Below are 144179 nucleotides of genomic sequence, written 5' to 3'. Positions count from 1 at the left end.
TAAGTGCCTTTTATATTCAGGAAAGAGTAAGTACATACTCTTTACCTATTAATTGTTGACCAAATATGTTTTTGTTCTTTTTAGTAGCTGCTACATTACTTCTATGCAAGGCATTTGCATCTGCGTCTGTTGAGGTATCTGCTAAACTCTATTTCCATAAATTTGTAGCTGGGCCATATAAGCTAACCTCTGCTATGACTATCACAGCGTTAGCAGTGTCTGCCAGGGCAGAAATGATTGTCTATACTTCCTGTTCCCCACCTACTGCTAAAGAGGGAACCTCAAGCCCCACTGCATGCTTTGAGGCAATGCTGGCCCCAGGGTCTGCTCTTCCCCCCTTCTCAGACAAGGCTGCCCTTGTAGCAGCATCTACTTCTAGAGGAGGGGAGAAAACACAGAAGTGCCTCTGACCAAGTGGTGGTCTTGCTTTTTTCTATGCTCTATAAACAATTTCCAGCAGACAAGGGAACACTTTGTCTGCAGCAAAGGCAGTCTGGCTGGTTGCTCTTCCCAGGAAGACGAGAAGCAGGGAAAGCAGCCAAATAGAGGTGCTGCTGCTTTTTTTTCCGCCATCCCAGTAATAAAATTTTGTGTTTGCATCAATCTGGCTTTGATGGTATTTTCCAGTTCTTCAAGCTGGGCATACTCTGTATGCTATTACGTAACTGAAAGGATTATTATTATTATTTTTTCATTAGTATTACTTTTTGCATGGGAATGATTTAACAGAATTACTGTATCCCTCTGATTACCAGAATTGTCAAATTATTTTGAACTGTTTGTTAGTAATTAATTAATTAATTTGAAAGGTTCTCTACCATAGTGAGATTACTTGTGGCTTTTGTAAAATGTCATTTAGCGTTGGCCACTGGGTAAGCAAAAGACCATGCTTAGGTGGAAGATAAGGTGTTGATCAAACTTGCAGAACGAGGCCGCCAGTCTTAAAATCGGGTTTGGGTTTGGAAAGAAACAGGAGAACAAGGATAGATAAATATGGTTTTGGCAGCAAAACAGAGGGCAGAATTTTAGATTTTTTCTTTTACCCTATCCTGGCTTTATAATGTTCATATCAAGTGCTATATTCTCTGTGTGATTGTTCTGGGACCTAATGGATTGTATTATTAGGAGAATTCCAAGTATATTCAGTTGACTTTTTTCCTCTTTCACTTCATCCTTCCTAAATATTACTATTGAAATTATACATATTCACCTTCCATTATATTCAGCATCCCCAGACTGTGCATAATCCTGCCTCTTTCTTCTACTACAGTCCTTTACCATTCGTTGGTATGTGAACATGCTCCTCACAGAGCCATATATAAAGAGATTATTATTTGGACACTTAAACATGTGCTTCTATAAAACTACCTTGCTCTCTCTTGCTGCTGTGTTAGACTTTGTTGTTCCAGTCAATTTTTAAATTCACTGTGGAAAACAAGCCATGATAGGTGTGAGGTTTGTAGAAGGAAAGGACACAGTGTTCATACTGCAGGGTGGTCATGGTTGCAGAGATCATCTCCTCTCATTGACAAATATATCTGCCCCTTCCGACACGGTGGGAAAGAGGACTGCACTTGCCCTTCTCCCTCCTGATCCCTGAGCAATTTCCCTCCTGTGTAACCTACTGTTGTGACATCCCTAACAGCAGTGTTCATTCGTGCAGCTCAGTGTGACTACAGAATATTGATTTTTGCTTTTAAAATACATTTAGGAGCCCTCCTTGATCTCAGAAGTCCCTGAGCAATAGTAAATTCATGTAAAAACTTACGGCTTTGCCATTTTCCACTCCACCCACCAAATTATGTTTCTCTTACCTCTTTATTGTAATGATCCAACCGTGCAAGTGACAGGTGGCCCACAGGTAAAATCTGGATTTAAATTCATATGCCTAAGCATACAGTGCCATTGTGATTCTGAGATTGCCTAACCTTGAATAAATTAGTAAATAGGTCAACAGTCTTTTCAAGGACCAAGTTGACCAGTGGCAGGAACTGAACCAGATGTGGAAGGGAAGTAACGGATGAAAAGGATCTCTACAACAGCACTGAGCAAAAGCTGCTGTAAAGCAGGTATATGTCAAGAAACTGGCACCTCTGTGCTCTCCCCATTTCTCTCTGAAAGCTAATGTAAAATGATCCTGTTCCTCTTATATATGGAAAAAATATTTGCCATACAGCCCTAATGGAAAAACACTTTTTCCTGCTTTTTTTACTGAAATGAATACAAATACAATGGCAGCTTCCATGTGACAGATGCTGTCATCCACAGCTTTCAGAACATCAGGATAGAGATGTACTTGTAGGATCCATTGTGCCTTTTCTTGGCATCTGAATGAGGAATAAATACATCTGACTGAACAACAAACGTTCCTTTCCACTTCAGTTCCATTATGATTTTCAATAGGTCCATTCTGACTCATTATATAAAATGGTGCTCAACCAAGGTAAATTATAGGAAACAGAAGAGGCTCAGTACTTTCTCTAAACCTCGTATCCATCTGGTTATTTTAGAGCAGTCTGCATCCTTCACAAGGAGCATCCAGGTATGTACTTTCAAAGGTGCTTAAGGTCTTCTCTCCCTCTCTTTGCAGTTCTGGTAGAGCTGGACTTTAGACACCATTTACTGCATGAAATAAACTTGTGAATTAATTAGGAAATCTAACAAAAAGGTGTGTGGGACATGTCAGTTAAAATGCCAGTGAACTAAATATGACAAGTATATATTTGCAACTTAATGAGGGCATGTGGTAACAATGAAAATATTTCCCATGGGAAATGGGAGTAGTAACAAATGACAAACAATTTAGAAGAAGGCAAGTTTTGTGGTGTGTCTGTGGAATACCATAGGGCAAACATCTAAAAAACAGTTACTGAGTATATTGTGCAAACTCCAGGACACTGACATGGCACATCCACTTTTCCGCAGTAGGCTGTGTCAGAACCAGGACCAAGCATAGTAAATGATGGTGTATTAGAAGAAGAAAATGGATTATAGGATTTATTAGGAGTTCTGGGGTGTCTTTTACTAAAAATAAAAAGCTTTGTGGACTACCATGTCCAATTATTTCACAGTGATATGAAATCTGTATTCAATACTCAATATTTCATCACTAGTTCAAATGCCTACCAATGTGCGTAAGTATTTAAGCTTGTTTGTTGATCCCTCCCTTACATACAGAAATGGTTATTTAACTGAACAAGTGTTACCACATCTTGTGACTTGCGAGAAGTGTCAAAGTATTTGACATTTTTTTTTCAACAAGTGATAACATAATATGCAGTAGTAGGAAATTTTGCAAAAACATCAGCAATTTGGTAGAAATGAGGAGGAATAGAAGGATCCATATAATAAGTTTCAATTTTGCACAAGCATTGAGTTTTATCTGTTGTTATTTTAAAGTAAATAATAAAATACAGGCTAGCTTGCAGAACTGTTTTGCTTCTTGATGGTCAAAAGATAGATACTCCCATGGATAATCTGTGTTTTATGAAGGCAGATCAGAAGGCTTTGAAAGTGTAGGTGTTTGCCACAGTATAATGAAAGGTAAATGTTGGATAAGATGATACTGCTCCAATTCTTTCAGGACTTTTCAGGAATCTGATCTGTATAGCTGAAGACCTTAGGACACTGCCTAATGTGTAAGTATCTATTTATTTATTTAGAGAATTGCCTTTGCAACTTTTACTGCATGAAACTTTTAAAAACTACATACTTAATGTGCTTATGCAATAAATGCAATGCAGGCACCAACAAGGCTTCTTCCAAACTTGTGTTTCCATTTAAAACTTTATTTTGTATGTTCAGATCACCAGAAACATAGAAACTTGTAGGCACAAATTACTTCATATCCAGAGGTTTTGAATAAAATATTTGCTAATGAAATCGCAACAACACATTTTCATGATAACTATATATCTTAATATTTCACCTATACATAGAAAAGACATGCATTGTAAAGAGCCACTTTGTCTAACTCATGTTATCTGGTTGCTAAAATTCACTGTAGATCTTACATGGCTTAAATATGTAACGTTTTTTCTGTATATTTTAAAGAGTTTGTTATACTCCTCTCACATTCCCAAATAAAACACGAAATGTAATAAAGCTGTATATTTTCTTTATTTAACTTACAGTGTTTTCCCTGTATTAAAAAAAAAAAAATAAATAATTGTATAAGTAATAGCAAAACAAACGCTTTAAACGAGCTCACAAGTATGTAAGATATGTAAAATCTAGTAGTATAAACTAGGATGACAATGCAAGGGTATAAAATATGTTCTCTTTCAAATCTGTGGTCCACAAGTAATATTGCTTCTGTATTGGCCTTGCTTTGATACATGCAAGTCCATGAAATAATTCATGGCTTATGATGTAGCAGGTGAGGAATCAACTGGGAATTAAAGGAAATGGTCCTCAAGCCTGACATTGGCAGCTACTTGTTTTATTTCCACCCTTGCCATAAAATTACTACTTACTTGCTATGAGGCACATTCAAAGAAAGTCCAGGGCCAAATTTCAGCCTGAAATATCTTGCAGTTATAGCTTTTGAGTAATTAGATCCCCTATATTCTACTTCTGCAAGATTCTTTACTATGTAAAAAATTCCTTCAGTTAAAGTGACCAATAATGTTAAAAGGATATTTGTTTTTATATGGCCTTTTTTCTTTTTCTTTGAGTTTATGTCATTATTCCATGCTGGCTGCTTCAGCATGTGTCATGCATGATGACCTTTGGCACCGGCGTGTTAACATCAGCAGGAGACCTCTGTACTGCTGACTTCTGTATATGACCCATTACTCCTTAAGTGTGATCATTCTTTTGATTTTCCAGTTTCATTAGTGGAATCCATTGCTGTGAAGATGAGCATCCTCAGCCATCTGCTTACAAACAGAATAGATGTTTAAACATTTATAAAAGTCTTACTAAATGTAGTGCTTTTAAATGTTTTGCATCCCTGATCTGTAAATACTGTTTGATCTTTTGACAGACTGACAAGAAAAAGATGCATTTAGCTGTATAAGCCATATCAGTTTTCTTTACATATTTTAGAAGTTAGCTAAGAATGTGAAGAGGCAGTCAGATCAAATGCAAAGTGAGCACTGGACTGGGACTGAGGAGATCTGCTTTTGTTCCTGGGTCTGCAGCTAGCCTGTTGGGTAACCTGTGTGTAGTTGCTTCCTCTCTTCATGACTCAGTTTCAACACCTGAGGAGTTAAGATAATGATGCTGTCTTTTTTGTGAAGTGCTTTGATTTTTATGAACAAAAAGCATCATGTAAGAGCCAGGAATTTATTGTTAAGGAAAAGCCTTAGCGTTTTTTTCATGCTTTCTCTAATTTTCTGATGCAATGTAATAAGCACACAAAATTCTGTCTTCTTTGACATCAGTAGGAGTGTTACGCTTGACTTTAATGGTGCCAAACTTTCTTCTGAGTGAATGATAAAATTTGTGCTCCTTTCTAGACAGTGCTAATAGCAATTCTTGCTCAAAGAAATGTATACTCTACCTGCGAAGTGTCTGCACGTTTGATGGAAATATTGAAGGTAAGCAAGCAGTAACTCCAAGAGGAACAAGGTAACAGTTTTTGATGCAAATACTGCATTTGAACAGCTCCCAGAAGATATTTATAATGCAACAGCATGCATACTAAGAATAGTAGTACTTGACTGCATTTTCCCATAGTATGATTTCAACATAAACATTCACCAAAATATGGTGGTTTGGTTTATTATTTCAGAGAAGTTCCTAAGGTGCAAATTGTAGCTTATACAATTTTGATGTGTCCTTTAAAAATTGTATGTGCTTCTTTTATCTTAGATGCTCTTTGTTATCAGTAGAATACATATTTTACTCGTTCATCTTAGTTTTTAAAAAAGCTTTGGAGAGAGATCCAGAAAAGCTCATATTTTGTACTATTTTTCCCTTTCCAAAGGTTTTGAGAACAGCAGTTTCCCCTGAAAAGGTGGCTTAAGCCAGCTTTTTCTATTCTGAACTTTGTATTGCATTGTAACATAGTACTGACTGCAACTTTTAATATGACAAATCCTGTACTACTTATCCCAGGAAATCTTCTCCTAGAGTCCCCTTTGGGCCCTAATTCCAGATATAGGATTTGGTTCTATAGCCACAGCAGTTCAAATCATGAGTTTAAATGGTTAATATATACCCCTTCAGACAATATAAAGGCAATAGATCTAGTAGTGCATGGATGAAAAACCATTCTAATTGAAATACAGTAATGTAAAGAAGTTTCACTGAGCTAATTTGGTAATTTAAATAAAAATTTTGTATACTACTTTGACCCCTCTCCAAGGGTACTACCAGTTCAATAGACTTTCCTTTCATTCACTGTCCACATTGTGTGTTCATTAAACCATCAGCAGCATCTGAACGGAGCCTTTCCCACAGAGGCTTTTGCAGGGGACTTCCCAGCCAGTCCTCCCTGGGGAAGCTTTCTGTTTGTCTATGTACACCATTTCCGTACAATATGACATTCTCCACAGGAAAACATCTGCTCTTCTGAAACATATTGAGGCCAAAAGCACAAGTGATTCTTGAAGCGAAGAGTCCAGAAAAGACGATTTGTGTCTCTCCTGCAGGGTCTGGATTTTCTTCATCCTTCAGTTCAAACATTGAATCATACTAGAAAGAAATCTTATGCTGAAGGGTAGAGAGAATATCCGTTCATTTTAACTGCTACCCTCACACTTCCTTTTAGTGTGAAATTGTCTGTTTATTTGGCAGATCCCATGCTACCTTACAGACAGTGCCCCACCAGTCAGTAATGAAAATTGCACAGAATTGTCCATAGCATTCTTAAAAGGATGTCATAACACCATTCAGCATGCATTTTATAGTTTTAAGTTTCTTCATGGCCATTTCTTTCTTTTTCTTCCAACACTATACATTGCCTTCTCTTGTAGTTATATGAAATGAAAATAATATGAAGCTGACTTTCCAAATCTTTTGCATTATGCTAAGGATGAAATTTCTTTTCTTCTGTAAATCACTAAGTTAGATATCCTGGCCCATCCTTCTCTTACTTCCTGATTTTTTTCACTAAAAGCTGGACTACATGATTGTAATTGTTGGGTTTTTTTCATAGTAACTACAGTAAATCATTTTTTTCAAATTCCAAATATTTCTTTTAAAACAGATACTAATGAATAGGGTTTTGCATGGTTGGTTGCTATCTACAGGTTTTATATGAGTATTGTCAGACAGGTGAGACTGCATGATTGACTTCTGACAGTGCAATTTCACATTACCACACATTTGCCTTTCAGCTTCTCTTTCCTTTTCTGCTGCTTGCTTTTTTTGCCATCGATTTGTAAACTCACAGTCCTGCGTTTCTCAAGGTTTAGCAATTCTTGGAATAACTCTTTCACGTTGTGGTTCAGCTTGGCAGAGGTCTCCATGAAGGCACATTTCCACTTCTTAGCCATGGCTTCTCCTTCGCTGCTGTCCACCTCTCGATTTTGGCTCTCATCATTTTTGTTCCCCACCAGCATTATTGGAATGCTTTCTATGTCTCCTTTAATCTGACATATTTGTTCATAGATTGGTTTGAGTTCCTCCAAGGACTGTCGGCTGGTGATAGAGTAAACCAAAATGAAAGCATGTCCTTTAGAAATAGAAAGACGTTGCATGGCTGGAAATTGATGGCTCCCTGTAGTGTCAGTTATCTGTAAAGTGCATATGCTCTTATCACAGCTGATCACCTGCCGGTAGGTGTCTTCAATAGTAGGGATGTAGCTCTCTCTGAAAGTGCCCTTCACAAACCTCAAGACCAAAGAACTTTTGCCCACTCCTCCAGCTCCAAACACAACCACCCTGTAATCATTGCTTTGCTCAGGCATGTTTCTCAGTGTGTCTGTTGCTCAGATAGAGGGAAAAATCTGGGAAAGAAAATGACAAAAAGACCCAAGACAGACATTAATACAGGTACATGTGGAGAGTGCACGTCATGATATCTCTCCCAATACAAGAAATTAATGTGATGTAAGTGATGGCATATTAGTTGTAGTAATTTTTAAGACTTGCAGTGGATTACAGAATCATTTATTCTAGTAGTAAATTTAGGGTTTGCAATCCAAAATTGCAAATATATAAAAATTGCAAAAAAAATCCATAATCTAAATAATTTTGTTACTGGACTGGTAACAAAAGATCATCTTCAACATTTCATGGTTTATTTTAAATAAACATTATGAGTTTCAGTATTCTTCCTACTGGACTAATATCCCCAGAAATAAAAGCAGCAGCTGGGAAATGGTACTTCAGCAAGGCCACGGCCCCAAAAAAATTTGTAGAAACGGAATTTTTCTTGTGTCTCTAAAAAAAGCCTCCACAAACCACGTTGTTGAAACACACGGGTATACGTATGTATGACAGGAAATTACTCTAAACGTGCCACCTATTCAGTAGTTTGGGAATTTATCTTCGCTACAACTGAACACTCCTGAGTGACATCTAAGATGTATTTGTAGCATATTCAGCCACAGCACGAAGTGTGCTTTGTTTCTAACTCTTTGGGAGCATGTGCCCCATTTCAATGTGTTTTTCTACTTGCATTTCAGGTCAGAGTACATTTTGATAAATTGAGATTGTTCATGTACAGTCTGCCTTTTTGTTCTAATCTTTATTTCACAGATGAAATTTGGCTGGAGACATGCTACATCCGAAAGGTTGTGCAGACATCTTCACAACATTTTCAAGTAGCTTATATTTTCAAGGCTGGCAAATGGATATGCCAAAGGTCACAAAATTCTGTGATCTTGAAGTCAGTTCCTCTTGACAAAGTCTAGCTGTAAACAGTAGGACCACAAATATTTTCATTATCATGAAGTAACAGAAATAGTAAAGCTTTCACAGGGTTGTACGCTGCGGTTGTTTTAGAATTAACTGAAATAAATGTGAAGATGAATTTATCCTCCCATCAGTAGCAGCTTATTAGGTACGCAGCATGTACAAGTCTTTTTTTATATTTAGTGAGATTTAAGCAAATAAAAACTAGAAAATTGAACCCTACAAGTTTAAGAAAGTCTAGAATATTGTTACTTTTTAGACCAAAGCTAGATGTATAAAAAGTACATGTGTAGCAAACAGCAAAATTTGCTGCACCTTTATTTGTTCTCAGGAAAATGGGCTGATTTAATAGAGAACCTTGTTCAAGTGCCCTCATGGTGCCAGGTGATTGAATTTGCCTGTTGCAATTTTGCCTGGGTAGCAGCTGATCCAGAACAACCTAAAGAGATTTCTTAATGAATAAGGAAAGCCTTCAAGCTAATTCTTCACTGCAGCAGAGGAGTGATTGAATTGTGGGGCAGGGTTTTAAGTTACCCTTTACTTGTCTAGCACAGGAAGAATAAGAGTGATGCTGTAGAGGTATGGGTGTGAGTGGATCCCCCATAACCAGCTTGCCAGCCCACACTGAATTTTGTGCTTCTGCATTTTGATGCTGTTGCTGCCTGTGCCTGTTAGACTAAAACTATGACTATCCATGCTTGCACTGATGTCTTAATTTTGCTGTTCAAACACACCCTGATTTTGTTATCCTTCTTGTACAGGGCATCCTATTCTGTCCTGATTCTAATGCCTGAGTAAGCTGAAAACACCTGTCTTTACATAATGCGTGGGATGAACGAGTTGTACTTCCTCATCTGGCACACTGTAGGCAGAACAACCAGTACAACTGGGGATTCTGTTCCTGAGGCAACATGGAGAACTGTTGCAGCTCTGCCTCCCCAGCCTGGCTTCAGGCACAAGGCAGATTCACCTCTTCTATCTCTCCTACCCTGCAGTCGCTGTCACTCTGAGAGACCTGTTTAAATATAGGAAAGATTCATAAATAGGAGTGTTCATCCTGAGGCAATGAAGCAAAATTGTTTATCTCTGACAGCAGAATTCAGGCAATGGAAAAAAGATAGTTTCAGAAAACACTGGTGTATGTGTTTATGTAAGAGGAAAAACCCTCTGAGGAACAAGGAAAATGGGTGAGTGGTTCATGCTGTTGACAAAACAAAAGCAAAGTACCTAGCAAGAAATGAGAACAGAGAAAGCTAGCGGGATGATGTTCCACTGAGATTAAACCAAAATAGTCATAGAGTTTAGAGTTGTGGGTGACTGCACTAAAATTATCACCCATAGGAATTATAGTTTAATATTTTTTGTGAGCAAAAAGGTAAGAGAAAACCATGGCTGTTTCACCTCAGAAGAAGCTTTAGCGTTGCACAGTCAGATAGGACATAGCCTAGGAACTATGGGATGATGAGAAAAAAGGTTGTTCAGTTCTGCCAGGGTTTGAAAACCTTCAGCCTTTCCGAGACCCTCTGGGCAATTGCTCTACTGATAAATTGCCCTCAGCATGGCTTTTTCCTCCTTATGTTTAGTCTGAATTACTTGTGTTTCAATTCATACCTGTTTCCCCTTGTCCTCCCACTGCCCATTGCTGTGTACAGCTTGACTCAATCTTCTTAATGGCTTTCCTGCAGGTTTTGGGAGCTGCTGTTTGGTGCCCCGGGGCTGTACCTCCCCCAGGCTGCACCAGCCCTGGTCCCTCAGCCCGCAGGGCAGGACAGTGGGAGCAGCGCTGGACACCTCGGTGCCCTCACCTGCACCCGCTCCACTTCACTGATGTGTTTCCTCTCTGGGGATGCCAGAGCCGGACAAACTACACGAGTGGTGAGCGGAGGGGGATTATCGCCTCCCTCGACTGCCTGGCCCCGCTCCTGTTCACACAGCCCAGGACACGGCGCGGGGCTATGCTGGCCATGCCCTGGTCACTGCCCACCATGGCCCCGGGGCCTTCTCCACAGAGCTGCTCCAGCCCAAGCTGCTGCTGAGGAGTAGCAACCTCAGCTGTTGTTTAGTCTGTCTACCACATGCAGGTCTGTTAGTCCTAAAGATCCTCAGTTTTACCAAGCTTTTTTTTTGCCCTGCTCAGGAGCTGGGAGCAAGCAAAACAAAAAGCTTATGCGGGGCTTTCAGATCACAATGGAGAAAGGCTTCTCAAAATAATTTTTACCATGTGGTATGAGATGTGGTCAGAGATTCGCCTGCAGTGAAAATCATTCTGTGTGACTGTGGTATACTTGCACCCAGTTGTGCATTTGTTAATGCTTTTCATGCAGCCCTACTAGCATATTGATTTTTTTCACCTTAAAATATGCTAACTAAAGCACGCAGTAGGACAAAATGAAGTACCACATTGTTTCATCAGCTTTCAATATTCCAGCCAATGAGCATATAGAAAAATTGACTTGAAGAAAGTCTGACTTTTCAGGTGTACAATATCCTGAATTCATACTTTGAGAACCTCTTTCATAATCTGTACATAGAAAACAGCGGTTGCTTTTTACACTTTAGAACTGACATTCTGGAGTTTGTGTGTAATAAAGCCTCATGTGCTTCCCTTTCTGCTTTCACACACTACGTCAGTGAGAACTTACTGTCATCCTCTGAAGTGTCAGCTTAACAAAACTATCCTCACTTAAAAAAGCAAAGCACTTTTCAGAACATACATCGTCAATACCCTTCAGGTTTTAATTGTTTGGTTGCAAAGTTCAGCAAGTTAGTAAGTCTCCATTTACCTCTGCTGGCTTAGCTCTGTATTCTGCAGATGCTCTGCTAGCACAAGGACTGAGTTGCTCTAACTCAGTGCTGCAGTTGGGACAAAAGGCTGCCTTTGGTTCAAACTCGACTACAGATCTTTATGTTGGTCTGCATTCTTTCCTTGGTTGTTTCTGACATACCATGTAAAAGAACTGAAGGTTTGTTCTGACAGGAGGATACAGTTTAAGGACTTGGTTATTTTGATATAAAATCAGTTCTTTTGTTATACAGTGATAACAAACAAACAAACAAAAAGCATTTAAAAGTGCATGAACAAAGTACCTTGCATTACAGATTACGCACTTAATAGTACAAACGCAATGTTCTTTGGATGACTAATTACATGAGGGTGTGTTAGCATTTACTAAATCAATTTCAATGATCCTGTATCTAGCCACTGGATCTCTATAGTTATTTTCTGTCTTTAATTGTTGGGGTTTTTTTTTTTTATGGTCTAACTTTTCTATCAGTTGTATTTATGACTTGCCTTTTATGTTTATATTTAAGCCATGTATAACATATTCAATGACAGGCAAAAGGTATAGGGAGGCTGAAAAATAACTTCTGAAAATTAATCTATTTGAATACTTACCTTTGGAGTAACATGAGATTTGAACTCACAGCTGGTGAGCCCTTCCAGCTTGTACTTGAAAGTAGGTATAGAAAAAATTGCTCACTCTCCAGTCTTTCCACAGTTTTGCTTTTCTTGCCAAAGACTTTGACCATATTTGCATTGTTAGAATTCCATGAAATGTGACAGGTTGCAAATTTCTTTGAAATTCTTTGGCTAGATGGTAACTTTTAGGGTAGCTTTTGTTTTATAAAACAGCCTGATACTACCTTTGCTCTCTGGAGTCCAAGGCTTTGATTGCATATTAACTGATTCAGTTCTTGAGGTTTTAGTATGTCCTTCTGAAATGTCAGTCTGATATGCAATACAGCAATTGTCACATGCTGCATGTTAATTTCCTGAAAGGTCTTATTCCTCAAGTAAAATCATCTCATGGCATTCACTGTTTTTTTTGTTTTGGTTTGGAGTTTTTTGGAGATGTCTCTGTTTATATTGCTATTGTTATGGTGAAAATCCAATAAAGTACAAGCAGTGCATTTAGTTCAAAAGCTTGCATCAATTTAAATTAACAGTCCATCAGGCCATCCAGTGATGACACCACTATGCAAATAGACAAGACATAGCCGAAGAATAATACTAAATGTAGTAATAAATAAGATGGATTTCAGCATGGTTGAAAGCTTAATGGCTATTTCACCATATGAAAGGTGAAAAAGGTACACATTAGTTACATACAAGAGGGAAAGAAAGCTCTGCAAGGAGTTTTCACTTGTCCATTATTTATATAAACAGGCATTTCTCAAGGAGTATTTTCACCATATCTGCCAATGAACATGGACTTAAAGAATGGGATTTTTTCTGCTTCCAGTGTCTTCATCTTTTACTAAAAGACTCACTTTTTCATTCCTTTTCTTACTTTTTCTTTGACTGCTTTGCTTTGGTCTTTTCAAATCAATGGAAAATTGGACATGTTTGAAGACAAAGAACAGTTAAACCAGATTTTTCTTGCAACATGAGGTTCTAGTCCATGTGTAAAGCACATTTTTTTTATTTCATACTGAACAAAATGCTCTTTGAAAGTCTGCTTCATGATGATCAGCAAGTGTAAATCATGACTGTATATATGCTGCAGCATTTTTGATTTATGTCAGCTCTGGCTTTTATGCAGATGTTGTTCTCACCATGTTTGTAAAGAGAGAAGAATATTTTCATACTGGTAATGCCTGTTTCATTGACATTTGAGCAAAGGCTTGGTCAGATATAATTATCCATTCAAAATACCTTCTCTTTTAGCTTCACATGATACATAAAATAGGAGAATGACAGGCCAAGTCATATGAGTAGTTATGCATGGATTGACAGTAATAACTAGGGTAATCAAAATTGTTTGATGCATTTAGACTAAAACTGCTTCCCGAATTTGCCTTGCCATATCAAAATTTCAGCTTGATAATTGATTGAAACGTCCTGCTTTCTTTTCAAAATGTTTATCTATATATTGGTGACTTCCTTGCACTTGAATGTAAGTGTCTCATACTTTCATTAGCAGATATTAGCCAGAGATTGTTGGACAACAAATGTTAGGTTGAATATAATTAATTCATAATTGGTACAGCCTTTTTGATTCCTTTACAAGCCAAAAATATACGGAGGTGTGTTAGATATTTTTGGATCACACCTCCCTACAAAAAACCCCAGGATGTCTTGAAATGCAAAAAAGTCTTTCACATAATAGTGTGAAGTGGGATTTGAAGATAGCAATTGACTGTATTTTGCTCAAGGTATTTATGCCAGTGCCAAACATCATTAAGACATTTCACCAAGATTTCTCTGGGTTTTTTCACTCTCACCAGTGCAGTTTGAACAAATTATCTTGGTTTATTCCTAAAAGAAAATCTTTGCTTACAGCTGTTCTATCTAATGATAACTCTCTGAAAAGAATCTCATTGCTCCAAAGGAAAGGTGATTATACTGATGATGATGAAATCCTGGTAATTAGTTACTTTAGTTGCTTCCAGAAACTTCTCAGACTGCAGCATCAGTTTTGCTGTTGTTTCATAGTGATAGTTTGGATTTTTGCATTAGTCTAAAAGCTCATTATAGGACTCCCTCCAGGACCAAATTTTATGCAATTGGCCCCTGAATCTTGCCCATTGCTAACACTAATTTCAGTTAACACTGGAGGATGGTACAGAATGGTGTTTCAAAATAATGGCAATACTACATGATCAATGAAGATTAAATCTACTTCAAGATTTCCAATGCTGAATAGCCAAGCACTAAAGTACTGGTTTACTGAAAGAAAGAGTTAGTGTCATGTAAAGGTATCATGAAAAGGAAGATGGGAACTGTTCATGTAACCTGTAGCTCCCAGTTCAGCAAAGTCCTTGAGAAATTAAATTGTGTACATTATTCTAATAATGTTTTTTTGTTTGGGATTTTTTTTTTTTTTTTATCTGTGCCTAATTGTGGTCTAATTGAATATTGTTCCTAAAGTCTGCATATATAGCACTTATCTGATATAAAGGCTGTTTGCAGTGGAGAAAAGGTTAAGAAATTCAGCGATTTTTTGGCAGGTCAATATAGGTGCTGCAGGTAAAAACAACATGGTAATTTTTCCATATAACAAGTCATGTTGGCCAAACAACATCAAACTATTGGACACTGAAAGCAACTTAATAACCTAACTTCAAGTTCTGTGCAGAAGTTACCAAGTGTGGCCAAAAAAAGATCTGAATGAACTGAGGCTTTTGGAGTTCCAGATTTATTTTCAGTCAATGCAAAACTAGATGGCATAATAGGCCATGGCTGAAAATGACAGAGTTGCTCTCAATTATAACTGAAGAGAAAAGCAACGCTAACTTAATATTTTATATCATCAGCCAGAAGGAAGCAGATGAGATTGAGTTACAGAGAAAATGGCATCAGAAAATAAATAAAGTTCCATGTCATAAACTTGCTGGTTTTCTCTGACACACTGTTGTAATGTTTACTTGATCTTCTGAAAGAGACAAAATCAGAGGTTCTTCTTATTCAACATATTTATAGGAAGCACAAATCCAAACTACAAATTCAATTTTTTTCAACTGAAACAGTTTCTGGTTTAGAGCTAAAATCTCCTCAATGTTTGACTGATTTTAATTTGCATGGAAAATTTATCATTTAGAATTTCCTAACTGAAACGAAAACAGTGGCTCAGTCTGTACAAAACTGGAAGAGACCGATACAGATCTGAGAGCTAAAACTGCCCTGCATGACAAGCATGTCAGCAAAGAGTGTGCTTTGGGAAAGTTTGGCCTAGGTGATTGTAGAATTTGCCTTCAAATGTCTAGGAAAGGAAAAGGGAAAAAAAATAAAAATTGCTCCATTTTTTCAATGTTGACTAAAGTGTTTCTTGTATTTTGGTTTCTTCACCACATTACAAATGCATATGCTACACTACAGATACAGCCTAGGTACTATGCAGGATATCAATTTTAGAAAGTTTTTTTCAGAGAGGTTCTCCAAGAAGTTTTGCAGATTCCCTTCACTCTGCTGGCCTAGCATAGAAGAGTAATAGGAAGGACAGGAATCTTTCAGAATAATTTGATACAGTTTTGATCTGTATTTAGAGAAATGGAATATTGTCCTAAAAACATCTGTATGTAAAGGAGGTAGAATCCAGCCCATGTACTGTTCTGTGGTCACAGATGCTATGCTTTGTTTTAGCAAATAGTCATAATTTTATCACACCGATGCTGAGTTTCTGAAACTAGGTTTAAACAAAGTGGTACTGCCTGTTGAAGAACGCAGGACTGATGATGAAATTCTCTGCTGAAGGTTCGTGTGCAGAAAACATAGAAGTTACCGGACCTGATCCAATAAAGAGCGTTAGAGTCAAGAGTACAGTTAAGAGATCTGCTCTGTTGTTACCCAAGAGCTTTCAGACTAACCCTTGAGTAACAGGTATGTAATAATGAACCATTACCATAAAACAAGATTCAGCATCATTGAACATGCTTACCACATGAAAAAAAATCTTCTTTTCATGCAGAAACACCAGTCTTATGCTCCGTTTACGCAGGGTGGAGAAGTGTCCTACTGTTTGTCATTTCCTGTTTAGTGTATTGGTAATCTTAAAATTATAAAAAGGATAACTTCATAACTCAGTTCCTGTTTAAATTCAGGCTTTGCTTTAGACATGTTAGATACTTCATTGACTTAAATGGAAATACTCTTCTGTTTATTTACCTATTCAAGCATTTTGGAAAACCAGTATCTCAACCTTTTAAGTGTTTACAATCAAAACTCAGTGAGAAACAACTCAGAAGCCTTTGTGTATGTGTATTTAGGTATTTGTGAATTCACATACAGAAATAAAAATGCCAAGATAACAGCATTGTATTCAACTCCGAATGGAACTGACTTTTTTGAGTTTTATTGCTAGTTTAACAGACCAAATACTGTAGGTTTTGCTCAATTTTCAATAGGTTTAATTTAACTGAGCAAAGATGGAAAGTTTCAACTTACAGTGTTGTATGTTCACCTTTCAACATGTAGGACATTTTACCAATGAGTAGAGCAGTAGGGTTATTAACTGGAATTTGTCACTCATGTAAATGCAGATCAGAGACTCAGTCTGACCTTTCAGCCCCTCTGTTTTGCAATAGCAGAATACACTTTTTGGCAATTATCTCTGATTTTACATGCTGTAGTGAACTTCTGCTCTCCAGATGTCCAGAACTGGTGGCTTTTTATTCTGCATCTCATAGAAAAAGATGTGGCTTATAAGTTTTCCTGAATGGAGAAAGTTAGAAACATAAAGTAGAAAAAAACCAAAACCAAAGAAACCAAAACCAACAAATCAACAAACTTAAAAACAAACACAAAACCAAACCAACTGAAAAAAAAAAATAATAAATAAAAGCCCAAGAAGGAAAAATTCCCAAATAATCATTTGACTCTAGGAGCTTTGGATGTTGATATATGTGAGATTCATTATAAAAATCCCATAAATGTGGGTATTTACACAGAAGAATCATGTGTCCATGAAAGACTGGTTTCATTCAGCAGAGGAAACTGTACAAAGACCAGTGGCCCTTTTGCCTTTCCGCTGTAGTCCTCAATTCCTTAATGTTAATTTGAGAATATTTTTGCAAATATGATATAGAAGCAGAGTTATGGAAGTTCAAAGGCTTCCGACTTATTCTTATGAATATGAGTCATTATTTTTCCTTGCTGGGCTGGAAAGGATAGCTTGATTGCTGTCCTGGTCACTGGAACACTTCTGATACTCTTCCACAGTCCAAACAGTAACCCATGCAGAACAACGCGTCTTAAACTAAGAATATCAGTATCTGTCTTGATGTCCTACCTGTGCATGGTTAAGTCCTCCAAAAGCCCTACTAGCCAATATAACACATTTTGCAACTGGTTGTTGGGCAATAACTTTCAAATAGGTTAATGCAGTTTGTTTTAGAAACCAGAAGCATCCCTGACAAGTGAATAAGTAATGCAGTCCCATTCTCAATAGGCTTCCTGGCACTACTAAGAAGCCTCCACTTCCACAGAAAAATTTCTGTAAATAGGAAAGGGTTGAAAATCAGAAATTAAAGTATAGGTACAGGGAATGACGGCTTTGTGATAGGAGTTTCTAAGTGTTCACAAGAAGCTATTTGCTGTCTATGATGTGCAATTTATTATAAGCTGGTTTTGGGGAAAAAAAAAAATTGTTTATTTTTCTTTTTACTCTAAAGTATATTTTTTTAAGAATTAATTTGCAAATCTGCATCTCAGGACTTTCACAAAACTGAATACTTTCCAGGCTGATTTTTTAAATTATTTTCAAACAGAAAAGCAATCTCATACTAATCTTCTTCATTGCCCAGCTTTCAGTACTTTCTATTCTGAAGTCAGAAATGTAGGTTTAGCCTTGAGAGTAGCTTATTCTCTATTCATGTTTATTTTTCTTGTAGCAGTAGACAAAATTCTAAAAACTGTATTCTAAAGATTGAAAAGGTCTTTCTCAGTAACTTATGGTAGCATTTTGATATTTGAGTGAACAAATTGGGAAAATGAATGGTTTTACTTGGGTTTACAGCAATATTTTAGCTATTGGTGGTAGCTAATATTTGATTATTTAAATTATTATCTTTTTAAGAACAGATAAATGCTGTCACTCTCAATTTTCAGGGAAGAATATGAAAATGAGTAAAGGAGGATAAGTCTCCTTTTCTGACGTTCACATTAATTTTAAGTCAGAATTGTTGGACATTTTGGAAAGGAAACACCTGAAGTCCGGAATTTATTTGCTCATTTCATATGGCTGCTTTACTACATACATATTTTAAATGAGGAGGCTAAAAGGCTGTCATAACTTCATTGACAGTTATTCAGATTCAACTAAAACCAATTCCATTACCTGCTGTCAGAGTGAGGGTGATTGCATTTTGCCTCCATAATGTACTGCAGCCCTGCACAGTCAAAGAAATTAAAGTCTGATTTTCATCTCAGATAAAGAAGTCTAACATGCAACTCAAGTGTTTTTTGCTTATGAGGAGGTGTTCCTGACCCCTGTATGAGCAGAAAAGTGCACTTTGCCACAGATTTGCCACATCCTTTTTGACATTTTTCACTTGTCTTCCTTTGATATTCATTTCAAGAATTATAGAGTAATCAATATTTGTGGTTGAAAACAAATTAATATTTGTTTTCTCAAAATGGGAAAATAAAGTATGTTCTGTTTCAATTCATACATACAGTTGCATTGTCACTCAGTGGGTCTTTTCCACTGACTTTCCAGCACTTAGATAAAATAATCTAATGCACATTTTAATCTTAGTGCAACAACAAGAAGGCAGTGAAAGTATCTCTTCATTGATGCTTAGAAATCTTTTCTCTGTGTGTGCGGAAAGTAAAAAATACAGAAAAAAAAAACAAATCCAAGATTTATTCTTTTTTTTCCGCTGGTACGCTTCAGGAGATTGTTCATTTAAAAGGGTAAGCAATATTGGTAATATTATGTATCCAAGTTACACAGAATTGCCATTTTTCTCTATGTAATATGGATAATTGCTCAATAAGCCTCGTAATGCAAAGTATTAAGGGGAAAGTAATAAACATTTGGAATCAGCCCTACATGCCAAACCAAATCTTCCACACTGAGTACTGTTCCAGTTTAAGTGTACAAATGGCCTGATACTCTCACACAGTGTGGGAGGTGTAACATTCAAATTATATATTACAGGTCAATTACTGAGGTACACTGTGAATTGAAAGTAAAATGCAGTATGTAAACCAAAACCACGAAAAGACAGAAAAAAAAAAAAAAAGAAAAAATAAGAAAAGATCGGGTTAGAAATAGAAAAAAGTAGAGGAAAAGGGAATATAGAATGGACTGTGCTCATTCTGTAGCAGCATCTTTGAACTATTGTACTCTTATTGCAGGCTTTTAAAATGAGCTGAGTTTAGAGGCAATAGCGCACATTCTGTGACAATGAAAGTGTGAGTCTGCTTTTTCACACATGATGGTGGGGTATTTACATGGGCAGGTATGTTGGTTAGCACAAAAAGAAAGTTAACAGGTGATCCTCAAGGGAAACTAAAAACATTATTAGTAACAATTTCAGGAACAGCGCTATCAGTTTATATATTATCCACTATTTTTGTTGGTACTACAGAGACCATAGTGCCAATGTAATATCATCTTGACCAATTGGCCAGAAGGAGCCATGCCTCAGAACTCAAATCATCTTCCACAGAGCTATGTTCTGCACTGTGAGAAGGGTATATTATTCAGCCTGATGACCATCTCAGAATAATATTTCTGTTTATACCAGCAGACACATTAGAGGTTATGTGTCTGCTGGCGTAAACAACAATGCAGCACAACCGAGAAGAGAAACATGCTTTCATTTGCTCTGCTGTTAGATGTGCAGAAAACTGTGCTTCCAAAGACCTTGACCCATTTGCAAAGAGACTTTTAAATGCAGACAACTTCCAGTGAAAAGTAAGAATGGTATTTAGTACTGAAAGAGACCTCTAGACTATCAAATCCAACTCTTTGACCTTGCAGGCAACTATTTCACACAAACCCTTCCATCAAGTTCCAACTGAAAAACATTTAGAGCCTTTACTTTCTATTACTTCAACGAGAAGGTAATTTCAGAACCTTGCTGCATTAATGGTTTGAAACCTTCAAGCCTAAGTGTATTCACAGCTCATTTATACTTATTCGTTCTTCTCTTTTTCCAGGAATGAAGACAAATAACTATACATCACAATCATTCCCCTAGTTCCATGAGACCATTGATTTGCAGCTCCATATTTGAACCTGTTCGTGTTTGGACAGTTCTTCATGCAAGAGCCTCAGAGATATGGTGTGCACCATGACAGAGCATGAAACTTGAGGGATACCACATTATAGCCATCATAGCCCCTGAATGATGGCATGGATGCCATTCTGCAAGAATTGGACACTACTACATGTAGTAAGCACAGCTGAACCCTGGAGGACAGCTCCTGAACACAAGTGAATTCCATCACTCAAAAAAGTAAAAGGGGCAGAGGGGACAAATGGACACACACACAAGGGAAGCCAGAATATCCCTCTGACCCAGAATTAAAAATTGTGACTAGATACAGTAAACTGAAAACCCTAGCAAAGTTGTAACAGCAATTTAGTTGCAACAGCTTTGTTTACATGTATAGGTATGGGGATGCACATATTATGTTCCTATACACAGGTGCATTGATAAACAGGCATATATGTATTTGTGTATGACTAGGAATTCATGAAAACAAGACATTCAGAAAACGCTTTAAGAACAAAATACATCAGATCTTGTTGCTCCATTCTGGGCTCACCCAGCTGTGACTGAGTGCTGCAGCATACGGAGCATTCCACATTTCACAGGGAAGATAGCAAGAGAAGAAGTGTTATCAGACCTGAATTCAGTCACTCATAGACTCTTGAGAATGGCCTTTCATGATTTATTTTCTTTCATTCAATTGAGAAAAGCACAATTTACTGAACAAATGAAACACTGCCCGCCTGTCAGTGGAATGCTGCAAAGTTGTATCTGTTTCAAAGGAAGCAACATCTGGTGTTATTTCATACAAACTCAACATATTTTTTTTATTCTTTCATCACATACATTAAAATGTAGCTTTAATTTAATAATAATAATAATTAAAAAAGAATCCCTCCTTAAACCACTGCAGTGGCAGTGGTATAAACTAGGGCAAAATTCAGCACATCAAGCTTTAATGAAAGATAGTTTAAAAAAAAAGCTTATGAAGCCATTATTACCATCCCAGCGCATACAAAAACTATGTTGTTTGACTGGCCAGTGTGTATATGACCAGCTTCTGGCTTCTTTGTCAGCCCCATCTTACAGCATGCCATGTTCTCTGCATAAGATATGTGCTTAGACCAAATCTCGCAGTCGTAACTCAGGCAAAACTATATTGACTTCAATGGAAATTTTGCCTGAGTGAGGACTGTGGATTTCGGCCAAAGGAAATAAAGATCTCTAATCTCAGTGCAAAACTATGCTTAAGAGGTGATGTAGAGAAACAAGGGAAAAAGAATTACCTGTGCAGGAACAGAAAGCTCCAGCTGCTCTTCAGTTTCTGCCTCTCATCACACCAGCTGCTCACCCTCTCTGCCCTGGCTCTCCTCACCAGAAAGGAGTCCCTGACTTAAACAAGTGGGCTGCAGCCCCGTCGCCTGCTGTCTCTCTCTGCGCCCTGTGCTGGCTGTTGCCCGCAGTGTGCTCAGAGGCTTGGTGCTCTGACGGCTCTGCTCCTCTCCCGCTTTCTCCCCAGCGCCCCAGCTGTGACTAATGCTTTGTTGGCTTGATCACAGCTTCTATCTTTCCCCCTGCTTTTACGGATGGGCTGACTCCAGCCTCTGCTGATGCTACTGCTTAAATGGCGACTGCAAAGCTCATCTAGGCTTTTAACTGCCACCTACTGAATAACTGTGGAATATATATAAAAATATGTAAAGTGTACATGTACTTAGGCTGTCATTTTCTCACTTTCTCAACAAATGTAGTACATTTTTACAATTAGTCTTTAAGCCCTCCAAATAGTCTGTAGTTTATCATTTAAAGCTGTAGTTTATATTACTCTGTGCTCATAATTTTCCCTTTCTTTCAGCACCTAACCACAGAACAAGCCTATTCCTTTAACTTTAAGAAGCTTACAAAGCCTTTTGTGAGGCTAATCCCTGGTGGGTTTAAACCAGCATAGCCCTATTCAAATCTATGGAACTGTGCTGATTTATACTAGCTGAGAAATCTATCCCTTTACGTCCAATATTTATTTGCAAAAATACAGTAGATATGAAGTATGAAAAACATCATAAAAATAGGTTTTGTGTGACACAACCATCAAAATATCACTCATTTGAAAGAGATACACCTTTTTTTTTTTTTTTTTTTTCCTGACAGCAGTGTAAAAGAGGATTCTTGAGGTTTATGGACAATCATAAATTAAGAAAATACATTCTTTTTTCCACTCATAACGGTGATTTTTTTTTTGGTGAAAATTTCAAAGACAAGAACTAATGTCTCCTTCAGCTGTTTATTTTTAAAGCAACTCCTAGAACTACTCAGGGATTTTCTTTCTAGACTAGAAGTGAGGCCATTGGAGATGTTTGAACTTCTGCTGCAGGAAGGAAGTCTAAGTACAGGGTGTCTCTGTGAATCCCCAGGGAAGATGCGGGGAGATGTTACCTTCCTCACCCAGTAGCAAGGGTATGTATCACCACATTGTAAGCTTGCAACACGTAGCTGGGGTGAGTTGTGATATACAGGGGCTCATCCCAAGGAGCACTGCCCTGCAGAGTATAAGTGACACCCAGCACCCCAGCACAGCAGCATGGAAAGTGTCCAGTTTTAAGTCTTTCTGTGACTGCTGAGAGAAACATAAGTCAAGTTAACCAGCTCCCAACAGCTAGGTATGATTTTTAAATGCCACTCTTGGTACAGGATGACTTTGTTTTGCTTGTTTTTATGAAAGATTCATATCGTAGTTTCTCCTCTACATGTGTGTCTTACAGAAGTATAAGTGTATTAGGGTACATGATGACCTGGCCAACATGCTCTGAGGAAGTTACTTGCATGGATGTGTGGTTCTGGTACATATTAATCCTGATGCCTGTTTCTACAGGCTCCTGGGCAGCAAGCTGTGGATTAAACCACCTGCATCTCCCAGCTGCAGGCCTGCTCCTACAGCCTGCAGCAAAGCCCTGCCTTTGGTTTTGCCTCTGCTTTTCAGCAATATCTTAATCCTGTGTGCCTGGAGAATTGGTTAATTAGTATCCTGAAAGCAAGAAGTCAACACAGCGAACACAGCGAAGCTTAATCTATAAAGTTTATAATAATATAGAGGGATTTAGCCTGTGCTTTTTTGCAGTACTACTCCATGGTAGCATGTATGCAGAATCTGGCCCCACTTATTTAAGAAGTCTACAAAGTGCTTCTGTAGATACATGGCTTCTCAGTGATTTTCGAAGGTCACAGATCTCAGTAACTGTGTCCTTACTGTGAATGTGCCTTTTAATTTTCCTTAAAAATAGAAGTACCTATGAGCTTTAGAGTTATGATTTGCTACAACTTTTACTCATTTTAGATTACAAGTCTGGGAGATTGTAGTTCTTGAACCCTATTCCAACAGGAAGGATGTTCAAGCTATTTTATAACGTACTTTTTCAAAATCCTGATTCTTTCCAAAATTGTATTTACTTCAAATACAAGTATCAGTATCGCTTGTTGTGATTCTTTCCTTACCTATCCAAAGAACTGAAATCTTCCCTTTACAGGTGGCAGGTGTGTACCTGCACTGACAGACACAAGGTCCAGTTCTACAGCTTCCATCTGGGCTCTCCCGTTGAAATCACCATGAGATTTTTCTGGGCAGAAGCACAGTACTGGATCACCACACTTTAATACACTGTAAGGGATAGTTGCATGGGAATTCCCTTACCAATTCTGCTTAAAACTGGCATGGCAGTTCCTACCCTTAGCAATGGGTTTGTGTCGCTGCTGCTTTCAACATGGTTGCTCAAGTGTGCCAGACAAGGCAGACTTTCAAAATCCCAGGCATGCCTCACCTCCTCATAAACAGAGATTATTCACATGTGGTCCCAGCAGCACATCCCACAGACCTAAACCAAGGTCAGCCCCATGCAGGCCAGCAGTGGCACAGTGCAGAAAAGATTTGTCTGACCAAAACTCCAGGGAGGTTGCACTGCTGTAAAAGCTGATGTTAACATGGGGTAAAATGGGCAGGGCCTGTTCACAGGGAAGAATTGCAGGGCCAAAATATGTGCCAGTATGCCTCATGTGTTGCCAAGTGGAAGGGAAAGTGCAGAGGGCAAGGGCACAAAACCCTGTTGAGACTTTCTATTTCAAGCTTCCCTCAAAGAAAAGTGTTCAGCAAGCTACATGAATGTTTGGTTTCTGTGCTGCATACTGAGCTAGAGAGGGTGTTTAAGGAACAAGAGACATCCTTAGTCAGCAAAATATGAGCTGCCTAAAGCTAGAATGCACATTTAGCACAAACTTGGGTGTACACTGGAAGTACAGTTTCTGAGTCAAAATTCAATCCATGGCCATGTATAGCATGGAAAAATGAGAAAGTCTTCAGTTTCCTTGTAAAAGTTTAAGGTATAAAACAATTGCTCACTTGTAAAGATTTTCCCTTTGCAAGGCAGAACATAAACTTGGCAAAGAGCAGCAAGCAGAGAGGAAATACTGGGATGGTTTTTGTCCTGTTAACCTCTGTTTCTCTGGAATGCTTTCACTAAACTGCACCCTAACTAAAATGAAGTGCTTGTCTTGCGTACTTGGAAAGCCACTTCCTTAGCTATGCAATGTCTTAAAGAAAACTAGTTCTTCCTTACAATTATCCGTAAAAATGGCTCTTACCTTATATGTGTAATAATACTTTGCTATCTTCGCGTATTGTATTTCCAAGTTGGGCTCAAAAATTAACTGCTGATTTGTATGTAGGACATTATAAAAGACCTTAGCATACTACTTTTTTCAGAAAAAAATATGCAGCTTTTTCCAATAGGAAAAAAATAATCCAAAAAAAAAAAAAATAATTATTCAGTGTTTTTCTAGGACAGCTGATGGTTAGCATAATGCCCTGTACTTGGTGCAGTAATTAGATTCCTACTCTGTGAATATGATATGACTATAGCTACAGGACAAGTTATCAAAAAGGCGGTATTTTGTATTTGTGCACTGCTTTTGAATCTTAGGCACCTTCTAATATTTTGTAAATGAAGCATAAAATTTTAATGGTCTTTTTAATGCCTGCACACTGCTTTAAACCTGGAAAACTCAAAAAAGTAGAAAGTAACAAGTCACTACCACACATAATTTTGAAAATATAATAATCAAGTTATTTCCTGTAGTTTCACAATTTGGCTAAGTGCATTGTAGGCCATTTACAATGCATTAGAGCATGTGACTATCTCTGGTAGAATTACATCTTCTGTATAAAGCAAATGTGATTAAAAGTCATGTGTAGTGTATCAGGCAGTTAGTGGTCCATACCAATGCCATGGGGCCAAATTCTTCCTGGGTGTAATTAAGGTTCTCATTTATGCTGAAGTGACTCCAGATTACCTCTTCATTCAATTGGGGTTAGGTAGATGAATTCTTACCTAATATACTTTAACACGAAAGCCTCCTTTGACAACCAGAGCTGCTCTGTGAAATGTTGCAGCAAAAGCTCAAACTGCAATTCTTCCATAGAAGTGCATCTTACACACTGTAATATTTTCAGGCCCTGTGGGTAGGTAGACAAGCTACTGGTATTGGTAACTGTGATCTTTTAGTTCATCTCTGTAAGGTAACGTGTTGCACACAGAAGTTAAAAATACATAAAAAAAAAATAAATTATTGTTGTAATAAAACCCTGCCTAGCTCTTAGCTTGAAGTAAAAGAAAGCAGCTACTCCAGCAAAATTGCAAGATGTCACTCCTATAGTCTTTAGATGGAATTGGTAGTTTGGAGAAAATATTTTCATATCCCACAGAGTACAATTTCCTTGTCCTTTAGATTTCAGTGAATTTCAGCCCAGGTTTTCTCACTGAAACCTATAGGGTGATGAATGCAGTTGTCTTTAGACACCCTCTTGACCTGCAGTTCCCATTATTGGCTGTATTACTCTGAACCAAAAGTTTCCAAGTTTTCACCTGATTCCTGGTGAAGGGAATGGCACAAGACATTTTTGCTTTATTTTCTACGTGAGGGTCATAACTCCAGGGCTTGATTCTAAATACTTGAGAGCAGGCAGCGGTTTGCTGTTGATTTACAGGGAAAGCAAGACAGGGCTTAATCCTCACTAACTCCTGGATGTCAGATACCATAAAGGTGATTGAAGGAGATAGGCTATTGACTCCAGTCTCTAATATCTGTCTAGGTACACAGGGGACAGTGTTATTGTCACAGAAAATTTCTGGCTAACTGTATTTAACCTGATTTTCTCTGAAATGGGAAGCGAGTGTAGTGCTCTTCAGTATTTAGCAGGATCACTTCCAAAAATATACTGACAACATTTATAATAACCAAAGAAGAACAGAAAACAAAAAATTCTTTGTTGTGAAGAGCAAAAAAGCCCCCATTTAAGCAGCACTTTTTTCCTTTTTCTCTAGAGATACATCTTACTAAATCATGCACAAACATATGGACACAGAAAATAGTGATTCAACATCAATAAATTGCATAGAAATGTAAACACAGAAAAAAGTGATTATGGTGTGTTACATGTCCATGAACAATATTTAGTATTACTAAGAAAACTTTGTGAAATTTTTGAACTATTAAGAACTCTTTATATCAAAACAGACTATTTCTTTGTGAATTTGTATAAGCACCCATCACACAATATACTGAATAGAAATTAGTATATTAAGAACAGTCTTTCCGTTTGCTGATCAATATTTACACTGAACCTTGCACTGTATTTGACCCATAGTCATCCAGGCATACTGAAGGAAACCTCTGTGAAGGAGGAAGGTTAAGAAACCCGTGTCTTGATAAATGTGGGTGAATGACATTAACCAGAAGAGTCATTTATTGATAGTAACTCTGCTATCCATGAGTGCCAACATATTACTGTGCATAAATGTTTTTTTGTGCCAAGCATTTCAACACCAGTGAAAACAAAGATGCAGCAGAATTTCAGCAGTGGGATTACTCTCTTCTTCAATATTACATGAGAATCAGCAAAGACAGTCCAGCTATGGTAAATGTAATTACAGCTCTCAGGAGGACAAATTATATTTTAGATAGCTAAAGACTTATATTTGTATGAGCATAATGCCTTAAAAATTCAAGCATTATGTAAGCTACTTGCATCGCTCCTGAAAATAAAAGCTAAGAAAAAAAAAAACCAACCCTGTGCAGTCCTTCATTTTTTAATGCATTCATTTATCTTGTAACTCTTTAAAGGAAGGCAACCCCATTCAGACTTTACAGCAGCTCTTAGGTGTAAACCATTACAGGGCTATATTAGGTTTTCATAGCAAGGTTGTGTTAGGGGAGGGTCTACAGGGGTGGCTTCTGTGAGAAGCTGGTAGAATGTTCCCCCATATCCAATAGAGCCAATGTCAGCCAGCTCCAAGACAGACCCACCGCTCGCCAAGGCTGAGCCCATCAGTGACAGTGGTAGCACCTCTGGGATAACATATTTCAGAGGGGGAAAAAGCCCTGCACAACAGCTACAGCAGCCAGAGAGGAATGAGAATATGCAAGAATAACAGCTCTGCAGACATCAAGGTCAGTGAAGCATGAGGGGGAAGAGATGCCTGAAGGAGGCTGTGACCCCATGGAAAACCTGTGCTGGTGCAGGTTTGATACAGGACTTGTGACCCCATGGAAGGGACCCATGCTGGAGCAGTCTGTTGCTGAAGGACTGACCCCGTGGAAGGGACCCACACTGGAGCAGTCTGTTCCTGAAGGATACACCCCATGCAAGGGACCTATGCTGGAGCAGTCTTTTCCTGAAGGGTGCACCCCATAGGAGGGACCCACGCTGGAGCAGTTCATGAAGAACTGTAGCCCATGGAAAGGACTTATGCTAGAGAAGTTCATGGAGGACTGTCTCCCGTGTGAGGGACCCCGTCCTGGAGCAGGGGAGGAATGTAAGAGTCCTTCCCTGAGGAGGAAGGAGCAGCGAAGACAATATGTGATGTACTTGGCACTGTTGAGGCCACACCTCGAGTACTGTGTTCAGTTCTGGGCTTCTCACTAGAAGAAAGACATTGAGATGCTTCCATGTGTCCAAAGAAGAGAGACAAAGCTGGTGAAAGGTCTGGAGCACAAGTCTGATGAGGAACAGCTGAGGGAACTGGGGTTATTTAGTCTGGAGAAGAGAAGGCTCAGGAGGGACCTTATCGATCTCTACAACTACCTGAAAGGAGATTGTAGTGCAGAGGGTATTCTTCTCCAAAGTAATAAGTGATAGGACAAGAGGAAATGGCCCCAAGTTGTGCCAGGGGAGGTTTAAATTGGGCATTAGTAACAATTTCTTCACCAAAAGGGTTGTGAAGAACTGGAACAGGCTGCCCAGGGAAGTGGTTGAGTATCCCTGGAGGTAGTTGAAAGATGTGTAGAAATGGCACTTAGGGACATGGGTTAGTCGTGGACTTGGCAGTGCTGGCTCGACAGCACTTGATGACCTTAAGGGTCTTTTCTAACCTAAATGATTCTTTGATTCCATACACTTATCATATTACTTTTGTACTTTCAATACCACATAACATCCCCATTCATGATCTGCTCATTCAACAGTCTGAAACTTGCCATTACTTTCTCTGTTTAATGCTAACTGGTCGAAGTGTTAGCTGTAAGTATTCTGTATTAAACATTTGGATTACATTAAACATTTCAAGAAGGGTCTTGCCTTTTTAGGTATAAAAAGTGTATTTCACCATTTAAAAATGAAGTTAGTTTTATCTATGCAGTCACAATTCCCAATTTTCTCTTCAGATTTTCTTGTTGCTATTTGAAATGGAAACTTTAATCACAGGTTGCCTTGACATCACAGATTTAATTGGTACTCAAATCTCCCAATTGCATCAGTAATTGGAGGTGAGCAGTGAGGAGAAAAGAGCCCTCCATCATTTGCTAGATTGCTGCTCCCAATTGCTATTGAACTTTTTTCCATATAAAGAGTAAAATCAGGGTAACAGTACAAGAAGCAATAGAATCATAGACATGAATTCTACTAATTTGAAACTCTTCCTAGTACCAGTGGGTTAATCTTGTGCTTTTACAAAAATGTCAAGGACAAGAATGGTGTTTGGCTTAGAAGCCCTATCGCGTAGGTGCACAAAATTTGCACATTGCTAACAATTCTCTGATTTATGCAGTATACACAGGATACCAGCAGGACTTTTTCAAGCTCTCCTCTTGACCCTGGGCTAAGTCTGTAATTACATTTCACTTCTACCAACTAGATGTGAAGCAGAGAGTTTGCATAGTAAGAATCCTTTCTACTACTCTCCGCATTGCTGTTGTATGTAGAGATGCGTGTTGTTATTATTCACCTGTTTCTTGCAGATGTTCATAGCAGGGAGCAGAGCCATGTGTCTGTCAGTGGTATCTGCTAAGCTAAGGCCCACAGTTTCTAAGTGCCTGACCACCAACTGGTTTGCTCTCGTAACCCTGTCGCAAAATATTAAATACTACAGTAGTATTTGACATAGTGTACAAACCTTTTTGGTACCAATATCTATGAAAATCTACTTCCTGAATAAGACATTTGGTGTGATCCAGATGTAAGAACAGGTCTATTTCTTTTTCATTGTTATGTAATACAGAGATAAACTGATCTGCTTCGCTTTCCCTGTCCCACTGTGTCAGCCCTTTACTCCGTTGATTCAATCCTCTCATCAGCATTTGTGTCATTACAGAGATCTTATGTGTCTCTGGCAATATTTTAACAAGCACTGTTCCATCACCTTGCCAAAAACAGCTGAGGGGTTATCAGGTTTCTCCATCTCAGCTGGAAAATGCTGTCTTTTACCTGATTAACACTGAAATTAATCTTTACCTGTCAGGGATAAAGGAGGAGCACTGAATGCCACAGCCACGTGCCTGTCTTCCAGCAAGGTTGGCTGAGTCTGCTAAAACCTCCCCAGGCTGATCAGGACATGCAGGCTAGGCTAGCTACTCTGACAGCCTTGTGCAAAAATCAGGTTGTGCTCTCCTCGACTTCTACAGGGCAGCTTGCTTAGCTGACACAGCTTGTTAGGGTGAAAGCTGAGCAGACTACCCTTTCCAGACATCCTCTGCCTGGTGTTGATCAGGAAGGCTTCTACCAGCAATGGCAGCAGCCTAGTGCCACCTCATGTTACAGGGATCCACCTCCTCTGCTCTCAGATACCCTACACTGACCAACCAAAGCCAGGCAAAGAGGTAGCATTTATTTTCAGATATGCAAACAGTAAATAACAGGAATGACAAAGCCTGCTGATAATATTACCTTCAAATTCCCCCTTGTCACCAAGGGCGAATTTTCATTGGGGTCCCATGTAAACAATGAGAACATTTTTATCTGTCCTTTATTTTTTGGTGACTTTTCAGCTCTCTCAGTGATTCTTGCTACATGTTTCTCTTTTGTCATCTTAACATTTTTAAGGCTTTTGCTGGCATCTGTACACTTACTCATATCTGCAGAGCTATATAAAATGTCATGGCATCAATGATAGCTGATCCTTCTCACCAATTGTCCTTGCTTCCTGTTTATCCTGTCACTGTGGACACACTGCAGAAGCTGGTAGGTCAGACATATCTATCCTTACAAGGACAGCCTCTCTTCCCAATGGCTCTGCATATCTTTAAAAATACATGATACTGAGTGAAACCCGGTAGCCACATAAAAACATGGAATTGCCACAGTGGAAAAGAACAACACAATAGATTTAATTTGTTTCATCTGAATTATCATATTATATAGCTTGGTCATGTAAACTAATAAATAAAATCCTTATTCATTTTTTCTTTATTAGATATTAGTTGCCTTAGAGAATGCAAAGTGAAGGTTGTTTAGTGAACATTCAAAATTCAAAGCATTGGAAACAATGTTAGCTGAGGTATCAGGAACAATTGTCCAGAGGACACTTTTGGGTAAGCAAAATTTCTTGGCAGAAATTCCATTCATTTGGAGGAAGACAGAAGTTATTTACCCTTCTGAACATTGTTCCAAGTAACCAAAGTTTCAGTTTCTAGAATACAGCTCCTGCTTGAGTAGATTATAGGCAGAATTTGCATGTTCTTCACTTACCCTTAAATACAGATAATAAGAGGAGTATTAAACCTTTCCCAATTACATGTCAGATCACAATCCAAGTGCACACAGTTATCACAGTACTTCAGTGGGTAAGGCTGAGGTCTGGAAAGGTGAATTCATGCAACCAAGGTCATCTAATCTACCAGTACCAGCGCTAAGAATAGACTCTGATGAGTGCTAGAAGAGCTTTACAGCCACTAGTCCCTTCTGCAAGTTCATTATGTTCACTAAGAAAACATGGCTGTGGGCTCATGAATCAGGGTATTTGAAGGTACTTTGATCATTCACAGCCATAAATTTCACAGATTTTCACTGGATTCTGATGGTATATCTTCACTGCTAGTCAAGGAGATATATAGAAGCACTCCTACTGCAGATGCATGGGCAAGGGCAAATCTGCTTTCATGAAGCTGTGAGTTGCTTTGGCTAGACAGCTTCCAGAACTACAGCAGGTTATGGATAGTACTCTTGGATATCTGTATACTGCACATCAGTGGACGATAAAGACACAATGTGAGTCACATGGAAAGCTTAACAAAAATGTTTTAAGTTCCCATTTTGTTGCCTAGACATCTACACTCCCTTGTAGTTAGTAATATTTAAATGTATGCATTTTTATGAACCCAAATGTGCTTGTTTTCTTTTTAGGTCATGGATAGCTTGCAAAACTGTCCTTTGAACACTGCAAATTCCCAGTCTTTTAGCTCACTTTGTCTGGGGTAGCTCTTTGATGACGAATTTCCATGGTTGGGAGAGCATCATTAATGAACTAGAGTTCATTATAATGAACTATAACTTCCGTAGCCTTAAAATTGAAAGAGGCAGTGAGAATGAGGAAGTAGAATGCTAATGAAGTGAGAAAACAAACACAGATTAAAGATATGGGGTAGGACTACCATCAGTTAGAGGTAGGAAAAATGGCCAGGCTTGTTCCAAAGACAGAGGGAAGCAGTCAAGGCTGTGTCAAGGTCCAAAGCATGATGAAAGGTCAAACAAATAGAAAATACTGAGCTGCCACTTCCCTTCACTGGTGTGTTAATACTTTTGGGAAGCCCTGTTACAGGAAGCCCTCTCACTGGCTTGGGTAGTGCCAGTAGTAGCTGTCTGCTCTGAATGAAACTGGAACACTGATTGTATACGGTGAGGCTTCCCACATGCAATTCATGCTACAGTTCCTGCGTATGAAATAGAGGTTTTCCACAGTACAAAATATTCCAGCATCAAAAATGCGAAGTAGCTGTATTCGTAAGATGTTCACAGGTATCTCAGAGATACCCACTTTTCCCAGCTGTTTACCTGTTGGTCTGAGATCAAGAGAGAAGAAAAAAAAGCATATGCATCCTGCAGGATGTCAGGAATGTGACTGTAATAAAATGTTCCCTGCTTGAAATATAACAGCCCTTTCAGCGTAATTTGAAGGCCTGCTGTTCATTTAAATTACCCACTGTGTGGGCTGTGTGCTATTATGCTGTGCCACATAAAACGAATGTATAGTATTTGCTTTCCTTAGAACAAATAAGGAATGCTAACCTAGAACATTTTCAGAACAGCATAATCATGTTTATTTAAGAAAATTAGTACTTAAAAATGAAGAAAATCTTAAAAATTATACCATATGTGCAAGCTAATTCTGCCCTTCTCTTTGCCACTCTTACTGTGCCATAGATTATTAACATACAACAACGTGGCTTTGCTGGAGCATTACAGGCCTCAGAAGACTTAGACTGTAACTGTGATCATGATTAAGCAAACTACTTTAGGCACCTGCTAAATCAAAACTTCAGTCCTCTGAACATTTCTCTTGTTAAGAGGTGGTAGAATTGGATGCAAGAAGACTTTTCTTTATAGGCTCTGGGTAATTTAGAGTATGTCTAAAGAACACAGTGTGGACTGTGCATTGATACTTCAGCCTGTGCCAGATAAGCTATCTCCAAAATCAAAACCAGCACAACCATCTCGGCTCAGCACTTCTTTCAAAGTAATTGGTTCTAGTGAAAAGTGCAGTGTGATGCCTCCACTGACTTGATAATGGTGCATCTGGGACCTCTAAGAGTACCTGGATACTGTGCTGCACAGAGGTACACTGCATGTAGACATGTCCAAAGGCCACACAGCCTTAAAGGTTGGCAGAGGTAAGAGACATTTACTTACTCTACAGCAATGCAGCTACTAACACTACTGCATTCACGCTGAGAAAATAATTTGGGAATATAAATGCTGTACCTAAGAACATCATTTTCCTGAAAAGCCCACGTAACTGTTAGACAGATATGCCATGGCCATAATACTAATTCTTGTGGGGTCAGATTCTCATTGTACATTGAGGCTTTACAGTCTTCAGTTAAAGACAGAACTTGGCTACTAGACATCTTTTTTTCTGTAACAGCACCTACTGAAGAAATGACTTTTCTCAGAATAAACTGAAATTTTATATAGGCTATTCTTATGTGAGATAGCAAAATATGTGTGCCTTATCTCTTTCCAGTTTTATGAATATCCTAGGGCTAACTCAAAGAAGGCTACTATTGCCGTTGCCCTTTCTAGGAGACATCTTTCTGTAAGAAGTAAGCAGCCAAAGCCAAATAGTAAGTGGGTGAAATACTTCACTGCAATTAGATTTTGGGGGGTGCTAGTTTACAGAGTTGAGAACTGGTACCTTTCTGTGTAAATGGGTTCTAAATAAATGAGCCCTTCCATCCTGTAACACTGCTGTCGTCCTAAAACAAGGACGAAGGCAGGTATGTTCTGCCCAAATCAATTGTGCTGGCATAGACAGAGAGAATACACTTGCATTAACTGTTACCTCTTCATCATTCTGAGAGTAACACAATCTCACTAAATCTAGCAAATGTTCTTTCCCTGCTAAATTTGCTGACATTTCACAGATAAACTTGATTCTCTACTCATTGCTATGTGTACATTAAACATTTCAATTTATGGAATATTCTTAACATAATTTCAGGAAGCACTATGTTGATGCATAAAAATTGGAAATAGGCAAACAGTTTATTGCATCAAATTTTGGGTAAAAACATGATGGATAGAAAAGATTTGCTTAGAGATAATTTGCTAATCTGTTCCGGTTAACCGCAAAGGATTCTCCCTAGGTAAAAGAGCTACCAGAGAAAACAAGAGGGAGAGGAATAGTTTGGAAGATTTCATTGAAGTCCTTTACCTATTTCTAAGCAAGAGTGAAGCTGTTTGATCCTTTCTATGGGTTGTATTTCATTGCAAGAGGCCTCTGTGTTGAAATTCATGCACTTATTTAAAATATCTTGATTTCAGTGAACTACACAAGTATTACCGATGAATGTGACAAGCATGACATTTCCTCTGGGCAGAGATCAATGCTTTCTATTACCAGAAGGTCCCAGGTTGATCTGCAAAGTCCAGTTTGAGACTAGAGGTTCACTGGTGTAGAACATATAGGTGTGCAGTAGGAGGCTCATTACAGCAGGCCGTACAGGTGTGCAATTTTTTACTTCATGTAACCCAACATTTTACACCTGCGTGCCTGGTTGGTTTGGGTGTTTGACTAAATACAGCATCCCAGCTTCTTTTTCTGTTGGCTTGGGATGTACTATTATTACTTTGAAAAAGGTCAATGTGACCTTCTGATCTTCACTCACTACAAAATAACCCGAAGACTATATTGCCAAATGTTTATCTGGATATTGTGAAGGGTTCTCCCTTCCTAACGATTTCAGTAAACTTATATGACTGCATTGTTTAAAAATAAATATTAGCCTAGTAGCTTTAGATTTGGAGAACTTATCACAGTGCCAACAGCCAGGAAGCACTGGCATGGTTCTTACTCCACACAGCAAGATCAAGAGCTTGGTTCAGGAGTGCAGATTTAATTTCTTGTCAGTGAGACAATAACCCCAAAAAGCACCATCAGAAATACCCACCTCCTGGGCCAGTACAAAAATATCTTTTTTTATCTGTCATTTTATAAAATGACTAAAATAAGAGGCTACATTAACCAAAGAGTTTATACTGATCAAAACAAGCTGCAAATTACATTCCAGTGTTTAACCAGCCAGCATATTTTATCATGTGGCAGCCTCACATTACTAGTGGTTGGTTACCCTATGCTCGGTACCCTTGCCTTCATTGCTCATTGTGCACCTCACACCATTCCCCTGTCCTCATTAGCATACATAAGCCTGCAAAAGACATGCACATTTGATGTATAGTTCCCAAAAGTCCTGCAGCAATCAGTATTTCAATGAAGCCTTTACCTGATCTAATGTTCTGATGAGGTCTGAAGTGACCAGTGTTCTACTACAAAGGAAATAAGCTTCACCAGAAATGGCCTGAGCTCTTCACAGCTGTCTCCAACAGCAAAAATAAGGCTTCTAAGACACAGCTTCTACAATTAAATACACCAAAAAAACCACCTCTTGTACCCTCAGTGCAAGAGTAGCATAAGCTGAGCAGACTGAAAGCTTTCCCTCCCAGCCCGTTGGTCTGCTTTGAAGACATAAATGCTACATTACGAATGGCCTGCATGATGCCTAACATAACGTAAAAATTACATACTTCTTTTCACAACAGGGAAAAGCTGACCCCATCTGACTGAAGTCCTGTTCTCTCCAAAAGGGCTGCCTTTGATGTAATGGTGAAGGCTGCCTCACTTTGCTGATTACTTGAATTTTTTAGACAGGTTTCACTGAACACGATGGTTCAACAAAAGTTACATTAACTTTTTTGTTAAAGGAATTCCAGAAATAGAGTGTTCAGGCATTTAACTCAGGAATCAGAAAGAGGAAGCTTCTCAATGAGATTCCCAACATCTTCTTTTCAGATGCTCTGTTGAAGTTCATCAACCTATCTGTAAATGTAGTACAGAAAGCCGTACTGAAAGAGACAACGGTCACCAGAATAGGTTCCCTTCTTACCAGCTCCAAAGAAAGCTGTGAAGGACGGTTTATATCATATTTCAGATCACACCTTCTTAGAAGCTCAAAGACTGAAACTTTGCTGTCTGTTCCATTTTCTGCGCTTCTTCAGCACCTGAGTAACCAATAATAGCAACCTGGTATGTCCCCTGCTGCTGCAGCTGTGAAAAATACAATGTATCTATTTGTAAATATCACACTCTGAAACTGAATAAGCCTGGGGGAGAATAGGGTTTAGACTTTTTTTTTTTTTTTCAATTGCTAAATTATGTATGGAAAGATATTCACTTTGGTTCTAATTCTCCAATGAAGAATTAAAAAGGCAATGTACAGAACAGTTCGGTTGTAGCTCTGTTGAAACCAGTGGTGTTAAAATTATACTCCAGCAATTAATTTATCCTATGGGATATATTACATAAATAGATTTTTTAAAATATATACCATTATCTAAAGGAGTAATTAGAACTGGAGATACACATACAGATAATTTTACAATGTATCCTTTTATCAAAGTTTCAGTATCAGGTAAAAAAAGTTTTCTTTTTAATTTCCGCCTTCTATAGACACAAATGAAAGCACTGACATTGTGTTAGAAATTTATCAGACAAACAAATATTTAACCGGGAGCACTCTGAAGAAAATGACTTTGAATCAGAAAAGCAGAAAATTTATTGCTGGAAATTATATATTTTTAATACCTCCTTGGACTGTGCTATGTGATATAACGGTGTGCCAAACAGTTGTCATTATTATAAACATTTCTCCACTACCTCTTGATGACCTTAAAGTGTCTCTTAGTTTGGTAGAAATTCAAGTACTGTGCAAAGCGCTAGTAATAATATACTACAGCAATATGCTGGTGAATGTTTGTGAAAGTTCGAGAAAAGGAATTTGAGTAGCCATAAAAAAGATAAAATGAAAACGTACTAATTAAAATAACTAGGAGATGCTTAAAAAATGTATTTGTGAGGTAGGTTAAATGAGATATAGAAAATACTTAACAGAATAGTTCCTTCAACCTTTCCCTAAGATGGTATTTCTAGACACCAGGCCACCATATTGTCAACAGGACTTGTGCCATGTTAACGTGCTTTGATTTTGCCAGTAGAGAATTTTTCCTCCTTTTGTCATGCCTTTTAATTGTTGTATAAATTAACCTGTAATGTTCTGCAGTGATAACAATCTGACTAATCAGAAACAAAAAATGAAAACAGATAGAAGTCCATGTGCAAAAAATCGCTAGCACTCTGATCTGGCCTAGAGTTTCTTGGCATTTAGGTGCAGATTTCCACATTGCAGTAATCCATTTGAACCTTATCTCACAAATACATCCTTTCGAGGCAATAAAGCTATACAGAACCTGATTCTGCACACACTGCTTTACATGAAATTGACACAGCTGAATAGCCTGATTATAAAGTTCAAGTGTAAGATATCTCCTAATAGGTCTATCAGGCATATAGCTAACACTGGAGGTCTATCAGGCATATAGCCAACACTTGCCTGGTGCTTGGAAGGGCAAGGCTGTTTGGTTTGGGTCAAATACTTTGAAACATGGGATTCAAAAATGGAGAGAATACATTTCATGGCATCTGTTGGTGCCAGGTCAGCGCCAGGTGAAGCCTCTCACAGCAGAAGGCTGTGACTCTGCAAGGCACAGGGGAGTAAAATAACTGTTCTTGGAGCCCATGGAGACTTCTGAAGTCACACAAAATCACTGCTAGGTGGTGCCTGACTTCAGAATAGGCATTGCCAATGTTACACTTGCTGATGTTATGCCTCGTTTCTAACCAACCCTTCTGACCACCAGGGATGGCTGGAGCATTTATCTACCCAACTTTCCTGCTTGAGGCCCTTTATGATACCTGTCCTGGATCTCTGAGGCTTCAAATGGGACACCTGGGACTTTTCTGCATTGCTTTTAACCATCACTGGGATGCTTTAACCCTAAGACCTATGAAAGACCAACCTGGCGCTGTACCCTTTCCTTTCCACTATATGGACACAGATGAGGTGGACCACGGCCAAATATACAGCTCTAAGACTCCAGTCATATTTTTTATGACTGTTTCAAAATATTCCTTAGCTAGTTATTATCTAGTTTCCATCTTCCATTTTGTCTAGTACAAGAGTAATCACTTCCATTCAGTGAAAACCAGATATACAAAAAAGGCTTTTTTCTCTCTTTGTTCATGACTTAGGTTTATTTATCATTCATTTGAACTCAGGATTGGTATCAACCTGGTGAAATCCATGCCAATATGTCAGCTCCCAGAAAATTTGCCTGTCATGGATTAAGAAATAGTGTGACACATCCATTGTCGGAGTAGTATATACTCATTTTTCGGTTAAAAAATATTATCCAGAATATATGATTTTTTTTCTTGTCCTTTTAAGTGTGGCCTTTGTGAAGACTGTAGTCCTGTGTGAAGTCCAACAGATGTGGCTCAAGACAATATTAGATTGTATTTTATGCAACACTGGAAATTTAAACTCAAGTATTTTGTATTTGGTGCTCTGTTCTATATTTCCTTGGGTAATGCAGAACAGAAACAGGGGAAAGAGTAGTTAGTGATACAAATGGGCACATATAATTTATGGAACATCCTACTTGCCAATGTCAAAACAGTTACTCTAAAACTCAGCTTCTGAATTTGGGTGCATCTTTTACAAGAAAGAGTGTAGGCCCTTTCATGATTTCTTGTCATTATCCAGTATTTTTGGTTGGAAAGTTCAAGTTTTTTGTTTTAGTTTGCCTTTTGCATCTTCTACAAAAAAAAAAAAACAACTCAAAAAAACCCCAGTTAATTTAAGCTAGTGCTGTACTCATTTGGTCTCCCAGTGATCCTTTCACCTTTTGCTCTGCTGTTACAATTCTGGCTTTGCAAACCAGGACAAAGCAAAGCCAAGCAAATGAATTAGCTCTGTGATTTATTAGAGTGCTATATTCATTACAGGTATCTTTAAATTGGCTTTTCACCCAGCAAAGTGCCTTAGAGTGGAGAAAGTTATATTTACGAACATTTCGGAGCTCTTGTCATTGACAGAATAGCACAAATGAGTGTTCTGTAAATATTTACCACATCTATTACTAGGTTTGGTGGATAAAGCTTAATCATAATACATTTCCACATTAGTAATGAGAAAAAATTTTTGCGTGAAAATTCAACGACTATGTTTCCGTATGTAAAGACTTTAAGCATATACGAATATTTCTGTGACCAGCTTCAATGGGAAAACATAACCAAACATGCAACAATTGTGCTTCAGACTGAGCCACTTGTTTCACATGTCTCTGTTTATAACCATTCATGTTGTATGACTGAGTCAGAGTAAGCATTACAAAGAGTTATAAAAAGAATAAAGGAAGCTTTGGATTCTATAATGTATAGTTTATAAACATCAATTCATTTAAGTGGTATGAGGGATAGGATACATTTCTCTCCCATATCAACTCAGTTCTGTCATCCTGAATATAATTAAGCTGGACATATTAGTCCTACTGGTATTTTACAGTACGAGAAAAGGATTATGCACATGGAAAATGGGTAATTGACAAAATTAAGTGAAGCAATTATTTTTATGGATTGGTTTACCTTCTCTTTCCAAACAGTCATCTCATGTCCTAATGAATTATAGCTCATATTGAACTGTGATGGGATCTGTAAGTCCTCTATATAACAGTACAGCAAGTGTAAGATATGCCAGAGTGCTACTTATGAATTAAGTGACATTTTTGAAAACAGTTTTTCCTTTTTATTCAAAAAGGTCAACTATAACTCAAGATGTAGAAGAAAGAAAACACTCTTTTTGTTCTAAGGAAAATACTAAAGACAAGTCATTAATATATATTTGGTGGAACAAATAATATTTGGTGGAACAAATCCTTTCTTGGCTCACTTGTTTTTGAGTAAGTACTAAAGAGGAAAGGCAGCCAAAGGGAAAGAGCCAAAGTAAGTTTCTTAACCCACAAAGGGAAATGAACCAATTCTATTTACTTCCATGTATCATGAGTGTTTTGCTTGCTGTTGCTGCTCTTATTTAATAACTCCATTATTGTGACGTCCAGTGATTATGGTCTTATTCTGTTCATGGAAGAGAAGCTGAAGCATGAGTGATGGGTCCTGAGGGTATGAATTCCTGCCCATTTCCAAGCACACAAGCCTGTTTACTAGTCCTTAGAATACTCTTTGTGCATTTAAAAAATAGACCACAGAAGTGAACTTTCACTTCTGATTCTCAGCAGAGAAAGGAAATTGTAATGAATCCCTTGCTTCATCTGGGATAAGTAGTTGTACACGCAGTGTCTTATTTACAAAGACACTCTTTTGTCTCTGACCCTGGGCCTGTGGCCACATCTGTGCCCTGGCAGATTGCGAAAGTGCTCCTATTCCATCTGTTTCTGCTTTAAAATGGTTATGATAACATCTCAGTGCACTGTATTGCATGCTAAAACACTGCATATTAAGACAAGTTAGCTTCAGTCACCATTATCTTCCTGATCATAACACGACTTGGCCATGGCAAAGAGTGTCTCCGTTGACATCCTGGAATTATTGGTAGGAGTCTTCTGCCAAACACAGATTAAATAATAATTGCAGCTCCCAAGTTTTCTTCCCAGCAAATGTTTTATTTAGGAGGCATAGAAGTGATTCTCAGAAGTTCTATTGCTATCAACAAACCACTTTAAAAGGGTTGTGGTATAAATAATACTGAGTCCTCATTTCCCTTAACTCAAGAGTATCTGCTGCTTCCACACCACGTTCTTCAGAAGAAATCTTTTGCAATATCAATATTCCCCCCTCTCTATTTAAGTACTGATGAACAGATGTGTCTTTATTTCTGTGTATATGCATAAAAAATCTGAGACCTTGCACAATGTTTTTGTAGGATCAAAGTTCTCTCTTCGTAAGACCTCTTCTCTGAAACCTACACCACAGGTTACGTTAGTCTTCTTTTGACCACACAGATTTGTGGAAAAGCGTGGCAGAAGTAGGGGAAATTATTGTTATCTGACCCTATCCCAGACAGCTGAAGAGGTTTAATGCTGTGCTTGGTTTCATACGATTTTGCTATTGAGTTCCAGAACCACAAAGGTGGCTTTGTTTCTCAAGAACTCATTGTCCTGGTTTCAGCTGTAACAGTTGTTTGGGTTTTTGTAACCATTTTCATGACTTATAGATTGCTGAAGTTTAAGAAAACAGCTCTTCTTTAACTCAGCATTGCCACTCTCTTTTGGTTTTTCCTTGTGACAACGTAAGAACTAAGTCCTGTTTGGGGCTCTGGTATCCTCCAGCTTTAGCATTTGGTTAAGCTATCTTTTTAGCCCTTGTTATAGCAGTTTGGATGCTGATTCTTCACCAGATATTTTTCTGGCTTCATTTGGAGCAGCTGACCCCAACATGCTTTGACAGACTTTCATGGTCACTGATAACAAAACACCTCCAGGATTTTTTATCTCTTTTTTTTCTCTTCCCACATTTTCATACCAGGCACTAAAAAGACCTCCATTTTATGTCCTTGCTCTCATACCAAGGCAAACTATGTCTTGGGAATAATTCTAGAGATAGGTGCAGAAGCAGAAAGGAACTTGATGTGTATGTCCACTTTGACTTTTCTCGCACTACTGAATCAATAAAACTTACTGGCTTTTGCTATTAGCTACAGCTGGTCAGTGACTTTGCCAGTATCTGTCACTAGGCAAAAATCCAATTTCTAAAGACAATAGAAATCACATAAAAATACAAAACTCCATTATTTAAAAATTGTATTCCTTTTTACATAATGTGCATTGAACAATAAAATCAATTTTCATGTTCACTGCTACCAATACTAAAATTTGCTAAAAATACCCACTGAAACCAACTTTGGCATACCTGTGTTATGATTTCTGTAGTTTCTCTATGCCAGATATCTCTCTTGTTCTGTAGAATTTCCACCGTTTCATTGTTTTTAAATTTTCTTTCCTCTTTTTGCTTTTCTCCGTTGCTGAGACATCTCCCAGCTCTTTCTCACATGGCTATTTCCCAAGAACATGATGTAAGGGTCCAGGATATTAGGGCTGGCCTTGAGGAAAAGGCAGCCAAAGGCCTGGGCAGCAGAGTTGCCGGAGACTGTTGCTGCATGCAGGCTCTTCCTGGAAATTAGTTCCTCCTTTCTTCTGAGGAAACCAAGAAATTTCCAAACTATAAAAGCTATATAGCTATTACAGCCCCACCCTGTGTCTTTGATCAGAAGAGGAAATCACGCTGACAGGCAGGCTGCCACAACATACAAATTGTTACACCACTATAGAATACTCCAGTGCAGGGATGCAGTGTCAAGAATGTTATGTCAGGATTTTGCAGGATAACTTTCTTGCTTCTCCACCTCATTACAAAGGGGATCTTTAGGACTGTGAGCATCAGTGAGATAGAGACATATCTCCAGCACCCACCAGCTACTCTGTGGTTCTGAAACTATCATGTAGCTAAGCAAGAGAGACATGAATTTCCTTGTCCTGGGTTCAGCTACAGCAGTCATTTTTTCTCCTTCTTAGTAGCTGGCGCAGTGCTGTGTTTTTGACTTTTAGCCTGGGAACAATGCTGACAACATCGATGTTTTTAATTGTTGCTAAGTAATGTTTACTCCAACCAAGGACTTTCTCAGCCTCGTGCTCTGCCAGGGAGGAGTGGAAGCCGGGAGGAAACAGAGACAGGACACCTGACTCAAACTGACCAAAGGGGTTAATTGCTCACCACGAGCGGGCCGATACCCAGCCCGACACAAGCAGCAATCTGGGCCTTCCGGGTAACTCCCCCCTAGTTTATACATTGGGCATGATGTGCTGTGGTATGGAATATCCCACTTTCTGATGTTAATAAGAGTAAGGCTCGAACCCCTCCAGACAAATCTTGATGCACAAGGCTTGGCTTCACTCTCTTGGTTGTCCACTTCGATTGTCGATGACCATTTGACACTGACAAGATAAGACATGTATGCAGTAGTTGTCTCAGGATGATGGTTTAATGTCTCTAAATTGCTATTAATGATAAACACTAATAATTTGTCTGTTGATTCATAATGTAGATATGTGAATGACATCTCTCATTCATTCATCTTGGATCATCTTGAGTTCCTTCACTCTCATGTTTTTTACCAAATCAGTGATAATCAAAGCTCTGGTGATTCATCTCCTCTGCAGCTTGACAGCAATTCTTTTGGCTTGAGAAGCAAGAGTTCGACATTGGTGTCAAATAGATTAAAAATTAGCTTAATGGTGGCAAATAATAGCACAATAGCTCCTCAGCAGTACAGACAATAGCATCTGAGCCTGTGTACAGAGAAAAGTAAAAGGAAGAAAATTCAAAAAGACAGCACAGTGCAGGTAAGAATCCAACATAACCTTTTACTTCTTTACAATGCATTATTTAAGATATGCTGTGATTTCTGAGCACATAGTGCTATGTAACAAAGTTGAGGTGCAAAATTTCTTCTGCACTGCCATCCCAGAGTGCCATAAAAAACTACTCTGTAGCTTTTGCATTTTAATCTACTCTGAGGATCAGCTGAAGACTACTTCCAGCAACCTCACAGACTACAAGCAGGACATGAACACAGCTTGGACACTGGCGGTAGAGTATAGGCAGAGAAGAGTGATTTTAAACTGAAAGTGTACAGAAAAAAGATAAATCGTTCTTTGTTTTATAACATCCAAACTCTAACAAAATTATACAAGTATCAAGGGAAGATACAGTATACAGGCTCCACGATCAAACTGCAGTGAATGAAAAAGACAATAAACAAGAGAGAAATCAGGAGTTTCAAGCAAATGTTGGCAGGGCAAAAAGACTGTGCACCTAGTAAAGTGACTACAGAACTTATTGATAAACTTCCTTAATGTAAAACTTTTATGTTATTGTATCATAACTCAGATGAGCACTTTCTTCTGTCTTGCAGATATTACATGAGACTTTGGGGTTCAGGGAAATGAGATACTAAAAATACTGATTTCAGCTGTTGACTGTAAACTGATGTACAAGAAGTTCCAAACTACCACTATCACAACTGCTTAAAGCTACACAAGACATCTCTCCCTCTTTACTGCCTGAGACTCCTGAGCTAAAAAGCCATCATGGTGCATTGTTAGAGAATCACACAATGCAGAAACACACAAAAAGACAAAACAAAAGCAGCAGCCAAAAACTGTAAAAAAGTAAGAAGAAACAAGCAAATACTTCTACATTTATGACCAATAAGAATTAGGAACTCAAGTTTTCACACTGTGTGTGAATATACTCTATCATATAAAATCTGGTCACGACTATGAAAGAGGTTTTCAAACCCCTTTTTACCACATCAAAGGTTAATGTCAGTTTCAAAACATCACACGGTGTGCTTCCTTCTCTCCTCATCAACTACTTTGCACGAGACCCCACTGACCGTAACTGTACATAGAAGCAACAGAGAGGGACCCCCAGAGACCGCTCAAGTCTTACTCTTCGCCGACATGCTTTCTTCTCAAATTTTCCTTCTGTTCCTATGTTTTCCTTGATGCATAGTTAATTAGTTTTTCCTGTTAACATCATTACCTTTCGACAGTTTTTGTGCAAGGACCATTGCAGAGGCAAGCTCAAGTCACTTTCATTCCTTGCAAAGCATTCTACAATTACAGCAGTATAAAATACGCCTTCAGTAAAAATTCCCAATGTCCCAAAAAGTGAAACAAAAGTACTCCCTCTGTGTAACTTCCAGGTATGTTTTTATGTGAGTGCTATGATTTTTTTTCTTACATTATTCTCCTTTCATACCGCATGCGTATTCTCTTTTTACCCTTTTGTCACATGATGTTAAACATTTTGTATGATTTTTGCTATCAACTATTGTTTTGGGAAGTACCAAGAAAATCTCAGGGCACTAAAGGAAATTATGGCAATCAGCAGGATATTCAAAAGCTAAAGTCCTATAACTAAAATGCTAATACTTGCAAGGCTTGTGAGAACACATAGTTCATGAAGGAAACCTATAAATGTAAATTGCTGACAGGATGCTATACCACACTTTCTGCCACAGTGAGCACGTTGCATAGTCAATTCATTTGTTGACAGATGGTTTAGAATTTATTTTTTTTTCCCCCAAATATAAATGCACTTTATGACTACTGTTGCAAATGAAGACTTCCGACAGCAAGCTGCAGAGCCTTAAACCTAACTTGGCTTTTAAGAATGTTTTATGTGTATCTAAGTAAGCAAGATGACTCCTTAGTATCAGTGGCAATGACCATAATTTATTCATTGTTTCCATCCCTCAGTGAGTTTGAAAAGGCATCCTGAACTTTGTAGTTATATTTGCAATTAGGACACCAGTGAAAGTATCGGCACATAAGATTTCACGCTCGCATTCTACTCAAAGTAGAACATACATCTGTTCCAGACCAGTTTAACTGAGGTAGACAGATGTATCTGAAGTAGAACTGTCTACATGTAACCATTTCTTTAAGAAAAATTTTTTTTGTATGTATGTAAAAACAATATTTGTGCTGTTTTTCAAGAGTCTCAGGATGTATGTACTTACTCACAAGCTCTCTGACTCATTCACAAGTTCTAGTCCTAGAAGAAAATGATTCAAAGACTGTCAGGTTTCCCTTTGTTATTAGAAATAGTATTGTAGATTATACCTTTTAAAAACAAGAATATACAAGACTACACAGAAATTAGTTCAAAATCCTGTTTCCAGCAGTGGCCAAAAGCAAATGATGAGGGAAAACTTTTTATGAAAAGGGCAAACACATTGAATATTTTCACACCTCTCAACTACTTGAGTCTAAGGGACTGCCTGATTCTGACACAGCATCTTTAAATAGAAAGACCTTTGTATCGAAAACCCTTCAGAGGATTTCTCTTTTGTAGGCATGGCCAGTTGCATCTTAATCTGGCACCAACTCTTTGAAGTTTACAGAAACGTGCAGCAAGGCCTCTCATAACTCCCAACAAGACAATGTGTGAAGAACTATGCCTTTGTTTTGAACCCATCCTCTCAGTTTTAATCAGTACCGTTAGCCAGTAATTCTATACAACTTACTCTTTTATAGGTATCTATCAAATCTTCCCTGCTTGACCATTTCCTGGGTTGAAGAGGCTTAGTGTTTTCCTCTCTATCTCGAGTATGGCTTTCAAAATAGACTCCCTCACTGTAGCAGCTATCATAGCACAAGCAGCTGCATTTAAAGTACAAATTCAATGCAAAGATAACCACCTAGCACAGGACAGTAAAGTGACAATATAGAAGGTCTTTCTACAACAATCATATGACACAAGACTATTCTTAGCCAAAGCTTTTTTCCCCTTAAGTAATATAGTAATGCACAAACAAAATCCTAAGGTCTGTGTTTGCCTCTCTACCTGACCTACCTAACTATGAGAGAGAAAATGTCATAATAAATTTGCCTCAGAACCTACTTTCATGGCTCCTTTTATTTTATCCTATGACTTTTTCAGCCAGAGATTCCCCTGAACTCCAGCTGTAGAATATAACAAGCAGGACATTTCTTCCAGTTTTTACATGATGTCCATCACTATTACAGCTGGGCAATCAATTTAGGGTATAATGCCATCCCCCCCCAAAACACACAGCACTTACAATTTTTCCTCCAAATACATGGAAGTTCATGGTCATACTAGACTACTTTTTTTACAATGATTTTTTCTTGCTAAGCATCTGGATAGTAGACCATTTTCCTCAAAAAAAATCCCTCTTGCTGTGGAAAGTTAATTTCCTTTCTGAAATGAACAAAACAAAACCTCCAAATATATGTTCCACTTGGCAAATGAAAACCAAGAAATGTAACTAAAAAGTAGATTGTGTGCTCATACGTAAGCATCTATGTGTAAATATGACATAGATAATTTTGATAAGGTCAATACAAACAGATTCAAAACCAAAAGTCTAAAGATTCTACAAAAAAGCCTAGAAAAAATAAGAATGACTCCAAAGTGCCCAAGGAAAAGTCTAAGCACAGCTTCCTCTACAAGCCTTACAAAAATTATGTTATAGACCAGATGTGGAACATAGATTACATACTACAATACATAGAAGGCATGAAATAAAAATTTTTACCTAGAAATAATTGTGGGGGGGGAGGGAAGGCATTTTTCATTATTTTTTCAGGGGAAAAAAGTGTGTCAGTTTGTAGAAATGAGACAAGCTGTTTCTTTTCAGATGTATTCAACATGAAATTGTAGTTCTGCACAGTGGTGCACTACTTATAGGAATTACCATCCAGGTTGTCAGAAACTCTCCTTTTCTCTTGTGTGCTAGCACTCAGACCAGACTATATCCCCTAAGAACATGGATGAGAAAGGCTTTTCACTGTTGGGCATGTAGCTGGATGTTGTGGTTTAAACCCTGCCAGCAACTAAGTACCACACAGCCACTCACTCACCCCTCCTACATTCCTGCCCCGAGACAGGATGGGGAGGAGAATAGAAATAATGTAAATCCTGTGAGTTGAGATCAGAACAGCTTAACAACTAAAGTACAATATGCTACTACTAATAATAATACTAATAATAAGGGAAATAACGAAGAGATCAATATGAAACTAAAAGAGAAAAGAAAAAAAAAAAAACAACAACCAGTAAAACAACAGTAATGCACTGTGACATTTTACCAAACCCAAGCTAATCTCACTGCACAGTACACCAGGAATTAGTATTCTGGGAGGGTAGGAGACAGTGCCATCAAGGAATCCCTAGACAGACACTTAGCCAGGTCAAGAAGAACTTTCCATGCTGTGTGTCATCAGCAGCACAACTAAAAAGAAGAGGGGTAGGCAGATTTTGCCAGAAGTATCATACTTGAGAAGAGAAGAGGAAGGAATAGAAGCTTTTAAAAATGTTGTTGAGCCCTACAGAACTAAGAACTAAGGAAGCAGCAAGGTGTGGAGCACTGCCAGTTTTCTCTGTTGAGGCTTGCTTACAGTGAGATTGCAACTACTCGTCTCTCTTTTAATATTGTATCTACCACTAAGTGAGGAACTGAGATCCAACACTACTTAACAGCACTGATTGCAATAGCCCTGTGAATCTGGCATGTGAGCCATTGCCCAAAGCACGTACATGGCCTAGAATAATGAAGGAAAAGGTACTTGGTACCTAATACTCATTCCACTATGAATGTATGCAAACAGCACCTACCGAAATCTCTGACAATTCGTCTGAAGCATCAGAGAAAATGCTATTCCTGCAAGACATCAAATGCAGTAACAAATTCTGTAACAATCTTGAAAACCAAAAGATTTGACATGACTTAAATGACATCAGAGACGCAGAACAAAGGAAAAATCTGCCTCTGTGATGCTGATTAGAAAAGTGCAGACAGATGGAGGAAAGGAAACCGAAGTCTTTCAATGGACTCCTGTGCCTCTTAAAGTGAGTGGGAACTTTACTGATATTCAATATGACATCTTCCTCCTGCTAAAGTTTACTAAGGGCCTACTCTTCTAAGTTTTGCTCACTACTGAAATATGATGTTCTAGGAAGCATTGCTTATTTTAAAAGGATTATTTATGGTTTTCCAAACATTATGTCCTACCTTATGAAGCTCTGAATACAGTTTTTAATATCCAATTAATTCATCTTTTGATCAGCCTAGAGTGGTAAAACATGGATTAAATTTAGAGTGGTAAAACATGGATTAAGTAAATGGACTGCATTTGCAGTGGTCATACTTTCTAGCAATATTGGTAATAAGTTATTACAATATGCTGTAACTAGGTAAAAATGCTGCAAATCATATATCTAAGTTTTTCAACAAAAATCTCAGTCTGATGTCCCTGCTTACTTCAGGACTTCCACTGACAGTGAGGAAACATGGCAACTCCATGAAGCCTGTTAAGTGGTAGTTCAGTCATTGATAACATTATAATATGCTATGGTATGTATGTAACTCTTACAGACATCTGATTGTGGAAGTACCTTTCAAGCCAGCTGAAACAGGAAATAACCCTTAGAATTGGTGAATTTTTAGTCCTACCTTCAGATTTTCTGAAGAATAACAGCCATCACCATCTCTCCCTAAGGGATGTTACTTAAGAGGCTGTGCCCTAATGGACACAGCAGAACATGCTCTACGTCCACAGAGGAAACAAGTAATTTATGGAGTACAAGTAGCAGTGGACTAATACAAGTACTAAGAAACAATTGTCTTGTATATGTAAAAGCTGTCTTCTAGGTGCAAGTTTGGATATTATATTAATTTCCAAAAAGTATGAAATGCTAGTTAAGACATTGCATCAAAAGCAGTGGCTCCTAAAATACGAACATGACCCCACCAAAAACCTGTGCCACTTAACAGTGGTGGGATGAACTGAACAAAATAAACTTGCAGAACCAAGAATCATGAAAGAAGTTGTAAATCAGGAAGTAAAACTGGAAGAGAGGTCATGTTTGCGAACTGGGAATCAAGAATATTTTGACTCTTTACTCAGTTCTCCTCTATGAATAATATATGCAAGTATTTGCTACGAACTCACCAAGATCTTACAGGAGCAACTTACAATGCTGCTTTAGAGCTTCCTGCTTACTCAGTGCTGTGCTGATTGTTTGAAATGGCCTTGGCTACCATGCTGTGTATGATGATGCTCTGAACAAGAATCTTCCCCTGTAAACCAGAAACAGCAATACTGAGTGTCATGGTTTAAACACTGGTTTAAACACTTAGTTGCCTGGCTGGCAACTAAGCACCACACAGCCACTCGCTCACCATTCAAAATTATACCAGTATTAAAGGAACAATATTTATATCTATGCTTACTTTATAGATAAACTGATAGTGTGATAATCCTTAACTTTAACTAAATATATAAATATCCCTAGTCATTTATAAAAATGCATGTAGTTAACAGAACATGCAGATTTATTTAATTATTGGTAAATGTTCCCACACTTCACTGAAAGAAATTCTAACATCTGTTGAGCTCATTAGTTCAAGTAAGCTACAGTCTTGTTATCTTAATCACAGTCCTTCTCTAATGACAATTCAGGAGAAATCTCTTGGTTATTTGAAAAAATAATTTCTGAGATATTAGGAACTTAATTTATTTCATCAAAGCAAATATTTATCTGCAGCATGTTATTCCAAGAGCAAGAAAATAGTTTGCATCTTTTGTTCTTCTATTTTGGTTACTTTCCTTGACCATTTGTGTATAAAAATCTAAGTTAGGACATGATTTTAGAAACCTATGAAACAGAAACCCACATGTCAAAATGTGGGTCAAATAACCTTGGTTTTGCAGTCTTCCAGCAGTGTGTTCTGTGGGTATAAATTGCTAATCCTACAACTGAGGTAGATCCACATGTAAGCCTTCAGTCAGGTTTTCATTCAGCCAGTTGCAAAGAAGAAGGAATCACAGCTCTCAGGCGGCAGTCCAACTCACATAACTTCAGAAGCCATTCAGAAGATAGACATCTAGCCTAAATTATCTCCACAGTCTAAAGACAGAAAGAGTGAGATACTCAGGTTAGTAGTTCCATTTCCATTAGACATCTTACTATATAATTAATAATCTTTCAGCACTGTCTTCCTCCTTTGTTGGATTCCAGGTGACTGACCTACACTAAACATACATTCCATTTAGGTGATGAAAGATGTCTGAAATTAGATGGAAGGACACTAACCCTTTCCGTGTGCTGTGGATTAACATAGAGTCTTCATGCAAAGTATGAACTGTATAGTGTAAATTTAAATCCTAACATATCACAAACTATTTTCCTCAAGTAGGCTATCTCCAAGCATGACACACTCATTCTATCACCCCGCATTGTGTTATTAGAGATTCATCTATTTGCCCAGGCACTTTACTTCAAAAGATTAAGCCATGTATTAGCTCAGTTTAGGCACTTTGCAGACAATGGAATACACTCTTGTACACCACAGGTGATGTAAGTATGTGGGTGTGGGTGAATTTTTGGAAAATAAATGCCTCATGAATTCATAAAGAATAGGTCAGCAGAGCACCACCATGCAGTCCTCAACCTCGTTCAGCATCAAATTATCTTCTAGTGTTTGTGTGAAATGAGGGGGTGTTTTCAGTATGATTGTCAATGGCTGTCTAAAGTGTTTTACATTTTGTCACATCAGGCATGACTGGTGCCTCCAGAATGGCCAAGAACTAAATGTTGTTAGGCAACCATGTAAGCTGGCTTGTATAGTCTCTTGAACATATTCTTGAGACTCTGGGTAGAATTCACATTTCAATCCACATTGGCCAAACAAACCACATATAAACTGTTATCTTTGGACTCCTAAACTGAGGAATTGGGAAGGAAAAAATAAAAAAAAAAAAAAAAGGGAAAATCAGTGATACACAGTGATCAGGGAGTCAAAAATTCCTGCTGTAAGAGCAGCCAGCAAAGGCTGTGTTAGCTTGCTGAGGAACATAAACCCATGAGAGACAGCCCACATCCTAGAGTCAAAGAGCCACACATTACAACACTATCCTTGAAATCCTTCCCAGTGAACTTACCTGTGGATTCTCCCAGAATTACTTTAAACTGGTTAGTTAGGTCCAAAAGCCCTCTCCTTTAAAAATATCCTAGTATAGTACCTTATAATACAAAACAACCATTAAAGTTAATTACCTGTAGCCACATCCTTCTGTTTCTTTTTATGTGAAACATACTAATGAACAAACTAAGGCAAACTGAAAGCATCAGGTGATACTATGAATAATAGAGTATGCTTAACTGTTGAGAAGCTGTACAAGCTTAATCTTTCAAATCCTTTATTTACAGAGATTCAGCTAAGGACATCAGAACAACTATTGCTGAAAGATATGATGGTTATTGAAGAAATTCACTAAGAGTGACATGTTACCAATGTACAGTGGTAGAGATCTTTCCAGCTTATTTTACGCAATCTGTAACTTCCTGAATAGCAGTTTTCAAAATACCATCTTGAGAATATTTTCTGGGTTATACCTTTCAGTGAATCAAGATTTTTATTCAGACTTGTGAACCCAGGAAGGCCAAAAGCTTACTCCATGTGCAGTCAGAAAACAGTGAAGGATTGTAAACATTTGCCTATGGCTGGGGATAGAAACTCCCACAGAGCCACAAGCTGCTTCTGAAAACATAAAGCAAACTAGTATGGATCTCTGTTACTCTAAAATTCACCGTAGAAGTAAAATTTAATACATTTCCTTGTAGAGACTTGTAGAAAACTAGACCTGGAAGGAACAGTGAGAGGACTTTCAGGTCAGGCTTCTTTCCCAGCACAGGATCATATGAGACACATGTCAGAGACTTGTTTCTGAAGACTTTCAGAGACAGTGATTACACAACCTGCCCACACTATTTATTCCAGTTACTCACTGCCCTCCATAGTAGAAAAATTCTCTTCATTTCTATCCTGGACACCCTTGGTTGCAGTTTAAGCATATTATTTCTTTACCTAGCTACTTTTCAGAGACAAAGAGAACAGACTATTTCTTTCCTTTTTTCATAGCCCTTTTGTTACATTCAGGTCACCATCATGTCTTTTGTTAAGTCTTCTCTTCTTCATATTAACAGCCCCACAGGACATGGTTCCTGGACCTCTTACCAGTTCTGGGGACTGGACTGGACTATCTCCAAATATCTCTGATCTACACAGTTTCCCTACATGTGTCCAGAAATGCATGTGCCCACAACTGAAAACAGCACTCCAACCAGTGTTTAGTAATGCTGCGTAGAGCAGCTTTAGTAATGCTGCGTAGAGCAGAAGGAGGATTTCACATGGCTTGCTGGCTGTTCTCCTCATAAATTCCAGTACAACTGTTGGGGTGTTTTGTAGTATCATGATACTGTTAATTGTCATTGAGCTTGTTATAAAATGTAACCTCTCAATCATTTTCAGAACTGCTATCTGCAGTTGACTCTTCTCTTTCATTTGTGCCATTGACACTCCTTCCCATACTTAGTTCTTTGTATTTTTCCCTGTTAAATTTGGGGTTAATTTTCCTGAGCATCTTTCCAATTTGTTTTCCATTTTGAACTGTAATACCATTTCCATTCTGTAATGCTTCCCGGTTTAAATCACCCACAATTTTATTAGGCACATTCTGTATTCAGGCATAACTGGATAAATACTCTGTACAGAAATGACAATACCATGTTCTACTTTTAGAGTAAAAGCCTGTAGCTCCATGTAATTACATACTCAACCACACTTTTCTGAGTGTACAAGGTAAGGACTGTAGAAGTTGTTACACTGCTGTCAGGGAAGTTTGGACCATCCTACGGCTTCTTTTGTTCTTTTCTGCATAAACTACTTCTTTATCTTAGCTGCCACATTTTAAAGATAAGACAGTAGCAGACAGAGATTTACTGTAGTGGATTGCACTGTTCTGTCATACAATTCTCTGCTCCGCCGGCATTTGCAAGGCAATCTTTTTCTCACACAAGAGCTTACTTAAGGAATATGTGGCACAGTGAGAAGGCAGTTTGCTGTGATTGCCTACAACTGTGACTGATCAAGATTTGCAGTGAGGTCAGAACCACGTTTGGGGAGTCTTCCTAGTCACAGCAGCTGACTTTTCTTCATTGATGTTCGTTAAATTGAAAAATATTTGCATAACGAAATATTTTACACTGTCATCTCAGACTGACTGAAGTGTGGATTCAAAAAGTAATTTTAGACCCCAGCACTTAATTAATCCTCGATTTTTTGCTTTCTGCAGCTAATTCCTTATTAGGTAATCTAGCACCGTCATCCAAAGTAGATCAAAAGGAGAGAAAATGTGGATGGGCATGGCAATAATTACAAGTACTAGGCTAGCAGTCCAGGACAAAGACGCTTTTTAACGGATTTACAAAACAGGCGTAGTTTCAGCTTGGTAACGCTCAACACTTGGTAACACTTGGTAACTGTGCCTCAGGTAAAACTCAACCCAGTTGCTTTTAGCGACCGTAGATCCCAGTACTCATCATTCTCTATTCCAGCAATGCTACTAACTGGCCTATCAGTTAAATACCTTTGTGGAGGTAATGATTTTCATTATGTAGATATTTCATTTTTTTCAAGTAGACAAAGACTTCAATCATCAGTCATTCATTTCATGTTACCCATATTTACCTGATATATACATTGCCTCTCTCTAGGTTAAGCTCCTGGGATGAAACAGTTCATATGATCACATGGTTCACAAGTTTCTTATAGACCCTTAAATTGACAAGGAGAGCTTTTAAGAACATTTCTAAATCAGGAAAGAATATTTGAATAAAAGAGAATCGGATTAAACACTTGAATTTGCTTTTCCCCTTTCTCACTTTCTAGTCCTGCAATCATGTCTGAATACTTTTAGCCTTTGAGAAACAGGAATATAAACAAAAAATAGAACAAGGAAAGTGCTGTAGATGGAGCCATAGTGCTACATAGAGCTGAGTTTCATGACCTTTCCAGAAGGCCTTGTTGTCAGCTGCTTACAACTTCATCAGACTATGACCCTATGATTTTTCACACATTCCTTTGTCTGCGTAAAATCAAATCTTTCATCATTTCACATTTAAACTTTGTCAGAAACAGCTTGTCTTTTCCCCTCAAAATCCTAGAATAAAGATATGTTTTGCCTATATTAAAAAACATTCTAAGCCATTCAGTGATGAATTCTAGTACCTCTGTATAGTGAAATAAGGATTGATATATGGCATGGAAAGATATTTGTTTTTCTTGTTTTAGTCTGGCTAAGTTTCTTTTTAACAATTGCAAAGTTAGGCTACCAAAACTTGAAAGTCAGGACTGAAGTCAGGTATAACCATATGCCCTGTTTTTGGCTGGGATAGAGTTAATTTTCTTCCTAGCAGCTGGTGCAATGCTGTGTTTTGGCTTTAGTCTGAAAACAATGCTTATAACACACCGATGTTTTAGTTGTTGCTAAGTAATGCTTACCCTGATCAAGGACTTTTCAGTTTCTCATGCTCTGCCAGCAAGAAGGAACACAAGAAACCAGGAGGAAGCAGAGACAGGATACCCAACCCAAACTAGCCAAAAGGGTATACCTTACCACAGCACATCATGCCCAGTACATAAACTGGGGGGACTTATCTGGAAGGGACCGATTACTGCTCGGGTCGGGCTGGGTATTGGTCAGTGGGTGGTGAGCAATTGTAATGTGCATCACTTGCGTTTATTGGGTTTTCCTTTTCCCCTTTTATATTTTCTTCCCTTATCGTTATCAGTAGTAGCAGTAGTTTTATATTGTACTTTAGTTATTAAACTGTTCTTATCTCAACCAGTGGGGTTTACATTCTTTCTATCCTCTACCCCATCCCCCCTGAAGAGTGAAGAGGGGGGTGAGCGAGCAGCTGCATGGTGCTGAGTTACCACCTGGGTTTAAACCACAGCACTATAATATACTCCACTGTTGTCTATGCTGTACACTACACTAATTCCATAAACGCAAACTAATTTTGCACAAGATTCCTGCTTCATTTAGTTCATGAGGGGATTTGAGTTATTTAATAAGTGACTCCTCAAGATTTCTTTTAATGCCTGTCTACAACCAAAACGTGCAGTGCAGTAAGCTATAATTTGGGCTGACAGGGCATCAGCTGTCCTCCCACCCTCCTTGTGCAGGCAGTCATGGCCTCCAAGAGAGGAGGACAGGGAGATGGAAGGAAGGGCCTTCCTCTCTGAAATGACAGTAAACTACCACACAGGAAGGCACTCTCCGCTGTAGTGGAGAGAATTCAGAGAGGAGGCTCAGTGCAGGATTACTGTCCTTTAAACATCTACATGTGCGTAAGATACTGCACTCCTTTCACAGCCAAATCCCTCATTCATCAAACAATGTCCAGTCCTGTGAAAAATAACATAGGAATGTCATCAGCAGAATTCCTCCCTACCCAACATGAGTCACTGCCACAGCAAGTCTACCCTGCCAATGCCATGAGTCAGGGTTCCTGGAAAAGATGGCTTATTGGCCATATAATTTCAGAAGACAGATGCAGACAAATAGGATGACTTAAAGCTTTGCACATGAACTTGAATTCAAGCATTTCTTAATTAAAAGTGTTTAACTTTGTGATCTCGATGGTCTTTTATTGTACTATTTTTATATGTGTACCAATGCATAACAGATACATTTTCTTACCTACTGTTTCCTTAGCTAAGGTCTCTTGCCTTTTTACTTTTTCTTTTTTATTTTCACCTTGTTCCTACCCACACACCTCAATGTTATTCTTTTTCACATTTGGTTTTACACCCACAGAGCTAGAGATTTGCATTATAATCCCTAAAATATCATATACCTCTATGGTGCTACATAAATATCAATAGTAAATAGAAAAAATAAATCAGGACCTTATATTGTGCACTCACATTATGATGTTTTTTAGAACTTCTGAATGAGATGTTTATTGATTTGGTAAGTAAAAAGTAGATTTGATGCTCTTTCATAAGATTTTTCTGTAGTTTATTGTATTCAATACAAAGTAAATTCTCTTCCTTAGTTGGTTTAATGCAGCATATGGCACTGCTAAGGAGACAGCAGTTCAAAAGTAGTAATACTTTCAACAAGTATTAATGTAGTGCACAGTTGTTCAAAAACCCATGCTGTGCTTTCACTGACATTTACAGTACTAAAAATCAAGATGAAAACCCATTTATTTGTCTTACAAGATTTACAGATATGACAAATAAAGAATATATATCTGTTGTGCCTATATATAGACAGAGAGAGCAGAAGCAAGAGGACAATGCTAGGAATTCCAAATATCCACTTGTGTGTGGGTGGATATAGGAAGTCATAAAAAGTAAATTAGCTATCCCTAGAGGCATTGACTCTACCACTGTCTTACAGCAATATAGACACTTACAGATGAACTCCCAATATGTTCAAAATAATGCTTATCACAGATTTCTAAGTAAATATGAATGAGCCAAGCTGAGTTAACAGAAACTTAGAAAAAGACGATTACAGATATACACACGGTTCTCTTTATGAACCTTTTCTTATCTGGTGAGACTGATAAAGCAGTGGTGGTCATGGAGCTGTCTTCCAACTGCAAGATGGAAGTATTACTGAATAAAATCTAGGGCAACGCTATCTGTTTACAGTCTTTTTGTAAAAACCTAGTGGGTTTCAGTGATTTCTGTTTTCCATGGTCCATGCCTTCCACCCTTGCAACTGCACCATTTAGAGGCCAGATACAGACTTTGCTTCATCACCCTGGGCTTTACACTGCTGTATGACTCGCAAGAGAGGGACCAAGAATCAGCTCTCCAAGTGTTTCAACGAGACTCCAACAACCCAGCCCAGATCTGAGTATTTGGGTATCTGGAGCAACTGGAAATCTTCTGAACACACCTGCTTTCAAACTTCTCTGTTATATAGCTGTCTCCAGTCTCAAAGATTGTTTTTTCCCTTTATAGCATGAAGATACTACATACAGCATTCACACATGGTCCTTCCAAGGTCTGTGCCTGAAAAATGCTAAACACAGAAAAGTGGGTTTTGCCCAACACCCCATCAAAACACCCCATCTTGCCACACAGGAGAGGATGAAGAAACCTGGTCATTTTAAATAACTCCAAATTTCAAACTATTTGATTTTAATTTTCTATGCCTGCTGCATCACACATTTAGAAATAAAAAATAAAAAAAAAAAGAGAGACTATACTCCAAAGAAAGAAAGATTAAGCTTTCAAAAATTAGCATATGGCATGCCTCAGTTCTTTACTACTCCCATGGCATTAGAAGTGCTGTGGTCGTTACACATCTGAAAGTACATTATTCATGTGTGGCTAAGGTTACTGGACGTAGTTAAGTGCTTCTACTTCCACTCGCAGTGAGGGCTGCCTGCAGTATAATGTCTGACTAAGCCCCCCCAGTGCTACTCCTTAACTACCTTTTTTTTCTTTCTGACTCAAGCATCATGTCTACATTTTTTAAATAATTTAGATTAATATTCCTTTCTCATATGCAGCTCATTCATTCAACTTGTCAGTGCACCTTCTTAAGAGTTTCGTTTCACTATGAACATGGCTGGAAACAACATATAATATAGGCTTAAAGGATAAATTTGACAGCATTAATCAAAAGATTAATCAAAATGTCTGTCTAGTAGACATAATAAAAAAAAATGTCTACTAGACATACAGAGGTCATTGTAGTATGAAATCAATGTAAATAAGATTAAAATCAAGTTAACTTCTGCTTTCTGCTTTAAAGCTATGAGATCCCCAGCAGTTTCAGTTCTCAAGAAGTTAGAAATTATTTTTTATGTGCACTTGTGTCACCTTTGACAGAAACTTGATTGAGACAGTCTTTCTGATGTTCACATTCTGAAGGGAAGGGATTGTTTTTTCCCCTTATAACATGAAGATACAACATACAGCGTTCACACATGGTCCTTCCAAGATTTGTGTGTGAAAAACGCTAAACACAGAAAAGTGGAGTTTGCTCAATACCCCATCAAAAACACCCCATCTTGCCACACAGGAGAGGATGAAGAAACCTGGTCCTTTTAAACAACTCCAAATTTCAAACTTTTTTATTTTAATTTTCTATGCCTGCTGAGTCACACATTTAGAAAATGAGATCTTTCAGCCATCCCATATCCATGATTCATTCTAAGCATTTTTAGTTGACATGGCTGATTTAACTCTTTCTCACAACTTCTTTCTCTCTCTTGCATAATTCTAAAGGCAAGTGTATGTTTAAAGGCATGGTTTTTTTTCAAACTGATTTAGTTCAAGATAGACGATTAAAGATTGTTTTGAAGAAGTTTAAAATATGCACATGTCATAAATGTACACATACAAAGAAAAGCATGCTATTAGGCCCTACCAAATTTTGCATTTATTTTGTATCTTTTCTGCAGTATGGCGTAAAGACAAAGAAGAAAACCAGCCTAAAATTTTAGAGTTAGTAACCTCTGATTGTTAAATCCTCCTGGTTTTTGGCAAAAAGTCTGTCTTCTTGAGGACATGTTATTTTATAACTGTTAGAAGGACAATTTCTTTCTGGTAAAATCCTACTGTGTGTACAAAATTAGGAAATGAGTACCAGCATAAATGGCATATTGATTTGAACAGCCATACTCTGCTCCTCCTATGGACTGGCAGACAGGTTAACATTCTTGCAATCCAGTGAAGGAGGGATTCCTAAATCAATTCTACCATGGAAAAGACAGTGGTGTTTAAAGCATTCAGAACAGTTCAGGTTTTGTGGGGATTTTTGAGGTTGTTTTTTTAACTTCAGTGTAGTTTTCATTCAGAGGCAGTCTATAGAAAATTAAGCCAGTGCTAAACCACGTCTCAGAAAACAAAATATGATGGAAAACTGAAAAATACTACTTGTGCAACTTTAAGATACCTCTTGGGTTACAACATCTCAGGTATGTTGCTTCAGTGTGAATGCCCCAGCTATCTTGCAGCAGCAAACAAACTAAAACTAAATTACACATGAGGACTCTGATATTACAGAAGTGTTTATTTTGACTGTAAAGACTGTTCTCATAACCTATTGCAAAGTAGGTTATAAAAACAGCTATTTAATATTTTGCATTATAAAAAGTATTCTATAATATTTTATAGCCTGGTTCATATACAGTGACACCTGAGTTAGAGGTGCCCCTGGCTGTTTGCTCGGAAGAATATTTATAACTGGGATGCAAGATCATTTCAGATCTGACAGGAGACTCACTAATTCAGGTGCAGTGATGTGCAAATACATCATACCTCTTCCAGGGCTAGCACTAACTCAGAAATCATAGAATCATAGAACAGTTAGAGTTGGAAAGGACCTTAAGATCACCTAGTTCCAATCCCCCTGCCATGGGCAGGGACATGTCGCCCTAAACCATGTCGCCCAAGGCTCTGTCGAACCTGGCCTTGAACACCGCCAGGGATGGAGCATCCACAACCTCCCTTGGGCAACCCATTCCAGTGCCTCACCACCCTCACAGGAAAGAACTTCTTCCTTATATCTAGTCTAAACTTCCCCTGTTTAAGTTTGAACCCGTTACCCCTTGTCTTACCACTAGTCCCTAATGAAGAATCTCTCCCCAGCATCCTTATAGGCCCCTTTCAGATACTGGAAGGCTGCTGTGAGGTCTCCATGCAGCCTTCTCTTCTCCAGGCTGAACAGCCCCAAATCCCTCAGCCTGTCTTCATAAAACAGTACAACTGCTTTTTGTACGTCAGTCAGAATCTGTGACAATTATAAACTGGTTCCATAAAAAGACCTACTGGTGTCTCCATAACCTGTTCTCAAAGAGGAGTACTTCCCGCTATTGGGAACACTCTTTCCTCAGGAAGAAATGGGGGTCCCGCTTAGATCATTAGCTCTGAGCACTGCAGATACCAGCTAATTCAGTTTCTCGAAGGGTTTCATAGATTAAGCATAAATGCACAGATGCACAGATGCAGACTACACCAGCACTGCATCTAAGCAAATACAAGGTCTTAGACTGCAGTGCAAAGATAGTGACTGGGTCTGTAGGAAAGAGCTGGAAAGTGTTACAGACAGAATAAAACTACAGCTGAATTCAAACTGGCTCTTGCAGGATCTCATTCTCTCTCTCTTTTCTGTTCCCCAATGCTTGAGATTAGAGAAGGGCTCCTTAAGAAAGAAATTACATGAGGCACCCACCTAATCAAAGTCTCTCTGGAGCATGGAATTTGGGAGAAATATTGCTGAAAAGTCCCATAAGCTTGCCCTGTACTGAATTAGCTTCACACTACTTGTAAGTATGCATATAAATACACAAATAATAGTATTTAAGTACTTTGACTATTTACAGGTTATGCTAAGTCCAACCATGTTTCAGTTGAAAATAAAAAACTATGAGTTTTCTGTGCCACTAGTAGGTTTACACTGGGAACTTTTTAATCTATTTCAATTTCTACATACCCTTAAGGATTTATAGTTTTTGTCCAGTTGTCTCTATTCACCAATGTCCTAGGTTCAGCATAAGTGTGGCTGCTTTTATTATCCACATGAATACGTAATAGTCTTAGAATAAAATTTTAGATGCTTAAATACCCACCCATTAACTGATGCCCCAGCAAGGGGGAATACCATAAGGAACAGGACCAAGAAAACATGCTCTCCATGCTCTAGTATGTCAGTACACAACCAATGATAAAAACAAGGCTTCCATAGATGATATGACTTTATGCCAACGCAATCCTCAGCTCTGACTTTCTGGCTTCCAATGCTGTTCTTGTTTGATGACTGAGACAGTCCAAGATGGCTGTCAGAAGGCTACAGATCCAGCATTGTACAGACTTAAATGCTTCTGGAAATGGTGCTGAAACAGAATCTTTCCCCACAGTTACTTGACCTTCTGAGACTTAAAAGATGATTATGTATATTATTTTATTTAAAAAACCACTTTATGCTGGTTCTCATCCACAGCAGAGCTTACCCATTCTCTTCCTAATACCTTTTTCTTAAGGGTTTTTCTCAAGACTTCTTAAAAATCTGATTATCAGCTCCTTGTTGCCCACTGCCTTGGTTATTTGCTGTGCTGTGATTAAGCAATTATTTTAAAGAACAATGTGCTTTTAAAAAAGCCCTGCTTTTTGTCCCATCATAACTTGTTGGTTTATATGCTTTTGCTTCTTTCAGCCATTGTTCTCAAACAATGCACTATTCTTTAATACTGGTTTAAACAGACACATTTTTGCTTAAAAACAAAAGCTAGAACTGCTAACTAGCCATGGGCATGAGGTACATGAAGTCATAAGGACTAGACCAGCCCAAGCCTACATCTTTACTTTAACATAACTGTATTTTATAAAGTCATGTAAGTTCAGAAAACATCTTTTCTCAGCTAATCCACAATCTTAGCTCGTAATGTTACACATAAATTTAAAAATGTAGATATCATACCTCCTCACATCATGATCTTTCACGTGTAGTGAATTCATCCTGAGACTACTCTTAATCACCAGTGAGCAAAATTGTCAACAGTTTTACAATAGACATACATAATGATCGTGATCCATTTTTTGGTTTAGGGTAAAAATAAAGGGGAAATGTCAGAATTGTGACCATTGCATGCAAAATTATGGTATTTAAATTGTTACAGTTATATAGACACAAAATAATGCAGATATCATTACATTTAGTGTGAGTTGATACAGAAAATACTTTAAAGGCCCTGTCTTATTACTCTTAACTTCATATAGCAAATGATATTTCTACTGACATTTCTAGTCAAAGAAGTAAATTAGTATATAACCGAAATAGTAAGAATTTATAGATTCTTCTAATGAGCAGGCAAGTAAATTAATTTGCTGCACATCTCCCCCAGTTTATTTCTATGTAATTGTACTCAGTTTTGCTGAGACTTTGTTGCTACTGTTTTCCAGTTATATTCAGCTATAAGTAAGTAAAATCCTTGTGGAAACACAAACAGCTGGTATTTACAATATATGAAATACCTTCAGGCCTGGGATCTCTGCTACTTAGGGATATTTGCTACTCCTTGGATAACAAAAAGAGGCCAAAAGATATGAGATTATGGTTTTTACTTTTTGTAGCTTCCAATCCAGCTCAGTTCTTTCTGACTGTAATTTGCTTTTCTGTCACAACACTGCTTTCAGGGTATTCGTTTTTAATTTTCTCTAAATGTTGTTTACTGCTATTGTGTCAACACTGAATCACTGCTTCTATCAAAATTAAAATGAAGTAGATAATAAATAACTCCCAAATAGCATGTATTTTTGTTTGAGCTATGACTGAATTCAATGAACTGTACAGAAATTTTATATTCCTTAGGCAAAATGAGTCACTTCAGCATTCTTCTCTTTGTATAGATGTAGAGTCCCATCTTGCTGATATTAATTGCTTCTATCATAGAGACCCTTGACCTTTAGCTGTAAGTATGGCCAAGTATCAAGAAATTGAACATCAAATGAGACAGTCTCATTTAACATTCAATCAGACAACAAAGCCTCATCTTAGCTTACAGCATTCCCTACAATAGAAACAGAGATGGCATTTTAAAAAAATGCTCAGCTCCAGCCTATAATTATCTTGAGAGTAAGCTGCAGTAGTACCCTTTGCACCAGAGCAGAATTCCACCAGTGCAAACTACTTCTGCAAAAGTACATCTGCAAATTCCACTACCCCTGTAAGCCACAAACCAACCTAAAAACTCTCTCTGGAGAATAAAATAACTAATAATGCTTCACTGTGGTAGCTTAGCTGAAGAAAGTTCTATTTCAACATACCTACTTGTACTATCTGTTAACCAAATGGGAAGGCAACAGAATAGACCCTTCATAACTCCAAATTTCCAAAGTTTGGAGAGGCTCAGTTACATAATTACTTTTCCTAAACTATATTGCTCGTAGAGTAATATAGTAAAGAAAGTATAGTATAGTAAAGAAATTATAGTAAAGAAATTATGTTTGGGAATATTTTTTTCTAATAATTTAATTAACTTTATCATGACTCATGATATGATAAAAAACAGATTTGAAACAAACCAGTAGTGTAAATATCATCACCAACAGCAGTACCTGCCTGTTCCCACCTGTTAAGTCCTGTGAGTTCAAGGGGTCATCCAAATTGCTTTCACTACGCAGAAAAAACTGCTAGATTGTGTGGAACCACCAGAGCAGCCAATGACTGCGACAGTGTCATGGTATATAAGAAATTATTCAGGGTTTTTGTATCAGAAAAAAATCTGCACTTCCTCTGCAGTAAAAGTTAAGTCCAGCTTCAGGGTTGAAGTTTTGCCAGAAAGCACTGATTGGCATGGCATGTAGACATGTAGTTGTAAAGCCTCCCACCACCTTAGATGTACCCTGAAATTAGTCAAACTGTCACGCCTCCAGAAAGTAGGTCTTTCAAATTGTATTGCAATAACAAAAGCATTGCAGCTCCCTCCGGTGCTGCCCCAAAACCATGGAGGATTACAAAGTTAATTAATTGCTCTAGTTATAATACAGCATTAGTGGGAAGCTATGTACAAACTATTGGTTTCTACTGTATGTATTCATGTTGGGTGGGAGATTCCACAAATATACTGAATCTTCACAGAAACCCCAGATATACTCTGATGAAATTTGCCAGACAAAAAGAGGAATTATTTTACCTTGCCGATTACTGGCCTCCTATAGAGTTAGCCACACAGCACCAGAAAAGCTTCAGAATGAAAACATATATATAAATATATTATAATACGTAAAATTGCATTTTGTCCCCCATGAAATGAAAGAAAAAGTAAACTGTGGACGGCACCAAAAAATATTTACTTCCCTTGCTGGATTTCCCCTCTTCTCTGATATCGACTGACCCAGACCAGCAGCCAAACACCCACACAGCAAATTGCTCAATTGCTCCTGCCCAGCAGGGCTGAGGACAGAATAGGAAGATCAAAATCAAGGAAGCGATGTGTTAAGACAAGGACAGTTTAATACGTGAAGGAAAGGTAAAAAGAAAACCCAAACCGAATGATACCTAGGTGGTCACTTACCACTTCCCACAAGCACAGTGTTGCCCAGTAAGTCTCTGAGCAGTGGCCACCTTGGAAGACATCCCCCCCGGTCCACCCTTGTTCATCTATCCCCAGTTTTCATTGCTGAGTATGGTATGGGATATCCCTTTGGTCAGTTGGGTGCAGCTGTTCTGGCTGTGTCCCGTCCCAACTTCTTCTCTAGCTTACCCACTGGGGACAGGGGCAGAATGCGAAACAGAGAAAGCCTCAGCATTGTGCAAGCAGTGTCCCAGAACAGACAAGTTATTAGTGTGTTACCAATACTGTTTAAGCCAAAATCAAAGACACAGTGCTATACTGGATGCTGTGAAGAAAGTTAATTCCATCTGACCCAGGTCCAGTACAATTGCTCATATATAATTTATAGCTCATGCAGTACTGATGATTTTTTCACCTACTTAAGATGAGACTTCTCCTTAAATAACAGTTCATAGTCCAATAATGATTTTCTACAAGCTGCTTCCTGCAGATATGCTCTGTTCACACTTGGATGTTGATACTGTGCCATCAAAACATGTCAAAGAATTAGGTTTTTTAAGTTCTTCTCTTTTTTCTAATATGTAGGCAGTGCCAGTAAGAAACACATCACCACTACAGCAATTACCTAAAATCTCATTGAAATGAAGCAAAACCAGAGACTTTTTTAACTGGTATGAAATATGAGAGTTTTGTACTTTGGCAACTCTGTTAACTATAATGGATGTATAGGCCATTTTGCAATGTGGAAGGAGAGACAGTGTCCCACATCAGTGCTAGCTGAGAAGAAGGAAGCTTTCTTTACCTCCCACTAGCACTGCTCATCACGGGACACCACAGAGTGTCATGCAGCACAGTCACATCTAAAGGAGACCTGACTGCTAAGGCTGCAGCCGAGGCTCCTCATGCCACTAAACAGCCATGTATGACCCACAGCCAGTGCAGGTCATGCCTGGACAGTCCCAGGCAAAGCGTAGTTGCCACCTTTTGGCTCTGAGGGGATGTCTACTGCAGGAATTAATTCCCTGTCACACAGGGTGCTAAGCAGGCCTTGAAGAGGGACCTTCCTTCAGCTCGGTGACTGGACTGAGCCTCCACCACACCTGGAGCTGCTACAAAAAGTATTTTTGATTAAAATATGGAGTTTAGGGGAATGAAATATAACAGGAAGGGAGCTACTGTGCAACGGTAGGCCCCTGTGCTGCTCCAAAAGGAAATCCTCCAAGAGTCATTTTCTCACCAAAGTACACACAGGTACCAAAAGATACAGAACTTTTACAATATTCACAAAAAGTGCACATACTCCTTTTCCCCTGGGGAGAAGCCCACATTTGATACACTTTGACCCTCCGTCCCAGGCATAGCGCTGAGCAGCACTGTGCCCATCTTACAGAGCCAGCAGCTGCCGCAGGGACCCACATCGCCGGGTACCACGGCGACCCACATTATGGGGTCCCAGCGACAGCCACCGCACGCGGCACCGGGGGGATCCGCATCGCAGGGGCCCGCCCCCCCCCTCCCCCCATGCAGCGAGGTCCGGAGGAAACGGGCGCTTCTTGGAGCCCGGGAAAAGCGACGCCGGAGGGGCAGGGAAGCTGCAGCGACCCGTGCCCTGCCGCACAGTACCGCCGGGGCCGGCGCCCTCCCGCCGGGGCTGCCGCCCGAAAGAAGGGGCCGAGGGTACGCCGGGCGTGCCCGCTGAGGAGGAGGGAGAGCGCGCCGACACCCTGTTGAGGAAGTGGCCGCGGCTACGAGAGAAAACGAGGAAGCGACGGCACCCGCGGCGGTAAGCGCGGGTCCAGCCCCGCTCCCGGCCGTACCCTGACCCGGCACGGCACGGCACGGCACGGCACGGCACGGCACGGCGGAGCTGCCCGCCTAAGGGCTGCCTCCCTGCCAGCTCTCTCCCAGCGGCAGAGGCAGCGGCAGGTGCCGCCGGGCGCAAGCGGCGGCGCGGTGCGGAGCGACTCGCGGGGAGCGGTGAGTAGCGGCCCTGGGCATGGACACGGCGAGCGGGGCAGAAAGGAGAGGCGGGCGGCCGCGCCGGGTGACGGGCAGCCGGGCGCGCTCAGCAGCGAGCGGAGGGGGCACGGGGGTCTGGGAGCGGGAGCGTCGTGACGAGCAGTGGCGGAGCGGCGACAGTCACCTCGGGGGGGGGGGGGGGGGGGGGCGGGGAGGAGGGCGGGCTGCGGCTGGAAATGCACCAGGGTGGAAGCGAGCGGGAAAGCTTCCTGTTGCAGTGTTTCTGAAAGTATGTACTACTAGCCTGGCCCTTGAGGAGCGCAAATCTACAATTTAAGTACAAAAAAGTAGATTTCATTATGTCTCGATACGCTTTTGTGGTAGGTTTTCAACAAAGCAAGTGTACACAAAAGTCGGGCTTCTCTGTGAACGGCACATAACATGTCAAAGATCTGATGCGTGGCAAAATGGGTTTAAAAATGTGTCGCTTTCTTATCAAACTTCCCTATTTTGTTTCCAAGAAAACAACTGTAGTGTATTACTAGACATGCTGGAAGCAGCTGAATGTTTCAAGCCTGATGCCAGAGCCATCGATCTTAATTTTGTGTGTACTGCCAGCATTATTCAGTTTTCTTCTGTACTGCATAAACTTTATGTTGTAGTTGTCTGTATTAGTTTGAAGTGATGTTATTTTGGGCAAAGATAAGTGATACTTTTGCTAGGTGACACTGACTCCAGTAGAAGAGTGGCAAGTGGAGTCCCAGTCTGGCCAAATTACATGATATATTGTAAAGTATTTCCATTTTAAAACAAAATTGTTCCTTCTAAGGGAGTTAACTGCCTTTTTGTGGTTGGTTGGTTGGTTGGTTGGTTGGGTTTTGTTTTGTTTTTGTGGGGGGTTATTCGTGGGTTGGTTTTTTTTTTTTGGGGGGGGTGGTGGTGGGGTTTTTTATGTTCTTTTCTGTTAGGCTTGTTTCATGCTATTTCTATCCGCAGAAGCTTAGATCTCCTGAGCAGCCCTTGGGCTGAATCTGCAGCCTAATCCATAGGCACAGCCATCCGGTACAGAGCTAGTATCAGCGTGCAAAGCTGTGTGCTTTCACGGGCTTGGAGACCATGAACTGTAGCAGTGCACAGTACACTGCAGGGCAAGTCCACTTAGAGGAACTGTGACTTCTTTTTTTTTTTTTTCCTTCATCCCTCTGTTGAGCACTGAGCGATAAACAGAAAATAAGGAAGTTTGAATGTTCTTTATATTCTGACAATTATCCTGGGGGGGGAGAAAGACTGTAGTCTGGTGAAGACAAAATCATTTAAATTAAGGGCTTTGGAATCAGGATGCTCAAAAATGGCTGAAAGATAAAAGTAAATAATTGCTTCAGTTTTTGTTTTCATTTGAAATAACTGCAAAATCCCAAGGGAAATACAGTTGAAGTGGTCTCGTTTTGCATCTGTTAGAAAATATTAACACTTCACCAAAGCAAAGGTGAACTGTAAAGTTCTCCCATTTGCACACTGTTGTGATTCTGATACAAAAGCATAGTTTCATCTGAAGTTGCAGGAAGACAAAACCCGAACTTTATATTTGGAAGCACTGCCTTGTCACATTCAGCACAAACTAATGATTTTGAAGATTGGTGGTAAAAGTGTAAGCTTCATTTAAGCACCTTTGAAGATACTGATGACAAAAAAAAAACGCAAAAAACCCAAACATCGGGGCATTTCTTTAGTCTCCCATCCTTTCTTTTGTATCTGTTATGTCAGAGGCACTGGAAGTGGAAGAAGTCACTTCTGAAATATATGTTGCATTCAGAAGTCATGGTCTCACAATTATAATTATTTTTTGCGAATCACACGTCTTTTTTCCTTCCTAATGCTTTTCCAATATGCACTATTTAGCAGAAAGCAGTGAGTCTTACATGATTGCAAGAAACTGTGTTTGCATCTGGATCCACTGAAGATACTAGGTAGTGTTATCCTTCTTCCAGCTTTGTAGACTTTTGGATCAGTGCCTCAGGATCTGTTGTGTACACATTAGACAGTCTGTGCCAGACTCTGCTTTTGATTGCATGCATTTAGTTCCAGAATAACACAGCTGAAAAGGGGAACTTGTCTGTTTTCATATCATAATTACAAGGAATACAACATTTACCTTTCAATGTGAGTAATAGTTGCATAAACACTGTTCCAATGAACTATTTAAAATTACTTCTTTTTCACTTAAAGTAAGCACATGCTTAAGTGAGTTACTCCACTGGGGCAAGAGTGCCTGTACCATTCAAGGTGCCTGTTGAAAAACTGAATGCATTTTGCAGGTGTTTGTGAGCACGAGTATTAAGGTTCAGTCATAAGAATGAAGGGTTCTCACCCTGTAAGGATTTGCAGGATCAGATTCTTAATTTCTAATTTAGGAATAAAAATAGCATTTTATTACAGGGAAACAGTTCCGTAATCCAATTTAACAGTGGGTTTGCTTGCATTTGACAAAAGAAGAAAATCTTGGGGAGGAGATGATGGTTTATGTCTCAGCTGGCATTGATAAAAACACTTTTACAGATAAACATTCCTAATTCTTGCACTGCTTTTACAGGGAAGCATTATTAATTTCTTCAGTATAAGGCCTTTGGTCACTCTTTCAGTGAGAAGTAGTAGCCCTGGGCTTTACAGGATTATTCCCTGTTCTTGTATGCAGTAGAGGATAGGACAATACACAATTATCAATATTTATTTAGTCATAGTAAAAATAATGTGATCACAAAGTTGTTGTGTAGTATTTGCATTTTCCTCCATTAAAGGTTTAAAGAGCAAGGTTATGTAATTGATGTTGCCTACCTTTTGGACAATTTGTCCAACAACACATCCAACAACTTCTCTTCCTTTCAAAATGAAAGGAGGCAACACAAGGAATCTTTCATCGCTGAAACTGAATAGAGGTAAAATGTGAAGTGCTAAAAGCTTTTGTGAAAAGTGGGACTTGTGGCACTGTGGTATGTAAATCCAGCCATGCAACTCCATGAGGCAACTCCTAGGGTGGGGATGGAATTGAATTGACAAGGAATAACATTTGTGTTTGGAGGTAAATAGAGAAAACACAGGCAGGAAGCATTAGAGTAGAATATGTACTAAGGAAATGGCATACAGTTGACTAAGTATTTTGAGATCATCAAGTAAAAAAAATAGAGCTTTTAAATGGTTTTTAAGACTTAAAACTCCTTATCTCAAGAAACAGATTCAGTAAAATGAATAAAAGGAGCAGGGGTCACATCAGATACATCAGCCACAGCCTACTCCTAACATCTTGGATAGTCTTTCTCTTACTTTTTCCCACTGTTTCAATGAAATAATGAAGTAAGTGAGAAAAGAAAAGTTAAAAAGAAAAAACACAAAACTTTTGAGACCATAGCCTTTAGAACATGTAGAAGTCAGTGTACTGTCTCTTAGCTAAAGCCAGTGTGACAGAGCATGCGTGGGATAGTAAAGCTAAAATGCTAAAATGTGTAGTTCTGCTTTTAAAAATTCTAGTGATGATTTCAAAATTGGCTCTACAAGTTTCAAAGGCATTAAGCTCAGTTTAAAACAATGTCTTAATATTTTTTACAAACTAGTTTTGATTTTTTGTAGGGTTGCATGTAAAGTTTGTTTCTTAATCTAGCTTCAAAGCCTAGCATTTGAAACCTGTTACAAAGACATTTTTTCCCCCAAACCCCCTCTTTTAAAATACATTACAGAAAAACTTAAACAGAAAAATTCTTTTTGTCATTTTGTTTAGCGAGAACATAGAAAAGGAAGCTAGAAAGGGTACTAAGCAGTTGTTTGTGGATGAGTTCCCACTCTGGGAAGCTTAGCCCAAATTTGGTAACTTGAATCAAGAAAACAAGTTCACTCTGCCAAAAAAACCCACCAAAAACAAAACTCCAAAAACCAAACAAAGCAAAAAAACCCAAAAATCAAACTTAAGAATTTGTTAAGGTGAAAATCTCCAATACCTGGAATATAGGGAATCTAAGTAAATGAAGCAGCATTAACACAATCATCTTTTACATAATGTGTTAGATTTCAGTGCTGCATTTCAAAGAATACATATGAATTCCACAGTATTCTGCTCAAAAGTTGGTAAAACAAGCAGTATATTTAAGTAAGGATTATTTTTGTAAATCAGATAATGGGATTAGCTATCTTTCTCACAACTCCATCTTGCAAGTGTCTGAGAATGACAGCTTATTTATAGTGAGTATGAAGAGGAAGAGTGCTGCTCTCAACAGTTCCGGTCATGCACGCAGCAGGACACCTCAGAATTAAGAATGCATTGAGGGAGGCTTTGAGTAACTATTCTGACCTCAGTTATCCTGTGCAGTTGGTAAGAAATCTCATGCTGCTTCAGGTGAGCTCAACAGCTGTGTGACAGTCTTCATCCAGTGGATGTAGCAAAGATCTGGTCCGCAGGTATCCTGTGTACAGAAGCTCAGGGAAAAAATCCTGGAAGGGAAGAGTGACTTTCCTGCTTCTGCAAAGGAAGACCTTTGCAGACCCTTTCTGCAAAGGAAGCAGAGCTGTTTTTGCATGGAAGCAGTGTTGTGTTGAGGGAGTGATGTTGCTAGTGTGAAATGCAATTGCCTCTGACTCCCCAAGGGACAAGTTCCATCAAATGGAGGCAGCTTTTTGGTATCCTGGTGTAGTAACTATCTGTAGGGGCAATTACTCATGGACCATTTAGCAGTGTAACCATTGATGTTGCACAGAGGATGGCACAACTGGAGAAAAGAAGGTTGACAATAAGCTACTTGTTTTTTCAAGCCTGGCAGTTTGTCATGCAAGAGCTAGGGAAATACTGCCTGTTGGCCCAGAACACACTGAGGCCAGGTGCATCCTCTCTCTGCCCAGAGTGATAAACGGGCCTTGTCAAGAGTATTTCGCTGGTCCCAGTGTTGCAAATAGACTTCCTCCGTGGGATAGGAGGAGAAGGATCCCGCCTCTCTCTGTGTAGTGTTTCTGGACCATCCTCATGTTTTATGTGAGAAGTGAGATTGCAGTTAATCCAAGTGATTGTTTGCTGACTGAAAGGTATTCCTGCCTACTAAGAGCATGATCCATTCTTTGTAGCAATGAGAAGTGAGCTTTAGCTGTGCTGTTTGTTCTGAGCATATAGGGTGGTATGAGGAGAGGACACAGACCTAGTCTTTTCTGGAGTGCGGATTCACTGATGCACTAATTGGTATGAGGAGCTTTTTTGCTATGCAGTCTGCCTTTCTGATGTACATGTCTTCACAAAAGCTAGTCAGGAGGAGCTGGCCCCACTGCTGGAGGATACTATATTTGGAGAGAAGTGTCCTTTGATCTGACTCCTAATTACAAAAAAACCCCAAAACATTACATAGATGTTAAGAAACTTCTGTTTAATGTTGGCAGTCTGGCTGTGTGAGCTTCCTTTCAAAAAAATGACATAAAAATGCTTGTCCTTTCTTCCAGACCTCTGTGGGCGTAATTGCCAGCAAGAGATGAGCCATTGTCAGTTAGTGCTTCTACAGCAGAACATTAACCTTACTATATCCTCCTACCAGGAGCTTTTCAAAGAATAAGGTAACATGGCACAGTTTTCATAGACTTTTGAAAGTTGCTCTGAGAAATCTTCATTGGCTTTGTAGAAACTTGCCTATTCTAGAAGTATGAAAAGCCAGTTATTTTTGTTCCTGCAATAATTTCTATACTTTATATAAAGCAGGATACTGCAGACTTTCAGATGACAGATAACCTAAGTCTAAAAGAGGAACCTGCCTTATTTCACCACTCTAACTCATGATGGGGCCAGTCAGTCTGTGTCAGCCTCTGTGTTACAAAGAGGAGTTTTACTTTTTATTGTATTTCTGGAAAGGCACTAAACTTGAAACAAAAGCAGATTGGAACTTTATTCTGTAACTCAGCTCAGTAGTTCCTGAAGTATTCAGAGGCAGTTTTGGGCTCCCTGAGAAAGGCTTCTGTAACTTTTGTAACTGCACCCCAACCCAGGCTTTTTTTCTGTCAGCACTGGGAAGAAACATTTATCCCTGTACGCTTCCGTTGACACTGCAGAGCACACACCTGAAGTTTCCGAAGGTCTGTCTGTGCCCAGAGAAGTTTGTTCACACCTTGTCACAGCAGGAAAACAGGAGATTAGAGAAGGGTCTGCCTGGAGTATCTTGAATGCTTTCCTTTGGGTGTTAGCTTATCCCCAGTGGTTCCATTTTCTGTATGGTGTTTAGTGGGTACTGATCACAGTAAAGTACTTTGCCCAAAAGGGAGCAGGCTTCCATACAAAAGATGCCATCTGTTTTAAGACAGAAATACTTGTTTTGACAAGAGACATCTTTAGCCTGAGGCAATGGTTGCATTTGTGACAGTGTAAGATTTCCCTGGAAAAGGAGGCAAGGGAACAGCTAGTAGAGCAAGGCAAGGATATGATTCTGTGAAAGGAAGTGTTGATATTTTTGTGTTGGTGAGTTGTTTTTTTTCTTTTTCTAAAGCCCTAAATTTTTTTTTACCCCCCCGTTTTTCTTAAATATATGTGAAAACCATAGGATTTCTACTGCCAGAGAAAGAATAATTGTAATCCATAAATGCCTGGCTACTTTATTTATTTTTTTTCCCAGTAGCATTCTGAGCCTTTTAAAAGATCAAAGCAGAAAAAACTTTTCAGAGGAGAGCTATAACATGTCAAAAGGTTACCAAAGACAGGAGAGTCCCAAAAGGAAGGTATTGTGAAAGAGAGACAATAGATTCCTAGCATCAGAGAAGAATGTTTTTTTTAGTGATCAATTCCCCCCCGTGACCTCAGTGCAGAAGCTTATATAGTAAACCCCTGAATAACATATGAACACTGGGTGCTTTTTCTAAGCATCTGTTTGCCTTATAATAAGGGCAGTAATAGTGTTGCCAAATCAAGTAGTATTTCCTCAGGAAACAGTTCAATAGCTGGAGTGCCTGGAGTACTCTGATGATATCAGACTGTCAGATGCAATTTAGAATAAATGAGGACATTTCTGGCATGTTTCAGTGGAGATAAAACATCTATTTAACTGTCTTCAATACAGACAAAAATGATTCTGGAAAGTAAGTAAGTCCAAAGAAAAATATTTATAAAATAACTTTTTTTTTTTTTTTTTAATAATTATTTTAACGATAATAATAATTTTAGGCATGTTTGAGTTTTTGTTTCAGTTCTTTTCATGAATAACTCTTTAATACAAGAGGGGATACATATGATGTTTTCCCTAAACTTGGTATATGATGCACCAACACCTGTTTGGCAGATTTTTGTTCTATTAAGGCCAATATGCTGAGGATTTGCATGTCTGACCAATTTGGTGGCCTTCTATGATGAGGCTACAGAACTGATGGATAGGGGCAAAGCAGTTGACATCATCTATCTGGACTTGTGCAAAGCATTCAACACTGTCCTGCGCAACATCCTCGTCTCTAAACTGGAGAGACATCAATATGATGGATGGACCATGCAGTGGATAAGGAATTGGCTCAATGTCTGCATGCATAGAGTTGTGGTCAATGGCTTAATGTCCATCTGGAGACTGATAACAAGTGGTGCCCCTCAGGGTTTGTTGCTGGGACTGAGCCTGTTCAATATCTTCGTCAGCGACACGGACAGTGGGATTGAGTGCACCTTCAGCAAGTTTGGTGATGACATCAAGTTGTGTGGTTGGGTTGATACACTGGAGGGAAGGGCATGCCATCCAGAAGGACCTTGATACGTTTGAGACGTGGCCAGTGCCAACCTCATGAAGTTCAACCAAGCCAAGTGCACAGTCCTACACGTGGGTTGGGGCAATCCAGGGCACAGCTACAGGTTAGGTAGAGAAGTGATTCAGAGCAGCCTGTGGAGACGGAGTTGGGGGTGTTGGTCGATGAGAAACTGAATATGAGCTGGCTTCAGTGTGCACTCGCAGCCCAGAAAGCCAACTGTATGCTGGGCTGCATCAAAAGGAGCGTGACAAGCAGGTCAAAGGAGGTGATCCTGCCCCTCTACTCTGCTCTCGTGAGACCCCTCTTGGAGCACTGTGTGCAGTTCTGATGTCCTCAACATAAAAAGGACATGAAGCTGTTGGAGCAAGTCCAGAGGAGGGCCACGAGTATGATCAGGGGGCTGGAGCACCTCCCGTGTGAAGACAGGCTGAGAAAGTTGGAGCTTTTCAGCCTGGAGAAGAGAAGGCTGCGTGGAGACCTCAGAGCAGCCTTCCAGCCTGGAGGGGGCCTACAAGGGTGCTGGGAAGGGACTCTTTCATTAGGGACTGTAGCAATAGGACAAGGGATAATGGCTTCAAACTTCAACAGGGGAAGTTCAGGTTAGATATAAGGAAGAAATTCTTTCCTGTGAGGGTGGTGAGGCACTGGAACGGGTTGCCTGAAGAAATGGTGAATGCTCCATCCCTGGCAGTGTTTAAGGCCAGCTTGGACAGAGTCTTGGGTGACATGGTTTTGTGTGTTGTCTCTCTGGTTATGTCAGGGGATTGGAACCAGATGATCTTAAGGTCCTTTCCAACCCAAACCATTCTATGATTCTGTGATTCTATGAACAAGGGGAAACGTTATTTTCTCTTAAGACCAGAAAGGTGCTAGCAAGGCCACTAACTTTCAGAATCATGAGAACACACAAAATCTGTCATAGGTTGGACAATCCTGCAGGTCACTAATGGCATTATTCAACCCAGGCTGTGAACTCCCCAGCAGAAAAGTCTTCTGGGCCTAAAGCTACCACATTCCCCATTTGTTCCCAGACTGACTTTAATTAAGCTACTGTTCTCTTAAAATATATATCTCAGTGTTTAAAAACCTTAAAAGGAACACTGTAGTTATCCCAAAAGCATTGCAAGAAACGAGAAGTGTCTGAAAGAAAGAAAATGCTTCTGAAACTGAACTACTAACAAAGTCAAATATGAAACTTGGCACTTATGTCTGGTAAAAGTGCTAAGGAAAGGCTAATGCTGAGAAAATACTGAAGAGATAAGGTTGCTTAAAAACTAACAAACAGATATGCTTTGTGTATCATCCTCATTGCCCAGGAGCGTGTGGAAAGGAAAGCCTTTGGAAATGAAAGAAGGCACATTTTAAAGTCTGAAATGCGGGGAAAAAAGCAGTACAGCATAATGCTTAGATGGTCAATAAAAGGATGCAGAGATTAGAAACGGTGGTTTGATTGCATGGGGAAAACTTCTCATAGAGTAGGAGAAAACACATGTTGAAAGAGGCCCAGGCTTGAGTGGTGGAAAGGTTGCTGTGAGCTGTAAGCTGGTTAGAGGCGCAGTAGGTGGAGGCTGAGGCATACTGCCTTAGACATCAGTACACAGCCAAGGCACTTCCTGAGGAAGAACAGCATACTGGAAGAAACCTGTTGGTGATCTCGTGTATGTCATTTTTCCTTTTGAGACAGTACTACAGACATTTCATTCCGATGATGAATGGTACATTGTTTGGAGATATCACTGTCTACAAAAGTTGTAAAAATCATCAATTACCAGTTAAATTAAGTAAGATTTCAGATTTTTTTTTCAGTAGGTCAAAAAGTTCACCTTGTGTCCTGATCAAACTCTAGTTTGTTCAAATGACTTGAGAAAATGGTATTTTGCTTCATTTCCTTCCCTAATGACTTACTTTTAAACATTTACTGTGTTCTTCCCTTATTTCTCTATAATTTCCTCATAAAAATTCTTCTCCTAAGGTCTGGATAGAAATTAAATCTTCATGTTTATGCAGGAAGGTAAAGAAGACATTTAAAGGTAATCTGATAAATCAAATTAAGACCACCATTCAGCTGCCTAGACAGACTGGAAGGTAATTTTAAAGGTGAAGAAATGAGAATGCAACAATTGTTTAAATCCATTTTATTTGTTAAAATACTATAAAAAATGTAAATATCATCTTTAAATGTGAGGCAATAACAATGGATTTATAATACCTTCCTGGTAATTATGTCACAATTTACATCAGTTTGGAGTATACCATTAAGATTATGCTAAACCCTGAAAGTACCTAAATATTTAATATACTACGTGAAGTCACCATCAAATGTATATTTCTAATTCTGTGCATGCTTAATTCCTTTTACCTTTTAGATGGAAATGTAGAAAAGAATCTTAAAATGAAAAATTGTAGTGCTGTTCACAGAGGCAGACATCTTGATTCCAAGAATTCTAATTAAACACAAATTTTAGGGAAAAGAAAAGATTTCACCCTGTGCTAGAACAAATTGTTTCAGTTAGTGTATTTTCTTCATTCTGCACTCTCCTTTCTTATGCCTTTTGCATGCAAAAGATATCTGCTCTTTACTTCTTTACTTTCATACATTGCTCACAGAATACTATTTTGAAAAACAAGAAAAGGGAAAAAAATAATTCTGTTCAAATGAAGTGCTTATTTGGAACACTGTTTTACCCACTACATGCCTTTTGATCTTTTGTCACACTTCAATCCTTTTACTCATTAAATAGTTGGATGAGTAAAATAATCAGTCATCTGTCCTTAAGTCTCCTTCTACATGTCTGTTTGGTCTTCGTAGAAAGATTCATACTGCTATTTATAATCTTTAATGTTACAATGGAGATTAGTACCTCAGTAACACTATGCTCGCTGCTATGCAAACCATTCAATAAAACAATTATTCTACCTTTATCCTTGTCTAAATATAAGAGATAAAAGAGAAGCAGGCTAAGGGTAGCAATATGGTCAACACAGATTCTTTCTAATGCTTTCCAGGTGAGTTCTCCTGAGTTTTGCTCCTCTGTTGTACAGGAATGTTCCACTTCCCTGCATGCAGTGTCAGGTATGAAACTCTTGCATTATGTCTGGAGTCCCCACTGTCTGCGACACTGATGAGGGGAACTGGGTATCTAATTTTCCTATGTATTTGCATAGGAAATATGCAAATGCTTTTTTTCTTTTTTTCCTTTCATGTAGGGTAACCATGACATTTGGTCGTATTTGTAGTTTCCTTAAAAGTCAAATGTAATGGCTATGGGGAGAGTTGCACTTTAGGCCCTCTTTTACTGTTAAGCTCAAGTGCATCTCTCAGGTAACCAGCTGCACTTCCTTCAGCCTTCTCAAGGGTAAAGCCTTACATTCAGCCCTTTGGGGACTTAATCTCCATTTTACAGCCTCACATTTGTAACTGTGCTGACTTGGCAAGCTCAGAATTATTTGTCCGCTGGAGGAGTTTACAGGAGGAGAAAAGTGTGAATCCAAACATGTTTTCTTCTGCACTATTACTGATCCTAGAAGGGTATTAAACTCCCAAAACGAAGGCAAGAAAGTCCAACCAAAGAGAACAACCATCTCAAACTCAGATATTCTTCCAAAATAGGGAGTCTTAAAAAACTGGCAGTGAAATGGAGCACTTTTGTAGTAAATGCTGTATCTCGAGATCATCATAAAATAAAAGCCTTTTACTGGTTATTTTTAAGACGATAGAACATTTGCCCATCCTCCACATGCCTAAGAGAGTGTTTCTGTCCTCTTGTGTCCATCAGATAAATTTCGAAAGAAGCTAGGTGAAAGGAATCAGGAGATGGCCTCATTACCATGAGGCGTGAATAACTCTAATTTAGGGCATAGGCAGCATGACTAGACATACAAAGTGTTACTTTTTCTCTCACATTTTGTCCCAGCTGATAAACACATAGAACATGTTGATAGTCTTCTAGGAGCTGGAGTGACTGTACTTACATTTGTTTGGTTTTATCTTTTGGGAGGGCAATTTGTAGGTATGATAAGCAGAGTCAAAGAAACCAATCTTGCACCTGGAACAGCTCTTTTTACTGCTCTTTCATTCAACGTGTTGGTCAAAGCTTCTATCGGGAAAACTTCAATCTCCTTCTAGTGGGGTCTGTTGTGCCAAAAGTGAGTTATTGCCCACAGTCTTAATCTCAGAATTGTAAGAAGTCTTTATGATGCCCTTAGCATCCAGTGAATGTATCACCTTCTTTGTTTTCTGTATCTGATGTGATAGTTCAGTTAAACTTGGTATGCCTATACATGCTCTCCCTTTGAATAGTGGTTTGGAACATCTAGAAAGATAAGAGAAATTTTACTCAGAGGCTGTTGGCCCTATTGCTGTGCATACCTGTAATTTCTGGTTTATGTGTATTCTGTGACTTCTTAATGAACAGGTATGAGGTTTTTGCAACACTTATTTTAATACTCATAAACATGCTGAATTGTCAGCAGTGGAAAAACTTGGCATTGCTGATTATACAAAAAGGCCACCAAAGAGAACTTGTGTCTGGGCAGCTCAACCTGAAGAATATATAGTAAATACTGAGACTAAACGATATTCTGAGGAGTAGCCTGATCTGAAACACATCAAAGTCAAAGTGAATTTTAACTTCAGTAGCCAGTACATCAGAATCTTTCGTAGCCAGGAAATGCAAATTTCCACTCCCACCCCACTCCACTTTTATTATATTATCTCTAAATTTCATTGTAAAGTTCTTCATCCTTTTTAGACATGAAGGTCTTAACTTTTTTTTTAAGTCTGAAACTAAAGGCATGGAGAAAAGGAACTTCCATGAAATACTTCTCTGAAAATAAATTTCCACAGATAGGGTGTGGTGGCAAATTCTGTTTGAATTTTGTTTCACTGCAACATTGCTGAGCTGTTTTGAACAGGTACTGCAGTGCAATACAATTTTTGGCATGAGAAGTGTAGGGAGCCCTTGAGGGCTGGCACATGCCCCAGCTGATGGCCCGCTCCTGGTTCAGCTGTCTCCCGAGGCACCCTTCAGGCTCACAGATGTGGTGGTGGCCTCTTGTTGGCTGGAGGGGCCTCGTGGCTGCTGGCCCTCCTCCTCGGGGCTTGCCATGGCCTCCCAGTGGAGCGCTCCCTGCCCCGGCTGGGAGTGGAGGGCCCGGGCACGGCCTCCTCTGCCTGCTGCTGGGGCAGCAGGGGTGGCACTGGGAGCAGAGGGGTGGCTGCTGCAACCTCCACCAACGGCAGCGGATGAGGTGCTGGGAGGCTTACCCGTGGTGGATCTTGCTGGGCTCCTGGAGGGTGCGGGGCTGGGGCCGGGAGACCTTCCTGCAGGCCTAGCAGATGGGGGGCCTCCCTGCCACACCACCGCACGGCAACACGGATAAGCTGTCGCACAAATGCCACTGTGCGGGTGTGGAGATAGACCCCAAGCATCTGGACCAGCAGCTCTTCATTCATGCCATAGTTGGTCAGGAGGGCCGTGATGGTGTTCTCCACTATGGCTGCATCCAACCACCTGTTTCGAAAGATCCGCTGCAGCCTACGTTCAACCCAGGCCAGCACACTCCCAAGGAGCGTCGGGTGGTCCTGGAAAAGGTTCACCCATTCATCAGGCTGGAGGCTGCCCACAGGATCCCTGGGCACCCCTTCTGCAGCCCATGGATGGGGTGCTCTGGGGTGATGGAAGTCATGGGCAGCTGGGTGTCTGGGCATTTCCGCCTGGTGAATGATGACTGATGGTGTCAGCGGTGATGAGATGACATGCTCCCTGTAGTCAGTGTCTGCCTGCACCGAGTGCAAGATGGATTGGATCCTCCTCTTGCAGAGGGGGCACTCGGGCTTGGTCTCAGCCCACCGCAGGATGCACTCGTAACAAAACTGGTGGAGGCATGGTGTCACATAGCTGGCCTCCTCCCAGCTGCCCAGGCAGATGGGACAGCGGTCCTCCAGCTCCATGGCCACGCTCTCCACAGGCTGCGGTTGGGCTGCGGGAGCTGGTGATGTTGAGCTGCTCCGTCTCTCCGGCGCTGCAGCAGCGGGTGTTGTGCTAGGAAGAGAAGAGAGGCCACAGTCATTGGCTGGGTTGGGAAGGAGGGAAGAAATGCCCAGGTCCCTCAAGAAGGAAACCCTCCCATCTCCCCAGGTGAGGTGTCCCTGCCCAGCTCACTTGTGCTGCTGCAAGCTCAACTCCGGGGTGTCTTGGCTGCCTGAGCCTGGCAGGGCCGGCCAAAATCTTTCAACAGCTCTGGAGCCGAGCACTGGGAGCTGCAAAGAGCAACTCTCCAAGCACAACACCAGCACCAAGGCCTCACTCAACACTCCAAACCTCGCAAACTGCTCAGCTGTGCCTGCTGCAGAGCCAGTCCAAAGCACCATGTGCCAGAAGGCCCTATGTTGAAATGTCCATTCCTCAGTTGCAGCTTTGCATTATGGACCTTTCCTTCTTACATGGTCTTCTATAAAGTCCTCTCCACATGTGCTCGTGTAACTCATTTGGAGGCTTTGGCCAGCTGCAAATTGAGAGGTCTATTAACCCTGTTCACAAACATCCTGAATTTTTTAATGCTGATTCCACAGACTGCTGGATGGCTTCCCTAAAATTGTGCCTTTAGTTCAACTGTGAAGGGCGCATTGTTTTTACTGCTATATCCTGCACAGCAATAGAAACAGGAACTGAACTTCTGATCCTTTTGTCTGCTTCTAGCCAAGGCTAATGCAAGGTGGGAAAAGAGAGCTGCAGTAACCTAAATAAAACACAGAGAACAGTATTTTGTCAGTTAATGTTCATGGGTTTCATATTCAGTATATATACATTTTACTTAGTATATACACACTGGGAAAAACAAAAAGAATACAAGATGTGCAGTGATCTTGTGAACACAAACAGCAGGGTTTATTCTTTCATGTACTTGTTGCCTGGTTAGTCTAAAGTCTGCATAATACACTACGGATAAGAGAGGCTGTCACTTATTTTGTATGCTTGAGAGCATTTCAGTATCAAGTTGTCACAACTGAACTTAAAAGACAAGGAAAGTAAAAATTTTGGCAATAAAATTGAGAGGTACTTCCTAAGGAAAAGTTCAATTTAACACACACAAATAATACAAATATAAGCACTTCATACATTTTTCATACGAATATAATTTTTCAGAGTAAGTCATTTTACAGATGCACAGGCAATAATAGTTAGGAGGATTTTTATTCTCTTTCTAGACTGAAGGAAGGTGTTGAACTGTCCCTAAATGGAATTCCTTCGTTCTTAGGCCACATAAAGTGTAGATGTAACAGTCTGTGGCCAGTCCTGATTAAACAGTGTTGTTGTTTAAGCCCAGCTGGTAACTCAGAGCCACGCAGCCATTCACTCACCCCTGCTTTCCCTCCCCCCCCACCTCCAGGCGGGACGGGGAGGAGAATCACAAGAATGTAAGCCCCACGGGTTGAGATAAGAACAGTCCAAAAAATAAAGTATAATACAAAACTACTACAATAATAATAACGATAAGGGAAATATAAAACTAAAAAGGGAAAGGAAAAAAAACAACAATAAACACAAGTGATGCACAAGACAATTGCTCACCATCTGCTGACCGATACCAGCCCAAACCGAGCAGCGATCTGGGCCTTTCAGGTGACTCCCCCCAGTTTATATACTGGACATGACGTGCTGTCGTATGGAATACCCCTTTGGACAGTTTGGGTCAGGTGCCCTGTCTCTCCTTCCTCCTGGCTTCTTGTGCCCCTCCTCACTGGCAGAGCATTGGATACTGAAAAGTCCTTGATCAGGGTAAGCATTACTTAGCAACAACTAAAACATCGGTGTGTTATCAGCATTGTTCTCAGACTAAAACCAAAACACAGCACTGCACCAGCTACTAGGAAGGAGAAAAATAACTATTACATTACATTACAAAGAGAAAAATAACAGCTGAACCCAGGACAAACAGTGATTGGACTGAGGAAGCATTTGGAGTAGAAAGTATATGAGAAAGTATATGAAAAACTCCTACTGTTCCAAGAAACAATAACTCGACTAGTGAACTTGCAATTACTTAGGCAATTGCAGTTGTGGACCACTTTATCTGACATAAAAAATGCTTGCAAATACTGTTGCTGGGGTATTCTTCCCAGTATCCATTAGACAGTCATTTAAAAGTCACTAATACAAGAATAAACCAAATTCAATTTTTGTATTCTGATGTCTTCTCTTCAGTAACTTGAAAGAGAAAAAAGTAATTCCAGCACAATGCTTAGCTGTCCAGGCAGTGTAAATCACCAGTGGGGCTTAAAAAAAAATTTCTCTATTGACAATGTAGGTTAGAGACTGGGATAACTCAGGGAAGTCAGGACACAAGAACACTACTCCTGTAGCTAGAGTTCTGTAGAGTCCTTGTGCATACTTTTAAGAAATATATATTAATATAGTGTTACTCTGTGTGTGTATATGATCTATATATAAAAGCATATAAATGTTTTTTACTGTTAAAGTAAGAATAAAAGAATCGAAGATGTTTATGTTATATTTATTATTCTTCAGAGATGGTGAACTTGGTTGTCTCCTGTGTTTTTATTGGTAGTGTGCCTTCATATTATGTAAGGTGTTTGAAATGAAAACTGTTCACAAGACACTATAATTTTTTCATTATTATTATTATTATTATTGGTAAGTCTCTGTGGAGAAGATTGTTAACTATTTAAATATAAGAGTTTTGTCTGTACTCAGCCCACACACTGGCATAAGCTACTCATAAGCAAAATTAGAATGGCACAAAACTGGAAAGAAAAACTTCTCACTGAATCTTTCTTACCTAGTTATTTCCTTTTGTTGGGAAACACCTCAAGGCCAGGACCAAAGGATAGAAAGAGGTGTTCAGGAAAGTGAAAATGTCAGGACCTCTATATGCCTAGGCAAAGAAGAAAAGAGGCAAAGAGTCAAAGGTAACTTGTGCAGTTATAGGAAACTTTTATATTACTATATAACAAGGAAAAACTTCTACTGCAATTTAGAAAAAGAACTTCTAAGGTAAAACCAAAAATCTTTTAAAAAATGTGTTTCTGACATACCACATATGAATTGCCATGTTACTGGTTTATCCTCTTTTTTGCAGCTGATACTCACGTCTCTGTTTTTCAGATATAGAATACTTTTGCTGCTTGGAAAATTAAAAACATGGCTTCCAACACAGTGAACCCTGCTAACCATTTGCCATACTTCTTTGGCAATATTACACGTGAAGAAGCAGAAGAGTATCTGATGCAAGGAGGAGTGAGTGATGGACTATACTTGCTTCGCCAAAGCCGGAATTACCTGGGGGGCTTTGCCTTATCCTTGGCCCATGGAAGGAAGGTTCATCATTATACAATTGAGAGGGAGCTGAGTGGCTCATATGCTATTGCAGGAGGCAAGTCGCATGCTAGTCCTGCTGAACTCATTAACTATCACTCAGAAGAAGCAGATGGCCTTATCTGTCTATTGAGAAAACCTTTCAACCGACCACCAGGTGTTGAACCTAAAACAGGACCCTTTGAAGATTTAAAAGAGAATCTCATCAGGGAGTATGTCAAACAAACTTGGAATTTGCAGGTAAATCCAGCATGATTTTGCCATAAAATGGTCTTTGAGTTAGGAGAATAAAGAGATTGGAGTGTTTGTTTCTAGCTATTCCTGCTGTTATGTGGCATTTTTTCACAATGGAATCATAGCTGTTGAGTTTTGAGCAGTGGGTTTTTTTTTCCTCCAGTGCTTGCAGTAAGTTGGCCATAAGTATAGTTTTCCTTAAATTTTACAAAATGTAGGAGCTTTATGATGTCTTGGGCTAGCATAGCCTTACTTACCATCTATCTATCTAGCACTAATCTGTGTCATCAGATTTCCACATGCACCAAAATAGGTGTAATGAACAAGATACAGAACTGGTTTGTTTGATTGCTTTTGATTCTGAATTTTTATTCAGTGATGTGCAGGCAGGCATGGTGACATCGTGACTTGTTTTGCATCCTCCCCTCTTTGCTGGCCTCCTGCTCTGTCCAAAACAGATCTTGGTTTCTTAACTGCAAAACACTGCTTATACATCTTTGGTACTGCCTGTGTCAAGCAGGAATGTTCCATGCTGAGGAAGACAGGTTGGATTTTTTCCTTAGAATGACCATGAAGAAGCCAGTCCTAACATGGAAACACTAATGTAGGAGGCTGCAATGGGAATTTTATTTTGCCTTGGGATGCCATGAATTACCATTGTGAACTCGTGGAGTTACACTAGGTTTTTCATCTCTTTTGGTACTAGCAAGTAACCCTGTGTGTTCTGTTCTGTAAAATATATCAAGCAATGCCCAAACTGGAAAAGCCTGAAACTTACTACAAGTGTTGAGGCTTGCAGTTCTTTCTGATGAGTCTGAGCCCAATCTAGAAGGAAGCTGATGAACTCAAGATGAAAACTGATGAAATTAGGGGGTTTTGCCCTCCGATTCTGGGCCAAATTTAGAAGTGGTAGGTTGTAGATAGGTTTGTAAGTGTATAGGTTGTACCAAAATATTAACATAGTTCACTCTAAAATAGGGACTGTCCTGCCTGCTTTTGGGAAATTTGTGCTGATGTCTTCAACATCAACACACCTCAACAGTGCAAAGCATGTTCAGTTTATTTCAGTAAACTGTCACAGGATATTGTAGCTATGTCTCATTAGTATAAAAATATGATGTAATTTTCAGTTTGTATACTGATATATTAAAAGCTTAATTTACTAGTTATTTTTCTTTCTATTTATCAGAGGTAAAGGAAGAATTCCGGCTCTGTGATGTTTAGATTACCATACATTTGTTTCTGGTTGAATATAAGTATATGTAGCTATGTCTCATTAGCATAAAAATATGATGTAATTTTCAGTTTGTATACTGATATATTAAAAGCTTAATTTACTAGTTATTTTTCTTTCTATTTATCAGAGGTAAAGGAAGAATTCCGGTTCTGTGATGTTTAGATTACCACACATTTGTTTCTGGTTGAATATTTTCATAGCAACCAGATCTTTTCTTTACATATGTGCAGATTATGGATGTCCCAAAAGCAATCCTTTACTGGGAGCCTACCTGTCATGTTTTTACTGCAGAAGACAGTTTGACTGTGTTTTTACCACTCTCTAGGGGCATGCTCTTGAACAAGCTATCATTAGTCAAAAGCCTCAGCTGGAGAAATTGATTGCCACTACAGCCCATGAGAAGATGCCATGGTTCCATGGGAGGATCTCTCGGGAAGAGTCAGAACACCGTATCCTCATTGGGCAAAGGAACAATGGAAAATTTCTGTGAGTGTTTTTTTCTGGTATTTTTGTGTACCACCACTGTTATTACACAGTACCCTAGAGTGAATCTCAAATGAGAGTATGCCCTAAAAGGTGTCTTATTCACAGTGAAAGAGCCGAGTCCAGGATGATATACATAACATAACCATCCCTATACTAAGCAAGTGCCTCCAAGATTAGGCTTCCACTTAGCTAAAGATGGGGAACTATAGCAAAAGCATGGATCATTGGGTTTTGATCAAATACTAGGTTTAATTCTAAAGGGAGCATCAGAGAAACTCAATAGCAAGAAAAATCCATTGAACTTTGTTTTATAACTGATAAACAGTACTAAGTGACTGTGGTAGGTTAACCTTGGCCCACCAAGATGCTGTCACACTCCCCCTACTCAACAGAACAGGGGAGAAAACAGGATGGAAAAGCATTGTGGGTCAAAATGGAGACAGGGAGATCATGTACCACTAACCCTTGCTGGCAAAACAAGACTCCTTTTTGGGAAATACGGTTATTCTGTTGTCAGTTAAAATTGAGTTGGACAGTAAGAAACAAAGACAAAAACATTAATAAAACATGTTCCCCTCACATACCCACACCCTCAGTTCTCACAGGCTCAACTTCACTCCTTCACACCCAAATCCTTTCCCCAGCAAGCAGCACAGGGGAGGATGGGTGTAGGATGGAGGCTGCAGTGAGACCCTAACAGCATCTCTCTGCTGCTCCTTCCTCGTCACACTGCTGCAACGTGGGCTCTCCGCAGGAAATATCCTTCAGGAAATATTCGCCTGCCTGGGGGGCTGTGGTGTGAACACTTGCTCCACCGTGGCCTCTCCCACAGGCTGCAGAAGACTCTGCTCTGGCACCTGGAGTACCTCTTCCTGCCTCCTCCTCTGCCCTTAGTGTTTGTGCTGCCGCTTCTGGTTTGTGTTTGGTTTTTTCTCTCCACCACCACCCACCAAGCATTCATCTGTCCTTAATGATGTTTTCACAGGGGCAGAGGCACCATATACATGGCTGAGGGTCTTGGTGGTGTCCTGCACAAGTGTCCATTGTGGCCAGCTGGAACCAGGGCAGCCCCTGGCCTCCTCAGAGAGGCCCTGCAGCACGGCTGCCAAAGCCTGGCCACTTGCACCCCATACACTGACTACCAAAGTGGTAAAAATAAGAACTGCTTATGTTAACAACTGTTGGGATCCATAACTGTCAGTTTCCCAGGGGCAGTGGTGGTGCTTTGTTTTGTAGTTATGCAACAGACAGAATTGCTTTTACCTTGGTAACGCCATTTTGTGTCTGCCACTGTCTGCATTTACTCGACCTCGTGATGTTTTGTTTTCTGAGTGCAAATGCGTCATTTAGGATAGCGACTAACAGCCATCACCTCATGAGGATTAGAGCCAGTCAAAATCTTCTAGCAAAAGGATTTTCTTTGGAAAACTCTCATTTGAAAAAATTAGTGTTTTCACTGAGCATTTTTGTGCCCTCCCTCCCCCAGTGGAAGTAATTTATGTAATGATAGAAAATGAAGCTTAAGGGTTGTGGCCAGGGAAGGATCACTTAGAGCTGTGTGATTCCTGAGAGAAATTTCATCACCCACCTACGAGGTCTCCTTCAGCATTGAGCTATCTTTGACTCTTTTAAAGCTAGTCCAAAGTAAAAAACCCCAGGAGTGAGAGCAGGATGGATATGCTTCCACAGTACCCACTCTTTCACTTTACTGATTTGCCATAATTGTACCATCCAGGTGGTCATTTACCAGTTGCTTTTGTTGCCAGTTGTAACAAAAAAATTGTTATAAATTTGTTAGAAATTTTGTTACAACATTTTGTGGATACAAAGATTCCCCTTATCACAGATTAATCTTTTCTGAATTCTTCTTCGTGTAGCACAGAAGTTTCATTGGTTTGATGAATGTAGTCGCTGTCATAGATTACCAGCACAGCATTACCATACCACCACTCCTTTTCATTGCCCAGTGATTTTCATAGTATCTTTTCCTACATTTTAGACGCAGGAGCAGGTGATCTGAAACAAAGCAGCAACCCTTTCTTTTAATGGCTTGGTTTTTTCTATTAAAAAATTACTACATTCTGAATTAACATCTTACCAAATCAATGCTATATCACCTGAGCCATGTATTAAAACTTGCAGATTTTCCAGTTTCTCTCTTGTGTACATTGGTTTCTATGTGGTCAAAATGCTTTTCGGGGGGGGGGATAAATATAGATATATATATAATTTACAATTTTTATTCAGAGAAATGGTTCTCTTAGCTATCATTTCTTAACAAGATGGATGGCCTTTGGAGTGAAGGAGTAATTTTTTAGCAGACTTGACATTTTCAGTCTCTATTACAGATCCTGGTCTCTTTTTAATCTTCTATAAGCATTTCTACGGCTTTAAATGGAAATACTCCCAGGCTTTTTCCTGTTCCCCCTGGACATGCCCTGGTACTGTTTTCAGTGACGTGGTCAGTGAGCTGCAGAGGAAGCAGTCGGACCTCTGTGAGACTGCATATGTCAGTGGGTGCCTATCTGTCATAGTTCTGCTGGAACTCAGGCAACTGCTTTCTCATGATGTAGATAAACCCCACGGAGGGGAAAATGCTAAATTTAAACCATGTGCCAGTAGAGCTTAGATAGCATAAAGATATAACTGATAGTATGCTGAGCTTGAGTCCCTCTTATTAAGTACATCTGTTTTCTTCTGTATGGTGCTTTCTGATGCATTAATTGCTCTTGCACAGACTGCCTATCTGTCAGGTTTAGAGCTCAGTAAGAACTTAGCTGCCCTTTACTCTTATGGTCCCAGGGAAGAAACAGGGTGAGATCTTCATCTGCCCCATAAGTCAGCAGCCAGAGCAGCAAGAGAAATAGTGTGATGTTTGTTTGTATCAGAGACTGGTGATTTTTCCTTCCAGAGCTAGTCTAGCTCTCAGCTCTGTAGACCTAGAGGCTCATCAGAAATAAGGAAAGAACTGTCTAATTTGGATAGGTTTTCTGTTTTCTGCATATGTGGTTTGCCTAACATTGGCTTGCTTAGTAGGTGTTGAGAAATAAACCACTCATTAGTTAGCTAAGTGAAACAGTAGCAGCAAAATTTCTGAGAGGTGCATTGTTTTACATTTCAGGCCCAGGCATTGTATACTTTTTCACTACCCAGCAGCAGTGCGTGTCGGCATCTTCTGTACATCTGTAGACTGAAGACTGTGAATTTGTTCTTGCAAATGTAGCTGGTCAGGGACTGTTTCTGTCAAATTGGTTGATACACTCAAGCCTGGTAGCTGATTGAAAGGTAAAACTTAGAAACATTCAATGTCTAAGAGAAGTTCACTTGTTGAGATAGGACTTGGAGCATGGAAAAATAGAAGGAAGGTAGATTTTCAATGAGATGAGGTACTATGAGGCTATTCAACATAAGCAGGTGCTGGTATTTGGCAAAAAATAATCTTGTTTATTAAAATAATACATTTTGGAAGGCTGGAATATTTCTGTATAGTCTTTTATAAGGGTCTCTAAAACTTCAGTACACCAAAAATCTGATAACAGTCTGACATACCTACCTTTAAAGAAAATCCAGTACAGCAGTCTCTCTGAGAACACATCTATCACACAGATTTCTTAAGTGCTGCTTTGCAGCACAACAAGATTATCAACTCTAGGGTTTTTTAAAAAATACCATAAATATGGAAAGAGTTGAAAAGCTTCCTGAATATGAATAGCATCGTAAATCTAACACTGCAACTCATCCAAGCTGCTGACTCATCATGGCATCTCATGACATCAAAAGTCTAAACTGTCCCTTATATGTTACAATAGTTAACACTAGTAAAACCATTTTGAAATAACAAGTTTTGAAGTGCAGTTGTCCATAAGTCTTGTGTCTTTTGTCAGACCAAAAGTCTGTGGGTTTGATACATGTAGCAGTCTATATGTACATTAATCTTACTGTCTTCCACTAGAAATTTACCACTATTGGAGTGCATTCTGAGCTAGGTGATTTATCTGACTTTGTAGAGTATTCTTTAAATAAATCTATCAATCAGTATTGTTTGCATCCATAAATGGAACTGGACATTGTTGGCATCAGATAAGGAGAAAACAATCCTACCAGACATGAGCTTCATTCAGAGATATTCATGGTGAAGTTCCTCTTCAAAGTGCTAAACACTTGCTAGGCTTAGATGATCATAAAAATTTTCCAAGATAAATGAAAAAACACAGTGAACCATGCTTCTGAAGGTTATCCTCCGCAACAGCCTGGATGATGCCCACAGCTCTTTAGGAGAGCTGTTTGCTGAACTTCAGTGTAGTGCACAATTAGGTGCCACTTGCAGACCATTGCAGCAGGGCTGTAGCTTCTGAAGGCTAGCTCTACACTGTCTGCTTCAGCAGCAGAGTGGGTTGGAGGTGTGAAAAAAAGATGCAATCTCTAACTGAGATAGCTGTATCGAGGAGATCCCATGTTGCAGATGCAGTTATACAGCAGAACTATTTGTTAGGGAGCAAATTTTGGTGGAGCATAGTGTATTTTGCTGGCAGGGTAATGCCAGCATTGCTGTCAATGCCAGCAAAATAGACTGCAGTGATGCAATCCTTCTCGCAAAGGTGTTTCATCACTGTGCAGCTCACTAGCTTGAGCAGGAATTGAGGTTTTAGGTTCTATTGTAGATAGCAGTTGTATGTGCCTGAGCTAGCTCCTAAATTCTGTAGTATGCTGACATTTCTGAAACAACTTTGAATGTGTTACTAAACAGAGAAATTATAACCCCAAGAGAACAAAAATTATGTTGAAGACTGCAGTCAGTACATTTTTTTCCTTTGTATGATCCTTTTACAGATGGTTCCAAGTTCATTCCTTATTGCACTCAAACTCAGAATATGTGCAGTGTGCTGCAGCTATTTGAAGTGATAATGACCAGCCATATTGTTAATAACATTACAAGAGAGATAGCTGTAGAGGCAGACAAGCAGGGAATGGCTGGACCTTGATCAGCAGTGGGGAATGTCAATATCTCTGGCATCAAGGAAGCTGTTATAACTGAGAAGTCAAAGCAAGGCTGAGAACAAACTTTAACACACCTTTGGATTCAGGAGTGGTAATAATTTCACACCATTCCTAAAGAAAGCATTTTACTAGTTTATTTCCTTCATTATTCTCCACTGTAGAATGCTGTGACTTCTTTTCTACAGTCAATGAGGCGTGTTGTAATAGCAGTTTATATTTTTACCCTCAGGGATTTTTTTGCCTTTAGAAAAAAGGGATCATTTGGTTTTTCACTTGGAAGCAGAAGAAATTGAGACATTGTTCTTTTTTGCTTCCAAGCAAAAATAGAGAGTCTACCAAATGAGAGAACAGATAGCTATTTACAAACTCTGTAATGATTCTCCAAATAGTTATTGGTTGCTATTTGGGTTACATTCACAGAAACATAAAAAATACTCAAAGGTAGGTTGCTTTAATAAATATTATCAATAAATAAACCTTTTTTGCATTGCATCACATAACAATTTGAGTTTCTCAGATCTTTCTAAAATTGCTCTTTTAAAATATATGTCATAGAAAATCTGGATACCAAGAAAATCTTGGTGCTTCTCTTATGTCTGTGAATTCAAATTTGCTTTCAGTGACATTGTTCATGTTTGTGATTAATCTCAGTGGATGAAAGGAAAATATTGTATATTTACAGGTGTTTCTTATCTCTATGTTCGAATTCTGTAGATCTATATTTCTCTGCAATTGCCTTGAAATGGAGGACAAGGTGATATTTCACTGGGGGCTTCCTTCCTTGCTGAAATACTTTTTTTTTTTTTATACAGCTTTTTGAAATGAAGATTTTTGTTGTTGTTGTTGTTATCAGTACTGTGTGTAATTTCCAAGCACATTGAAGCAGATAGTGCATTTGGCTTTTTGGATTTTTTTCTCAACATTCTCAAAATTGTAACTTTTCATAGAAGGAAAATTCCATATATGAAGAGTGGCCCCAAATCTAATGTGATGGTCGTGAGTAGTGCAGGCAGCACCCCAAGAAGATGTGAAAACCTTGATTTCCATTTGAAGAGGTTTCAGTTTATAACCTTTCAGTTTGAGCAGCCTTTTCTTTGATACCATTTTTCACGGTATGAGTACGGTAAGGTATGGAGTACTGTGTACCCAAATGAAGTTCTGGAGGCTTAGCCTAACCTAGACAGCCATTATCACAATCTACATAACCAAAATAAAATTGCGAATCACAGCCTGTGACTATCCTCATCACCAAAGGCAGTAAAAGATTTTGGTTTGGTCTGTGATGGTAAGTTCGGCGAGAGCACTTTTTGGACCAGTAAGAGATCTGATTGCCAAAACGGAGACTTAGCCCATTATTTTATTGTTGCTTCAATGCTCTTGATGCTTCTGCTCTTCAGACATGTGTTGAAAGATAGTAGTACCTCCTGTTGTGTTTTGTAGGGACCCAATTTGTCGTGAAGTTGACTGGTACAGTTTAAAAAAATGCCTGGGCCGTAACCCCAAGAAGACGAAGCTCTGTCTGAGACCTGGTCAATCATAAGTGTTAGAATGGAGATCTTTTGCACGTGCAGTGGTAGAGGTGTCTGACAGAAGTTGCCATGACTGTGAACTGCAGATGTCTTCAGAGTTAATGTAGTTGCTGGGGTGCGGGAAGGAAGAGCTCAGAAATGCTGTTATAAATCTGAACTCTGCCTAAATCCTGCACAGAATACTGATAGGGCTGTTTGAATCTGTGCTATGGTCCTTAGAAATCAGGACTTTCTTCTCCCATTGATGCCTGTGATCTCAAGAAATGTTTACAATGGAATAGTAAAAACTCTTGCAAATGAGAATCGGTTTCAGTAGAGCTAATTGTGTTGGAGCCACCATTTCCTCAGGAGAAACACGAAGAACACTTTTTACTAAGAAATAATCCATTGCATTTTTATAATCTTACCTATGCTGAACAGAAATCTGAGTGCAATGAAATGCCATTCATTTGTGTTATAGAAACAATGTCCTCTATTCTGAAAATATTTTCCCAAGCCTTATTTGCTAGAAGCAAGTCAGAGAAAGAAAAAGTAAAAACCATTCTTCATTTTAGCAGAACCTGTTGCTCTCCACTGGTCAGTCAGCACAGGAAATCAGCACTCTGAGAAAATACCTGAATCTCATGAAAAACCACATTATGTTTCATGTTGCTTTAGAGATACTAGGCAAGTTACTTTGGTTTCAGAAAAAAAACTGACCTTGGTTCCCTTTTTTTTTGGCCAGTGTCCTGTTCACATCTTACGCAACAAGATTCACAGCTTGAAAAAAACACAGTTGCATGAGTAGTTCAGACAAAACACTTTTAGTTCAGCCTTGAGTGAGTCAGCTGAGGAGCAGAATTTAAGGCTTGCCTCTGCAATCTTCTGATATATGATAGCAAGTACTAGTGTTGTAACAGCAAAGTTTCCCAATGCCTTAGTGAGCATATCCTGATATATTTCTGTTCAGGGCCTTTTAAAAATTCAAGGGAGAATGAGTAGATTTCTAAGCACACTGGAACAAGTAATGTTTCAGTGTTGCTGAATCTGGGTGTTTCGTAAGACAAACCCATTATTCCAGAAAATTTTAAGCTAACTCTATTTCTGTCTCGCTGTCAGCAGCAAGTGAACATGGGCAACTCAAACTAAAAGAAAAAGCCTACTTTCTAAACTCAGAAGTGCGATGCCAACTGTGATGGAGCTAGTAGAAAATTCCATTCTACTCTGGGAACAGGCATCAGAAGACCCTGGTCCCACTGTGAGCTAGCCTTGAGTACACATAAAACAACTCTGCCACTTTTTAGAGGCATCTCAGATGTTGTTTGCAGATCTCCTGTAAGATCATCCTGCCTACCTGTGAATTTTAGACATCTTTACATTACATTCTGTGATCTCTCACTGGTGAAGTTTAAACCAGATATATACTCCAATACCATGTGAAATTTCATGTGAATTTTATGTGAAATCTGCAACAAAGCATTAATGTCTTTACCAAAATTAGAAGAATTTATGATTACAGAAATGTATGCTTTTCTTTACATTCCCAGTCAAACAAGGTGCTTCAGTGCACAAAGATTTTCCCTTTATTTGTTATTTCACTTTATGTTTTTTTAGTATTTTATCTTCTGCCCTTACTGTCATCTCTTTATTTCAAAATAAGAGATATGAGAGAGAAATCTTGCTTTAATGAAGGCACTTATCTGTTGTTTTTAATTCTAGGTCAGCTTTAGAGGACACCGAAGTGTATCTGTTTGCATATGCTGGATCCTGGTCTCAGATTTCCGTGGGCTTTGCAGGCCTGCAGTGCACAAGCCTTCAAATGCTTCCTTGCTCAGAGAGAGCTTAGGGCACTGCACAGTGTTCTGTAGCTGCCTAGCAAAGAGCTCCACATCGTGGATTTTCTGTTGTCATCTCTTGCCTTTTGTGGGAGAAAAAAAGAGAAAATTTAGGGAATTATGTCTAAAAACAAATGACACTAAGAAATTAATGAAAAGCTTAACAAAATGCCTCAGAAGTTGCAGTGCTGATTTTACTGTAGTTTTCATTCAAAAGCTTAAAGGAAAGGATGATTTTAAAAATAATTGTGAGACTTTCTCTTATTCCTACAGTATCCGAGAAAGGGACAGCAATGGTTCCTATGCCCTATGTCTGCTGAATGATGGAAAAGTACTGCATTACCGTATTGACAGAGATAAGACAGGGAAGCTCTCCATACCGGATGGAAAAAGATTTGACACCCTCTGGCAGGTCTGTTAAATTTGAATCACTTGGATATCTGTCGTCATGTTTCTATATAACTGACTAAGGCTGCTTGGTTTACTTTGCTGTGCGACAACAGTCTTCAGCTAAATAGCAACATCATTTGGCAGATTATTTGTCATATGTTTACAACTTTATGTGGTTTTTATCCAGGAAGAAAATGTATGTTAGTATAGAAAGCTATGTAAGTGTAGAGAGTTTGATCTTTTTCACATGTGAAAAAGCTTGGCCAAGTTCAAAACCGCTGTAATTATTATTCAGGTAGCTGAATATTCTCTAGAATAGAAGACCATTTGCATTTGCAAGTGACCATATTCAATAATAGCTATGCTAGTTATAGTCTTTTGCTAATGAGCTTTTAACAGCAAGAAACAGAATTCTAGGAAGCACAAAGAAGATGGTTTAGGATGCTGTACGCATACTGCATTCTTTAGCTTTCAGATATTCTACTTTCAAGGCTGAAAAAGCACCGTTGCTTTTGCTGACGGTTATCACCAAAATAGGTATGAACCCTGGCAAAGATTAAGCAATTAAGAAATTCATAGTTGACTATGCCGTAAATGGTGATAAAGTGGATACTGGAGAAATGACCGTGTAAATTGAAAATGCTAAGGGAATTTAAATCCCTGCAGAAATCTCTTATGTCCTCTTTGCTGAAAATTCTATTAAAACAAGTAAAGCGAGACAGAAATCTAAAATATGAGTCTTGTATATATTCATTCTTAGCCTTTCCTGTAAAAGTCCAGCATATTACTTTCCTGGAGTCAATGGAAATTTGAAAGCAGCTATGATATCTTACAAGTTTTTCGAATATGTCTGCAACTTTTCACTCACAGACCCCCTCCTTTCTACCCAAATGTACTAAAGCCAAAATATCAGTAATAAAATGGCATGATGAGGACAACCAAGGAACAAAAATGGCCACAACTGTTGGTGCTGTACATTTATTAACTGCTTACATCCCGCTGCGACTTTGAGGTCCAAAAAAAGCATTGCATATGAGGACAATTCCCGCACTGTAGTTATACCCATTTTGGGGAAGAAAAAAATAAAATAGAGGGTGGAACTGAGTTATAAAAAGAAGTGATTTGCTCAGAGGTACAAAGGTAGCAGAACCGGGTGTGGAATCCTGAGTCCTACAAACCCAGTTCCTGGATCAGGTTCCAGATTCCTCCATAAGGTTGCTTTAGAAACACGTATCCCTGCTGATGAGAAGTAAAGATGAGGTAAGAACATGTGCAGTAAAGATCTGCTGTATGCCCTGTTCACTTGCTGTAATATATACCAATCATACAAATGCACACAATTTTAGAGACAATATAATTAATTATATCTTCCTTACCTTTTCATATCGTTTTCTCTCCTTTTCTCTTTTCTTTTTTTTTTTTTCCCTCTCATTCTGGTAGTTAGTTGAGCATTATTCATACAAACCAGATGGATTATTAAGGGTTCTTACCATTCCCTGTCCGCTTGGCTCAGAAAATGGTGAGTTATTCCTACTATTTTGATATGTATAAATAGCCATGGTAATGGAGATAAAGATGTGTGCCTTTTTTCCACTTGCCATATAGGTGGTAAAGATTAAGGTAGATTAAAGTTGGATTAAAAAAAATAAAATTACAGATTTCCAACTTTTCAAGTGACTTAAGATGTGTCAAACCAGGTAGGATAGAGGCAGATCCTGTAGATTAAGGGAGGCTCCCAAGTCCGATTATGTCTGGCTCTAAATTAACATCAGATCGAGAATGTGCTTCGCAGCTTGAAGTGGCAATGTGTGTTACTTGGCCCTCACACACTAACAAGGTGGTCATCCTAGCAGCCCTCCAGCTGTCCTTGTTCCAGGCTGAGGCCAGCATGTCAGCAGTGCTGCTGTAGGCGTTCAGGTTGGTGCAGTTGCACCCAATGGTGGAGAGAACAGGGTAGAACAAGGGATTGGCTGCACCTGATGCTGAGAGTGGGGGTCAGAGAGGCATTCTTTGATAACCTGGGAGAAGGGGAAGGGATGGTGGTGTGGGGGGTGTGCCCTGAGGTCTAGTATATTCTTTGTCCTGTTTCTTCTTTAATGTCATGTTACATATTGGTGAGACCTTGTCCTTCCTCTTGCCCTGACTGTCAGGGGAAAACAAGATGCTTCTGCCCAATCACTGTCTAACTTGTGCTATTCCAGAAGTGGTGTTCTCTCTCTAAGGCCTTCTGTCATTCAAACTAGATAACAGTGCCATGGTGAGAGGATATGCCTTTACTTACTCTGCTCCTTGAAATCACTTTAGGCACTGCCCATACTTTTGTGTCTGTGGCAGCAAGTACCAGAGTCTGCTGCACATTAGAGACAAAAGCAAAGAAAAGCCAGAAGAAAAATGCACTGTAATGCAATTTAAAAAATAGAAAGTTGGTTCCCTATGTAAAAGTTTGTGTTCTTATAGTACATTTCTCACCTTGCTCAGCAACCTTCCACATGTGATTCTTTTACAGATAATGTTGGTTTTCCTTTTCCTGGACCCCCTTCTAAGGTAAGAATAGGTGGTGATATAGCAGCAGCATTCGAGAAGGCTTACAGTCACATACTGCTCTAAGAATCCTAATGCTTGGATATTGTTGCAGCAGTGAATTTGTTTTTCTAGGGATATAAGTAGTAGGTTGAAAAGAATAAGCTTAACATATTCTAGCATGGTTATTGCTTTCATCTGTGTTTTGCATGAGCTGTTCGTCATTTAATTTTGTGAACTTCTTTTTCACATATAATATATGCAAAAATCAGTATTTATCATATGCAGAATGCCTCATTGATCATCATGTTCTATAGTGACTGTATCAACATTAAGAGGAGAGATACTGCCTTGTTTACATTGTCCATTTTGAGAATCTGCTGGCTGAAACAGAAATTGAGGTTCAATTTATTTTTAGATTAGGTGCGTGCATCTAACAGGAGACTTTGCACAAGAGTTTAATTCTTTGTGTAGTGAAATTGGGAGAAGTTCTTTCATCAACTCCACAAAGAGTGAGCAAGCCCCATCTGTGATTATAATTGCCTAAGTTCTTAGGGTCCATTGATTAGAGGAGCCACCTGAGGTGTAACACATAACACCATCTCATTCAGCTGTAGCTGATCTCATCTGGAATAGGGAGTTTAATTTAGTTGTTTCACTACTCCCTGGAGAGCCTAATCATTAAGTCATTATCTCAATGCAGTCCCACATTATAGAAAAAAATATTTTTGTTTAAATAAGCAATTACATTTACTTCAGTACTGTTGAGTCCCTGTGGGTCCATGAACAACCATTCTCCTACCACAACTTTCTGAAAATCAGGTGCGCCTCTGAATCACTGGAAATTATGCAACCAAAATTGCCAAAATTATGCAACTAATGCAAAATTGCCAGAATTATGCAACCAAAATCTTACTATAGGTATTTAACTTATCAAAGAAGTAGTAACAAAAACCCCTATGTATCTGACAAAGTTGACTGATGTTTAGGACTGTGCAACAGAAGTAAATGAACCAACCTCTTCTTGTCAGTGCATTGCAGTAATACCACCCCAGTTGTTGATGAAAAGGTGAAAAAAAAAGGTGAAAAAGTTGGTCATGCTAACAGGGTGTGGTTAATCTTGCCTAACATTAATGAACTTAAATCAAAAGCCAGTCATTCAGGAAATCACAAAGGCTTGCTTTTGAGGAATTTGAAGAGAGAGAGAGAGACACATACCTGTCAACATGTCACTTCAGCCTAAAAGTGGCAGAATGACTTTCTAGCAATATGTGTTTATGTCATTCCACTCCAGAATAGGCCTAAGTGATTAGTCAAGACTGTATGCCTTACTTTTAGGTAGCCATAGTTAGGTGAGATCAGAGAGGCATGGATTTGGCAGATGGACCACTTGATGGATAAGTAATTGGCTGGATGGTCGCCCTCAGTGAGTTGCAGTCAACAGCTCTATGTCCAAGAGGAGAGACTGGTGACAAGTGGTGTTCCTCAGGGGTCAGTACTGGGACCAGTGCTTTGTCAGCGACGTGGACAGTGGGATTGAGTGTACCCTCAGCAAGTTTGCTGATGACACCAAGCTACGTGCTGCAGCTGGCACACTGGAGGGAAATGATGCCATGCAGAGGGAGCTTGGCAGGCTTGAGAGGTGGCCAATGCCAACCTCACGAAGTCCAGTAAGGCCAAGTGCAAGGTCCTGCACCTAGATTGAGGCAATCCCAAGCACAACTACAGGCTGGGTGGAGAAGGGGTTGGGAGCAGCCCTGAGGAGAAGGACTTGGTGGTCTTGGTTGGCAAAAAAACTCAACATGACCCAGCAGGGTACTCTTGCAGCCCAGACAGCCAACCATGTCGGGGGTTGTATCACAGGATATGGTTGGCCAGCAGGTCAAGGAAGGTGATTCTACTCCTCTACTCTGCTCAAATGGGACCCACCTGCAGTACTGTATCCAACTCTGAGGCAACAGCACAAAAGGGATGTGGACCTGCTTGATCAAGTCCACAGGAGGGCCATGAAGATGCTCTGAGGGCTGGGGCATCTCTCCTATGAAGACAGTCTGACAGAGTTGGGCTTGTTCAGCCTGGAGAAGAGAAGGCTCCAGGGAGACCTTAGAGCAGCTTCCAATACCTTAAGGAGGCCTACAAGAAATCTGGAGAGGGACTTTTAACAAGGGCATGTTAAAATGTGATAGGGCAAGGGGGAATGGCCTTAAGGTGACAGAAGGAATATACATTACACATTAGGAAGAAATTCTTCACTGTGAGGGTGGTGAGACACTGGCACAGGTTGCACGGAGAAGTTGTAGCTGCCCCATCCCTGGCATTGTTCAAGGCCAGGTTGGACGGGGCTTGGAGCAACCTGGTGTGATTGCAACCCCCCATGGCCGGGATTGGAACTAGATGATATCTAAGGTCACTTCCAACCCATTCTGTGATTCTATGAGATTAATTCCACCCTTTAATTTCTCTAGCAATAGCTAACTTGAATATGCTTGGTCACTCACACATTTTGCATACAACCATTAATGATTTCAGGATTGATCAGTAGTAGTTATGTTTAGGAGTCGTCATGATGGATAGAAAGAAAAGATACGAGTGAGTGTGTTGATTGCATATTTTGCAAATATTGACCTAAAATACTGTTTAAAGCTACAGTATGTTTGACATTCTGAACTTCTTTAAACTGAAATCTGAATGTTGTGTTTTCTTTAGTTTTCTCAAACAAGCTTGCTAAGTTACTTTCCTGTAGTATAAATATAGAAACAGAAAGCGAAAAAAATTAGATTAATATTACTACTTAGAGAGCTCAAAGACTTCAGTTAATATTGCCAGGTTGTCATCATTAATATCTCCGTCAGTAACTTACTGAATACCATTTGTGTAGCCTTTTTTATATGCAGAGGTTAAAATACAGTGAATTCAGATTGCAAAAAATGCATCCTGAAAAGAACAAATACAATCACAAGGTCTTATGTAGAGGATATGCAATCTATATTCACTATCAAAATGAATATTACTTTTTAGAGTTTCTGATATTTCTGAAGTACTGCATGTTTTTTATTTTACAAAAGAGATTGCCAAAATATGTGAATTGGGATTAGGAATATTTGAACTGGGACTCAAAAGAATTGTGTTGAATTGGAGAAATCTCCTGGAAAAAACAAGGTGAATTTCAGTAGCAACTAGTTCAAGGCATTATACTTCTAATAGTCAGCTGTAGAACACAGGATGGGGGGCAGGAACAGATTTTCGGAGGATGTGGTATGCCTATAATGAATCAGAACAGGAACAAGGACCAACAACCATCATGCTGGTAGAAGAAAGGGAAACATGAGGAGTGTTTCCAGCTTGTTCAGTACTCGTAAGGTCTCAGCTGGAATACTTTCACCAGTTTTTGGCACTGCACAGAAGAATGTTGGCCAACAGGAGATAATGCAGAGCAAGGCAACAGGAAAGATTATGACTTGTCAGAATAGATTGGTTAGAAAAGAAGCAGCAAAAGAGAGAAAGAAGAGAGACAGAACATAATTAATAGCTGAAGAAAGGAGGGGAATGGCCTGGTCTGAGGAACGATTCAATACTGGTGTTCCTATCCAGACCAATTTTTCAGTAATTTTTTATTTTTGTATATCTTAATGCCTGAAATACACTGGTGAGATTCCAAAGCCTTAGTGGAGAGCATGCCCAAATATGAAATTGCTTTGAAGCTGAGAGAGTGTATGACCACTGCAGAAAGATCTGCTGGATGATAGCCAAGGCAGGCTGTCCAATTAATTTACCAAGAAACTGCTGGTGTGCTTGGAGTAAAATTTACAACATCAAGGAAGGGATTTTTTTAAAGAAAGCTAGGAAAGATACTGATCCTAACCACTAGAAAAGCTATCTTTTGAGAAAAATAAAAAGTAAAAAAAGGTCAAAATGGGTTGTTTCAAAGTTCAGAACATCCAACCGTAAGTCATTTTAAAGGTTGTTTAAAGTGACTGAGAATGTGCCTCAGATTATTATTTCACCCTCAGCACCAGCCTAAGTGCTTGGTCATCACAGTTTTAATTAGGCAGGTAGGTTCTCTGTGATCACTAGAAATGCTAGTCACAATTAAATAGATGTATTATTGTAAGATATACTTACATTTCTTTTAAAAATATCTTCATACAGAACATAAGTGCACAGGACAAGGGGTAATGGGCTCAAACTTAAACAGGGGAAGTTTAGATTAGATATAAGGAAGAAGTTCTTTACAGTGAGGGTGGTGAAGCACTGGAATGGGTTGACCAGGGAGGTTGTGGATGCTCCATCCCTGGCAGTATTCAAGGCCAGGTTGGACAGAGCCTTGGACCATATGGTTTAGTGCAAGGTGTCCCTGCCCGTGTCAGGGGGGTTGGAACTAGATGATCTTAAGGTCCTTTCCAACCCTTACTATTCTATGATTCTATGTAAAATCTAAAGCCTGATCATTTTTGTTTGGAATTAGTATCAGTTTGTGTGCTTTTTGCTTCAATAACCACATGGTTTGTTGTAAGACCAAGGTTTGCTTCAAATCTTGCTTGATAGATCAGTCAGACTTGTAGACACCAAAGTTATCAGCTAATTTACGTTGCTAAATGTGTGCTAAAGTTCAATAACTGAGGCAGAAGAAACATGTTGTGTAAAAGATCTGGGGAAAAGGCAATGTAATTGAATTTAAAAACTGCTTTAATATATATCTGTATATTCAAGATGGCTTGAGAGTAATGTAGTAGAAAGAAAATTTCTTACTAAGATTTCCTGTACTACATTTGTTTGATGCATTGTGTGTGTACTTGCAAGCATACACAAGGGAGAGGTTGGGAGTGTTTTGTTCTTGTATAGTGCATCTGTTTTGTAAAATACGTTTAGTTATTTTCCTGACACATTTAATGTTCCTTTTGATATTGTGGTTTCTAGAGTTGGGCAGGAGGTGGAATTATCTCAAGACTCAAATCGTACACCTTTCCAAAGGCTGGCAGCAAAAAGGTGCCTCATATAGTCTTCTCAGGTTTTTGAATGAGTTAAAAGGACTTATATTTGACTAATTTCGCTCTTTTCTTTACTCACCCTCACTTGGCTTGCTGTTAATAAATGTGTATTTTGGCTACTAACAATCAGATTGTGAAGATTTTTTAAGCTTTCTGCTTCTTTCCTAATCATCTGCATAAGTATGGCCTTGACTTTATAACTAAAACAATAGTTTTAAAGAAGTTTTTAAAATTGTGGGAATATTTTTAATTAATTTCTCATATCCCCAAATTTTATTGCAGATCTCAAAATGTCTGCAAACAAAATGTGATAAAATGCTTTTCAAAAAACTAGTCTCTTACAGCAGAACAAAATGATACTTCTACTCTGAACTATCATTCCTAATCAGAAGATTGGCTTGGTTACAGAATGATGCTGAGCACATTTGGGGAGTAATTTGTTGTTGTTAATAACAACCACAAAATATATTCTTACAGAACCAGTGTGCACAAATCTTGTTATGCATTCATGTTAATTACATTTGCACAAGTATAAGATGTCACAAGACCGAGCAGAATGGGGAAGGTGGTATTGGAGAGTCAAGGGGAATCTAGCCCCGTACTAATGAAAATGCTGTTGCATGGCAAGAAAATTGTGTTTTCCAGTAATTGATGTAGTTGTGAAGCATGCAGTTATGAGCATTGTTTGCATGCTGAGAATAACATGTGTGCCCCTGTTCCACCCATGAGTCTTTTCTTATTTATTTATTTATTTATTACCAGTTGCTCTATAACAAAAATGAGCAGGCATAAAAACCCATATACCACCCATTAATCCTGACATGCAGAGTCTACTTTAGACCTGGCTAATTAGGCAGTTACTTCTCTTACACAAAAAACTTTCAGACACTAAAATGGAAAATTTACACTTGGAATAGTTTTGGAAATTACATTTAAAAAAAACCCACAAACTGATTATTTGTATACAATTTTAGTACTCAGACCAAAAATTTTCAATCTGTTTTACTCATTGATGTAAAATTGGCAATTTAAAAGACCTTTTGCCACCTAGTGGTGACTTACGTTTTCATAGCAAATGCTCATTGGGGCTTTGGCTAATAAGGTTTTTATCATGCAGTATTTTGCTATTCAGGTTGGTTTAGCAAAATAAGAGACTACGTTTGTGTGCTTGCAAATCAGAATTATTAACCTGAAAAGAACTTGCACTTGCTGTACTGATCGACTTTGTAAGTATATTCTTTGCTATAAAATTATAATCTGTATTATAAAAATTTGGCTTAGAGTAGTTAGACCCATTTCATTCATATTTTAAAACAAACATAGGAGGGTCTTGTTCCCATTGCATCAACCGGATTCTATCAAACCTGCTCAATGGTTATACTGCTAAGGACTTATCCATGCATAGAAAATGGTACTCCTTTTACTAGAAAGGTATCTTTGAGTCTATGCAAAGTCTCTGTTTCCTGCTTTCCTCTCATTGTGGATGTGGCTACATTTCTATAAAAGTGCCACACTAGTACAGCTACTCCCTAATAAGGGGAAGAATGGCACATTTACATTAGCTTAACTAGTTTGGATTAGCTTACCTGAGAAGTTTAACCAGTGAAAATCAAACCCTAGCAGAAGGAAAAAAAAAATTGATGTGCAAACAAGACTGGCTCACAACAGCTTTCTAGTTTGAGAGCATAAACTGACCGCCTGCCCCATAGTTTAGAAATGTCCATACCACAAGGTGTCAAATACTGTGCCATTTGAAATCTTGAGCTTACCGTTTTCAAAGGCCTTTCCCAAAGTGCTTGTATCTCATTTCTTGTAAGTTTGGGTTACAATGAGGGAGAGTGGTACACAATCTTTCTAGTCATCTAAAACTGATGAAGATCTGCTGAAGTTGTACCCTTCTGTGGGATGAATTTATATTCCTTGTTATGTAACAACAACTACACAAGCTCCATCCAGCACTTGACTGTTTATGGAAAGGAAGAAAACAGCTGCATGCTTCATTGGTTAGCTTGGAGCTACAGCTACACCTACAACTGAGTGACTTTACCTAACTGTGGCTACAGAAAAGGTTTCAGTGTTTCTAGAGACAGGCGTGCTGTGGGACATGTAATGGTTTTAGGTTCAGATATTCCCATCACAGTTTTTGGTGTACAATTGAGGAACTCCCCACAATGAACAGAGGACAATTGATAGTGCTGTCAACCCTTTCAAAAAGCAAAGGAGTCCCAGAGCAATGCAGGATCTTCTAGATGTCATTTCCTGAAGGCTTTGCATTTCTATCAGAAAGATTATTTTAAGGATAAAGTATGCAAAAGCATCCTTTGAAAGCATGATCCTATCATCCCTCAGTATTTCAGAACTTTCCTTGAGTATCCTGGAATCTGGCACAGAAGACTCAGCATCTCAGTCGCATCCTTACATAGTCATATGTTTATCCTTTTATTCCCACTCTACTCTTGGGCACTGTGGCCAAGAAATGTTAACCAGAGGCTTCCCTAAAATCCATGCAATGTGGCAAATTGCACCTGCTTTCTTTGTACTTGTATTTGTCTAGCAACAGGTGTTTATGTCAGTCCATATTGTTTTATATCAAATCAGTTAATTGGTTCCAATTACCTTTTGGGATACAAAATTATCTCCCTTTTAAAGTGTAAGTATAGTTAACAGAGGAAGCAAGAACACATCCAGGAAGCTATCAAATGAAACTATAATCTGTTCTCAGGAATAATAAATGGGTCATAGTAACTAGCAGTAAGATTAAAAACCCTAAGTATTCTTAATGTGTTCTGAAGCAATAAAGGATATATGAAATCACTGTGGTCTCAGTGAGTATAATTCCATCTGATTTGGTTTTGCTTTGCAAAAGATGATTAATATTTTTTTATCAAACATAAGCATTTTCCTATACACCCTGGCACAGTGTAGAGAAAGACTGTCCTAAGTGTTCACAGTGAAACTGCCAGCCTATCGCTTGAGAGGTTTAGGATTGAGTTCCAATTTTAGTGGGGTTTGAGGAGTTAGCGAATGGCCTGTGTGTGAAATAGAGTGATACAGGTCGTGGAAATACAGTTCTTAACTTGCAGACCTGGCCAGGTGTACCAGGCTAGAAAAACGAAACTAGAGCTGAAGATCTTTTTTATACCATTCGTTTGCCTCCTCGTTCTTGAGACTGGCAGGTCAGTTTGGTCCCTCCCTCACCTGTCTCAGAACCGTCTCAGGGCTCTTGTGGCTTCCCCTGGCAGCAAATGGCCTTTCAACACTGTTCCACAAGAGTGAGCAATGGAAATCGGAAACGTTATCCATACCATCCCTGATGCCACCATGCTCATCCCACTAGACAAGAATCTTGCTGCATGTTGGCCTCCAATTTGGGGTTTGCTCTTTTATTAATACTACATTATCTATGTAATATTACTTTTTCTGCTTCATCCAACAAGTGGGCAGAACACTTCCTTATGATTTAAAAGGTCTATACCATCCAAGTCAGGCATTTTTCCTACAAGTTGCAGTTCCCAGGTGATAGAACTTCTCTCGCACACAATAATTCACTCCTGGACATTTCTCAAGCTCTGTTTCTCTTTACTTGAAAACCACAACTGTTTCAGGCAGGAACTTATGCCACTGAAAGCTTCAGTTATTAAAAAGAAGAATTGCATACTCAAATAGTATTTTACAAGTACAATATGCCTTTGTTTCCTATTCGAGCCAAGCAAACTCGTGTTGATGTTTGAATTTCTGGTACCGAAACACTCTCTTATGAGGGTGAGGTCACTCATAGCTAGAGTAAAATTTTTACACTGCGAAAGAAAGGGACTAAACTGCAGAAATAAGGTCTGTAATTCCCTGTTCCTGACAGTTCATAGACAGAAGAGAGAAGATTATAAGTTTCTCTCATCTATACTTTATAGTGCCAGACTCATCCTTCAGCCAAGGAGCTTGAAAACATGCTGTGTTTCTGTTGGGATGGTTTGTGTGCTCCATAGTGTTCCTCTGATGAAGAGTAAAGAAATAGGGATTGTATTTGAAACAGATGCTCAAGTATAGTAAGAATTAGGTCATTTTCTACCTCCTTAGAGGAGACTGACTGGTCTAGTATCATGAAATAATGACTTTTTACCCCTGTTTCTTCCAAGTGGAGTCACTCTGTAGCATCCACAAGATAAACAGGGAAGTTTTGTTTTTTTGAATTTGTGCTAGCAATTTCTCTATGGCTTAGATATGGACAGAGGTAACTTGAAGAGGGAGGAAGGACAGATTAAAGAAAAATTCCTATGACTAATTGTGTTACAGGGCAGATGTAATAAAAGCATGTAAATTTAATATCTGCAGAATAAGATTTGTGCATGACCCATTCTCTCAGATAGAATGCTCTAAAATATTTGCAATGCCTTTTCATGCTTTAGCAGTGTATATTTTATTTGGCCTGCATATTTACTCAAGCAATAACCTTCAGAATGAAATAACTTTGTTGGATCACTTTCTCATTTTCCGATTCTCACCTGTGTGGTTCTTGCGATCATTGTGCCATAATCTTTGTGGAAAAATGCTTTTAACTTACCACTTCATTGCTAAACATAAAACCTCTGTTGGTGTGCTACAGCTTCAACCAACTATTGGCCACCCACCTGATGAAGCACCTTTTAATCCTTACGTGCTGCAAAGGAAAAGAGGTCTTACAGGAGCGGAAAAAGGTAGGCAATTTGTGTCATTAATGCAATTTTCTACATTATGCCAAAGATCTCCGATTAACCATATTTCATTTTTCTTGCATGTATGTCATACCATGTTGTATATTGGTGCAGCCACTATCATAGCTCAAGCCTGAAAGCTGAAATTGCCGCATGTCACCATCTATAATAAAAGTCATCTGGCAGAAATCCTTTTTCCATGTTGAAGTGAAAGATTATTACTTCCTTGACTCTAAAAGCTGCATCTTTCCACTTCATAGAAGGAATTGTGCCCTGTTGCATCCACAGTTCAAAGTTGATGCTCATGCTTTCTGTAAAATGCAATTAATGATGGTGCTAAGAACGAACTACATATAAGGCAGCATTCTGAGTGGAGAATTGTCTGAGGTAACTAATGGGAAATACTAAGGAAAAGGGCCAGCCTTTAACCCTGCTCCTGTCAAGGAACCTCCTGGTTTCGCATTATTCAAATGCTCAGTAGTTAGGGCATGCCACCAGGTGGAGGTCACTCTCTTTTGGGGTTTTCTGAAGTGCCTGTAGCTGGACTGCAAGTGGTTTCTTCATAATGCCCTTGTAAGTCAAACACGCTGATGATCCTGAACATGAGAAGGGTGAATATATAAAAGCTGTGGCAGCAAAAATGTCTTAGTTAATGTCTGATTTTTTCATTGATTGATCTGCAGGTGATCAGAGAGATGCCTTACCCATGGATACTGAGGTTTATGAAAGTCCATATGCTGATCCAGATGAAATGAAACCAAAAAATGTCACTCTTGACAGGCAGTTGTTAACCTTGGAGGAAGGAGAACTTGGCTCAGGCAACTTTGGTACTGTAAAGAAAGGGTTCTATAAGATGAAAAAGTAAGTGTTTTCTTCTGTTTTCATGGAGTCTAATATGTAAGAGCTCTAGCCGTTATTTTTTCAGAGCAGCAATAATCTTTGCATGTCATTTGGGATGACAGAGTGCACCTACGTAATTTTGGATAACATTCACCAGTTTCTCTTTGTACATATACTCATACACTCATTTTCACAGAATCACAGAATTGTGAGAGTTGGAAGGGACCTCTGGAGATCTAGTCAAATCCCCCTCTGTCTTGTTTGCAGACACCTCTGCTTACAGCATAGCCATTATTTCTGTGTCTGTCTTCTTCTATAGATTTCACATGTCTGTGAAGTGAGGAGGTACTCCTTGAGGCTATTTTCTATCCTGTTAGGGGTAGCAGAGTGGGAAGTCCACTGCCTTCCTCCGTAGTTTGTATGGGCAGTTGTGCTACTCAGTATGTCCCATCTGCACAACTGCTCTTTGAGAAATAGTGTAGAGTGCCATGGACAGCTTACCTGTAGCACAGAGATTTTCACCTAAAATAATTAGGATAAATACTTATTTCATGAAGCTGGAATGTTGATTTTCAGGAAGACAGAACATGTTATGACCTCTTTATCATGTTTTTGCAGTTGGAACAGACATTGTTTGTACTGGGAGAATTGGAAACACCTTACTGTTAATGCATTTTCATAGTAAGATGTTATCTTACTATGTGCATGAGCTGATTATGTATACAATTTCAGCACTTGAAGCTGCAAGCATATCTTTAACCAAGGTTTTCAGAGCCAGAAAGGACTCTTCTTTTTCCAGTGCATCTAAGGGGATTTGAAGAGCTCTGGTCCCAGCTTGTGTATTTGCTAATCTTCTTTCACACTTGAGCTCTGTCAATCTCATCAGTCATTCTTTTATTTGGTCGTATGAGCTGAAGGTTGCAGGGGTAGGTCTAGTTTCTCAGGTTTTCAGTGCACTGCCTTAGGGCCTTTCAGTGCTGCATGTTTTAGTGTCACCCCCAAAATACCTCAGTGCTTACAAAGGCCTTTAAAACTTTTCTTGCCAGAAAAGCTTTATGGCATTCTTGCCATAACGGGCAAGAAAATTTTGTCCACTACGTTTGTTTTCAGGCCTGTTAAGACATTTTAATGACTATTTGTAATTTTCTCAGATTCTTTCAACTCTCTGTTTTGCTTAGCTGCCTTCTGAACTTTTGATGCGCATTTTGTTACAGTTGGTTTTCTTTCCCTTCTGAATGTCAATTCTGTCTTTTGTCACAGTTTATACAGTGTGCACATAAGCATCAGATGAAGATTGTGTGCATTTGCACACAAATTTTTCAGCAGCTAATCCCAGAACTGGATTCTTTTTTGTAGGGGTGCCAAGCCAGTGGCTGTGAAAATTCTTAAGAATGAGAGTAATGATCCAGCCATAAAGGATGAATTACTGAGAGAAGCAAATGTAATGCAGCAACTGGATAACCCATATATTGTCCGAATGATAGGCATATGTGAAGCTGAGGCCTGGATGTTAGTAATGGAAATGGCTGAACTTGGGCCATTGAACAAATTTTTGCAAAAAAATAGGTATGTCTCGATTCTATTCTATTTCTGTTTATCCAAAGGGTAAAAAAGATACAGGTCCTTTTGTTTTGTTTTGTTTTTTCTTTAAGGGCAATTTTAAATTCACATGTTGTTAATGTAATAATTAATGATTGTAGTTATTGTTTACTGGAACATGATTATTTTGTACATGTCTTCTAACTGTCAAATATTTCAGGTAAAACTTTTGAATAAATGAAAGAATTTTCATGTCATCATTTATTGATAGAATAACACATCCTCTTGGTCACGGTATTCTTCTGCTGCCTGTTTTAATTAAAGCTTAGCTAAATATAAGTGAATCAGATTCCTATATGATGTGGGGAAGTTTATAGTAAAGATTTACATTTGAACTCCATGAAGAGTCATGAAAATGAACTCCTGACCTCTTAAAATTCAATTCTGATTTCAGACACGTCACAGAGAAGAATATAACAGAGCTGGTACATCAGGTTTCCATGGGGATGAAATACCTGGAGGAGAGTAACTTTGTTCATAGGGATCTGGCTGCAAGGAATGTGCTATTAGTCACCCAACATTATGCCAAAATTAGTGATTTCGGACTTTCTAAAGCTCTTAGTGCTGATGAAAATTATTATAAGGTAAGGTTTGCACAAGACATGAAACCTGTATAGTAGCATAGCTCAATAAGGTTGCAGTTGTTTTTAAAAGTTGAAAATTAGAAAGAATATGTATCATCCGTTATTTTATAGCTTGATAGTAGGTCACTGATTTTCAAAATGTGTATGGAAATGTGTATGGAGGAAAAAGCCTATCCCTTCTTTTATTTGCTTACTTCTTTCAATTACTTCTGGTAAACTTGTCAGTAGAAGGTTGAAATTTATGGTAGAAATGAGATACCTCCATATATAAAAGGGGGGAAATGTCTTTGTTGCAGATAGGAACTTCTGAGCACGTGATTTTCACCATGTATGACAGTTTAGGCTAGCACACTGTATTGTCGACTAATAAGTGAATTTGGGGAAGTTTCTGAAAGAACTCCACGGTAAATAATCATTTGATTTAAGCAGAATATGTTTAGCTTGGTTTTCAATTCATTGGATCTCTGTACAGCTAAAGGGTCTTAAATAACTGACACATATAATAAGGTGCAAACATCTGTGGGAGACAAAGGCTCTAATCATGTCTGCATCTTTTTTTCTGATATATTGCTCTTGCAGTTCAAATTATTTCTTCCTTCTGCACATTCCCTTTCATCAGCTGTTTAAAACTAATAAGCTAGACTGTGAAACCCTGCAGAGGAGGAGTGGGCATATACTCCCTTATGATGACCTTCTTGTGGGAATAGTATCTGCTGCCAGAAAAAGCAGTAACATCTTAGATCACTGCCACTAGCCTAGCCAGAGCTGCCTGTCAAAGGTTTGAGAATCAGCATCAAAGGCCCATTCCCTTTACAACTCCACAAAGTGCAGTGGGGTTCTTTCACTAGATCTAGCTCTGTGCTGGGATAGCTTAATGCTCACATTGTCATAACACAGTGTTATGACATAATTTAATCAAACTGAAGTCTGCCATAAGGTGATCAGTGTGCTTTGAAACGAAGCATCAACTTCAAGTAATAACACTCAGTGTAGCTGGTTGTGTATCTTTTACCCTCTGTGGAGACCCTAGATGAAAAACCTTACTTTTAAAGGGAAACTTTAAATTAAATACCACTATAAACATGACTCCAGGTCATTTAGCTAAGCTTTGCTTTACCACAGATTTCATTTCAGTGCATTATTTTGAAAGTAGATTAGGAGCAAATCTGTAACACTTTTAAAGAAGCTGCTACCCATTCTTTCTAATGCAAACTGCATCAGAAGTGTTATGGTACAAATGTGTGCATATGAATACTGATCTTGTTTATTACTGTATCTAGCCTGCTTTTTTTCCTTTTTTTTTATGATGTATTTTAGGCACAAAGTCATGGAAAATGGCCAGTCAAGTGGTATGCTCCAGAATGCATGAATTTCTACAAATTTTCTAGCAAAAGTGATGTGTGGAGCTTTGGGGTTTTAATGTGGGAAGCTTTCTCTTATGGACAAAAACCATATAAGGTGAGTAGTTCTATCTGGCAATTTTTTTCTCTAAAAATGCAGAGCAAATTTAAAAAAGAACCAATGCCTTCTCCTACCTAAAAAGGGTTATTACAGGCCAAGGCAGGCCTTAGCACCACATCTGTTGCAACAAATGAGTTAAAGGATAGCCCTAAAACCAACTCCAGGCCTCTGATTGTTTTATACTACCTTGTGTGCTGCGATCATTTGCAAGTTGGATGACTGTTCTGGTCACCCTGATTCCAGGGAATGAAAGGTGGTGAAGTAGCGCAGATGATTGAAAGAGGAGAACGAATGGAACGTCCAGAAGTCTGTCCAACAGAAGTCTATGATCTAATGAAATTGTGTTGGACGTACAAGTGAGTATGATGTGATGCTCTCTCTTTTAGTACAAGTATATTTTAGTCTACTTACTTAATAGCCGGGAGGGAGAGGAGGAAGGGGGAAAGGTATTTCAAAATATGTTGTTTCAGCTTGTGTTTAGCTTACAACCAACCTCCAAACTAAGGAGTTAGTTGCACTAACTAAAGTGAAAATTATATGAGTTATTGAGTGTACTACGAGAAGCTGATTTTGCACAGCTGATTTTGCTGTATGTAAACATACAAAATACAGGTATAAAAAAACATAAGTATTTTGAAGAGAAAGTCTGAAATTAAGCAAATATTTTTGTTTCGTTTTGGATTGTATTTTGTTTAATTTTCATTTCCAAGACTTTACTGAAATTTCAAAGTCATATTGCCAAATTATTCATTCCATTCCTCAATAATTAATTGTTTTGACCTATTTTTCTCTTCTCTCATTTCTGAATATATTCAAGATTGGGTCCCATTGGCTTCCTTTTAGTAAGAGGCAAAACATCTTTTCAGATCACACATAGTATGTCAGAAACATTTTTTCTGATCAATAACAATCCAGAAGTTAGAATTATGAAATATAGAGAAGAAAGAAAAGAAAGCCTACCTGATCTCTTCTTTAATTAGCATATTGCAAAAATCTACAAAAAATGTTTTAAGATTTTTCATTTTAAACTATTTTGTTTACTTTTAGCTGTAGGAAGGTCTCCATAAAGCATCCAAAGTCTACTGTAATGTCATTTATTCTTCACCCTCTGGAAAATATGTGTGCCTAGCAAAGGTCTCTGTATTCTTTATGAGGAGCTGTGGTACTTCACTTTTAGGTACCTTGCTTCTTTGTTAGTTTTATTACACCTAGTATTCTAGAAAGACTGTGGAGCCATAAAATAATTTCTGCCTTTTAGTTTGACTCAAAATATGCCGTAGCAATTCTAGAGTGAAAAATTTTGGGGTTTTGTTATGACTAGTAAGCACATCATAAAGCATGCTGCTTTTTTATTTGTACTCACATATATCTTTAATATTGGAAAGAAAAACAAAAAGAAATAAAAAGGAAGACTAAAGTCAGACAGTGTAACTGTTTCAATATGTAATTTATTATTGTATGGGCTTGTTGCCAGTTCAGTTGTGTTCTCCAAAATCAACAAAGAATTGCAGATATAGAGGAACGACAGTACATATAGTCGGTATAGCCATATAGTGTATGTGTAGGGTGCTCTCAGTGGTGCTAAGCCACTCTGTATGACTGTAGTACCCATTATAAGGCAGATATTGCACTGTAAATATTCTTTTCTGTAGACTATTGCAGGAATAAATGAAGTAGAAAATTAAATGGAGCTGATTTACCATTTCTTTTTTACAGTACCTTCACCAACCACTAAGTAACAGGCATGATATTAAATCCACTGACTGGATGCTCTGTAGTGGTATTTGCCACTTGGCATTCATTTTGTAGCATCATGTTGGTAGCCTTCAAATACAGTGAGCAGCTTTAAATGAGCTGTCGCTGGGGTAAAGCCCCAAGTGTTACAAGGGCCATGCACCTTCAGAGCTTTTTGCTTCGTGCGCAGTGACACTTGTCGTCTTTCCACAGTGTTGATGACCGACCAGGATTTACTGCAGTCGAGCTAAGATTACGTAACTACTATTACGACATTTCCCACTAACGGCATGAAGAACAGCAGCTTCCTTGCCTCCAGCCAGCAACCTCTGAGAAGCAGCTCAGCTCCCAAAACCAAGTGACTTTGATTTTTGTACTGCTACTTTCACCCTGCAAAGCTCAGAGCTAAACCTTCTGTAGGTTTGCCTTTTCTTGCCTTCTGCGCAATATCCAGCCCTGAAATAGAGTGTTAAAAGTGGAGAGGCGCCAAAGCAAGCAGCAAGGACGTCAGAGCAGATGCTTATACTTTTGCTACATTCCATTTCATTTTATTTACAGCTTTATTGGCATTACATTATGCAGTCATGTAAAACCTATTTAATGTCTTTCAGCCCTCTTCCTGTCATGTATTTGATTGCGGATTGGAATTTAGATTCTTGTTATTAATGTTCTTAGCCATCAAAGGCATAAACGAGTTGTTCCAGCCTTCCCCCTCCCCAAGGAAGAATAGCATAAACATTTTTCACTGTGAAGGAAAATCACTGTGAAAGTGTGTCAGTTGCTTTGACTGACAGCTTGTTTGATTTTAGCCCCAAGCCTCTTTAAAAACAAATTGTATTCTTCTCAGTGGTAATGTAAACAGAGGGGAATTGGGAGATGTGAATTTCTAACATCATCTTCTCCTTTAAATGTGACCAACTTCTTTTGTTCCTCATCTCATGTGGAAGCCCAGCTGTCCCTCAGGGAGTCACGTTTTCCTCAGGAAGCCTCAGAGCTCAGGTGCTCACTCTCATCTTGGAGCAAAACCTGTCAGCATCTAAGACAATGGTTCTGGGTTTTAACATGAACTCCATCACTGCATTCCTGAAAAGACAGCTGTGACAGAGCAGCACCTTTCTTTCCTTCACTGTGCTATTTCAGCCTTCTCCAGAGGTACCTTTTCTATGTATCTCTTTGAGAATCCCAAAGCTCCTTGTGTTATGTTTTGAGCAGCAATCATTTCTATGTTTTTCAAACCTTTCTTGAAAAGCGTATGTGAGAATTCACCGCACCGTATCTTCTCTAAAGCTGAATTTTACCCCTAGCTCGGATATTTTTAAAACAGGAATACAGACATCAAGTTTACTTTTGTCCACTCCTGAATGTTGGTATTTGTCCTGTTAGTAATCCCTGTGAGCATCTCAGGAAAAGGTATTTGTCTAATCGCTCTTTTGCGTTGCACTGTCCATCTCCATTAATGTGTAAGTATAGCGATGGTAATAACAAATAATACAATGAACTTCTGATTCCATTTTTACCCTTATTCTTTCTGTCAAATCTCATTTTACATATTATAGGTACCAAAATTTCTATCACTTATTCCTCACAAGCAGCTGCTTTACTGGTATTCACATGTATCTCAGAAGTCTACATGCATTGCATCTACTATATATGGAGATTTAAAAGTATATAAAGAATAAGATTTCAAGTTAGCTATATATATTGCATATGGCTGGTTATAACATAGGTGTTTAATTGTTGTGCGAACAAGGTATTCTTAGAGATGCAGTGATAGTTTAGCAAAGAAACTGTGTGGGCAATTACAGTGAGAAGGTGTGAAATAAATTTCATACGGAAAGACTATAAAAAATATAGGCGTTACTGTAACTTTTTTTCTTTTTACCAAGTTTATGGTCTATTTTTTTAAAAAATACCTGGTGATTTTTGGTAGTTTAATCTCGGGTGTCCAGTGCAAGACACTTCAGAAACCACATGCTACTGAAAGATACTGAGTGCAATAGATCATGTTTCAAATGTGACCAAACGTGACGTATATTGAAGAAGATTTATTTTTTGTTTTGCTTTTAAGAAACATTTTTCTACAAGAACAGCTTGTGTAGAAGTTAGCCATAGTTATATGTAGGTGTTTTGTTGCTTTAATCTTGTTGCAGCGAAATTGTTAGCTCTACCTGTGCCATTAATAAATTCATGGGGATATTAGTTATAAATAAATTGCACAAATCTCTACTATCCAACGAGTGACAGTACTCAATTTCCCTGAAATCTCTCTCTCTTAAAAAATGGTATCTGGTACAGCAAATTTGGAGGAATATTTCTTCCCCTGTCTTCTGAGAGACTGTCACTTTCTGGTGTTACTTGATTATTTTTAACTTCACTCTTTATGTAATAAAAGTTTACAATGAGAATATAAAGTATTATGAAATAAATGGATTAGGTTTCAAAATAGAAATTAAAGACACTGTTTTACAAAACACATTGTTTTAACAAGTATCCTTTAATATTTAAGTACTTTCTATAGATGCTGTTGCTCTGCAGAGTGTGTGTATTTACTGAATTACTGTGATAGTTGTGGAAGACTGGGATTCCTCTGTTGAGCCTGAAAGTGCCTGACATGACAGATAAGCCCACTGAAGCCTGGACGGCTTTTGGAGCTATTCAGGACTTAGCAGGAAAATCTCCCAAAATACGCATGTTGTTACTACACCTAAGCCTTTCAAAGGTACTGCTACAATACAACAATACTGTGCTAGATCTGAAGGGTTAGAGGTGTCAGGAGTAATAGGATCAGCTGTGCATGATTTAAGTCACATGAACCCTCCCTCAAAGGTGCAGGCAACTGTCCTACGTAGTCCAAGACAACAATAGAGAGGTCTTAATCTTTCTTTTAGCTTTTGCCTGCAAGCTCAAGTCCTCAGGAACGCAAAGGCTGGATGGAACTGAATGTGAATCTGAATAATAAACAACAAAGGCTGAAAGGTAGACAACTCCTCAAGCAGGTACTTGATCACTCAGTGACTGACGTACACTGTACTGCTGCGGTAGTTTTCCTGCGTAGCAAATCTGGTGTGATTGTGCCACCTTCCCACTTGTGGGACTGCACCATTTGTCTTTTGGCTGTCTGGATTTGTCTTTATTTTTAGACTGACTTCTATCAGAAATGCCATTTGACAGCTAGCCCCACAAAGTACTTGTCACAGCAGAGTTTTAAGAGGTAGCGAACTGCAGCATGGAGGAAGAGGGGGTAGTGTGAGTAACTCAGAGAAGGAGTGGGTGAGATCATGTTAAATGGGTTTTTCAGTGAAGGAAAGCACGGTGTAATTACAGCTTTGATTAGGGCTCAAATCTGCAAAATCATGGAGTTCATTCAGACCATCGGCTGCCATGCCCGTTTTCCCATAAAGACCCACCCAAACTTGTTAAAAACCGCAGTGCAATCTCCACCTGCTTCAAACACTGCGCAATAAGGGGCCTTCTAATCAGGCAACGAAAAATACCCATGATTTTCAGAGATGAAACTGTCACGGTTAGGACTGCAGTTCCGATAGGGCATATCTGAGGGCAGCCCCACTGCTGGGGCAGCTGCATGGCCCAGCCCTGCCAGGAGGTGGCAATCCCTGAACGCTGTCAGGCCGGTGCACTGTCCAAGCATTTCTGCACTCCCTTTCTCTTCCCCCCTCTGCTGCTGTGCCTGTGCGAGGCAGAGGAACTTGTTTGTCTGTTTGCTGCTTGCTGCGTAGCAAAGTTCCATGTGAGGAAAAATCTTCAGTGATTTATATTGTGAATGGTTAGCTGAGGATGATTAGCGAAGACTTCTGGGACTGTGTCCCCTCGTCTTTTAAGTGATACCAGCAGTGGGGGATTGCAGGCAGAAAGATACAGAGTATGGCCTGCACATGCATAGGTGGGAGTAAGGGTGGCATCTGGGATGAATAGTGCAGGGAAACATTAAACCAGCAATTGTAATTACCAACCCTAAGTTTAGTGATGACAGAAAGCCCGTAATTCATGCAGAAGAAGAAGAAAGCAAAAAAAAAGGCAGCATCTGATTCTTGACAGTGAATCAGAACAATACAAGATTTAATGTGATCCCAGACTCAGTGGCAAAGAGCCACTTCAAGAGTGAGTATCACCACTACACGGTAGTGTGTCCCACTGTTACGCACCATGGTGCAACACAGCACAGTGGCACAGCTGCGTCTGGACCCTGGCTTTCCGTACTGGGCGGATTATAGGGCCAGTGCTAGCAGGGAGTGGTTTGTAGGGCTGATGGGCAAGACTCCACAGTGAATGCCTTCTGCCCTAACTACATGTGGCTGGGGTCTCAAGAGCAAATACCTTTACTGGGCGCTAAGATAACCTTGAAGGTTTGCAGCTGGAAAGGAGGGGAGGAATGAGGGTGAGCATGCAGCAACTATCAGAAAGACAAAGCGTGTAGGGAGAGAAATTGTCTCCTGCTAGATTGATGAACAGTGCTGGAAAAAAGAGAGAAGCCTATGGCATACATGTCTTCCTTCAGGCTTGTATTACAACATGGATTCCCATGAAACAGTCAGAGCAATGTAGTCTTCCAGCTACACAAAGGTTACTGAAGCCAGGCTAGCACTGCCCATCAATCTCCAAATGGGTTTGGTTTTTTTTCTTTTCTGTCATATATGTGTTAATTGAGGTGAATACCCACTGGGTTCCTTGTCATATAATTAACTCTGCACCAAGTATAACCACTGCTTCCCTGAGGCAGTGCAGATGTGCGCATTTCTCAATAGCCAGAGAAGCAGAGGAAACAAGAGCCAGCTGGGCAAAGCTTTACACTGCCATCCATTACAACTTATAACTTTGAATGTAAATAGCACCTGAATGACCAGTCCAGTATAAATGTGAACGGATCATTAACTCTCCACATCTGTGTACCATCACAAATGCTTTAATCTGCCAGGGTAAGAGCCTGTTAGGTCCAGGCCTTGCTTAACTGTAGTGAAGTGCTTGTGGAGGATGCCCACTGCCAGCTTGAAATACCTCATGTGGCATCAGGTCGGTAAGCTACCTGTGCCATCATGTTAGAGATACACCCTGCAACAGCAACAACAAAAAGAAGCAACTTTGCAAAGAAGGGTTCAATACCACAGAAAATGCCATGAGCCATCACCAGACCACACTGCAGCACAAGAATGCTCACTTGTCTGTCCTGCTGCATTGTCATTAGTAATGTGGTGGGTGCACTGGTATCAACATCTGTTCTTTTTTCTTCCTGCTTTGTTAAAGTGAAATTGTGCTGGTTTCAGCAACAGCAAGAGTTGACTGACATGCAAGACTAACTGCATGCTTGAGCAGCAGAAGAGATAGCAGAGGACTTCTGTATCTGTCGCTCGTATGGTCTGAAGACTGCTTTAAAAGCATTACACACACATACATGCATACATGTACGTGTAGTTTCTTGTCATATTTTTTCCTACCGGTGTTCAATAACACCCTGCCCTACTGCTGCAGTTCCTACTGCACAGCTACTGTAGCTGTGTCTTCAGATCTTGTTTTAATTTGTGTGGAGATTTCATTAGTGTTACCAAATGATTTCTATTTGACTGGTGTGTGATGTTGTGCCTGCAGTACAGTGAAGTAGTGACCAGCTGGCAAAGAATTGCTAATTGGTCTTGAGATGTGTTTCTAGAAGATAGCAAGGAAACCGCTTTGAAGGAAATGGCTGGTGGGTGAAGTGGGGTGTAGGAATACATTAGGAGACACCCCAGAGAAACAAGGAGACAAGTTCACTGAGCTTGCCAAAGAGCAGGACTTGGGGTATTTTTAACACTGTACTTCAGAACAGTTGTAAATGCCAATGCTTCCCTATTCATCCACAGCACTGACACAACCTAGCCATAGCTGGGTATAAGCACCTAGATCATCAATGTAATTTTATTTCAGCAAGATTCCCACTGTTGCCAGTAAACCCGCAAACTGGGCCATTTATATGTGTGCAGCTACATTTCTCTCCTTGCAGCTTCCAAGGGCCTCCTCCTCCTGACTGCTATGCAAACACGTGCTCAAATTACAAGAGGAGCACCAGCAGCCAGCCCTCTCCCAAAGCCCTCACACTGTCTGTCTCTGGCGGTCAAGGGACAGTGTGGAGAAGTGATGCCCAATAAAGTTCAGCCACCTCCAACAGAAAGGCTTCTAACCTCTTTCTCCCAGCATGGCTGGTTTTCTAGTTAATATAGCCTCTTAAATAGAGCAAAGACAAAATGGCACAGATAGATAGTTATTTTTGCACGCTCCCAATGCACTAGAACATTAACTACTTTTTTAATTTTCTTTTGCAAATATGTTGTTGACTCTAATTGATACATGCATGTCTTTGGCCATTTTAAAATCCTCTATCAACTGGTATTACTGCTTCCCCAGGGGCATACAGTAGTCAGGTACTATTTTTAAACTCTTCAGTCAGCCATGACTTCCTTTTTACTCATTCACTTTGTTGCTCCTGTAGGGAGTGAACATGGCATTCCTCATCTTTTTGTGTTTTCTACTTATAAGGAAAAGACAGGACAAGTAGTGATTCTTGCTGGTGCTGGAGTACTGCTCAAGTCAGATTACAGGATGAAGTACAGATTGAATCATGCCTCAGAAATTCACCCTTCGGTGTCACATTGTACCCGAGTTAATGCAAACCAGAACTCACACTACACAAGCACAAGTACAAAGCTCTCAATTTGTTCCCAAAGCTCCCACAGTGTCACAGTGTTTTCCATGCCAGCTATATATACTTTTTTTTAAATTACAACGAAAAAAAAAAAAAAAAGCCCAACAGCACATCCCTGTGTTTGTCTGCAGAACTGCATGTGGGCAGTTTTTTGAGTCATTTAATTACAAGGCAGCTGGGGCCTGAACAAAGAAATACACTCAAGGTTTTCTTGGTTATTGAAGGCAATCCTTGTCTTCCTTTCCCCCAAATGAAAAGGTCCCAAGGTGTTTGAAGTGCAGCTAGAAGGAGGTAGACATCAGATGCCACACCAAACCCAAACACTGATACAGCTGTGAGACTGCTGGTGTCTACATCTTTTGCTTGAAAACGACAGTATTCAGTAGTACTACGCTACTGGGCCCATGAAGCTGGTATGGCTTTCTGCTTGGCCACCAAGAGTCAGCAGGATCCTGCTGATAACTGCCCATCATGTGTTTATAAGCATTCGGGGGTGGGTTGAAAATACTGCGACATCCTCAAACCTATGTTTTTGGTTACACTGTAACATGCACTAGCTTTGTTCCTCACACAGTATTACATTGCAGGGAATAAATCAATCAGCCCTTCATCTTGGAAGACCAGGGGTCTATGACCTATAACTTACACACCAAAGCACAGGAAACAGTTAAAAATCTTTGTCCAAGTCCAGGACAACATCATCCAGTCCTGCAACCTCTCAGCTGTGTTTTTGCCGGTACATCTCAAGAGCAACAGGATGAGTAGATCCACTTCAGAACTAATGAGAGAAAGCTTCAGGAACAGCAATCATAGCTCTAAAGTACTAATGTTTGTTTCAATTACCTGCTGACTGTATTGAAATAAGGAATGCTATGTCACCAGAAGAAGAGCTATATGAGAATGTTCTGTCATTATTTTATTGAGTGCATTAGCTTTTATTTTTTGTACACCATTCTGTTACTTCTAATTTACAGGTACTTTCCTGAGACTGCTGCACAGAACATGATGTATCAATACAGCACTGCTGAGAACAGCCATCTTTAGAATGCGTTTTAAAGATCAGAGTTATACCAAAAATCAATAAGCAAGCATCAGGCTTATTTTTTTTCTTTTTTTGCATATTTTCCAGTGCTATTCTTTCCATTTTACTATATCTTGAGCAAAGTCTTGAGTTTGCTGTCTTGAGCAAAGGAGCAGTCTTGAGTTTGAATTTCACAGTTTATTGCCAACTAATAGAAACTTTAAATCATTTGTTCTGATATGAAGAAATATAGACAAGCAATTAAACAAGCACTGAGGGGGAGTACATCAGCTTCCCCCCAGACACCTCTGCTGCCCGTTCTTGGCCTTCCATCCTCTCAGTGCCTTTGAGGGAGCCAGGGACAGCACAGGAGACTGAGGTCAGCTGCTGTGGTTCCTCCTGTTTCCAGTTATTGTTTCTTATTGCACTGCTCTGCCATTCTCCACTAGCCGCAGTCACTCTAGAATCATACCACATCCAGCGTCTCCTGTGTGTCTGCCCCTGCTCAGGGGGTTTCTTTACTCCAGTACTCGCTGGTGGCACCTCTTTGCTCCAACCCTGCTCAGGCTGTGGGCCAGTACAGGGTGGTCTGTGATCTCCTCCCAGGTCACCCTTGCAGCCCCCAGCTACCAAGACTCTGCCAATTATGCCCAATGCACCTACTCTGTTTTCTGTAGGACTTCCTGCCACATAGTCCAGATGCACCAAACCACTTTGCACACAAGTTACCTAGGGACACAATGGATCATCAAGCACAATGGATCATAAAGTAGCCTAAAAGGTCATTGCTGTGTAAGGACAATGTAAGAGAAAGCACATGAGTGAGAGGGGTTTTTTAATTCCTAGATCCACCTAACTGCTATGTTAGGCTAGGAAGAAGAACATTCATGAGAGCTATGGGGCAAAGAGCAATGCACTCTGAGCAAGTGTTGTGCCTTGAAAAAACATGTCATGGCCCATGATAAGGGCCTGTAGGACTGGAATAGCACAGCTAGATAATTCTCCATAACGTCAGGCAAAACTGTCCCAAAGATGCTGTTTCAGTTATCCCTAAAAACTCAGTTATGTTAATCCAGGAGTCTGAAATCACTCAGCAGGGAAGATAGCTCCAGTGGGCTGATAGCCAGTCATGCACCTGAGGAGCCCCTCACTGCCCATCAGTGGGTCCTGGATGGGTGCCCACATTGGGCACCTCAAAACTGGCTACGCACACACAGATCTAGCAGCAGAGACAAGGGACATGCTAGTCCTACCAGCCTGCTGAAAGGCCAGGGGGAAAGAACAAATGCAAGTATGATTTTAGGTCTAGAGCATAAGAGGTCTCATAAGCAATCACAGCGATGGGGCTGGGTGGCAGAGGCAGGAACGAAAGAGGAGTTGGGGAAAGGATTAGGGTGCAGGCAGAGCTTGCAAACCATTCTCCCAAGTAGAGAGGTCTGCTATGCTCCACACAGACCTTCCCTCCTTTCTGATAGTCTGCACCACAGCTTTTCATTTGCTTTCTTCAGGCTCACAAAGTCTTCCCCAGCTGCCAGCATTCTAAAGTGGAGTGAACAGTAATGAGTGACCATGCCAAATACTAGCAATGGGTGAGAGGATTTAAACTGGGCAAAAGGAAAAGCAGAAACTGATGTCACTGATCCCCGTCCCTCTCCACAAGTGAGGTACGTGTTGAATCCTATGCCCTGTAACAGTGCTCTTCAGTGTGTGGTCAGGTACCAGTGATGGACTGTCTGCCACAAGAAATGGTCACTCAAAAGTGACCCAGTGTAGCTTTACAAAAGCACGCACACACTGCTCCCCAAGCCAAAAAACACAGCAAAAAGTATCACGTACTGGGAGATACGTTATAATAGTCATTATTTAATTATCATTAAATAATGACTATTCAGAGACTAACCTACTGTTCACTTGATTGGAAATGCAAAGCAATGCAATGGCAGTAGACTAGCTGGTCCATAGAATTTCCTCCAGAAGGCTAGCTTGTGCTTGGATTTAAGCCCACCACACAGCTCTCAAAGCATGGTCAGATGGGGAACCTGCAACACCCTTTGGACTCATTCAGTGCTCATCCCATGCATTCCCACCCTGTCAGATTTGAGGGTGCACAGGCACAGAAGGCTGCTTGCATAGGATATTTATTTGCTTCTACTCCCATGTTATAGGGGGAAAGTCCTTATTTCCTTAAGTAGTTCCAGTCCTAGTGTGTCTTGTCATAGGTTCCAGCTCCCTTGTAGGCTCCAACATAGCCACTGTTGTCTGTCAGATCCTCACGGCCAGCAAGACCCTTTCCTTTGCCGCTCTCATCAAAACGCTCTCTGTGGGTCCCAGTGTATTTGCTCGTGTCCGTCAGCCTCTCGACCCCACCAACCTTGGTGGCTTTCTGCAAGAAAGGAGGCCAGAAAGACACAGCCGGTGTTAGGAAACAAGTCACAAACAAGCTCTTCCCTAGTTGCGAGGACAGCACGCGTCCTGGCAGCAGAGACAAACAGCCCTGTGGCAGCTCAAGGTGCACAGCGGGTGATGAAACTCCTGCTCACCGTGGTGCCCACATGGCCGGGCTCCTTCCCCTCCATGAGGCCATACACAGCCTGCAGTGCTTCCTCTGGTGATTTGTTCTTGAAGCGCTTCACACAGAGCTCCTTCATGGCCTGCTGGAACTCAGTAAAGGTGATGGTGCGGGCACCCTTGGCCCTATGGCAAAGAGGTAACAAGAAAAAAGTTATCTTGCCACTGGGTGGCAGTGGGATGAGGCTGCCCAGAGACTGCTCCTCACACAAGAGCCTGCCTGCCTCCTGCCATTGCCTCCTCCTGCCTGGCTGTGCTGCCCACTGTGCCACCCAGCAACACTCACTTGACTTTGTTGAATACGATGTCAACGTCAGTGCTGGTCACAGCTTTTCCATCCATCACCCCACACTCTTTGCACATCTTGGAGAAGTTCTTCCCTGTCATGCTGTTACCACTGGCAGCTGTGTCACCATATGTCGCAAACTTACGGAAAGTGTTTTCTACCTCTGACATCTTGCTGCTGTGGAGAAAAGAAGTTAGAAGAGAAGGAGCTGAGAACAGTCTGCAGCTGCTGGACACTCACTCATGTCCCACACACCTTGTCTCCAGAAGAGCAAGGGGCACAACCCACAGGTGTCTCTCCTGTTAACCATGACAACCTTACATGTGTTGACATGGAACGCCTGAAAGGTGTTCCATGTCTGGGCAGGGACAGTTGGGGCCCAAGGCAAGGCAAAGGAGGGGTGAAGGTGAATTAATGACTGCTGTATGTGAAAGAACAAGGCATCCAATACTTCTGAGCCTTTCTGAGATACAAGTTTCAGTAGCTGATTTATGTTTTGCCTGTTAATAATTGAGAGAACAGATTTTTCTTCCAGGCCCCAGACAAGTGTCTAAATCTCACAGACCTTCTTGCAAGTAGTCACCAAGGAGTTGTCCCCATACTTCCCCATCACACTTCATCCCCTGAATTGCTCCCTGAATTAGGTTGTCCTCCCAGCACCAGTGAATTTTACACTATTGATCAATTTAGACCACTGCAATCAGGTATCAGGGATCTCTGAGAATATAAGCTATCACTTGAATTGTAAACCAGTCCAACACAGCTCAAGCAGCTGATTCCTGCTGCTTGTGAGACACCCTCAAACCCTTTAGCATCTCCTATAGCTCTATGCTTCACCCAGGGGCTCTGGGACTCAATGTCATTTGTAAGCTGCCGTTTAATATAAATCTTGTGAGGGTCTCCACCTCTCTAGAGTAAAAAATCAGGCAGGCTTGTATCAGGGAGTCTATGTGCTGCGAGCACAAAGGGGTAGCGGGGTGCTCTGGGTGGCCTTGCTGGGAGCCTTCAGGACCCTTCCCTTCTTCCCTAGGAGGTGTGCATCCAGCTCACCTGAGACAGACTGCAGTGATGTCGATGGTGCTGCTGCTGGCACCTTCCCCCGCTGTTATGGAGGTCAGTGGGTACTCAAACCCAAAGTTCCATGCTTCGCTGGCTGATTGTGATCTCAGCACCCTCTGTGCACCATACACATGGTGGTTCAAACCCCTCAGGGCTGTCACTGGGCCTCCAGTCCACTGTGGGACCAAAACCAAATACTGCACCCTCTTCAATTAACACAAGCACTGTAATGTTATCCGTACTGGTACATGCACTCCATGTGTTTATCCCTATAACCACTAAATGCAGCCAGTCCTTTCTCCTCCTTGCTCGAGGAGCTGATCTACTGCCAGCGTGCTCATGCCCTGGCTCGAGGATGTGCCTGCATGCCTTTGGGGGTCACCAAGAAATCCGTAATTCCAAAAGGCGGGATGGGGTGGGAAGGGGTAGAGGCACAGTACACATCACCCATGAAAAACCTTTGAGAAACACAGTTTTCCACTCCTAAGACAGCAAACTTAAAGTAGCTGGATATTGGTCCTGGGACATTCAGACGAGCAATAAGGCTCAGCTTACACCCAGGCAGTTGTACCATGTTTGTACGGGCACTGTGATAGTGCACTGTTAAAAAAGGCATTTCATCTTTGTGGCCTATGTAAGATTAAATTAATGTACCTTCATTGGTTGATTTATTTATGTTCCTTAAGCTGTGCCTAGCAATGTGGAACCATGTATAAATATGCCTTATTTCAGTCACACAGGCATGTACTTTCCAGTCTTGCTGTTGGTCGCAGCAAGCCCATAGCAGCAAAATCAGCTTGGCCAAGCTCTACGCACTCCAGCAGGAGAACTTTGTAGATATTGCTACATGGTCCCTGCTCCTGCACTTCTGCATAGCCTTCGGTGTCCCTGTTGGATTGACCATAATTCTTCATCAATTCCAAAACTGCAGATATTGCCAGCAAATAAGGACCACCCACCTGTGGATCTGGATGGCCCTAACAGGTGTCATCCAGCCCCCATCTCACCCAAAGGACAAAGCCCCCTCTCCATCTATGCTCCTCGCAGGTAGAGTGAGCATGCAAGAAGCTCACCAGGGGTCACCAAAGTTTAATAAAAAAGAGAACTATGTTATTTCTATTCTTGTGTAAAAGCATGCACCCACACACAGGTATGGTCAGGGGCTCCTAATAGCCAACACACCTTATTAAGAAAAAGGCAAATGGCCAGATTGCTGTTCTTGTGAAATTTCCTGCCTTCTCTATACTAGTATATCTCTAGCAGATCTCTGTTCTTCTTGTCATCCGCAAATCTTATTAACAGCATTTTTCCCTGTATTTTCAGCTCCCCCATAAAATAGTGAGAAGGCATTGGGCCTAATATTTCTGCAGATTCCCCTCACAGACACCTCTAAGGAAAAGCATCTCCTGCAATCTGTCATTTCACTATCTCTGCATTCATTTAACCTGGAGGACAAGGCTTTAAAGAGCTGCTCTCTAGAATGAGAGCATGTAACTGACAGATCACACAGCAAAGCTGTTATAGTATGTTCCAGATATGTTGCTTCAGTGAAGTTAATACAGAGATTAATCTGAATCACTGTGCCTATGGTCTCTGCTCTTCAATCCTCTCATGGCTACATGCCAGGCTTTTTTTCTGTTTTCAACTGCAAGGCTTTCGGCAAAGATAGGCCAAGGGAGTACACAATTTGGTCCCAAGGAACTAATTAAGTACTTGAAGCTGTTGCTAGGCTTTTATGAGATCAGTTTAAAATTACATTTAGGGAAGTTTGAAAAATCATAGGTAAGACAGAAGCTGAAGTGGAGGATCGCCAGGAAAAAAAAAAAAAAAAAAGAAAAAGAAAAAAAAAAGGAAAAAGCAGCATGCTACTAAAACAATATAAATAACATATATAAAAAAGACATGCACACACACTAGTCCCCTGTTCCAGAAGTAAATGCACCATTAACAAGAAATTTTAAAATTATGAAAGAATAAGCTGAATTGCTTAAATCTTTAATCTTCAGTTGTAGGAAAGAGGTTTATTCTGTATGAGTAAAATGCTTAGCTGCAAGACAGAGACCAGAATTAAGCGTTCTGTTCAAATACTTACATAAATCTGCAGCAAAGTTGGAAGACAGCTTTGATACCAACTTTATGGAATCAAGATTATTTGTTTAAGGAAAAACAGTATTTTGAAGAGACTAAAAAAGACAAAAAAAGGACTCAGGGCAACTGTAGTATTGAAGCAATCCGAACTAGCTCTGCAGAGTAATAGAAATCCAGGGGAAAAGATTAATGTACGAAACTCTTTTGTAGGCAAGAAGAATATTAACTTCTGCTGTTATGAACAAATGAATTCCAAATTACTCTTTGTCTCCTAGATTTTACGAACTATTACCATAATCACATAAACCTCCTTTTTTCACATAAAGCTATGTATAGCATAAGACATCCCTTTCAGTGCCGTGATCAGAAAAACTGCTTGAATGAAGACATTAAAGTGTGAGATTCCAATTACTGTATGAAACACTCTAAATCTGTCAGAACGAGTTGCTCAGATTACTGGTAGACCCAGAAAACTGCAAATGATGGAGGATGAAGGTGAACCGAAACTCACATGTGGAGCTGCAGCCATTCCACAAACCGCCCTGTTTGATCACAAAGCATGTCCTTTTGCAGCAAATTGTCCTTTTCCTGGTCTCCAAGTAGATAAAGAACAAAGTTTTATTTAAAATGAGATTCAAGGAAAAGAATATAATACATAGCACAAGTTTGAAAGGCAGTGACTTCAGATGTCTTGCTGAACAAATATAATCTGCCTGATGCAGATGTATGGGAGGAAAAGAGAAAAGAGAGTAACATGCTCATGCCTGGACTTAGAAGTTTTACAGAATAGAATCGCGAACAAACAAGATTCTTGCACTGAGAAATTTGAAGTTACCTGTCAGAAATCAACATAAATCTACAGAGACTAGACATGCAGGTGTTCACTGTAAAAATATTTTATGGGATTGCTTTTCAATATCTTCTGCTTTTCAGTGCGTCTTTTATTTATGTCAGGCACGCACACACATATGCCATCAGGAAAACTTTTATGGACATGTAGATCAAACTGTTATTCAAAGGAGTAAATTAGGACAAGTTTAATAATCCTGCACTGTAGTGACCTTCTTTATGCCTCAATATAGCCCACATGAACTCAAGGGTCTCATCTTTTACTGGAAAAACAACATATAGAAACACTATGTTTCTTCACAGTGAGCCCACAGAAATAAATAGAGAAATTATCCACCCTTACCCCCATGCTGAACCACTTACCTTGCTGAGCATATCCCTCTAGTAAAAATGGATAGTTATTAAAAACCAGATTCCCTTTCTTACCTATGGATATCACCTGCCTTTCATTTCAAAGGCCAAGCACAGGAAGAGTTGATGATTTCTTCTATTGACCTGTGGTTAAGCTGAATCTGCATCTGTTCAGGAAGAACATGCTTTAGAGGGACATCTGTGGGATGGTCCTTCTCATGGGAAATTGTATATGGTGGGTGATGTTTTGCTGTCATTGCAATGGGAATTGCCTGGTCCTGTCTGAGTCAGGTTCTCTGCACAGCAAGCTGCACTGGTGCAGGAGGAGCAAAGGTGTCACCCAGCAGTGACAGGATGGATGACAGAGGATAAGCACTGAAGCTCACAGCACCCATTCCCAGGAACCATGTGGGAAAATGCCTACTGCACAGACAGCCAGCGCAGGTTGCCATTGTGGCTGCTGGTCCCAACCTCCCTTGGCTGCCCCAGGTGCAACCCTCTGCAGCTCCTGTGGCCACTTTGGCCACAGCAAGTCTGAGGAGGAGGTAAACTGAGCCCAACGGCTGGGCTGTGCAGAGCAGCCATGCAGAAGAGGAAAGGTGATTACAGCGAGTGTGAAGCAGCATCAGACTACATTTCTTTCATGCCTCACACGCATTATTATCTCCTTAGCAGAAACACCAAACACAGTCTGCCATTTTTGTGCGTTTAGAGGGGGCTGATGCAGAAATGAAACAATAACCAGTTCTCACTACCCTCCCTTCAAATTCTGAGTACTTTAACATTTTTAATTTCTCAGTGCTGCTACTAGTCTACCTAGTAGTCATATTGCAGGTCTGACAGTTCATGGACACACTAAACAAGATCATGCTCAGTGCTTAGTACAGACATATGGTAAATATGACCTGTATCACCACTGTCTTTCAAAGCTTTGGACAGTTCCTTATATTGTACAAAGGTTATCCTAGTTTAACTTCAATGTCCTCCTCAAGCTGTGTGTAAGAGGACGTGGACTGAAAAAGGTACATAAACTGAAGGCTAAGCCAGTTGTCTTTAGCAAGTTTCGGCCACAGCTTGCTTCTCTTCTTAGGTGTCTTTTGGATCACAGTGTTGGCTGGAACTGATTTTAGCCATAGACCTGAAGAAGTGTCGTTGCCCAAGCACCATTCCCACATGAGGGCTCCAGCATAGCCCTGTCCTTGATTACTGGTCTTCACATGCCTCATGCCTTCACTTTGCTCTTTAGACAATAAAAATAGTGCGAAATCTTCTGATGGTCTAGATGCACCTCATGATCTTGACCTTTATGAAGAAATTTGTTGCTTTATATTGAGCAGTTTTGCACAGTGTGTGCTTATTTTCATCTCAGTTACAAAAAACCCTAAAAAACAAAAAAACCCACAAAAACAACAACAAAACCAACCAAAACCCAAACATTTAAAAGCCAATGGCCTTTGAAAGATATCAATCACAGAGAAAGATTAATTTTTAAGCCAAGTCAAACTATTCTGATCCGAGCACAAAACTTTTTTTAGGGACACTACACCTGGATTTTGGAGGTATTCTTTGTTATAGGGAAATTGGCAGAATAACCAGTTCTCAGATTAATCTCAAATTAATTCGTCCAGGACAAACGTGTGTTCCCCTCAGCTAGAAGTCCTGCTTTGCTATTACATTGGAGTTTCTTGGCCTAAACAAGAGCAGGCTGTGGCCCATGGTAGTATGTGAAAATGCTTGAGTACTAAGCAGGTGTGACACTTTGCTGAACCTCTCCTAAGACATACAAAAAAGATCTTAGAGAAATGCTTTTACAACACTCTAGTTAACTCATCAAGAAATATGGCATTTGATAATTGTATTACTAAAAGTGATTACTAACATATTTAAAAGGTCATTTTCATATATATTGAAAAGACTGATACATATATAATCTATCATATATCATTTCTAAATGACAATGTGAGTCATATCACCAGAGTAACATCTACTGATTCCACTAACACTGTATTAGGAACCATTTTTGTTCCTGAAGTCTGTTTTCCTATTCTATACTAGCTACATTATGTTATCTCCTTCCACAGGCAAAATTGCATTTACTTCAAACTTGATTTGATGCAATTATCTAGCAATAAATGGTCTTGTTTTGGCTTGTTTCAACAAGTTGTGCTGTTTGCACACTGTTCCAAGAACATCCTTCTGCCTGCAGAAGTCCCTCGGCAGTTCTTCAACTCTGATCTAAAAGTCTATCTGAAAAAAGGTACGGATATTTTGTGTACATTTACTGTACAAACACAGTTTTGCTGCTTACTTTTTTCCACACCATGTCAAAGCATTTGGGGGAAGGGGTAGGGGGGATACAAGAAATATTAAATTAAACCATTTTTAGGGCTAATATAGTTGCTTACAAAAGCAAGTGTATCATATGCTTTAAAAAAAAAAAAAATTAGATCACATTTCAGGTGTTTTTAAGTAACATTCCTCTAGATACTTATTGTAACTGAAGCTCCTATATTGCTTCAGTCCTTATAGAAAGGTATTTGCAAGCCATCAGTTGTGAACTGTCATTCAGACCAACAGAAAACTCAGATGCTGGCATGCATGAAGTACAAAGACAAGCAGACTTCCTCATCACTTATCACTTCTCACCATTATGAACAAATTCAATTACTTTCTTGAGATATTCTCATTTATATCATAGCTGATATTGGCTCATCATTTTCCTGTAATAGCTCAAATCTTCTGTCCTTTTCTGACCAGCTGCACAGACCTGTTTCAACTAAGAGAATTCCATTTCAAGATTTTCAAACTGAGTTTCAAACAAAAGGAAAAAATATTAATAACTAATTATCAGTGTTATTTTTGTGCCTTGTTTTATGAAACTGAAATATTCTTCAATATCAGCCCATAAAGGCCATGTCTTCACTAATATTTAAAAGCACATACTTGACTTTATTTGCTGAGGTACTATGCAATAAAATGACCAATTTCACAAACCGCAGTCTTGGTGTCACACTGTCTCTGCACTATACTTTTACCTTCTCTTCTACCTTGCTTTCCATCAAAGCAAAGAAATCACTTATACAACATACCATGTCTAAAGGCATTGAGCATAACAATTAACACAAGAGGATTTACGCTATGTTCTAGAGAATCCTGTTTGATAGCTTAGTTTTTCTGCATCCTCTTCAGTAAACAAAGTTGTGTTAACAGGCGATGGTAAAGTCCAAGAGTAGATGTAACGATGGTTTCTAAAGCTACAGACTTGTTCTATTCTGGTTTATCAATAAAAAATTTAAAAAAAAAAAAGGATACATTTTTATCACTGCTAAGGAAATTGACTATTTGTTTCAAAGCACACTGCAGCTTGCAGAGGAAGAGTCTGTCTTTTCTTCACAGTCAGGCAACGGTTTAGACTTCGAACATCTTGGTGAAGGCAAACAGCAAAAATAGGGAGCTGGGCGCCATTCCCTTTAAACACCTCCACAGGGAGGCGCTGTGCTGGCTAACATGCAGATAACACATCTGTTGCCTTTATGAGTGGCTAGTGTTGACAAAAAGAGTTCCAGTTTTGACTGAACTAACACCTTGAAGGCATATCAAGAGCAGAGATGAACTGGTAGATGTGTCGGATGCAGCCTTCCACTTTGTCCCAAGGCAGAGTGTGCTCCTTAAAGAGAATCATAAGGAGCTGAGAAACCAACAAGGCCTTCTAATTTTTCTGGTTATGGTCTGAAAGGTGTTCCCAAAACCTCCACTGCTTAGTGCCAGCTCAGTCATCTAGCAAATTTAGAAACAGCAAAAGAAAGCTAGTGTCTATCTACAGCCTTGTGCATCCACTTGAATCTGCCTGCTCTTGCTCATTACATATTTCAGTTGCCAGGTTTTGGGAGCTGCACTGTCTTTCTGCTGCATGTTTATAACATCTTGAAAATGAAGATCAGTTCCAAGTTAGGATCTTTAGATACTGCTGCCACAAAACTGATCACTAATGTTGATATTCTAGTAGCCAGAGATCACTAAGCTAGATGAGGACCTGGCACCGGCCCTTTGTACCACTCTAACCTGGATGGAGGCAAGCAAGAACATTTATTTAGTACAGAATGTTGCTGATCCATGGCCCAGACAAATTCCATTCCACCTAGCATCTCTGATTTTCACATCAGTGCTGTGTGCTGACACAGTCCATTGAGGTTGCTGTTTTCATGTGCTTTCGTGATAGCCCATCACTCTGTCCTGAAATGGTGAAACTTACCACCATGAGATGCTTTGTGTAAGAGAAATACAAAGAGGACAAGCCAGTGAGGCAAAGTCCTTAAAATGGCAACTGAAGATGGGAGGCAACAGCCTCCAGCATGGCACACCTCTGAGCCTGACTGGTAGCCATAAGTTTTATACCGGAGGATGATCTAGGAGCACGTGCTTGATCTGGTCTAAGCAGATACCAACGACAGGACATGTGAATGGATGAACTTCTCTGAACTGTGACAGAAGAGTTGACACCTGTTTTGCACACTCTGCATTACTCAAGTGGTGCAAGACAATGGAGGCAGAGACTTCAGGCAGCACGTGTAGCTGCAACACGTTTAACTTCCCAAGGAGAATTAACTTAATTCACTCTGCCTGAAAGTCAGGCAGTGCAGGCTTGGCCACATGCACCAGCTTAGGAGATGTAATGACGCTGATGGCTGTGCTGCTGACACTCTGCTGATGGCCATACCACGCTATTGCTTCTCTGGGTGTGGTGCTTGTCCCATTTTCACAGCTTATTTTGAAAGCACACATCCTATGAAAGCTGGAGGAAGGACAAGCTGGGCAGAGATAGTTTTCAGCCAGGTCTGAAACCCACTGAACAGAACAGAAGGTCTCTTCTGGCTAAGAACATTTTGTTTTTTCAAAACCAGCATTCTTGCATGATTTCACTGACCAGTCCACTACTTTGTGGAGTTGGGGTTGTTTGTGGCATGATTCTTATGGTATATTTTTCTGAAAAATATTTGTATGCAGCAGTCAGTAGTGGTTACCAGCTTCAGATTCTGCAACAGCATAGCTCTGCTCCCAGCAAGGCTGGGAAAGGCCAATGGGTGGGAACCACACAAGACCAAAAAGAGAAAGCAGCATTAAGAAAACCAACATCAGTCTTGACACTCCTGAGCATGCAGGCTCCTCACCACCTCGTGTTGTGCAGTGTAACACACTCTACTTCTTTCATACTTCTGCTCTGAGGCTAGATCCCCAGCCGGTGTAAATCGGTTTCCCAGCATTGTGGTCACCAGTCTCTGCCAGCTGACACCAGCTGAGGGCTTGGTTGTAGGTCCTTGTTTTCCTGAAGGCACAGCATCAGCTCTGAAATGTGTCAGAAGCCTTAAGCTGTGTTCCCTCTCCCATCCCTCCTCACCACAATGTTAGGTGCCAGCACTCTGTTAGGAAAACACGTGTTGGTTTTTAAAAGCACGGCTGTAAGAGGGAAGGGGAAACTCCACCATATCTGTTCTGTTTCTCACTCTCACACAGGGCACCTTGCTGACCCATGGAGACAGGCTTGCTGGACACAGGCCATAGCCCTAGTGGGATGTTTCCACCCACTCAGAGAAGTGGAACAGTCCCATCACTGTCAGGCCAGAGCCAACACGCAATATTTTATGCAACTATTTTTGTGGTGGGATCTAATGGCTTGATATCTGGGACATCTGCCGGAAGCAAGACACCCTTTGTGGGAGTCTACACAACTCAGCTGGCCTCCCGTTGCCGGTTGCTGAAGCCACAGCCTGGGACTGCTTTACAGGTTTGGTTAAGGGCAGAAGGAACAAAAACAAATCAACTCAGTTTGCTTCAGACTGATATCAATCATGCTCAGCATTACCATGTTAGGTACGCCTTGTGCAAAAACCAAGAACCTGTGACATCCGCTTGAAGGCCTCCCCGCTTCCCCAGATCCTATTTTTGAGTGAGGAGCCAGAGTTGTGGCATTGTTGTGGCAAGGCCTTGCCACCTGCCACCTCTAATTATAGGGGAGCCCTGGTCTGCATTAGCAAAAAAACATCCTCCCATGCAGACACATTCACGCTCACTCTCCGCAAATACAACTGTTCAACCGCTAATTTCAGGCACTGGTTCCTTCATGGCAACAAGATATAAATATAGACATTGATGGCCCTAAAGTATCTTTTCTTTTTTTTTTTTTCTCTTCACTGTAAGCTTTATATTATTTCCATAGCTGATTCTTAAGGTCAATTTTGTGATGTGAAATCAAATACTTATGGCCATCTGCTGTCTTAAACCCAGGTACCCATACGGTTAAACCAGCACTCATCAGCATCAGTGGGTGTTCCAGGCATAAAGAGTAGGAGGAGGTCAAGTAGTAGAAGGTTTTTTAGACTGACGCACACAACTCTGTCTTTTCTGACAGAAGAAAAACCTTGTCACGTGATTGCTCTTCTACTTGCAGCAGAGACACTTGTCACTTGTGCCTGCAGTGAGATAAAATACACACATGTTCTGTATTCAGAAGTAATGCTGTTTGAGGCTACCAGAAGGTACCATGGGGTCAAGATTTATAAGTCCTCTTGAGGTCTTCTGGTTTTATCTGCAGCAAATCATTAAAACAATGTCAGGGGAGTACCTGTTTAAGAGCTGCAGCACACAGCCTTGGCCTGTGGGCTTACTTACCTAGGGCCAAATTCCCGCATATGTATGCGTATACTCATTAAAGACAGAATAACTCTCAGATTTTACTCTGACAGTTTTGTAACATTTTTCAGGAAAAGGCCTCCTAATGTTTCCATTAGAAACAAAGCTTTTGGAGGATGGGTCTTATTTTTTTAACATCACAAGGGAACACTGTGGTCTCTTTAGCTTCTTGACTCAACAGAACTTTGTCTTCAAGCAAGATGATTGAAGGGCAGAGTGAAATGTGTGGTTTACCTACCATGGAAAGAAGCAGTCTTCTGTCTTTTCCCTTACTCATCTGCTGAGTGAGGATTTGCATAGTCTGCAAAGTAGCCAGGCTGAGGGATGAAGACCACCCAAATGATGCTATGGTTAATACCCTCATTATGATCCAGCCCATATGCTATGTGGCTGAGGAGATGGCTCATTGGCCTCTGAATGGCCTCTGAGGATCTTTACCTCAAGAATACCACATCTTTCTTTGGCATTACAGTAGCATGAGATTGGTTTGCTTTTTGCCAATCTCCAAATCCAAAACTGCACTCTTTGTTCCAAACTATGGATTACTGAAGTGTGGTTTAACAAGGTCATATGCTATTTCAGATATGCAACAACCAAAATGTAGTTGGAAAATCAAAGAAAATGAAAACCAGCTTATTGCACTCAAACACCCAACAATTATATGAGAGTCTTCCATAATATACACTTAAGAAAATAGGAGAGAGCATCAGAAACCTCAAGGGAACATAAACCACAGAGAAAGGAGAGGGGAGAATGGCAGGAATCTGGAAGAGATTTCAAGAGGCCATCCACTCTTTTTCTTAGGGCAAAATCACTATCATTCCCTACAAATGCTTGTCTTATCTTAAGATAAGACAAACATCAAACACTAGTAACGAGGATTCCACAGTCTCTCCAGGCAATCTGTCCCTATCACTATCTCTTCTTTCAATGCCTTTTCTAACTCTTTCTTCCCTTACTTTGAGTCTGTTTCTTCATGTCATATCCATCAGGGACAAGAAAATGAGTAGGAATCAATTTAGAGAAATTACACTGCTCTTTTTTTAAAGAAGAGATGGCAAAAGGTTTTTCTTTACAAGTTCATCATAAGTTGCTCTGGCTCACAACTTGGTTTTTTTTTATTTTTCTTTTTTTTTCCTTCTTTTTTTCTTTTTTGTTTTGGGTTTTTGTTTTTTTTTTTTTTTTGTTGGGTTTTTTTTTTTTTTTTTTTTGGTTGGTTGGTTGGTTTTTTGGTTGGTTTTTTTTAGGGCCAAATTAATTTCCATGTGCACACTTCTGGCAAAATGATCTAGTGCAGAAAACCCACCAGTAATACTAAATCCCTGCAAAGATGTAAAGGTGGGCAGGAATACCGAAATCTTTCCTGAACCTATTTAATAGTGTCCCATTTCGAAGTCTGAATCAGGCAGACCTGGAGACCTGTTGGAGTCTTCAGTCCTAACATCTAGAAAGGTAGGAACATTCTCACCTTTAAGAATACATGCTGAAGTTTTTTAGATGTATTCTGGTTTGGCCAGAGAGTTCCTCTCAGGCAATAGGACTTTTACTACTATGTAATTTGAAAGCTTTTAATAATTGGCAAGAAATAGAGTCTTTCTGAGTGCAGAATGCAGCAGCATTGCGTTGCATTGCCAGAAAGAAACTAGTTCCTACACAGCACACAGTTTGCAAAAGTAATGTTTTTGAGAGTGGTGTCCTATTCCCATAGAAGGACATTTGTCAGTGTGGATGGCCACATTCAGCTTGTCCCACAATAACCACACAAACATGCATTTGAAGAAGCCAAAGGGCAGATTCGCTGTAGGGAATGAGCTGTCATAGCTTCACTGACTTCCACTGGGTAGCAGCGATTTCCATAAATTAAGAACTTTGTCCCCAGACATCTACATACTTGGTTTCCTTCTGCATTACAGAAATGCTCTACACTGGCTACACATTAAAGGGAAAGTCAACCCTCTATATGCAGGCTGATCTCAGTTCCTTTTGGATGTGTTCGTGAACATATTATGGTTGGGAAAGCACACCTTCAGCTCAGTATGATTACAAATACTTCAGTACTTGTTAATAGGTTCAGAACAGTCGGATTTTTTAAACTGAATTAAAAAACCCTATGCTTTACTATCATGTTAGTTCTGCATTGAAAGAGTATATTTAAGACGGCATTACCTCAATTTATGTGGGACGGTTATTACAAGTAAATATTCAGTGTGCCATAAGTTTTGCTACAGAGATGGATTTGATAGCATAACAGACAGAACATTTTCAGACTTTAATACTTACATTACATATCCAACAAACAGAAATAATGCTTATAAAAAGGTTTGGAATTGTCTTTTATTAAGATTCAACTCACAAGATTTAAACTATGGCATAAAGCTAATACTGGAAGCTGGTATAATTGTGGGGAAGAAAAAAAATCACACATAAACTGATTACAGATGTAAACTGATTACAACAGCTTAAAGTAAAATGGGTCAGGTAAACTGACTTGTCTTTCTGAAAAGACAAATACTGTTTCTTCAGGTATCTGCAGTGAGAAAGCAAACAAAAATACTTCTGTCGTCACGGCAATAACAAGCAGAATTTCAGCATTAGAATTTTCAGGTTTTGGAGAGAAAGGGCATGGGGAACTCCAGGTAGACATGGTCTGTGTGCAAACCCGAAGGCTTCAGATTTTGTAGATTGAAATTCTGCAGTCACAAACATTTAGGCTGATGCTGCAAGGCCTGGAGCAGCTGGGCACTCTGCTTGCCAAAGCCTCCTGGCAGAAATTGTCTCACAGCACCTAATTCTAACTCTATTAATGGCATGAAAGTTTGATGGTGCAGAACACAATCTTCTACAAACTCCTGATCTATAAAACACAGAAGCACACGTACAACTTTCTGTTCATGATCACGTCATGTGCAGTGCCAGGTCTGTTCTCTTATAATCCATCTTGAGTTTGAGTTTTGCAGGAACTGACTTTTCATTTTTTGATTTTGTAAATGCAACACATCCATCACCTGCATTGCACAACATTTTCTCTGGACTGAAAGGATTAAAAACAGAGATATAATAGGCCATTTTTCAGAAGACTATGTGTCTTCCTTTTTCTTCTCCATGACTTAATGCTATTACTTTCCAAAAGAATAGGGGCACATATCCAACATCCTGCAGCCCTGAGAAACTTTCCTTAGTAAACTACTCCACTTCATTGTTCTTCAGCATCTCTGCACAGCTGGAGCAGATTGTGGCCTTGAGTCTCTTACTCATCTCCCATTTCTGTGTGTGATCATAGGCATTCCTCATCAGCGTTGAAAGGTACTGTCACTGCAGCTATGATTTCTTTTTTATTCCCTGCCTGACGTGCTTACAATGGCAAAATCTCTAGATGCAAGATCCATTCGGCAAAAAAGCCGCACTTGCCAACACAGCCAAAAAGAACTACTTTACAAAAAAATCCCCCGTTGTTTTAACAGAGGTCCCTTGGAAATCTGTGCTAGCAAACCCTCCCCAGTATAGGCAAGATCTCATCTTCATTTTTTCTTCCTTTTATTACAGGGTCCTTGCATGAGCATGCAAGTCAGCTAGAGGCTCATGCACAACCTCACAGTCACATGGGGAGTCCCAGGCACTGCTGTGTTCCCCAGCAGCATGAGGCAGAGTGTGCCCAGGAGGCTCTGCTCCCCCACCCTGACCTACCAGAACCCAGACAGCACTTGACAGCTTAGTGGAGGAACACCCTGAAAACCTCAGTGGGACTTCCCAGCACTGGTGAATCCCCAGGAAGCTCTGCCAGCCTCCCAGTCACTCTTAGCAACAGGCTGTAGCAAGCCAGATGTATATTTATTATGTTAACATGCAAGGTTTAATACATACAACAAAACAAAAGGCATGTATTTAGCTCAAGATGGTTTCTCTGCTACTTTCAGCCAGTAGTTCTATAGCCAGCCTAACCTTTGGGAAAACCGTCATAGCTCTAAGCAATAACAAAGAAAAAGACTTTATATTGCTCTTTTCCTTGGTGATTTCACATGCCTGTACATGCATCCCTAAGGATTCCCTGTAAGCCCTAGCTCAAATAACTGATTCAACCAAGATGTCAGCTTCTATCTATCTGCCTTAGTAATGAAATCCCATCTATCACCAGCTCAGCAGCTGGCAGGAAAATGGCTTTTAAAATACATCTTCACAAAGAGCATGTGTAGAGGGGTGCCTGAAAGCAACATTAACTCTGAGTTCATGTAAGACTATATGCATAACAGCTCTGACAAGAACTATTTATTTATAAACCGATAGAATAAAGAATGCAGCCCATTAGTACTGTGTAGCAGAGTTTAAACACAAGGCAAGCAAGTAAGCTTTGACAAATAGTATCCTTGGGAAGGTGATCTCCAGATATAATTTGCTTAGTGGAAATGGGGAACAACTCCTTCCATGGCAACATCCTCTTTTACTCTTGAAATCAACAGGACTTCCTTCCACAAAACCGAAACAAGGCTCTTTCTGCTCTGTGGGTATTCTGTGCTTCTGTCTCGGCCCAGGTCTTACTCATTACCCTTACCCAATAGTCAGCAAAATGTGCTGTCGCCACGTAACCATAAACTTAAGTGGTCTTATACCAAATTCCCATAATTTGCTATTGGGGTTATCAGCTATTTTCTAGGTGTCATCAGGACTCTCTTCTAAAGTAATGAAATTAATTAGGTTCACCAATAATGTGAGAAGTTTCCTAATCAACCTTCTCCGTAGCATGAGAAAACACCTTTCTTGTTCTGTCCTGGTAACTCCTGCCCAATAGGACTTCAGCAGCATCCTGAGCTGGCGCACCCGGAGGGAGACATCAAGCACCTTATTATAATGAGTATTTTATGACCTTTAAATTGGAGATCTCTAACTAACGGCATTAACTATCGTGAGCTAAATGTTATGAAGAGCTGAAGGAAAGCTAAATTTTGGCCCAGGGAATATTGTTTACTTCTGCTGAGCAGCAGGGGGAAGGGGAAGCCGCACATATAAGGGAGAGAAATCAGAAAAGCAGCCACCTAGTTTCTTGACATTTGTCAATTTAACAAACACACTTGGATGCTGCTCCTTTGTATAAGTCAGAAGCAAGCAACAAATGTGCAAGACAGTTTAGAAAAAGCCAGGTAACAGTGCCCTAGTGCTGGAACTGCTTGTGCCCCCATCTCGCTCATTGAGTCCCCATCAGGCTCACTCCCAAGTGAATTACCAACTTCTTTTGATCTGGTTTGTAAATCCTGATTCAAGTCTCTTCAAGGAGAAGGAGGGGGCCAGACTGGGAAGCACAGGTGTATCCTCCCTGCTGGGAAGCTGTTTTGAGATCTGAAGGAACATCTGGGCTCTGAATCTTGGTTCAAAAGATGGGAAAGTTTAAGAGCCTGGCAGATGCCCGAGCTGTGGCTGTTACGCAGCTGCTCCAGCTACATCTGCCACGCCAGCTTCATTCAGTCATCAGCACCCAAGCGCATGGATTCAGGTTAACTTCCTCACACTTTGCGTTACAGGAAAATCTGATGTTACTTTTGTCCTCACTGGTCTTTGCATTCAGCCAGCTGTGGCTATGGGACATAGGACTCCATCCAAGACCCTCACAGAAGACCTTGTCTAACTTAGGACCTATATGGAAAGCTCCGTAAGTCCTATCAGACCCCAGGTACCAAACCTCCTTGGATTGTGTCAGCTTGCATGTAAGCAAAACCCAGCCTCAACACCATATCCCCACCAAATAAAACCTGTCCAAGCATCTCCAGCCTCTAAGCTGGAGCCTTTCATCTAACAGCTACTTAAGCACCCATGTCAACATGAGAATAAAGGTAGGGAGCTTTCTCCCTCACAGGTATCACCAAAAAGATTTCTATGCCATATGTCATTAGCGCTATAGCTGTAACCATAACTCTGAAATAAATGAATTTTCTGAATTATTTTGAGAGCAAGATTACACACACACACCTTACCTGTAAGGCCAAAGTAAGCCAGGTCTTAAGAAATTATGTTAATACTTCACTATAAACAGAGGTACAATCTTTCAAGCAAGTAATGGCAGTTTGCCCTGTGGTTGAATAAAAGTGTTACTTGCCTTGTGAGCAGCCCTGAAAGAACCAGTGTCCTCAATGTAAAGGTGAAAAAATATCATGTAAAATGCAGCTGTTCGTGCAAGTCCTCATAAAGTTTAATGTTATTGTGTAAGGCGTAGCTGCTAATGTAAACTGTAAACAATTAATTGGAAGTAATTTATGGGAAGGGACCTTCCAAAAGTGTTTTGTATTTTTCTCTCCCCATCAGTCACACTGACCTAGACCAGAACAGCTCTGCAGAGGCTTCAGGGTTATTGGGCTGAATAAGTTAGGCCCAGGAAGAGCAATACTGCTGAACTGAGCCAGTGATTCTCAGGGATATTAACGATGGGGCTGTTGGCACATCGCAATGAATGACATCTTTTTGTGTCAGCAAGTCCTTTTGATTTTTAGTGTTTTCCCCTGTCTCAGGTTCAGGAGATACCCCTGAACCCAGGACATCCCCTTCCCTTGCGCTCTGGAGAAAAGTGCTGCAAGTCCTGCCATGCACACTCAGAGGCAGCAGTGACACCCTCCCTCTGTCCACCCATTTGCAGTGGCAGACAAAGCCAAGCTCCAGCCTCGCTGGTTGGGCGGATGGCCCTGGGGCTGCGCTGTGGTCAGTGTGCAGTTGCTCCAATTTAGAATTCCTCCTCAGTGTTATTTACGAATACCTTTTTCCTCTCAAACCTTCCATTTGTGGCTATACTTGCCCTCCATCACCAACACAAGAAACTATGCATTGGTTTTAGTTCTCCTTCCTGCCGTGGTATTTGTAACTGACTGCAACTAACGCCTTTCTGGAGCCCACTTTATTCATATTCCTGTAACTGTAAATACCACCCATCACACACCCAGGGCAGCTCTCACCTCATCATTGCCTTTGGGCCTGGTGGGGTTTGCATTTGTGGTTAGAGCAGAAACAGCAGGTGGGATTAGCTGCCAGTGCTACCACGGTTAGCCTAAACCTTCCCTGTGGTCAACATTAAAGCCCCATTCCTAAAACTGAAGGTTTTAACAGGAAAAAGACTTATATTTGAAACAGAAGTAGATACTTTAACTTCCTCTCTTCTCCATATGGCTTTAAGCAATATGGCTTTAAGATCTACCTTCCCCCTCCTGTCCCCTTTTTAACAAGCAGGAGTAATATATAGCAGAATTCAGCACACCTGGGTTATTTATCTCCAAGACTGCCTTTGCCTTGTGGGGAGACACCTCACTTTCACTCAGTGCCTCAGTCTCCTGTAACACATATTTAGTTTTCTCAAAGACTTTCATGGGAAAGTGTTCTCTGTGTGTTAAATGTTATGGTAAAGATTCTCCAATCATGTTCACTGTAGAGTGAACTGAGCGAGCTTATCTTGCAGACAGTGCTGTCAATCCATTTTGACCTTAGTCATCCTCCTTCAGCTTCAGTCCTAAGCCTGAGCCCTTTTCCTTTTACAGGAAGTCACAGGAAGGAAAAAATGACATTTTGAAACAAAAATATTGATTTTTCCTTCATCATTTTAAGCCACCTGCCTGGAAATAATGCACAGGTATTTATTTTTTATTTTTTTTTTTAGCTTTCCAAATGGACAGCAGATGGATATTTTACCCATTTTCAACCTGATGAAACTTCTCCCCCCCCCCCCAACTCTGAAAGCTCCTTTTCATACCCTTAAATCAGCCCAATTTAAGGGGTCCCCCAACTAGACCTGATCTGACAATTTAGTAGGGCTGATCCTCTCTGAAGGATGAACTGCACATTGCACCTGCCTCTGAGCAGACTTGTTAACAGGATGCAAGCCTCTGCAGTGCCCTTCTTCCCCTGCTACCTCCTCCTGCTCCACTGACCTCCTTCCCTACCTCTGCCTGGAAAGTGGCTGCTCAGCGGATTGAGCCAGGACCCCCATCTGCCCAGACTATGCCAGCACCTCTGTAGCGGGAGTGCAGAGGGCAGGGTAACTTCATTTACGTAACAAGTGTGGTCACTCAGGGGCCTAGGACAGTGGGATAAGGAAAGAAAGCAATAAACATAAATGTCTACTGAAAGTAACATAGGGAGAAGCCCAGTTGGAGGATTAGGTATGGAGAGTCAGGTTGGGAGCTGCTGGGAAGAAACAGAGGGAACCCTGTAGAGAGCCAGCAGATTTTGGCTATTCCTTTTGCTGTATGGGCATCCTCAGTGCTTTTCTATCTGTGTATGTCTTTATGAAACTAGAATTGTGAAAGGAATAGTAATAGACTATTCCTGTTGGTTTACATGTAACTGTTTAAACTTCATCATTAATGTATGCAAAAGATACGTAAAAACAAAGTGAAAGCATATGTACATAATCTTATCTGATGAGACTCAAACCATCAGCTCATCCTCAAAATTTACTACTAAGCTATGTCACGGACTGAATATTTCCACTGGAGGAAAATTTAATCCTTTTAATTAGTTAGGGAGGATATCAAGACAGCTTCAACTACAAATTCCTGGCATCTCAGGTTGCATGAAATCTTTATCTGTGCCTGAGCCCAGAAAAAGCAATAATACTTTGAACTGATATTTACCCTGTTATATTATAATACTTGAACATACCACATGTGGTACTGATAGTACTGACAGAAAATAACTAGCGTGAACCAAGCTGTTGCACTCCTTAACAAGGCACCCTTCCTATGCTTTTCAGCAGTTTTAAGACTGTCACTCAGATTGCCTGAAGTACTAATGAAGCTCAGTGCAAAAGATTGGATTACATTTTGCATAAATGTTACAAAGTATAATGTGAAATGCACTCAGAGAGGAAGTAATGAACCCGAGGAGAGGAGAGGAGAGGAGAGGAGAGGAGAGGAGAGGAGAGGAGAGGAGAGGAGAGGAGAGGAGAGGAGAGGAGAGGAGAGGAGAGGAGAGGAGAGGAGAGGAGAGGAGAGGAGAGGAGAGGAGAGGAGAGAAGGAGCTCGAGGAGGGACACTTACTGCCTTCAGACAAAGAAGAGTTCACAACGAGGAACAAGTGCTCTCCACATGGCTGTCAAGAAAGCTGCCAGCCTTCCTGCAGCATGGGATTAGTGTGAGGATGGCAATCAGCAGCCAAATCCCAAGAACGGGTCTAGAACAGGGTGTCTGTCATGGTGCATAGCTCAATAACCACCAGCTAAATCAGTGCTTCTGGGGTTAGGCAGTACACACAAGACGTAGTAGCAAGCACTGCCTTTGTCCTGTTTCACTTCACAGATAGCCCTTTTCCTCCCTGCACTAGTATAGGGTTGCTTCTTTGCTGGCATGGCTACCTTCCAAAATGCTGCCCCAGAGAGGGGCAGGAAGATCAGTGAAGAATACCAAGAGCTAACTGCAGCACCCCAGGGGGCCAGGGAAGTAGCAGAAATCAGCACCAGCAGAGAAAAAAGGCTGGGAAGTACAGTGTGTTTGAAGAAAAAACAGTCTAATTACAAATGTAGACAAGGGACTAATTGCAAAAGCTACACAATTAGACGTGTATAAATGAATACTTAATTCATACCACTAGTTATAGTAACAACTAAATATTCAGAAATAGACTTCCATTCACATAGAGAAATACTT

General features: G+C 39.8%; 3 protein-coding genes across 5 annotated transcripts; 1 reads left to right on the top strand and 2 right to left on the bottom strand.

Annotated features, from left to right (window-relative positions):
- Nucleotides 1–3767: 3767 nt before the first annotated feature.
- Nucleotides 3768–22092, bottom strand: DIRAS2 (DIRAS family GTPase 2). Its single transcript, XM_030470473.1, has 2 exons — nucleotides 21759–22092; nucleotides 3768–7898 (listed from the first exon to the last, which is right to left on the bottom strand). The coding sequence occupies exon 2, from the start codon at nucleotides 7857–7859 to the stop codon at nucleotides 7260–7262; it is 600 nt and encodes a 199-aa protein (XP_030326333.1). The 5' UTR covers nucleotides 7860–7898; nucleotides 21759–22092; the 3' UTR covers nucleotides 3768–7259.
- A 44596-nt stretch (nucleotides 22093–66688) lies between these two features.
- Nucleotides 66689–115372, top strand: SYK (spleen associated tyrosine kinase). Of its 3 annotated transcripts, none has more exons than XM_030470207.1 (14): nucleotides 66689–66815; nucleotides 83657–84106; nucleotides 85663–85823; nucleotides 94438–94576; nucleotides 95995–96073; nucleotides 97061–97098; nucleotides 101992–102060; nucleotides 106663–106753; nucleotides 107434–107611; nucleotides 108947–109156; nucleotides 109584–109773; nucleotides 111091–111231; nucleotides 111478–111590; nucleotides 113182–115372. In XM_030470207.1, the coding sequence occupies exons 2-14, from the start codon at nucleotides 83693–83695 to the stop codon at nucleotides 113252–113254; spliced, it is 1896 nt and encodes a 631-aa protein (XP_030326067.1). In that variant the 5' UTR covers nucleotides 66689–66815; nucleotides 83657–83692; the 3' UTR covers nucleotides 113255–115372. The 3 variants fall into 3 exon arrangements, with proteins under 3 accessions (XP_030326067.1, XP_030326069.1, XP_030326068.1); XM_030470208.1 differs by lacking the exon at nucleotides 66689–66815 and adding an exon at nucleotides 71121–71178; XM_030470209.1 differs by lacking the exons at nucleotides 95995–96073; nucleotides 97061–97098.
- A 7433-nt stretch (nucleotides 115373–122805) lies between these two features.
- On the bottom strand, nucleotides 122806–127265 carry LOC115619868 (tubulin polymerization-promoting protein family member 2-like). Its single transcript, XM_030512794.1, has 4 exons — nucleotides 127193–127265; nucleotides 123535–123708; nucleotides 123221–123374; nucleotides 122806–123063 (listed from the first exon to the last, which is right to left on the bottom strand). The coding sequence occupies exons 1-4, from the start codon at nucleotides 127240–127242 to the stop codon at nucleotides 122881–122883; spliced, it is 561 nt and encodes a 186-aa protein (XP_030368654.1). The 5' UTR covers nucleotides 127243–127265; the 3' UTR covers nucleotides 122806–122880.
- Nucleotides 127266–144179: the final 16914 nt, after the last annotated feature.

This window comes from Strigops habroptila, chromosome Z, assembly GCF_004027225.2.
Source record: "Strigops habroptila isolate Jane chromosome Z, bStrHab1.2.pri, whole genome shotgun sequence".
Classification (NCBI taxonomy): Eukaryota; Metazoa; Chordata; class Aves; order Psittaciformes; family Psittacidae; genus Strigops; species Strigops habroptila.
This window is presented reverse-complemented; position numbering and strand designations above follow the sequence as displayed.

Excerpts from the sequence above, each read along its gene's own strand:
- DIRAS2 (XM_030470473.1), bottom strand. The coding sequence starts at position 7,859 with ATGCCTGAGCAAAGCAATGATTACAGGGTGGTTGTGTTTGGAGCTGGA.
- SYK (XM_030470207.1), top strand. The coding sequence starts at position 83,693 with ATGGCTTCCAACACAGTGAACCCTGCTAACCATTTGCCATACTTCTTT. Across the intron at positions 94,577-95,994 it reads GATTTGACACCCTCTGGCAG|TTAGTTGAGCATTATTCATA; the intron begins GTCTGTTAAATT and ends TCATTCTGGTAG. Across the intron at positions 97,099-101,991 it reads TTCCTGGACCCCCTTCTAAG|AGTTGGGCAGGAGGTGGAAT; the intron begins GTAAGAATAGGT and ends TGTGGTTTCTAG.
- LOC115619868 (XM_030512794.1), bottom strand. The coding sequence starts at position 127,242 with ATGCTTTGTGATCAAACAGGGCGGTTTGTGGAATGGCTGCAGCTCCAC. Across the intron at positions 123,709-127,192 it reads GAATGGCTGCAGCTCCACAT|CAAGATGTCAGAGGTAGAAA; the intron begins GTGAGTTTCGGT and ends TCTCCACAGCAG. Across the intron at positions 123,064-123,220 it reads CCGGCCATGTGGGCACCACG|AAAGCCACCAAGGTTGGTGG; the intron begins GTGAGCAGGAGT and ends CCTTTCTTGCAG.